This window comes from Coloeus monedula (genome assembly GCF_965178545.1).
Source record: "Coloeus monedula genome assembly, chromosome: 25".
Classification (NCBI taxonomy): domain Eukaryota; kingdom Metazoa; phylum Chordata; class Aves; order Passeriformes; family Corvidae; genus Coloeus; species Coloeus monedula.
The window spans coordinates 5,459,040-5,580,935 of record NC_138805.1 but is presented as its reverse complement, the minus strand read 5'-3'; the positions used below and the strand labels follow the sequence as shown (position 1 = coordinate 5,580,935).

Below are 121,896 nucleotides of genomic sequence, written 5' to 3'. Positions count from 1 at the left end.
TTGATTTTGAGCTTCCCAGCCACACTGCAACCAGCATTGCAATTTTTGCTTGTTTGAATATACACAGGGCCAGCTGAGCCCTGATTTGGTGACGGGTTTAACCCTGTTTTTAACATGTTTTTCAAAGCAAGTGCACAACAAATAGAACCTTTCTAGAAATCTCAAAGAAACCAAGAAACAAAAATCAAAAAAACCCAAAAAAAAAAAAAACCAAAAACAAACCAAAAACAGAAGAAGAGAGAAAAAAAAAAAAAAAGAAAAAAGAGACATTCCCTCCCTCCCCCCATTTATGCATTTTCTGGTTGGTTGGTTGTTTTTCTCTTTTAAAAAAAGGCAACAGACACTAGAGGAATGAGATGGGTGTGTGGGTTGTGATTTCAATGCTCGGGTGAAGGTTTCTGCCGTCCCCTCTGCCGGTGCTGATCATGCTTTGCTCTCGTTCTCATTTGTTTGTGTGGCTTCGTTGGGCACCGTCTTCACTTCTGCGGGAGGGCTCTTCCTGTCCTGCACGGCGCCTTTGTCCTCTGCGGGCATTTTCCTGGGGAGAGGCAGCAAAGGGCACAGTTTAGAGGCACGGAAACACGGCCTGGGCCGAGCTAGCCACAGCGAGAGCGCGTCTGTCTGCAAACAAATCGCCCTGGGAGAGCAAAACCAGCATTTCCTGAGGCAGGACTAAGGAACACCAAGCTCAGCTCCCCCACCCTGCTTCATTTAGTTCTAGATTAACCTTTCTTTTGGCTTCTCCTGCCCTGGGTTGGCTCAGGGCTCAGCTGCAGGGCTGCGAAAAGGAGCAGCAGGACAAACTCACACAGCTGCAGAAGGATTTGGCTTTGGCACCCGAACTCCCTGCTCACACAGCCTGACACCTGAGCAGCAATCCCCTTTTTTGTGCTCCTACAGGAAGCCAGTCCTGAATTCCCCAGGATGCTGCAGGAAGGGGAACATGGAAGATGGGAATTCGGTCACAGCCATTTTCACAAGTGGGAGGGAGGTGACCACCCTGAGAGGTGACAAGTGCCAGCCCAGGCAGTCCAACATCTGCAGCACAGCTGGGACTCTCCCCCAGCCCCCAGGTGCTGTTTCCACTCTCCTGCCCAACTCAGGGTGCTCCCTGTCTCAGCCAGGCTCACACTGCCCCAGCCTCCTCCTGCCAGCTTGGGGACAACTCCAGAGGCTCCAATGCTGTCACCTTTCCACAGGGCACTGGTTGCTGCCCAGCCTGACACTGAGTGAGTCTTGAAGCTGCTCTGACCTGCCAGGACATGGGATTTGGGGGGTTGTGCTCATTGACCTGCAGGACCTCAGCACTCTGAGGAAAGCTCTTCCTTTTACACCAAACTGGACTACTTCTGATCTCTTCCACGAAAGAGTAACCCAGGACAGACAAAGCTGCACCAGAGCCTAAAGAGCAACACGTTTCTGATAAATCCCCAGCTTCCCTTCCTCTGCCTCCCTGGCACAGCCTACTCCTGCTCTCCTCCTGGCACCTTCCAAGCCAAGCCCTGTGGGCTCTCGAGTGAGTTAGTTGGCTCAGGAAACAGTGAGATTAGTCAAGAGAACACCCAACAGAGGACACAGCACAGCACCAGGGCACGAGGGACACAGCACACAACCAACACAAGAGTAAAGGCGGCCGTACTCGGTGTTTGCGGGCGCGGCGGGGGCAGAGCTGTCTGCAGCGGCAGCAGCAGGCTCGGGGGCTTGCCCACCAGCCCCGCTGGCAGCAGGAGGAGTAGCAGTGCCAAGAGCTGCAAAAACATCCTTTGCAAGATCAATGTCTGGTGGCTTGAAGGTCCCTTCGTCCATTTTAAAGTCCTCGTTCTGCGAGGGGTTGGCGGCGCTGCCCGAGGCAGCCTCGCTCTTCACGTTGCTCGGGTTCTTGGGGGTCTCTGCTGGACTCTTCACTGTGCTGGGCTGCACAGGCTCCTTCTCGGGGCTCTTGGCCACCTCCTGCTTGGGCTCTGAGGGAGCTGGAGGGCTCGTGAGGTTGGCAGGGCTGGGGGCGGCCGGCTTGTTCCCGGCTTTGGCGGCGTCGGCCACCGCGGTGCTGGGGCTGAGCACGGCCTGCCCCGGCAGGACACTTGAAGACAAATTACTGGTGGCCGGAGCAGAGCTGGGGGTATCGCTGAGATCAACAAGAGGGGCCACTTTGGGGGTGGAGGAGGGCGGCGATGCCGCCGAGGTGGCGGCCGCACCTTTGGCCGGGGTGGCCTGGCCGGGGGCCGTGGCGTTGGCGTCGGGAGTGGCCGTGGCCGGCGGGGCAATGCTGGAGGTCAGCGTGGTGGTCTCGCTGGTGGGGCTGTTCTGGGCAGTGGCAAAGGTTTCAGTGATAGTGTCAGAGTTAGTGGTGCCCGTGGTGACAGAAGGCAGCATGTCCTCCACGGTGGCCGCAGTGTCGGCGGGGTGCCTGCGAGGGGGACACGGGGACGAGAGAGAGAGAGAGAAAGAGAGAGAGAGAGAGACAATGAAGGCCCGAAACGACAGCAGGGAGAGGGGGCAGAGAGGGAGAGTGAGGACAGCACACACACGGGACATGGAGAGGGACTCAGGAGCAGAGACTTGCAGAGGTCAGACATGCAAAGGGAGCGAGGCTGGGATGGCTGAGGATAATCAGGAAGAGAGAAAAAGCCAAGAGGACATGACCTGCAGGAATGGCTTGCTCATGTGCAGTGTATGGGCTGAGGCAAATGGGATCCTGTCAGCTTGCAGAGACTCTTCTCACCTAAAACTTTCCTCTCAGCCTCTGCCCAACCTCCCCAGGCAGCTCTCTGCCAACTCCCTGAGCCTGCAGCCCTGTGCCACCTGTCACCAACACCACACGGCCCCAGCGTGGGCCCCTGAACCCAACCCCTCACCTTGTCCTGTCCTGCTGCTGCAGGTTTGTCTGAAGGCCTGCACAGCCCTCATCAAACCTCAACTCCTTTTCTCCCACGCACATTAATGCAGACTCAGGCCCCAGTTCAGCTCTCAATTCTCTCTCAGAATGCTCGGCCTTGCCGTGACTCCACATCCAGGCCCAGCTCCTGGGGAGGATCTCTCCCCACGGGTTCAGGCTCTCACCCAGCACTGCTGGGACAAGGTTCACACAGGGCTCGCTGCCAGCTGGGGCTGATTTTGCTCTGGATCCTTTGCAGTGACCCTGGACAGTGCTGGACCTCCACACTGGACAGGCTGGCAGAGCCGTTCAAGAAACACTGCTTCCTTCCCCTTTCCCTTCCAGTGCTGGAAACAGGAGTCATTGAAGCTTGAGAGGAGGCACTTCCTCACTGGCATGTGGAGATTTTACCTTTCTTCCTCTCTTCCTGCCCTAACTCGTGTTCCTGAGGGATTAGGGCAGCTGAGGGCAATGCAGTGACCCTGTGCTAGGGCTGGCTAAGGCCACATACTCTGGCTCTGTCAGCGGGGTGGTCTCGTTGGGCTCCGTGTGCTTCCCCCCATCGTGGTTGGGGGTCCTCTCCTCCTCCGTCCGCACCTCCACGATGGGCTCCTTGGACTCATCCTTCCTGTAATGAGGGAATGGCATGGGGAGGGATGGGTTCCTCCTGCAAAGACAGGCTGCAAACGTCCACAGTGAGAGAGACACGCGGGGCTGAGCGGGGAGCGCTCCTTGGGGTCACTCCTCCTTCCCCAGCACACAGCTCCGGGGTGATGTCCAGCACTGGGCTGTACAGCACTGAGGCCACCTATTTGATGGCTACCAACAGGAATGAGACAAAAAACCAGAGGAACAACTCCAGAAACACCTTCCTGGAAGCACAAAGCAAAACCCCAGCACCCTCCCCACAGAGATGAGGGCCCACAGCTTCCTGAGGCAGCTCCTTTTCCACGAGCTGAGCACAGAGGGAGGGATGTGAGGGGCAGTACTCACGAGAAGGCCGCTTTCCCCTCCTCCATGTCCTTGCCCTTGGCCCCCGGGCCGGATTTGCCGCACAGGTTGACGGCGATGCACATGAGCAGCCCACACTTGTTCAGGAAGTAGCAGGTGACATCCACGGCCACCAGCAGCGCCACGAAGACCACCACGAGGATGCCAATGATGGCAGCAGTGCCCAGGCCTGAGGCAGGGCTAGTGCTGGCTTCAGAGACCAAGGGAGAGAAGAGAGAAGGCGCTCGGGTTAAACGTTGGGGGTATCAGGGCTCAGATTTGGCTGCACTTAAGTTGCTTTTAGGAAGTCCACCCTCTCTCTAGCAGCCCTGTGCAGTAACCAGTGCTTTTTCCCACAGACCATTTCCCTGAAAGGATGGGCCTGATGGGGCTTTTCCCACCCCTGTTGGAATAAAGCCTGAAGACAAACTGCAGAATCCTCTCCTGCTGTGCACATCCCCAGCAGGGCTCCTGCTTCCCACCTCCTCCTCCTCCTCCTCCTCAAGAGGAAGGGCCAGAGTGGCTCTGGCACTGCCAGTCTGGCCCAAGAACCAGTGGAAGCAAAGCCCAGACTCTGCAGCAGGATTTTTCCTGGTGGGATACAAAACACTGGGCGATGCTCAGTGCTGGTGAGCCCCTGAGGTGGTGAAACTGAGGTAAAGCCCTCCCTGGAGCTCAGGTGAGACCGAGCTCTCCAGAATGTGTTCACAGCTCCCCAGCCTCTCACTACCACAGCCCCTGGAGCCCCAAACCCTTGGAATCTTGGCTTTCCAGAACCCCCCAGCAAAGCCCCTTTATCACCTCAGCCCCATTTATGCCGACTGTGACAGGTGAAAAGCCCTTCCCAGGGCTCCAGACAGAGCCACACCCTCTGCCACGCATCTTCTTGTTTAAAAACAGGAGGCAGGGCACCCTTACCCTGGGGCAGAGAGGTGGTGTTTCATTTAGTGACCCCGAGATGGATCAAGGAATGCAGATTCCAGCAGGGTAAGTAGGGAAAAGCCACTCTGAGGCACCTGACTGTCACTGGGATCACGAGTCCAGCCCCTGGCCAGCAGAACACTGTCCCACAGCCCGGTCCCTGCCAGCAAACTGCACAATTACATGAATTAATCACCCTCCAATGCCTGCAGGGAGTGAGGAGGGCACGGATCTTCCCTCTTTGAATGTGTTCAGGATCCTTGCGTGGATTATTCCATAACTGACGTGCTGGGTCACGCTCCCCATCCGCATCCCCTCTCTGGGCAGGGGCTCCTTGGCAGGCTCCTAAAGGCGAGCCAAGGGCAGCATCCCAGGCAGGACCACAGGATCAGAGTTCCCTGGGTGCCTCCAGAGCTGGAGGGAACTGGAATTTTTCCCTTCTGGAAAATTCCACTCACACCAGAGCCCTGCTCTTTGCTTCCTCTCCCCTCCCAGCTTTTCCAGGAGCTGTCAGCCCTGTCAGCCCCCCAGACTCCTGCTGGGACAGCCACGGACCCCTCTGTTGCCCCAAACACCCAAGGAGAGCCCTGAGCAGGTACCACCCTCCCCTCCTCCTCTGCCCCGGGAGGAGGAGGATGGAGGAGAACCGGGGCAAGCCTGCAGAGGAATGTCCCTGTTTTTGTGCTATTCTGGGATTTTACACCTCAGGCAACGGAACTGGGCCAAGGTAATTGTCTGCAATTTGGGTTTCTAGGCTGGTAAGGGAGCCCTGCAATTTGCAGGAACTTTCAAACCTTCCAAGGACTGGCAATAAGGAGAAATAATACAAAAATCCTCCACGACCCCATGAACTTGGGAGGGTCTTGGTGCTGCCTTTCTTCTTCCTTGTAAGGGAATTTTGCTGTTGCTATAAAATGCAGGAATCATAGTGGGGATTATTCTTTTCACAGACTGTCCCATCTGATTAAATGAAATTGATCTACAAATACTTTGAAGAACCATTCCCTCCATCCTGTAGCTGGATTTATGTTGTATTTAATGAAACTAATATTTAGACATCCCTTAAGGGTTTGCTGGGGCCTAAAACAATTCTGTGTACAAAGGAAATGGATAAATAAATGGGCTGTGGAACAGCAGCTGCTCACACTGTGTGTATGAAATAAATGTAATAAAAAGATGTTGGACATTTCTGACCTGATCCAGAGCACATCCAACCCTTCCATTAATCCCCTTCTGCCACTCTCAGGACTAAGAGGAATAACATTTCCACCGGTTAAATAAGGAAACACAAACCATTAAAGAACTTCTGGAGTCCTTAATTCTAAAGAAGTGAAGAATTTATTAATTACAAATGATATTTTCCAATGGAAAATGAGCTTCCTGCAAGACTGGCTTTTCTAATCACCCTCATTTACAGCGCGCAGTAAAATCACCCATCAGTTTTACTCTTGGTACAAAAACTGCCCTGTCAGAGAGAGCTCAGCTGTGGCTTCCTAGTGGGGTCTCAGCTAGAGAATGTTCAGGCACAGAGACAAAAAGGGATGGAGAGAAGCAGGGGGGACTCCAGGCATTTCAAAGGTCCTGCAGGATTTGGCAAAAGAAAGAAGAACGAACAAAACAAATAAAAATCCATTTGGTGCACCCAGAAACAAAACCCAGGGGAGAAGCTCTTTGTTCTCAGTGGATGCCAGCAGCTTTCATTTGCACACATTTAAGTTTCCTTTGCACGAGGTTTTACAGAGCTGTTCCCTCACACACTCCCCAGCTCACAGTGGGGAAAAGGACCCTTCTGTCGCAGTGCCACCCGCTCTGCCAGCGACACAAACCCAGGTTTCACCATCTGGCCTTGTTCCCAGGAGCACACAGCAGCCTGGGGAGCTTTCCCTCAGGACAGGGCAATGGGGATTTCCCAAACTCCTGCTGGACTCTGACCTCAGAGCTCCTCCAAGCTCTGCTGTTTTCCCATGACTGACTCCCTTCCCAGGGATGAAAAAGGGAATATCAGGGTATCATGGAATGGTTTGGGTTGGAAGGGACCTTACAGCCCATCCAGTGCCACCCTTGCCATGGGCAGGGACACCTCCCACTGTCCCAGGCTGCTCCAAGCCCCAGTGTCCAGCCTGGCCTTGGGCACTGCCAGGGATCCAGGGGCAGCCCCAGCTGCTCTGGGAATTCCATCCCAGCCCCTCCCCACCTTCACAGGGAAGAATTCCTTCCCAAGATCCCATCTAACCCTGCCCTCTGGCAGTTTGAAGCCATTCCCCCCTGCCCTGTCCCTCCATCCTTTGTAAATAATCCCTCTCTGTTTTTCCTGTCAGCTCCTTCAGGTCCTGGAAGGGGCATTTAGGTCACCCCAAAGCTTCTCTTCTTCTTCTGAACACAAAGAGTGACAACAAAATTCTCTTTTCTGGAGTAAACCAACCCTGCCCCAGCTGCCCCCCCACCTCCAGCAGCTCCAAGAGGCAGGAGAACTTGTATTTAAAACCTTTTAGGTAAAACCTTCTGTTTATCCCCCAGAACCTTGGACGTGCAGACACCTGCAGCTGCTCCTGGTGAAGCAGGACATTCCCAAACATTCCTGTCCATGAAAGCAGCCAAACAATGCTCTGACCAACAACTCAGAGAACATGGAGGGACTTCAACAAACTGTGGGAATCCTGCAGACCCTGCAAGGCTCTGCAGCCCCTCACTCACACGTGGGAACTGCCCGTGCCCGTGCCATGAAAACCCCAGGGTTTGAGCATCTTCTGCTTCCAGGCCTGAATCTCTGCCTCCTCTCTGAGCTGACTTTTCTAAAAACTCTTTTTAAATTTTATTTTACTCACATCAAAACCTGGGACCTTGAACATGGGATCCCCAAGGGTCTGACAGATCTCTGGTATCTGTGGTGTTACAAATCTGCACAAATTTGTGGTAAAAAAAACCCAGTTCTGCTCCTTATTTTCACAAACAGAAGGAAGCACTTCTTGAGTGTATTCCACGCTGCTGGGCTCCTGCTTGCTGGTGGGTGTGGCATTAATGTCAGCCACATAAATGATGTCTCAGCTGCTTGTCAGGGCTCTGCCACAGAGAATCCTCCCCTGCCCTAAACCCCTCTCCTGGGGCAGAAGCACCTCCACAGGTGCTGCTCTCTCTCCACACCACGCTGTGCAAAGTTATAAAGGTAATTTTAATAACTGTGATTTTGGTGAGAAACATCTCAGCCTCAGGCACTGACCTCCCACTGTGGATAAGGGGAAATCCACAAAAAGCTGATCCGAGATCTACAGATGAACTCAGTGAGTCCAGTTAGAGGGGAAATCACACCATTTTTTAGTGTTAGGATTATCTTGCTGCACTTCAGTAAACTGCAAAGCTCTAACAAAGTGTCTACACTCTACAACACTGGAAATGAGGGGTTCTTGTAAAAAAAAAAAAAAGAAATCCACAGGCTTTTGTGTGTGACACCTGCACCGAGTTTTCATTTACAATTCAGACAGAAAAGTTCACAACTCGTAAGGAACAAGATCTGAACAAACACAGCAGAGCATAAAAGGCAGAGTCAGACAAGAGTGAGGGCAGGATTTGGTTTGTCCCTGGGAGAATTTTGTCAGGAAGATGAACCCCACCCAGCTGAGAGGGTTTGAGACCTTCTGGACAGACACTTCAACAAGGGAGAGACCCCGGATTTTAGGAGAGCATCAGAGGGGATGGGTTTCCTATCACAAAGAATTCAGTGGGGTTGTTGTTGCTGGGTTGTTTTTTGTGGTTTTTTTGGTGTGGGTTTTTTTTTTTGGGGGGGGGGGTGGGGAGTTCTGGTTGGTTTTTTTTAAGAAGCAAAGAAAAAAAATAATCTGAAGTTTGCTCAAGGAAATTCCCAGAATTTGCTAACAAAGATGGTTCTACTGCAGTTTAGACCATGGGTTAATCCTGTCACACGCACAGTTCACCAGAAATATTATTAAGGATCAGTAATAATAATTTTGCTGGTCAGGTAACTTGATCCAAGCTAAGATTTTCTGTTAGAACAGCAAGGAAAGGGATCTCTGTGATAACACAGCAGTGGAAAACCAGGGAATGTTAGAAAAGCACTGGAAATTTGTGTGTCCATGGGCTGTGTCTGCCCAGCTCCACTGTGGGCCAGGAGGAATCTGCACACGAGGGAGTGACAAGGACTCGACCACGAGAAGAAGGAAAAGCAGCAATGCCCCCAGTGTGATTCCCAGCAGATGTTTATAGTCAGAGCAGCACAGCAGGAAAACCTTCCAGACATTTGAATCCACATGCAAAAGCCCCCAGAGACATCTGGGCAATCAGCAGGATGGTCTCTGACAAATCTTCTCTTTCTTTTTACAGTCTGTGGGTTTGGGTTTGTGGATGGGGCCTCCTTTTGCACAAGATCAGCACCAGATGTGCAGAGAAATCAGTAAAAAGCAGGATCTTAAAGGCTTTCAGCATTGCACCTTCCTTTGATGAAAACAGCAAGCAAACAACACCAAAAAGAAATCTTTCTTTCCATCCGTTTAAAAGGGCAAATTCATTACAAGTAACAAAAAAATGTTAAAGAGAAAAAACTTGGCTTAAACCTTTTTTCCTTGTTACAAAATACTGACTCTTTCAAATTAAACATTTTTTTAAAGTGTTCTGTGTTTGTTTCTCTTTTTTTTTTTTTTTTTTTGTCTGAACTGACACGATCCTCTGAAGCAAAATTATCTCCTTTCACACCTTGCTGGGACCCAGGCCTTCCCAAGCAAATATTGCTTTATTTAACTCTTTTTTTAAGTTTCTAACAGAGCAAAAGCAGAGTCACTGCAGAAAGAAGCAATGAGACAAAGGAGGACGATGCTGATGGACTTCCCAAGGTCGCTGCAGGTGCCAGACAGTGGTTCCCAGGAGGGGGGAATATGGTTGTTTTAAAAACAAATTTGGTGCATGTGGCAAGCGTGGATGTTTCCCGTGAGATCCAAGGTGACCATGGATGACAGACATAGGAAAGGAGTCAGGGGGAAAAGGGAGAGGGGAGGGAAAGAAAGGAAGAGGGGAAGAAAAAAAAGAAAGAAAGAGAGAGAGAGAGAGAGAGAAAGAGAGAGAAAAATAGATAAAAAAAATTAGGTCATAAATACAGAAAACATAAGAATCAAAGGTTTATTTAATCTCGTAAATTAAAATGGCTCAGGGTTCCAGGAGCAGCACGTTCACCACAAAAGGGTCAGAAGCTCAGCAAAGCCCAAAGCTGCAGAGCAGGGTCCAAGGCAGGGCAGGTGGGGTTTGCAAGCAAATGAGATTAAAAATGATGGCACAGAAGGGGCTCAGCAAGAAACACAGGGAAATGGGGGGCTGTGTGTGAGGGGACAACGCTGCCTTCACACAGGGAGAACAGGGAAACAAGAACAGCTTTGGTGCAGCAGAGAATCCACCTGCCTGTCCAAGCCCTTCCCCAAAGCTTGGAGAACAGATCCACATCATCCTGAGGGAGCACCACGGTCTCAGGAACGCTCTGACTTTGCCATTCAGCCTCCCAGCTGCTTGGGAACTACTCCAATGCCAGGATGATTATTATTATTTCTGAAAATAACACCCTTATCCTTCCAGCCACCCTGAGGCCTCTGCACAGGTGAGGGGGACCAAGGACTCTACACAATAAATGCACATTTTACTGCAGGGAATCCCTGGTTATTGCTGTCAGGCACAGCACTGGCTCCAACCCCTGCACAGCTCATTTTGAGACAAAAACACAGAAATGCCACAAAACAACAAGGAAAGGAACACACAGAGCCTCTTCCTGCCACAGTTTGGCAGGAAAAAAAAAACCTGTGGGGCTGCACAGCAGAGAAAAAACCAACCTGTCCCTGGAAATATTTTCCTCAGTGTTATTAGTGTGGGGATCAGGGAACACCTTGGGAGGCCAAAATGACAAAAACCCTGGAGAAAGAGTCACAAACCCAGCAGTGACCATGTCACTGCACACGGACACAGCACTTTCTGAGGACCAGCTGAATTCCAGCTGCTGGGGCAACCCTGCATTCCCCAAAACTGCTTTTCCAAGGGCAACATTGGAGCAGCAGCCTCAGATCCCGGCTCCTCCTGTGCCTCACACCAAGCTAAGCAAGGAATAACTTCAGAGAGGCCAGGGAAGTTTCACCTGTGATAACCAACTGGGGTTTGCCCCATTTTTTAGAGGGTTCCTGCACATGTTACAACTGGATTTAAAGGGCTCAGAGGGGGAGCAAGGATCGGAGCTGTTGGAAATGAGAATCACAGAGTGAGTTGCTTAATGAGTTACTGAGGGTGCTTCCACCCGGAACTACGCCCTGTTCAAGCACCCCTCAGGCTCTCCTTTGCCCCATCTCCCTCCTCCTCACTGCCAGTCCCACTTCTCCAGCCCAAAGTCACTCATTTCTGTGCTCAACAACGTGATCTGCCTCGGCCAAGGGGGATTTCAGCATTGCCATGAGGTCTGAGCTGTTTCCTTCAGCCAGGGAATGGGCACAGGGGAGCAAGGCAGGGACTGAATTCTCAGGGAAAAACTGAAGGAAACTCTCTGGTTTCAAGGAAAAACATGAGACAGAATGAAATCAAGTAAACCCCCTCAGTATGGGCTGTCAGCACCAACCCTGGGGGTGCAGGGAGGACTTGACTCAGCATCCCTCTGTCTTTAACCACCACAAGTTTAATTTACAGCTACTTCAGCAATCCCCTCCTCAGGTTCTGGTTGCTTTGTGTGGGTTTCCCCCTTCCCTTTTTTAAATGCCCACATGTAGAAAAGAAATCCTAACTATCCTTTCAACAGGTTGTCACAAACTGCTCAATTCCAGTTTCTCAGCCAAGAATTCTGCTCGCTTTTCAAGCACACTAATAAGTACAGTCTGTCTTAAGAGCTTCCAGCAGCACCCTAAAGCTTTTGAATTATTTTTCCCTAATGCCCTCCCCAACATGAAAGTGTTGCTATTTGAAAATTACTGTCATTTGGTAATTTGAATCGAAAAACGCTCCGAGAAAGATTTTCACTGCCTCCTCTTCCAACTGCCAGCAAACTCCTGGTGCCTTTTTTCCACCAAAGATGGACAAACAAGCAGGAAGGGAGATCTGGGAGGGAAATCTGCCTTGTGAAAAGCATCACCCTGCAGAGCTGAAAGGTCTATTTGAGTTTAAAGCGGGAATTTCACTTTCTGCTCTCAGGAAGCTTCTCCTACCTGCTGCTCTTCCCACCTGACACAACGAGCCAGCATCCCCTGGGAACAGCAAGGCAGGGATTTGCCAGGGAACGCTCCCACCAACGCCGTACATGCCTGCCACAGGTATGTACACAGCCAAACCCCTCAGCTTTGGATGGGGGAACCAACCATGAGAGAATGGGCTTCAAGCAAGCGAGCTGTCAGGGTTACTGGGGCACATTAGGGGCGGCTCTGTGGCATTAATGGGCAGCAGAGTCCACGGGAGAGGCGGAGCAGCAGTACCTGGGATGACGGTGGGCTGGGCCGAGGTGCGGAAGGCGTAGTGGGCTGGCTTGGACTTGCCCTGCTGGTTCTCAGCGATCACGTACACCTCGTAGTCAGCGTTCCAGTCCAGAGACTTCAGCATCACGTGGTCGCTGCCCGACGGCAGCCGGATCTCCGGCTTCCACTCCGAGGAGTGCTTCTGCAGGGAGGGCACAGCGACGGCGTCAGGAGCAGCCCAGGGCTCGGCAGCAGTGTCACCCCACACAGACACCCCGAGGGTGGCACCCGAGGGGTGCCAGCGAGGGGCCAGGCTCTGCCCAGCGTCATGGGCCGTGAAGTAAAACACAGCAAGTTCTGCCTCAACAGGAGGCAGGGTTTCTTTCCATGGAACGGGCACCCAGGGAACGCTGCCCTCTCTGGAGACATCCCAAACCCACCTGCACGTGTCCAGCTTTGGCACGGGGCTGGGCTGGGGGACCTCCAGAGCTCCCTCCAACCCCAACTATTCTGGGATTCAGTGAAACCATCACAGGCTGCTGGCTCTGAGTGGACAATGAGATGCCCAAGCAGCCTCTCTCCTGCTCAGAATCCTGTTTTCTTCCTCACTTCCTCCTCTCATCTTTGCCCCATCACTAAACTTTTTTCAGAGGGCAAAAGCTGCAACTTCTGTTCCTCTCCCCCCTGCAGAAGTGCTCTTTCACATCTCAGCACGTCAAATTTAAACCATCTGAGTGACAGAGATTTCTTTCTTCAATTCACCCCCTCCAAGAGCCCAGTGAGCCCGGAGCAGCCTGGGCTGTGCCACTGATGCCTTTTCCTGGTCTTAAAATCAAGAGTCATACACGGTTAGAAGGGGAAAAGGGATTTTACCTTGGTATTTATTTTAAGGATCCTCAGGTGCACACGTCCAGGTCATATGCACCGAGATGCACCCCGCCGAGTCTATCTCTGTGTCTGTCTCTGTGTCTCTCCGTGTCCCTCCCCCCAACACTGGGTATATCATTATAGGTGTTACTAATTAGCAGATCTATCAAAGATTCCCCAATGAGAGGCTCAAGTGAGCCCCCCTCCCCAAGGAGCCTTCCCCTGGATGGTTCTATCTTGGTTTACAGAATGTGTTCTGGAGAGCACCTTGGGCTCTGGGGCACACTGATCCCTGGCTACGAAGCTTCTAAAATGTTGAGTCTCTCAGCTTGACAAACAAGTCCAAGAATGTAGGCAAAAAGCACTGAGAATACAGAAGTTGTAAAAAAGGTATAACAGGGGTATAAAAGAAAAGGCAAAAATCTTCACGGCATCACCGCACTTACAGCTTTGTACTTGATCAGGTAGTGCCTGATGGGGGAGCCACCATCGTCCTGCTTGATGACGTTCACTTTGATGGAGTTTCCATCCTCTCCTATGTGCCCTTCCAGCTTGGGGGCGCTGGGTTCCCCTGCAACAACGGGGATTCAGCGTTATTCGTGTAAAAACAAAGTATTATCAAGGAAAAAGTACGCAGCAAAATCAGAAAAAATGCTTCATTATCCTCAGCTCAGGGTACCAGCTGACCCACAGAGGACACCGTGTGTTTGGGGTACAAATATTTGCCACGCCCAAGGATTTCTTGCATTTGCACACCACCGAATCTCCGTTTTTGTGTGTGCTGGAATGGAGTCAAAGAGATCCCACCCTCCCCCAAGAACATCCCCAAGCAGTGACCAATTCCTCGCTGCCTCTGTTGCAAGAACTGCTGTGAAACACCTGGCAAACATCAAGAAGGGCTCTGTGGCTGCTCCTGTGGGCTGGGGATGTAAAGAGCATCACTGAAAAGGACCTTGTGCCTCCCACACAGACCCAGGTCTGCACTCTGAATTTGTTTAGGGGTTCTGGAGTTGCTGCACCAGAGACTCACTTAAATGAGGATGAAAACACTGAGCAGAACCCCAGAGCACATCCTGTCACTCAGCCTGCACTGGTGGAACTCCAGTGGGTACTGGAGAGAGCTGGACCCCTTCACTCTACTGGAATAACCATTTTTAGGAGAAAAAAAGCTATCATTTCCCAAACTGCATGCCTGCCATCAGCAGGAAATGGAAATGTCCCTTCCTTCTGCAGGGCACACTGATTTACAGCCCCATCCCTGCAACCCACAGCTCCCAAACTGCTTCTCCTACTCAATTCCTCCACACCACAGGAGGATCCCAATCCCACCTTGCACCTCTGCTAAAAATGCCAAGTACAGAAGGTCTGGTTCCATATTTACACCCCCTGAATTTGTGTCCAGCTACTCATGGGCAGCACAGGCATTCCTGAGTGGCCAGAGGAAGATGCATCTTCCAACATCCTTCAGAAGTTCATCTTCAGAAGGAATTTGAAGCCCTTTCCCCATCCTCCTCCCTTTCAAAGGAGTATGAGCACAATTTTTTGGTGAAATACCAATGGGAAAACTGCAAGACCTGGGCTGAACGTGTGATTTAAGATGCATTTCCTTTCCTTGCACTGTTCCAAGAAGGGAATCAATCACACTCCAGGAGAGTGGGACACACACATTTGTGTTTCACAACACAGCAGCTCCTCTGACGGATGTAGAGAGGCAACACTCCTTTTTTCCAGGTTATATTTTTGCTTTTCCAAATCCTTTCCTTGCCTTTATCCCCATCACAAGGCTCCCACACACCCCCTGGACATTCCAGATGTGGATTCCACCCTGGGACAGCTTTCTTAGTGTACACTGAACATAAAAAGGTGACACAAGGCTGGTTTAAGGCACAAATAAACAGGAAAGCTTCATCCTCAGCTGGCCATACTGAACATATCAGTCAAACAAGCAATTACATTTTCACCCTCAATCCCAAAAGACAAACAGCACCACAAGTCCCTGCTTTTGACTGTGGAGTTGACTGGAAGGAGCTATTCTGCACTAACTGTGTTGTGGTTAGGCACTGATAATTCACAGATCCCAGGAGCAAATGCCTGGTTCTGTCACTTTGTGCCCCACAGCAGCTCCCAGAACAGGCAGGGGCACTCCTGGCTGCTGCCCTGGGTGAACCCTGAGCCACCCGAGACCCCCTGAGCAGCAGTGCTGAATTCCTGCCATATTTGTGGCAGATGGACAGAACAAGACCAGCATCTCCTTGGTCCCCTCTAGCTCCGAGATAATTAGTAATGAGTACAGAGATTTTGAAGTGCTAAGGGAACACTGCACTTGCAGAATCTGACCTTTTATCCAACACAGGCTGGATTTTTTTTCCCAGTGATTGAGCACCAAGACTAATAGGAACACCCTTTGGAAAGATGCTTATTTTTGATTTTAAATGTCAGAGATGCTGCTGTACTTTAGACACAGCCATTCCCGTGATTAATTACTTGCTTTGCCAAAACTTTTCTTACCTTTTCTTCACTCTGAATTACCTAATTTCTAGCTCCTGATTCACTCCTTCCTCCCCCAATACTTTAAATTCATTTCTGCTTTGAGAAACATTTCTCTTCAAATAAAAGAATACTCCTAAGGGCTGAAAACCAACAGGTGGAGCAGTGCAAGCCCTAGTAAAGAACAGCTTTCTCTCCATAAATACACGTTTATTTAATTTATCTCAAGCAGGTGGATGCAATCCAGACACAGGGCTGTAAAATTAAAACTGGGTTAGTGTGTCAAACAGAAGTTTAGTGGGAAAAGTTTAGTCCAGCAGAATCAGCAACCCTATAATGAGTGAAAATGTGAGTAGCTGAAGAGAGAAGGTGGTCAGCAGCAGGTTAGAGAAGGGACTCATGCTCAGCCATGCATCCTCCCTGCAGCACGGGGCTGCAAAGCAAACCAGCATTACAGGGCTGCTTCATGCCAGGGCAGCTCCCGTTCACACACGGCAGAAATCGGCCTGTCCCACCCTCCTCAGAGCCTTTAAAACAGGGCAATCCTTTAAGGACCCCACATGATGCTGCTGCTGCTTGGCTGGCTGCGAGCCAGCAGCTCCACAGAGTCCAGATTTCCCCTGTATAATCCTCAAATATCTGATTAAAATCCTCTCTGCGCAGGAGGGGTGCAAGACCTTGTGCTCCCAGTGACAACGCCGAGGGACTCAGGCTGAGCCACGCTCAAACTTCACCCCCAGGACACTCAGCAAAGGACAAAAGGCCCCCAGCAGGTGCTTTACCTGTGGAGAAGCTCTGCCTTCCTTCCCAGCAGCCAGGTTTAACTCGCAGGAAGGCAGCAGCCTTTGCTGGGAATCCAGGACAGCCCATCCCTGCAGTGTCCCTGCCAGGGCTCACAATCCAGGGGGAGCTCAGCCATCCCCTCCCTGGGCTCCAAATGAACTCAGGGTGAGTCTGATCAGTGAAATAAGGACTTTTCTCCAGGCTCCCAAAGCCTGAATGGCTTCCCAAACCTGCTGGTGAGAGGGGAGCTGAGGGCAGTGCTCTGAGCCACTACATTTCCAATTTATTTTTCATCCACTCCCTGCTAAGCCATTAGCACCAATCCTCTCCTGCTGCAGGGAAGCAGGAAATGTTTCCTGGTATCGTCTCAACCCTTTGGTTTCTCTTCAGTGCTTCCTTGCCCTAACACTGGTCTGTTGGGTTTCAGAAGTTCTTGTTTTTATTACGTTTTTCAGAGGGTGCCACAAGCACCGGGCGTGGGTGCAACCTGAGGTGGGGAGAGAAGAGAATATGAAAAATCTGCACTTTAAACTGAGCTTAAACCCTTGCCCAGCTGGCAGCAAGGAAAGGTCCTGCATCCTCCCTGCGCTCAGAGAGGAGAATTGGCAATTTTGGCAGCAGAGGAATGAGGAAAGGGCTGATTTCTGCAATCTTTGAGCACCACGTAAACAGGACTGGGAACAGACACCAGGGAGAGCCTCCACGAGGGGCAAAACCACCGAGAAAGAACAGGCTGGGGGTCAGGGGGCACACGAGGGAAGCAAACAGCAGCAGCAGAAATAAGAACAAAACCAGAACGTGCAGAAACGAGACAGCCACGTCTCCCATCCTCCTGGAATTCCACCAGAGGGAAGAGACCGGGGACAGGGTCCTTCTGTGCATGCAGTCATGTGGGAAGGTTACTGGTGTTAGTTTTGTTTTCCTGGCAAACCCCAGCCTAAATCCTTTCCTGGGGGTGGTTCCAGACAAAAAGGTGATTCCAGAACTCCTGGATTGTAAAAATCCAACTGCTGCCTGATTCTCACAGTTCCTTGTTTGGCTGGGGCAGCAGAAAAGCAGGAGCTTCCCTCCCTCCCTCCGCCGAGATTGTGCACAGAGTGAAGCTGTAAAAATCACAAGGCTGCAGGAATTGTTCTTCATCACCCCACACTTTACTGGAGACTGATCCCATCTCCAGGAAGTGCCAGGGTCAATCATTTGCTTCTTGATTTGATGAGGATCAGCAGCTCCTGTGAGCTGAGCTCAGGTTCAACTCTTGCCAGGCTCCCAGAGACTCCGTGGGAGGAACGAGGGGCTCTGGCAGGAAAAGTGCAGCAGCACCTCTGATGTGAACTGTGTGAGGTCTGGCTCCCAGCAGGAACTCCGTGTGTGCTATTCTACAGTATTTGTATGCAGCATTTTATATAGGCTATTTTATAATAGCATGTTATATAGAGTATTTTATAATAGCATGTTATATAGAGTATTTTATAATACAGCTCTCGTCCTAGCTATGCTTAAGTTTCACTCACAATAAAAAGAAGATTATTTCTTAAATCAAATTGTGACACGCTTCCCAATAACCAGATTTCATAAGGAATTCAGGATTATTTTGGAAGGCTATTAAACATGTACAGTGTGGATGTGTGCACATATCCCTCTGTAAATGGGTGTTTTATAGGGTCAAAATGCTGCTAAAGCAACAGGAGAGAGGGTGCTCCCAGGATCTGAGCCCTAACCTCCCGTCAGATTCGAGTCTGTGGTTGGTACCCTGAGAGGCAAAAGGATTTTGGCCTTTGGTGTTCATTGCAGAGGTTTTTTAGCACCATCCTAGGACAGTTCCTTGTAGGACTCTGAGAATGCAGAAGCAAATGACTGAGCCAAGGGATTTTTTGGGGTTTTTCTCCTGTTTTCCCTGCAAGTTTTTTCCAGCTCAGTGCAGCAGCCTGAAGTCGAGTTCTTCCCATGCAGACAGTGACGAGCAACTCCTCCAAAAAGGCTCGGTGGGAAAGGATTTTTTTTTTTTGGAATTTGGAGATCCCGGAGGGGAATCCTCACCCCAAAAATCTAGGCAACCAATCAGAACAAAGTATTTTACCTTCTGTTCACCAGCGAGGACGACATCATCAGCACCATGCAAGCCACATGACAAATTCACATGATACGCACGCACATGAGTTTGGTTGAAAGGAAAGTGGAGGAGGTCACATGGAAAATACAAAAAAATTAAAAAACTGATGTAAACAATGGGCAAGGGAAAAAAATCCACAACAGAATTACAGAGTAAATAAAAATAGGAGCAAAATTAAATTAGCCAGCATATATCAGAAACACCGGGGGGGACAGTAAAACCGCCTGGAAAATAAGAATATTAAACCACAGCAAGCACTGAGTTATAGCCTTGTGTTAGGCACAGCTGCGTCACTGCTTAGTCATACAAAGAACAAAAGGAACTAAAATCACTGTAGTGTGTGCCAGGACTGCTGGAGGAATCCACAAAACTGCTGGGAAGAAAAAGGGAATATTGTTATTCTGGGGCAGCGGAGGCAAAAGGGTCAAAATCAGCCCAAAACGAGGACAAACCTTGGCACCCCACACTGGTGTGCCCTCCCTCTGCAGCACCAACGTGCTCCTAAACAACAACAACAACAACAACAACTGCAAAGGAGAAAATCCTGCTGAGGGTGACCATTGCCAAGGACAGATTTCCATCCAGGAGCTGCGGCTGGATTGGGGTCAGTGGGGGCCACCCAGCAGTGACACCAAGGGGTTGGGGTGTGCAGGGGGGCTCTGCCAGCCAGGACAGGGCAATCCATCACCAACAGGGCCCAAGGAAGGCAGCAGCTGCTGGGAGAGATGGAGGAGTGCAGGGAGAGTGGCAGGGAATGAGGAAAAATCAGCTGCCAGCTCGGAGCAGAGCACTGAGCCCAAGCTCTGCTCCCCTTCCCAAATCACTTCATAACTCGCATTTCTCATGCTCGTGCCTCTGTCTCATCCTAATGAGGCTACTCCACAGTGCTCTGGTAGTTCCCTGTTAATTTGATGTATAGAGAATTAAACCCTTAATCTTTTGGGTGCTTGTCTCTGACAAGATTAAGGACAGACCATTAGCGGGGAAAAAACTGATGGCACAGAATGTAAAATCCATTTGTTACAGCCAAGCTCTCAATCCATTCTCTTTGAACACACGCTCACAGAACTCTGGGCACTGTGAAGGAGGGAGGTTTAAGAGTTACTGTGAGATTGCCTGCAAGGAAAATCAGTGTCTTCTGGTCTGGAAGAAACATCTCCCAAACCCCAGTAAGCCCAGCATAACCTGAGATTTCAAAACAGACAAGAGAGGCTGCCTGAACTCATGAGAGGAAGCTTTAGGTAAAGACCAAGGGCAGAATTAGCAGCATAAATAGAATAAAATGGCTTGGATTGGAAAGAACCTTAAAGATTATCCAGTCCTGGGCAGGGGCACTTTCCACTATCCCAGGTTGCTCCAAGCCCCGTCCAACCTGAAAAAAAATCCCCGTTTTCAAGTGAGCTCAACCATTGCAAGGCAGAACAGATCCCAGAGTGGAGAGAGCTGCAAGGAAAACATCAAAACTGGTACAGAACTATTTACTGGAGCAACCTCAGAGGGTTAAATCCAAGCAGCCACATTCCCAAACCTCTTCCGTGCCTACAGACATCTCCCACACGCCACTGATCCCACCAAGCCCGAGCCCCAATAATGCAGTGAAGAAAACTCTGCAGCCTCATTAGGTTTCTGTCCCTGCCTCTGGTGCCACAGAGCAGCTCTCATTTCCTAATTGCTCCTGGTTTCATTCACTGAACTCCCGAGGTGAGGCAAGGGGAGAGCACAGATCACTCACAGCAGCAGCAGTAATTAAATGATGCAGAGCCAGAGGAGCAGCTGCCCCATGCCAGTGCCCTTCCTCTACTGTTGAATTTCACATTTTCACAGGCTGCAGCACAACCCAGCATACAAATGTGGGCACTGTCTGCATAAATGCAGTGAATACACAAATAACGGCCCTGCTCCTGCTCAGAGCAGAGCCTGAACTTCAGTGCAGGTGAAAAGAGAAACTTTCACCCCCAAAAAGCCAACACCCCTCCGCCTCCTCCACACACAGCCCCCACAGCAAAAAACTGTGGAAAATGTTTATCAGTAATTAGCTCTTAGGATCTTTTCTGGGCAAAGATTTTTTTTTTTAAGGAACAAAATGTTCTGTAAAACATGAACCCAACGTTTTCCCTCCAAGGGAAGCTGTCTCCAGCCCACACATGAACAGCCAGGAGGAGTCTCTGTCTCCTAAGGAATAAAGAATGATTAGCAGCCCCTGCCCTTTGTCCTCTCCAGCCCATCCTCCAAGTCTGACAGGAATTAAAAGGTCTCTTCAGCACCTGAGTGCATCAGGGATCGGGGTTTGGCACTTTATAAATAAAAACTGCTGCACAAGGAACACGCTGGCTGTGGGCACTAGCAGACACAGGACATGTAAAGCCACATGTAAGACCATGAAACGTGCCAGTCATAAATGCAGCATTAATTATAATTAATTATAAATTCCTGTGACTGGCCATACTCTCCTCTCCCTCCATCCCAACCCCCAGAATCATCCCACACTTCATGCTTTTAGTGTTTTCCATTCAGAAGCAATGAACCATTTCTAACCCCCTTAGGTAAATACCTCAGTGACCTCTGATTCCCACAAACACACTCTTTATTATTGCAAATTCCAAACACACACATGCACCAGGTAAACTCAGATCTTCCTTAGATGTTTTTCTTCTTCTTCCTTGACCACCCAACCAACGAGTGAGTCTGAATCCAGTTCCCACCTCAGACTGGGATTCCTTGGGAGGTCTGAGACCTCTTTTAAGGGCACTGGGGCTAAGCTGGGATCTCTCCTGCAGGATATTCTACCTCCTCATTTGCATCTTCTTCCAGCCTCCAATATCCCTAATTTTAATACCAACTGTATCTCCCTATATTCAAAGCAAACAGAGCGAGGCAGGGCAGCAAGGAAATTATTTCATCCACATCCCTTTTGCAAAGGCAGCTTTATCACTAAAATGGGAAACAGGAAAGGAAACCATTCGTTTTGGAAATTATAATCTGTGGGGCATTTTTTTCCCCTCTTTCTCTCCCTCTCTGTGCTTCTTCTCCATCTCTTATTCCCATTTTTCAGCCCGTGCTCGGCGGAATGAGGGGCGGGGGGGGGGCAAGAGTGACACCATGCTGGGCTCTCAACATGCTCACACAGCAAACTGCTGCTAACAGACACCAAACAGTGCCACAGAGCCCTGGAATTCCCTGGATCCGGGGCTCCAGCAGCACAGGCAGCACTCCAGAGCAAGGGGAGCAGTCCCCAGCTACTCACTCGGTGCCGCTGAGCTCCGGGATGCGGCGGGAGGCTGGGTTGCTATGGAAACAGGAAGGATGGACAGGACACAGTCAAGGTGAGGCACTCCACGGGAATCAGGGGGAGAGGCAGGGCCAGGGGTGACAGGAGGGGAGGAGAGGAGGTTTAATGAGGAGGGAGGTGAGGGTGACACCGAGGCCGCGTGGCGGGCGGGTGTCACCCACAGAGGCTGCAGAAATCCTGCCCTGCTGCTGTTTGCCAAGTCAGGGACGGGGGTGCTGGCAGCCCCAGGGCCCTCCAGGGGACAGGGAAGGCAGCCTGCCCTGAGGCTTTCCTCATCCTGAAGTGTTCTGAAGCTCCAAATTCCCAGTTTTACCCCCCCTTTTGGCCCCAACCAGCCCATTAATGGAATATTTGGGAGGCCTCCAGGAGCAATTCCTGAGGACCCCCCATCTCACTGCATGACACCCAGGGAGCAAAGAGAGAGGGGGGAAAATTGGTCAAAGAACCCTAAAGGTGTGAGCACCTCAGGAAATAAATGAGTTTGGAGAGAAGCCTGCACTCCCCAGAGCACAGACTGTGCAAGCACTGACACCAGGATCTCCAGGGCACAAGGACAAGGAATGTCTTTGCTTCCACGAGTCCTGGGAAGAACCCAGCAGGAGGGACAGGAGCTGGGAGGGATTTCTCTGTTAGTGCCCACAAAACCTTTAAAACCAAAAGAATTCTCACTGCTGTGCCTCCAACAGGCAGAGAACTGTGGGGACACGAGGAGGGTAAACCAGACCTTGGGAAGCTGCAGAGCAGCCCCAGGGAGAGAGATCTGGGGGGAAAAACCTCCAGGGAAGCAGGAAAACAGCCAGGGGTGTTAGAAGTGCACCACACTCAGTGAAGAAATCATGCAGAGCACACAGGAGCAAACCCCTCCTGCCATACTCACTCTCTGCTGCACGGGAGGTGGGGGCAGCAGCACTGGCTAAAGAAAGAGAAATAAGGTGAGCAAAGGGAGGGGAATCCTGCAAAATGCTGCCAAAACCCAGGAAATGAGAAGATGTGGAATGTGGAGGTGATTTTAGTGTTGGTTTGCAGGCTTGGGGGTTTGTACACGAAGATGTTTCGGTACCAGCCCCACACACAGCACACACACGCTCAGGGCCAAAAACTCCCCCTGCTCCCCAGGCCTTTGTTTGGCTTCAGAGTCGTAAGGAAAACAAAACTAAGAAAAGCAGCAAATTGTAAAAATGAAAATAGAAAGCCAGGTCAACTCAGATGCTCTCCCAACCCCCAGAATTCTCATCTGTGCCAGGATAATACATAATTATCACTAATTACCTCATGGAGAGGCCCTCTAAGATAGACAGAAACTGCTTTTACTTATTGAGGGAAATGAAATAAATCAAAATGACTTCAGACTTATCCCAGCAGGCATTAAAAACTGTGTCAGGTTTTACATTCAGACAGAAAGTTGAAATAATAGGGCAAGGAAAACGAGTGGCTTTGGTTAATCCGAGCTGTAAAATTCCTGAAACATCTTTGTGACCTTCAAATCACACTTGGGGGGGGACACAAATTCTTCCTGCTTTTGACTCTGCCCACAAACAGGTGACTGGAATTCCAGCAGAGATGGAAAAAAAAGGGCATTTCTGTGGTGCCATTTCCTCAGTCAGGATCTGAGATGGGCTCTGGGAAGGAGCAGAGAGAGAACTGGAGGACACAATGCCCAGGATGATCCCAGCTGCAAAGCTTGGAAGAGCAGGATGGATTTGTAAATGAAAAATGGGTTAAAGGAGGACGAACTGGAACTTACCCTGCAGCTGGGGAGCACAGAGTGCATGACAGCCCATTGCCCCATGAAAATTAAAAAAAAAAGCGAAAGACTCCAGTACAAAAGTGATGGAATGTTCTGCAAAACCACCTACCTGTCCCCAGGTGAGGGCCATGAGGCTGGGCAGACAGGTCTGGCGGTGGGGCTGAAACAGAGCTTTTCATGTTCTTTTTCCTCTCTTCTCAACTGGATTTTTCCCCTCTTCCTGCAGCACTGATGTGGATCCCCAGCCCTGCCCTCCCTGGGGGGCTGTTGGTTATCTCCAATTCAGAAGGGCCCCAACCCTCAGCCTCTAACCCTGACCACGATCAGCCTCAAGGAATTATTTCTCCTGGAATTAACAGGCTCCAAACAATTTCAGGCTGCACAAATATTCTGGAAATGCCTCCCAGGTGCCTCCCTAACTGCTGCAATTTGCAATCCTGCCTGTCCATCTGTCCATCCATCCTTCCCCTTCCTGCTCCACTAAATCCAAGCTTTTGTCCAGTGCAATCTTTAAGGGGGAACGGCACAGGCGTGATTCAAAATTGGGGTTAAAAATAAAAATACAAAGAAACCTCTCCTGTTTTTTACTTCAGGAATCTCAAAGAATGTGACAGCAGCTCCTTCGAGCTTGTCCCTGTAATCCTGGGAATAGCAGTAGCTCCCCACAAGGATGCATTGATAAATGGAATAATGCTCAGTGGGATGAAGAGGTTTCTTTAGCTCCACTGATCAGCTCTGATTGGAAAGGCACAAAGCTCTGGAGCCATCCCAGTGTTTCACTCCCAGTTACACAGATCCATCACATTTCTGACTCATTCTGCACTGGGGAGGGGGGGACATGTGGGGTTTTTTTTAATTTAGTATGAGATTTATTTATTTAATTACTCAATCTACACAAGAGCTGGAAGACTGGCCAGTGGTAAAAATTATTAGTGAGAAGAGGAAAAAAATTTGAATTTTTTTCTTCCGTTTTGTGCATTCAAAATTGAGGAGATATTCAAAATTTTGAAGTTTTTGTCTGGCTCTGGTCTAAACCAGATCTGCAATTTAGCTGAATTGATTTCCCTGAATTATCTCAATATCATTAAAATTGAACAATTTTTAATGGACTCATAAATATGAAGCCTTCCACTACTCCACTCTGTAGTCAACAAGCTAACTATAATTATTTTTATTATTATTATTATTATTAGATAATCACTACATTAAATATTTCAGTTGCATGCTTTAGAGCACAGACAAAGAGTTAACCCTAATTCTGTTCTAAAACACAGCACAGTGACTACTCCAGAGTCAGTGTTGTTAGGAAATGGACACTACCAGTTACTGCAATCCTAAAGCCCCTGAGGGGAAAAAGGCACTAAATTAAAAGCTAAAAGTTCTGGGTGTTAGAGGAACACTCTAAAAACACAAAGAGAGAGTGAAAGAAATGCAGAGAGCACTTACGTGGGTGAGGGATGCCTGCAGTTTATCCACGGATGGGACACAGACCAAAAATAAAATAAAGAGATAGACACACACACACAAAAAATAAACGTAGAGGATGTGAGGAGACAGAGAATATGGAGCTGGAAAATCCCAATCCCAGTGTGTCCTGCTCAGCAGTGATGGGCAGAAGGTGGCAAAGTGGAGCCCAGGCACAGCTCAGGGGGCTCCAGACATGCTCGGGGGGGGCTGGGAAGTGCCAGCCCCGGGTCCAGCAGGGGGGTCTGGAGAGAGAATTCTGGCAGAGCTAGAGAGCAGCTACACAGGGCTGGGAAGGACAGGTGCAGGGCTGAATGCAGGGGCAATGGGAAAGAAGAGCCACGGGAGAACCACCTCTTCCTGCCTGCTTTGCTCACATCTCCCCTGCCCACTCCACTCTTTCGGTTTTTTCCTCTTTTCCTCCTTCCCACCTTGAAGAACTCCCTGGTTTTAATTCCTTCCCCAACAGGAGGACAGTGCTGGGCACAGCAGAACATGGAAGAGGGCCCAGGGAGAGCAGAGAAGAGCCTGAGGAATCCATGGAATCCCCTCAAGTGCTGCATGGGCATCTCAAAGCAGGATGTGCAGAACAGAGAAACCCTCCCTCCCTTCTCCTTCCGCAACCCAAGGCCAGTCCTGTGCTCAACACCTTAATCTGCAAAACAAACCAGCCTTGTGACAGTGCCATCACATTCTCTGTGACCAAAACCCTTCTCAGTTGCTTTTTCTCATTGAAATTCTCCTTTCCACAGTCCCTTCTCTTTGGCAACACCAAGGTTGAACTGGAAACACCAACCAGTGCAAAGAGAACAATTCCTCTGCCTCCTCCCTTCACAGAAGATTTTTTAATTATCAACAAAATCCACTACAACCCAAAACCACAGAGAAAACAGAGGGTGCAGCCAGGTCTGTGAGAGAGAAAAGGTGTGATCCATGCATGGCAGAGATTCCCTGGGGAGGTCCAGGAGAGAGAAGCAGAGGGGGGCTGGGCTGTACTTACGAACTGGTTGTGTCTTGAACTCGGCGGGCAGGCTGAGCTCCCCCACGCCCTTGCCATTGACTGCTGACAGCCTCACGGCATAGGTGGTCTCAGGCTTCAGCCCCGTGATGGTCACCATCCCCTCCACGTTGGCTGGGGCAGAAACAGGGGGGGGAAAAGGCAAAGAAAAGCTCAGGACTCAAAGAAGGAAAGAAACAAACTCTGTTTTCCCCATGCAGGGAGAAAAGAGACAAATAAACCTGACTCTAGCTGGGATCTCATCACTCCAGCGGGGACCTAAACCAAAAATTTCAGCTCTGCACAGGGTTGGTGGTGAAAAACTCAGCTGTGGAGCAGAACTCTCCTTTCCACAGTCCTCCTCAAATCAAAACTCTTTTGATTTATTTGACTCCAAGATGGATTTTATGCTGTGAGCACTGCTATAGATCGCTTCAACAAGACAAGTTTGCTGCTGGAATAGCAGGGTTTATTTTCCAAGGGGGACTAAAGGGTGACAGATGGGGGTTGAAAAGCCTCCTGTGGGAAGCAGCAAGTGAAAACTTTTATTCCAAGCACAGGGTTCATCACCTTGCTCAGAGAGGTCTGTGACAGAGCTCTCAGCACAGCCCAACTCTCATTTCCACTTGAAAATTCCAGGTGTCGCTCCCAGCAAATGTTTAAAAACCTGTCTGGGGCCTCCAACCCGAACCCTCCACCCTCCCCGGCTTTTCCCTAAAGGAAAGTCACTTTTTTTTCAGTGCAGCTGGGTAAAGAACCAGCTTTTTCTGTCGTTCCTACCTTCCTTGGCATCATAGAGCCTGGAGTGCCACTCGACCTCACCCAGGGCCCTCCACTCTGCCTTGTACCTGAGGATGGGCACCCCGCCCGTGGCCTCGGGCTCGTCGAACTCCACCTGGGCACTGCTGGAATAGGGCTCCACTCTGCCGATGGACGGGGACGAGGGGGTGTCTGGGGACAAGGGACAACAGCCAGTGAGACACAGGGAACTGGGAAGGGAGCTTCAGTGGCAGCTGGGAACACCAAACAGCCCCTGGCAGCATACAGCAGAGGAGAAGGGCAGGGCTGAGGCTCGGAGAGTGTTTAGGCAGCTTTTGACAATGTTAATTAGTGCACAGCTCTTCATTTTGTCTCCTCTCTAAGGGGCTGGAGACTCCCAGTCCCTTCTCCAAAACAAAACAAGCAGGGCAGTGCAGCAAAGGCATCCTGGGTGCCACTCTGTGCCCACAGCCCCTTCCACAGGGCACTGCAATGCAGAGCTCGACCACTCCCAATCTGCCTCTGTGGCAGCCCTGGAGCCCCTCCCAGGGGCTGGCACAGCTCTGAAGCTCAGGTCCTGCATTACAGCTGCCAGGAGGGCATTTTGCTGATTTGGGGTGCACAAATCAAAGATCACAGCTCTGACAAAGCGCTCTGGGAGCACAGAGAAGAACGAGCCCCTGAGAAACAAGGGAACAGAGATGCTGAGCAGCTCCAACCCAACACGAGATCCATGAACAGCCTCTCCTGCTACCCCAGCAGCACAAACTAGCAAAGCAGGGCCACTCTGCCACCTGCTGACACATCCCCTGCCCTCCAGGCTCACCTGCCTGCACCAGGATGAACTCGGAGGACTCCTGCCCGATGCGGTTCACAGCAGTGCAGTTGTAGTTCCCAAAGTCATTCTCCGAGTCTGGGGTCACCTGTGCGGGGAAGGAAGGCTCAAGCTCTGATCACAAAACCCTTTTCCACTCTGCCAAGGCACCCTGCATTTAGCTGGGGAGAAGCTACAATAAAATCCAGGTGTTTGTGCTCCCAGGGCTGTCCATGGGGGAGAGAACTGCTGTGGGCAAAGATCAGAGGCGAGGAGGGGCTGTGTCTTCTTGTTACCTGATTATCTTCTATGACCTGGTATTTCTCAGCGTTTATATGCTAGAAACTTCCACCAACAGGACAACACTTAATTCCTTCAGCATCAGTTACTGGATGGCACTGAGCCCTCCTGGCTTTCCTCACCTCCAGGTAACTTGCTGAGGGGGTGTTGTAGATCTTGATGTTGCTGTAGTTGGAGCTGGGAAGGAGCTGCCCGTCCCGGAACCAGGAGATGACAGCGCTGGGGTAGGCAAACACCTCACAGGTGATGTTCACTTGGTTTCCTTCCCAGGTGTACACGGCCACAGGGCCCTGGAGCTTGGGGGCATCTGAAAGACACATTTGGGAAAGCAATTGGAGCCAGCCAAGCTCCCAAAGCAGCCCAGGCAGCCTCACTGTGAGGAGGATCCCTTGGCTGGAGTCCACCTTAATGCGGGAAAGGGAACCTAATATAGGAAATGGGAACTGTCCTCTCTTCCAGGGGGATGGGGAGTGTCTTTTGCTGAAGGGCAAAACCTGCTCAGCCCCAAAGCTGCTCCTGCGCAGCGTGGGAGGAGCGGGCAGCAGGATGGATCTGGGAAATTGTGCCAGGAAAGTTGTTCTAGGGGAGAATTTTGATTCCCACCAAATGGGACTGCAGCAGATCCGTGGTGAGGTGTGAAGAGCATCCCAGCTGCAGACAGCTGGAGCAAACACCCTGCAACATCTCAGACTGAGCCTTTTACCAGACTGAGTTGCTTCCACGCCCTCACCCCCAGCACCACGCACATGCTGGGACACAGGGAAGGGACAGGGAATAAACCAGCTCCCTGTAAACCTCCTGTCCCGGGTTGCAGTGTATTCTATTCCCATCCTCAGGAGCTGGTGAAATCAGGTGGGGCAGTGTTTCCTTGCCTCCTCCCCCCAGACTATCTTGCTGTTCATGGCCCATCATTGTCCTGCCCCATGACTCAGAGATAACTCCCTCCGGACTATCTTCTGTTAATGAGCCTAATCAACACTTGGCCTCATGACTATGCATTACCCCATTGTGAGATGCTCCACCCAGAGGGAGGAACCAAGCATCCCATCCTGGATATAACCTGAGATTCTGAACACCAGAGACAACTCTTCCACTGGATTTCCAGAGGACAGGAGCTACACAGCCACCACTGGACCTTCTGAGGAAGAGCAGCCTCTTTTTTCTACAGGATCACCGCTTCAGAGGACTGCAACCACCATTCTACCAGACTGCTGACTAACAGGGTGTCGGGTTGTATCTTGACTCTGTCAATCTGAACCAGCGTTTTCTTTCAGTTTTTCTTTTTTATTTTCCCCATTAAATTGTTATTGTGACTTGGTGCACCTCCCCAGCCCGCCGTGCCTGCTTACACTGCACTTCCAGGTACATGGCCTGCGAGTCCTGGCCGATGGTGTTGCTGGCGGTGCACACGTACTCGCCCGCGTCCGTGTACTGGATCTCCTTGAGGGTCAGCGAGGACACGCGCGCGTGGCTGCGCACGATGATCCGCCCGTCCAGCGTCTGCACGAGAGGGGAACGCCGTCAGAGGCCGAGCCCCGAGCCCCCGAAGGGACAGCACGAACTCTACCTCACGCCAACCCTGCAGAACTGGGGGGATCGCCTCACCTGAGGCCAGGTGAGACCACGAGAGGCAATTCCAAGAGTTCCCTGTCACACAGGGCCCATTGCGGTGGCTCAAAGCACTCAGGAGAAGGGGAAAATAATGAAAAGAAGGACCAAAGTATCAGCTGCTACTGCACATCTGAGGACAAAGTCGAGCTTCTCCCCAGAATGGGAACTGCAGAGATCCAGCTCTGGTTAAAAAGTTTTGCCAGCATGCAAAGAAAAAAACAAGGAAACCTCCCCAAGAGCTTCCCGTCAGAGAATCCAGCCCTTCCTGCTCTCTCAGCAATACTGGTTTTATCTCAGTGGCCCTGAAATGGGGTAAGGAAGAACAGATCCAGAGCTCAGAGTTGAATCAGGCAAAAAGGAAGCTCAGAACTTCCACCTGAACGTGGCACACGAAGAGAGGAAAGTGCAGTGAAAAGGGCAAGAAAACCCTGCCTCAAGCAAATTCCAGAACCATTTCCCACATGCAAGAGAGTGTGGGGATGCCACTGGCAGGGAGACAAGGAATGTAAAATCTAGGGGCATTGCCAGGGGACTGCAGCCACCCCACCCACCCCAGGCTGGGTGTTTTCCTCTCCAGTTTGTCACCAAAGCCCCCCTGCTCCCTTAATCCATGAAAACACAAAGCCATGGACTCCTCTCTCCCTCCTGGTGCTTCTGCCTCAGCCTGGAAGCTCTGAAGCACCAACTCTCTCCTCTCATTTCTGATTCTGCAGCACAAGCACAAGGGAGTAAATTTGGCACCCTTGTGGCTGTGCCTGCTGCTGCATCCTGCCACTCTCCAGGAGCATCTGTTTTCTTGGAAGGTACAGGACAAGCGCTGATGAATGAGTAAAACCCTGAGCATTTCCAACAGCCAAGTGCACAGAAAACATCTCTGGTATCTCAGGTGTCAGACCTCTGGGCCTGAAACTTCTCTCTGTGCTGAGCTAAAGGTCTCAGGCCCTGAGACTGACAAAGTTTCTACAAATAAATGTCACTTGTCACCTCTGTTAGTTCCAGTATCAGTTCATGTGCACCAGGCCAATTTCAAATGCACAAAAATAGAATCTTTGATGACACAAACAACCACAGGTATTTTTCTCCTCTCTTTTTCCCTGCTGCAATCCCTGGCCAATGCCATGAGCTACAAAATCCATCCCTTTCCTGCTGGGAACAGTTATTCCATGGACACATGGTGCTGTGGGCATCATTTCCTAGAGCCTTACATGAAAGCACTGTGGCATCACACAACCCAAACCTGCTTTCATCTCACTCCCCTGGCTGACTGCACTGCTCTCCTTTTGTCTGACTTGTGATTTCCCTCCAAACCCCAGCTCACTTCCAGCCAGATCCACAGATGCCAGGACTCCAGACCTGGGGGAGTATTCTCAATACTTGTCTCTGTCACCTCACCAGAAGAGTATAAGGGACAAAACACTGGTGTAGGATCACCACAGGTAATTCTAGAAAAGGCAATTTTACACCCAAATTCTCCTGCCTTTCTCCCTGCTCCCTCAAGATCCAACACAAAGGAGTGCCAGGAAATCATGGTCAATGCTGATTTCATGAGCAATGCAACTGATTCTGAAGATGAAGCTCTGTTTTTTAATGCAAAAAGGGACAAGGAAGGAAAAAGAGAGATCAGGAGAAAAACGTCTACCCAAGAAAGCACACTGCAAGTTTCCTCTATCCCCACTGCAGCCCATCAGATGCTCTGGCTGTTGGAGACAGGACAGGCAGGAACCTGTGAGCCAGATGCTGACATCTGTAACCCCTCTACTTAAATCTCCCTGATTCCAAGGATCTGGGCCAACAAAACGCTTCCTGTGCCAGGGAGACAAGCTCAGGGACACGGGCAGTAACCCATGGCACAGAACAGAGCAGGATGCTCTCTGTATTGCCAATTATTGCAATTCATCCTGAGCCACTGCAGGCATTTTTCCCCAAACTCTGGCCATGCCCTGGGGCGCAGCCACTGCGGGCACACCTGGCCCAGAGCTCAACAGCTCAGGGCTGAAGGGGCAGAGGACAGACCTTCACCTTCTGGAGCTTTCAGCCCTTTCCCAAACAAACATCCACAAATAATTCCACACACTCCTGTCTCCTCACGCACTTCCCACGTCCTCACAAACCCCCCTGAAAATCCTGACCACAGGCAGAATTCCACCGAAGGAAGATGAGGGGTCTGTCCTTGCTCAGTGCTTGCAGGGCAGTGTTTGATATTTGTATTTAACCTGCAGCCATTCCTCAGGCTGCACCAACTCCCAGTTACCAGAGGGGCATCACCGGTTTGGGCTGTGACTGAGGGAGCACAGAGATGCTGCCAGGACTGACTTCACCTCCTCACCCTAAATTCCTTTAGTGAAAGTGAAATACTTAATGCCAAACATTCCCTGACCTCCATGCTGCTGCTGGAATCCACTGCTAAAAGCCTCCAGGCAACTTTAAAGCAATTTTAGAGAGATATCCTGCACCCCACTGGGGTATTTTAAGATACAGAGGCAGTAAGAAATTTAGAGACAGCAAACTTAATAGTATTAGTGCTCAGATTAATCAAAAGCTGCAGAGAGAGAGCACAGAGAAAACACTGGGGGCAGGAAGGGGACAGCTATGACAGGAATTCATGTGAGTCCTGGAGAGATGCAACTACTCAAATTCCAAATTCTTCAATGCAAACTGCTCTGAATATCTGATGCCTCCACCTGCCACAATCCAACAGATTATTCTGAAGGAAGAATGGGCAGGATCTTCTGAGCCCCACATGAAACGCAGCTGGGTGGTGCTTCACTTTGTTCAGACTCTGGGATTTAAGACGGCTTAAAAATAATTTTAAAAATCAGAGCCTCCACAAAGTTCACCCTAAAAATACAAATCCAAGTCACCCAGTTCTGACAGCTCATTTTGTTCTCCACCTGACCCCTGTAATTTGCTTGGGAACTCTCCTGGTCCACTTTGAAGCAAGAGTGCTACAAATCAGGTGCATTATTATTATTGTTATTATTATTATTAAAGCACAGCACTGAATGTGAAATAAAATCAACCCCCATTTGCAACCCCAGTCACTGCATTATCCCACCTCCCCCCTCGCTGACCCTTGCAGATCAAAGACAAATAAAAATAATTGAGCAATCCAGAGCATTTTCTGGAGAAATGCTCCTCGTGAGAGGTTTCTCTGCATTGACTTGGAAATGGAACATGATGCAGTTGTCCTTTAAAGAGAAGGTCAAACTGAAGGAGTGCCATGAGCAAATAGGTGAGTTGGCTGGAGCAGAGGAGGCTTTCTTGGGGAAAAATTACTTTCCCAAGATACAGGTTGGTGCTAATTCTTCCCTCTCTAAAAGAGAGGATGATTCACACTGGCAGCATAGAAGAAAATGGTGAAAGCAGCTTTTTACATTTGCTTTTAATTTTAATCTCATTTTCTTTAATTTTTAAGTGACAAGCAGAGTTCCTCACTCCCAACACAGCTACTTTGCTCATCCAAAAAATGCATCACCACATGCCAAGCATTTTCTACCTCTAGAAGCTGTTTCTTTTACATGTTGGTATTTAACTGGATCAGATTAATGCTCATTTAGTTGGTTACTGCACTAGAGATTTGTTAATCCGTAATGCTTAGAAGAGAAACCAAAAACCAACAACCTAAGAAGTTTGCTAAAGGTCTGGTAATCTTATACCTCTTGTTTCTCGGGCCGGGTCCACGAAGCCTGGAGAGAACAGATATAGAACACAACAACAACAACAGAAAAAAAGCAATAAAAGTTTATCAAAGGTTGCTTTCAGGTACCAGTGTTTGCAGCACATTGAGCTGTGTGCACATGCAGGCTCCGAGCTGTGCATCTCCTGTGCGTGGGGGGGTCACACCTTCCCTCTCCCATCAATTTAGGTTGGCATTCACCGTTTCACAGCCTCTGAATTGGTCTTTAAATGACTAAACAAAGGCTGATGGCACCTAAAGACTGATTTATTACATATCAGTGACTGTTTCCTTTGTCACATCTCACCTTTTCTACACACCTGCTGCTGAGGAAGTAGCTCTGGCCACTGAACTGCAGACTACAGACCTGGTTTTCTCCAGGTCTGTTCGCCACCCCACACCGATTAATTAACACTGATTAATGTGCTCATCATGCATTTGGAGCCCTGTTTCCATGCAGGCTGTGCCAGGAGGAGCAGCAGCCCTGGAGCTGCGGAGCCCTGGCACAGTGGGACAGGACCCCCCAGCTCCAGCTGCCCATGGTCAGGGATGGCAGCACTGGCCCTGGCTGGGCTGGGGACAGCCCCACAGCAGTGAAACATGCACAAACCTTGCATTAAAGCAAGTATTTCCCACTCACAGAAAGCCACCAGCAGTGTGGACCGTGTTCACTGCACTTCACAAAGAGCCAAGCTGCTGCACTCCATCTTCCCCCTCTAGAATTTCTATTTCAGGTATCTCCTGGTCTCTTATTTCAATTGATTCCCTTCAGTTCAGGAGTCAAAAATCACCTGCTATCCTGAGAGCCAGCATGGCATCACTGGCTGTGAGGCACGGTGACATTGTGTGGATGTCACAGCACACACGAGTGACAGGGATGGAGATGGAGGCTCAGGGAATGAGAATCAAAACCAGAGCATTGCTGCCACGGGGCTTCTAGTGAGCACTGTGAGACTGAAATACCAACAGATGGGACACACAGCCTCGTGTGGCAATGGCTCTGATGAAAGCAAATGGTTTGCTCATGATGAGAAGCCTGAGGTGGAGCTACCAACCCCTGCAGGGGTTGGGGCACTCCCAAGACCTGGTCATTTCTAGGTGTGTATATCCTGCTGTGCACAAGGTGCTTGAAAGCTGAACAGGCAGCCCAATAACCCAGAAGAATCCCTTTTTCAGTCCCAGTTATGTTCAGGGACCTGCCTTGTGAGTCCCCTTCCACTCCTGCTCACTGCTCTCTGTAGTGTCAGCACAGGGGGACACTTCTTATCCCTTGGTGTCAACCCAAAGGAAGACAAAGAAGGAGAAAAGCCCATTCCCAAATCCTCAGAGTTTGCTGTTTCTTTGCAATGGCCCTCAGGGGTGTGGGGAAAGAGGCAGAGCCACACTCCCCATCCCAGAGAATTCCACACTAACTCTTCCTCACCAAGACAGACCAGCTCTACCCAGCACCACGCAGGGAATGAGGGGGGAATCCAAAGCCTCGTGCACCTTCAGATTCCTAAATTATTAAAAACTCATCCATTTGCTTTAGCTGCCAACGACACAGAGCTGAGAGAGGCTGCTGGGCAGCAACAGCAACCCAGAAAATGAGAGGAAGGGTGGACTGGGCTGTTTCTAGGACAGCACAATGCAGTGATGGGATTCTCCTGTCAGAGGGGAGACAGACACCTGTAATTCATCCAAGCAATTCAGATCCATCCAGAAATCTGCATTCTCCTGCTTGAGGAACAGGGAGCCTTGTGGGGCAGCCCTGGGGGAAAGGCCCATGGACAGCACACAGGTTAAACTGTGTTTGGGATGCAGGAGGGAGAAATCAGAGCTGATCCTTTCCTCTGTTCTTTGACTCCTTTGGTGAGAAGATGTTCCCTTTATTTTCTGCCCTCCAGGGAATGGTGACAAGGCTGGGAGAGCAGCTCCCAGCGAGATCCAGCTCTGGATAAAGGACCAAGGACCTGCAGAGTGTTTCCCTCCCATCCCCACAGGCTGAGCTCCACTGCTGGGTGACAAACCCAGGAATGTCCCCACAACTGCTCCATGGAAGGGTGGCAGAGCACTCAGAGACTGGGACATCCCAAACTCTGCTGGGAGACATGGCTGAACTAAACCTTGCTTTTGTGTGGGGGTTTGGGTAGGATTTCCAGAACGTTCATGGGAGTTAAGGCATCTCTACCCCTCTAAAAATCTACACTGAAGGATGACTACAAGAGCAAACATGAGGCAAGAGAGAAGCATCCAAGTACCTGGATAAGAGAAATATGCAAAAATAGGGCTTGGTAATTCTTAAAATAGCATTGTTTATCCTGCATCAAAGACCATTCATTTCCTCGTGCTGTCCCAGAGAAAGAAAGTGGAGAATAAACTGAATATATGCCTTTGTAACAGACTATTTAATGGAATTAAATATTCTAATAGAATTTTCTATAGAATATTTATATAGCTATTCTGACCTAAGGATTTGCTGGACATCTGAAACATTCACCTCAACTTAGAGCACAAGATAAAGAATGGGAAAAGTACAAGACAAACCAAAACAAAGTGCACACACACACACACAGAGAATAATCCAGCCTAGAAAGTGCATGGGATGTGATAAAATAATGTTTGCCCTGAAGGTTTGAACCAGCACGTGGACACATGGCAGTACCTCAAACCTTGGCTTCTCCCCCATCTGAAAGTTTCAGAGTATGAACATTTCCCTTACTATTGATCACCACCCTGAGAGCATCGAGCAGGATGTATGAGTCTCAAAAATCAGCAAAAATTAGTTAGCAGTTTTGCCACTGAGATCGCCATGGTTTAACTGGGCTGCAGAGGGGGGGCTCTTCTACCACTTGGTTTTGTTTTTACATTCTCCTCCCTGACCAAGCTCTGTCTGTGGCTGTGATCCAAACTCCAGAGCCAGCAGCACTGGAGCCCTTGGCACCTCCCAGGGCTCTCCTAACAGAGACAAACCCACGAATAAATAACGTCAAATCCTGCCCAAACAGCCCCCAGTCAGGCTGCAGCTTCTGCAGGCACTGGAAACCTCTCCCTGAACATTGCAGGGATTCACAGCAGCCCTGGGATCCAAAAGATGCTAAGAAAGAACTGAAGCTGGAAAACTTTGGCACCCTGATTAATAAAGTTACACATGATCAACGTGGGGAGGGGCTGACGTCATGAGGGCAATTAAAAAAGCTCATTTAGGAGCTGCAGTGCAGGACAGCAGCTGTGGGGACAAGTGACAGTGGACACCTCTGTTGCTCCAAGACTTTCAGAGTGTCACCTGCTGCCTCCACACTGAGCCAGAACCTCTGGCATGGCCAAGGCAGCTGAGCCCTGAAGCATCCTGTTATTAGGAGATTATTAATTAGCAACAACTCCTCATTCCCACTTCTGTCTAGGCATTCTCTGGCTCCAAATTCTGCCTCCTGGTCACTTATGAAACATCTCCAGTACAGCAGCATGTCCTAACCTCATCTAATCAAAGGAGCTGTCACCATCAACAACACGAGCACTCTTTTTTATGAAGAAAAAACTGCTAATTATTTTTGCCTTTTAAGAACAAAATGGTATTGATGGGATCAACAGAACAGGGGAGCACAAAAGGCAGCCAGGCTTTTGTGCTTCAGGGATGTGCAGTGTCAGAGGACAGCAGGGAGGAGGAACGAACAGGCTCATTTTGGTCCTCTGCATCCTGGAGAGGGAGCAGCCCTCACCTGCCACCTGCACAGCGTGGGCAGCTCTGGCATCAGGGTGCTCATTCCCACCTCCCAGAAGCTTCCTGCAACTGTAGGAACTCCTCTGAAGAGGGTTTAGGGTCTCCTCAATGTAATCCACCCCTGAGTGATACAGCAGGCATTACAAAGCATCTCCCCAGCTGCTGTAAGCCGAGGTGGCTCCTCACGGGAGGCCACGCGTGGCACTGCTCCGGGCGTGCTGTGACCCTTGGCCCTGCACCTGCTCCCCGGGCAGGGGGAGCAGCGGCATCTCCACGTGCATCCGCATGCAATTCCAGGCCAGGGACAGGCAGGGACGAGCTGTGCTGAGCCCACCAACCCCACAGGGCTTTGGGAAGGGTTGTACCTTCTCCTCGTTGCTGATGTTCCGCGTGGAGGTTCTCCAGGTGATGGAGGGGATGGGGTCCCCTGATGCCTCGCAGGTCAGCGTGATCTGATCCTCCAGCTCCATGGCTGTCTTGTTCTCCACGTAGGTGATTTTGGGTTTGGCTGAGGAGGAGAAGAAAAAGGAACCTTCGCTCAGGTGGGGCTCAGGATGAAGCTGGTCTGCCACCAGCAGAGTTTGAAACAAGCAGCACTGGGGAGAACTGGGACAAGTTCACTGCAGCTGGGGAAGGAGCAGAGTGACATTGAAGAGGGCACCTCCTTGCAGAAGTAAAACACCTAACAAACCTCTTCTGCTCATTCTCACAGCTGAGGCTCCTAAGAGAGGACCCATTTAAGAGTGTACAAATGCTCAGCCCTCAGGATTACCAGCTCACTCTTCCACCTCCCTGCCCACTTTCCCTGCCCCAAATTAGCCTTTTGCTAAGCAGCTTTGTCCGGTGACTGCACACAAGGCAGGGAGAATTCCATATTCCTTAACACTTCCAGATTCCTGGGAGGCAGGAAAGCTGCTGATTCAGTGCTACAAGCCTGAGGTCACTCACACAGTGGTGGGGTGAACCTCACCTCCCTGTCCAGGTTGTAGCAAGCCCCACTCAAGTGCTAAAGCCCTTTTAACAGCAGCTTTGGTGGATCAGGATTCAGCCTGGAAGGTATTTCCAGCAGCCTGGGAGTCTGATCCCAGCAGCCCTGCCCGTGTTTGAGCAGAGGGAAGCAGAGAGGAGCTGGGCTGAGTTTCCCACGCACACACACACGGTGGCAGAGGTGCACAGGCAGAGCAGCAGCTCGGGATCAGCCCCAGCAGGCGTTTACTGGGATCAGCCCCAGCAGGTGTTTACTGGGATCAGCAGGTTACTCCCAGCTCACACTGGTGTGACCAGCACCCAGCTGGGCTGCTGGGAGTGCTCAGGGGCTGTTTACCAAAGACTTTGAGGTGGATGGTGGCGTCGGCCTCGCCAGCCTTGTTCTCAGCGATGCAGATGTACTCGGCCTCGTCGCTCTTGTCCACCTTCTGGATGACCAGCTCGGAGCCATCGTAGTTGAAGCTGTATTTGTCCTCATCCTCCACCTCCTCCACGGGCTCTCCATCCCTGGGGGGCACAGAAGCAATCCAAGGCTGCCTTAGGCTCGTTCACACAATTATTGCACTGCAGCTCCTCGTGCTGAGAGGGACGAGCACCTTCTCCCTTCCCCACGGGCTCCAGAGCTCAGCTTGTGGCCTGTTCCCAACTCCTCCTGCCTCAGGGCTCCTGGCAGCTGAACCCCTCAGCCCCTGACACACCACAGAGCTGTAACCCCACCGAGGGTGGCTTCTTGCATACCGAGGCACCATTCCAAGCTGCCATCAGCTTTTCCACGTCAATTTGTGCTCATAACCTGCACCAAAGGCTATGGCACTCCAAGAACAGTGTCCCTGCAGTGTGAGTCACTGCCTGACAGGGAAATGCAGGAAGCTGGGAGGGGACACAGCTGACCTGGCTGAAGGATGGGGAGCACTGAAGGAATTCCTTGTTTTGCTCTACTTTATTAAATGTTTTTACCGCAACCAACAGGATTTCTACCCTCTGATTCTCCTCCCCACCCCACCCCCCTGGGTGGGCTCTGTGCTCCCTGCCTAACCCACAGCAGAAGGTGACTTCAGCCCATCATGAGGCCATTCTTGTGAGAAAAATCAACTCATATCCCAGTTAGAACATTCCCTGCCCTCCAGCCCAGCTTTCCAGGCCTGGGGAATCATCCACACCCCAGCAGGACACTGCACACAGCTTCTTACTTTGTCCACGTCACGGTGGGCTCAGGAAAGCCGTCGGCATCACAGGCCAGGGTGACAGACTGGCTGAGGTTGGCAGTGGCATTCATGGTGCTCTGCCTGGCACGCACGGAGGGAGGGACTGCAAGAGAGGAAAGCCAGGGCTGAGTTGGAAGGGACAGAAGGTGTGAGCGAGAGGGAGGCTCCCTGTCCATCTCTGAAGCCACCAGTCACCCAAACCCTGTCACCACCAGCTGCAGGCTTTGATCCATGGGTTTGAGGCACGAGCTCTCCAAAACCATCAGCACAGGGGAGAAAGGTCAAAAAACCTCAGTGTGGTGGCCAAAACCCCTCGTGAGTGCCACCAAGCTCAGTTCCTCACTCTTAAGCTTCAGGTTTCTTGACATGTTTTTTTCCTGTAAACACCTGAATTTTCCTGGTAAACACTCACTGGATTCCATGGACATTTTTACTGGACACAGCAGAGGAGGAGGATGCTGTGAATCTGAGGCTGCAGCCCCTGCTCTGAGCCCTGAGCCCCTCACCATTCACGATGACCTGGATGTCTTTGAAGTTGATCTCCCCACGGGCCAGGATCCTCCCCTCACACCTGTAGGTGCCCTCATCCGTCTTCTTGATGCCCCGGATCTGCAGGTAGTTGTTGGACAGGACGATGAACCGCACTGCAAAAGACAAAAGGAAGGGAAGCTCACTCCAGGTTCTCCTCTCTTTGCCCCTTCTGGGCTTGGTGGAATAAAATCTCTCTCCCCACCATTAACTGGAGATGCTGCTGTAGCTGGAGCTGCTTCTGCCAAGGAAGAAACATCTGTGCAGAGCAGCCAACTGCTCTGGTGCTGTGCAGTGGGAGTGCTCTGAGAGATGAACAGATAAATGTACACACAGACACGTTTACACTGCATCACATCGGGCAATGAGCAGTTTGGGACTTAGCCCTCCTGCCCAAGAGCTCCAACCTCACTACCTGTGTGCCAGGGGTGGGGAACCTGCTCAGCTGCAATCAGGGCCTCCCTTGGGAAGAGAGGGAATAGTTCTTGCAAGGAGCTTTCACAGCCCCTTTTCCTCAGGAAAGCTGGAGGGTGTCACAACATTCAGCTTTTCTGTCTGATGGCACTTCTTTGATCTGTTTTGGTTCTTTTCCAGCATTCCCTGGCTGATTCCAGTGCCAAAGCCTGATGGCCATTTCTGTGGGAACACAACTGCCCTGCCATTGCCAAACCACAGCACCTGGAAGAATTAAATTCACATCCCATGGCCTCGTGTCAGGCACAAACTGCTTCTCCTGTCCCTTGTGACCACCAGCATTTTGCGTGTGAGCCCTGATGGGAGATGGGAGACGTTTGACCCTGGAACGGACAAGAACCAAGACCTTACCATCCTTTTTTAGGATGACATCCCTGCCTTTGTGCTTCCAGATGATGGTGGGGGGCAGTGAGCTGACCACGTCACACACAATCACAGCATCGTCCCCTTCCTTGAATTCCTGAGGGGTGGGAGCGTTCTTGAACATCAGCTTTTCTGGAAGCAAGGGAAGGAGAGGGTCACTGCAGCTTTCTCAGCACACCTGGAGCTGTGCTCCTGCCTCCAGCCTGAGGGAAGCACAGAAACCCCCAAACCCCCAGAAATCTCCTTGTTCCCAGGGGAGGATAAAGGTCTGAGTGAGTGCACTGCCCACAGCACCCCCACTTCCAGCCCTGTGCCCACAGATCACCACTCTGAATAACCCCCACTGCAAAATGTGAGCTTGGCACTGCTCGGCCTCCCTGCAGGGAGGGAGGAGCTGCTCCCAGGGCTCTGCTGGACAAGCTGAGGGCTCATTACAAACCCTCTGAATGCGTGGGCCACTCTACTCCACACTAGAGGTGTCTGTCACCCACAACAGCTCCTCTCTCTGTTTCTCCTGCCAGAAGCACCAGAACCCTCTCCTTCCAGCCCTTGCTCTGCTGTCTTTCAGAAGGATTTAAGCCGTGGAGGTGCTGGAGAAGCCCTGACCATCCAAATTCATCCTGACTCCCACTTACCCCTCCACACCAAGAAAGGAGAAGGCTGCATCTTCTTAACACCCCTTTCCCTTCACCCTCCCTCCTTCCCCTTCAAACCTTTTCCTAGGAAGGTGAAACAGTTTCCTCCCTAATCCTGCCTCATAAACGTGCAAGAAAAAAGCCTGGGAGGCGCCGCCTTACGGAAAATCTTGACGTTGACGGTGGCCTCGGAGTCGCCCTCCTCCAGGCTGCTGACCACACACTTGTAGATGCCGGCGTCGTCGATGTTGGCGTTGTAGATGGTGAGGGTGGAGGAGAAGTCATCGTTGCGCACCACCGAGATGCGCTGCTGGTTCGGGGTCAGCCTCTCCCCGTTCGGGGAGAACCACGAGATGTCCTTGAACTTGGCCTCCCCTGCCACTGGGGGTGAGAAAAGAGCACAGTGAGCCAGCCCAGCTCTGCACGGCTCACAAACCCCGCTGCTGAAGGGCTCTAACCCACCCCAGGTGGCAAACACCATCCCAGCCCGGTGTACTTTCATTTTTAACTCATTAAATCCAGGTGCCCTCAGCTACCACACACCTTGACATAAGAAGAACTTGGATTCTCCAACGCTGATCTCCCCCTGGCTTGGAACAATGTCCACTTGGAGAGAGGCTGGGAAGGGAATGAGCACAGTTAGACAGGAGCAGTGATCTCCAGCAAAAAAGCTTTGCCAACCTTAAAATCCCCACAGATCCCTTATTACAGTCCAGTATGATGCCTATTTTCTGATCTGAATTGCTGGTTTGAAACAAGAGAGGAAGGTTTGAAACCCGGGAGGAAGGACAGCACCCCTGCGCTCCCCATTCCCATTTACCATCAGCCCTTCCCAGTGCACATCCACGCAGGCCCAGTGCCCTTTTCCCCCAGCAACATCCCTGCCTCCTTCTTCGCTGCATAAATTATGACCCATTAGGCAGAAAATGTAATTGGATTCTGGCTCTCCTCCAGCTATAGCTTAATTCCAGGCAGATCTGTGGCCTAACAAGCCCGGGTCAAGTTGAATTTGAGGATGCCAAAATAGGTTTTCTTTGGAAAACACCCTCTGTGTTTTCATGTAGTGCATGAAAATCTGCAAATCTCTCTCCCACAGCAGCTAATTTTACCTCCAGACCACAGAGGCATTATTTCAGCTGCCAAGCACACCTGGGGTTTTAAGAAACATGCACTGCTTCAGGAATGAAAACCTGGGTGTGTGTGCCAATGGCAACATTCCTTAAAGTGCTGGGGAAACACATGGATTGGGGGATAGGCACTAAGTATGGAGCTCCCACAGCTGAAGGAGCACTGCCTGCCCTCATTAGGAAAGGGCAGGAATATCAGGATTTTCTGAGCACATTCTTTAGCCAACAGCCACCCTGACACAGCATTTCCCTCCAGAAAGAAACTGGAAGCAATAATCGGAGCCAGGATAATCCCAGCACAAGGTCCCTGCACTTTTCTGGTTTCCCTCTCTGGAGTTCAGCAGGTTGTACTGATAAATGCTGGTATTCCAGCCCAAAACACTGGGATACAGCCCCAAACACCAAGAACCCAGCCAAGACTCAATTTGAAACAGAGCTTGGGAGCTGAGTGCTCCAGTTTGGGCCACGGCCACATGGAGGGCTGCACGTCCTGCAGGGATTTCAGAAAAGGACATTCAAGTACCCCTGGACCTCCTGAGTAATGGGAAGGAGCTTGGAAAACCAGCCCAGGGAAGGGCTTTTAGAGCAGCCAGCAGCCTGCTTTCTGCTCAGCTCTGGGGTGCTGCTGAAATGGCTCGGAGCTAATTGAGATCTAACAGAAATTCATCCCCGTTTTTCCCCCACTCTCCACTCTGTAAATGCAGCCCTGGCTCTCTCCTGCACTCATGAGAGTTTGCTGCCTGCTGCGAAGGCAGTGGCACAGGCTGGGGTTGTTAATGCCTTTCATTCCATCCTCAGGTGATTTCTGTTCCAGCCAGAATGGAGAAGAAAGGCTCTGTGGAAAGCACTGAACTCTCCATCACCCCGAATTCAGCATCTGGGCTCTACCTTACATCTTTTTTTAGTCCTGTCTGTGCCACATCAGCTGCACAGAACGGGAGGAAATCACACAACCAGGGAATATCTCACTGCAAATACAGCCAGAAGGGCCAACAGGAGATCAGAGCCCGGGCAGCAACAGCCAGCTCGCAGATTTTCCTGTATTTATTTCCAAGGCCTCAGCTCCTTCTGTGCATTGAAACGCTGGGTGGATTTTCAGAGAATGAAACCTGGCAACCACCCCTGGGACACAGGAAGGCAAAACTTCTTGGAGTTTTAGAAAGGAGAGAAGGAAGGACATCCCTGGTTCTGCCTCATTCAGTCAGTGCTTCCTCTGCTCCCCCAGCTGCAAAATTATCATTAAATCCCATAATTAGTGGAATAAAGAACAGCATTTCTGCAAAGGTTGTGCAGAGGGGCAGCGATTCCTTCACTGTACCTCAGCACAGTCCCTTCCCAGTGTGAGGGAGGCACAGGAGGAACCTCCTGGCATTGTTCCTAACTCCAGAAAGGCACTTTTCAAACCTAGGAATCGCCACGAGACAGAACTGTGGCCTCCAGGATTAACAAATCCACTTCACAGCACCCTGCTGCTTGTTCAGCCCGGAACAGGATGCTCAGGTGGCCTGAGGTTGATCTCAAGAGCCAATTCCCTCCCTTTGCCACTGGGATTGGGAGGTCCCAATGCTCAGCCGTGCACAGCCACACCCAGGGGAGTTATTACAGACACAGAACTCTGAGAAATCCCAACATTTCTGATCTGCCAGAGATGCTGAGCAGCGAAATTCTACCTGGCTTTTTCTCCCAGTCTTCTGCTGGTGGTTCTGTGGAGGATTTTGGACAAGCTATGGGGTTGCCCAGCCCGGAGTTTTGTTCTCTGGGTGTCTGCAAACACTTTTAAGGCTTTGTCCTACAGATCCCTGGAGATGAAATCGGGCACCGAAGAGCCCAGCTGTGTTTGTCCAGCAGCTTCAGCCACAGAAACTGCAGGTAACTTCTGGAGTTCAGCTGCCAGGAGAAGGAAGCATCCCTCTGAATGACTCTGGATGAGTCACTTCCAGCTCATCTGTCCTTATTTTACACCGGGGAGAGCTCAGCCCTGGTTTCTGAGGCAGCCGCCAGCAGCACAAGGATTTGCTGCCATCTCACCTGGACAAACGGGGCCGGCAGAACAATGGGCCGTGCCTGGATTCACACAAACAATCGCTCCCCACTCGCTCAGCTCTATTGCTCAGGCTGTGATCAGCCTAACAAAGCCAGCACTGCTGATTTTAATCACTATTTAATCGTTATTTTTGCTTCGCAGTTCAGGGAAATGGGGACTATTTTTTCCACTCTTCATTTAATAGACACTGTGAGCACATTTGTATTCTGCTTCCAACTTCAAGCAATAAAGGCCTTTTTAGCATCACATAATAACTGCATTAAAAGGCCTCTTCATAATCACACAATAACACTTTTTATAGCTCTGCCCTCCTCCATATCTTTTATCTGGTTACAAAGTTCCCCAACCCCCAAAAAATGCTGAATAATTCCCCATTGATTAAAAAAAAAAAACCAAAAGCAAAAAACCCAACAAATTTGCTAATGCAACTTCCTGTTCATCTGTAGTTCAATATAATTAGTTTTGCATCTCAACAAAAGAAATGAGCTCAAATTAAGCCGTGATTTTGGTAATAGGCAGGGAGGCTGTGTCCCTGCTGGGCTGAGGCTGAGGTTAGGGCAGGAGGCTGTACCTGGGCAGTAAATAAAGTGCCAGGGGCAGCACAGAAAAGTGGGGTAATTGATGGTATTGGGTTTGTGCCTGCCCAAATTCCAAAGCAGACGCTCCAGAAACAGGAATATTGATGCTCGCCCTGCTCTCGAAGGTGTGTCTGGCTCCACAAAAGCAATGTCTTGGAACACTGAATACACTCAGTTACAGATTTCCCATGAGGTTCTATTCCCTCAGATAAATGGGAGTCCATCCCCTCACATCCTTTCCTTCCCACAAAACCATTGCTGCTTTACAGCCCCCATCACTTCACCACTGACCCCAAAAGGTCCCAATTTGAGCCTCGGAAGTAAATGAGGATCCCAGTCCTGTTGGCCTCACCTCAGTCCAGCACTGGGGTCATTCCAGACTCGGATCCCCAGTGATGCACCCACACTGCAGCTCCTGGGTTGTTACCTCTGGAGCCCCATCAAGGGCTAAACTCGGTTCTAAGGGCTCTTCCTGCCAGACTCCACTCTCACTGTGACCCCAGGCAGGGAACCTGGAAGGGGTTTGCCTTGGCAGGTGTCTCCAGGGGCAGGAATGCCTGTGCTCCTGTCACGGGTAACCCAGGTAACGATGCACTGCCACAACACGTGAGCGAAGCCCAGAGAAAATGCAACATCAAAAAGCCATCAAGAATATTTGGGCAAATAAAGCACAGCATGGATGGATTCAGCTGTGACTGAACCCTCGGTTCCCTTCCCACAGGCTGCACCTTTGATTTCCTTCATTTCTAGCAACGATTCACCAATTAAAATAATTCCAGAAATAAAAACCATCAGGAAAGAAATATCTCCTGGATCTCATGGCCACAGCCCGTGGAGTAAGGGCGGGATTTGTAAAGCTTGTGAGCGAAGCAGATTATGGTGAAAGCCCTCAGGATTTAGTACACAACAAAGGCTTAACAAGACAAAGACAAGGCTCCTGTACACGGTCACTTTATTAAAAATACGCTGACTGCTCAGAAGGAGGAGGCAGCAGCTGGGATTGATCCCAGCTGGGCTGCAGATCCAATTCCTCCCCCGTCGCCATGGCAACCACTCCCTAAATCTGCCAGGAATTGGAGGAGGGGATTGCTGATTCCTTTGGGGAATATCAGATCGTGGAGATGCGGGGAGGGAGCAGCAGCTCAGCACGGTGCCACAACAGAACACGGGAGAAAGATGTGACCCAAGCCACCTTTAGGGGAGGAGCATCCCGAAATAAACACACCAAACCGCAGCTGGTGGCCCTGGATGTGAGGGATGCTCCTCACCCTGCTCCTAAACACCCCATGATGTGCCAGCAGGCACAGAGGGAGCATCCCCTGCCCTGCCCTGCAGCATCCCAGCCCCAGTTCCAAACCCACAGGGGTTTGGGGAAGGACTCAGCTCTGGCACAGCATCCCAGAGCCAGGGGAGCTCTGGTCCTGGCAGAGCTCTGGCTCCGGCTCCAGCCACCCTTCTGTCTGTTCTGCCCACAGCTGGAGGATGTGGTACCCCCAGAGCAGGTCCAAGGTGGATTTGGGGGATGAGAATCCCCATTTCCAGTAGGAGCTGGTGGATGCTGGGGCTGGGAGCAGGGTAATTCACTCACTGCTGTAAGAAAACCAGATGCTGCTCACTTTTAAACCAAACAGAATTCAAATTATTCTATAAAGCAGCACAACCTGGGCAGTGAGGAACCTGCCTGCCCTGGGGGTCTCACCCAACACACCCTCCAAGGGACAGGGGGGCTCTCGCAGCCCAAATCCAACTCCACCCCATCCATCTCTGCCCTCCTGCAGATGCCTGTGGACTATTTCACACTGCACCATGCCAGGGAAAGATGTGCTTGGCTATACAGCTGAAATCAGGGGCCCAGGCAGCTGTGGCACCACGAAAACACAGCCAGGGAATTCAGAGAGCTTTCTCCTCTGCTTCGTTTCAGTCGGAATTATTCTGCTTCTGAACAAAGTGACATGCCCAAGCTGATGCAGGGAATCTGTGCAGGGAAAAGGGAATAATTCCTATTATGTCCACGTTGTGACCCCATCCTTTCTACGTACGAGATCTGCTCACAAGCACTTTTAATTTTTAAATGACCACAAGGCACACAAAAAAATGACACCGTTAACACCTCTTCCTACAGAAATTTATGAATCGCAGTAAAACTTCTCAGACTTCTCTGTAGTTTTACATGGAACACAATTATATGCCTCTTTTGATGACAGTCTTGATAAAAGCTTTTTATTGCTATGGATCATAAAACTAATAGTCCTATTTACCACAGCAAATATTTTCATTTACCTGAGGCAGGGCAAGCCAGGATGCTTTATGGAGCCATTAAATCAGAGTGTGGACAATTTTAATTAAAAACCAAGCAAGTTACAATATTCTGCCAGAAGAGAAATTCTGGTGGGTGACACTGCGTTGTGGGAAGAACCCGGAGAAGATGAGAAAAACAGGATTTGTAAAAGCTCAGGATTCAAGCCTAATCTTGCTGCAGCCAGTTTGTCTTGGCAGTGTGCTGAGCAGCACAAACCGCATCCTTCAGGGGAACACAGAATTACTGCACTTGTAAGGCAGGAGTAGCTACAACCCCGAGGCTCCAGGGAGTTCCCTGGAATTCCTCAGAGGGAGCAATCCCTACTCCCTGCAAGCTCCATTTCCCCCATAGCCCATCAGTCAGCCCTAGGAGCGTTTCTAGCCTGAGATTTGAGTTTGAAGTGTTGAAAAGAATTCTTCCCCAGCCTTTTTTATGTGGTGATTTAGTTCGGGGGAGGTGTTTTTAGCAATGGTTAAAGCTGAACCAGCTGCAAAGCCTGAAATTCAGTATTTGCTCCACAGAAATTATTAACTCCAGTGTAACATTCCCTGCAGTTACCAGATTCACTCGAGGAAGGCACATTCCAGGTCCAGCTCATTCATTCCATCCCATATTGCAGAATAATTTCCCCCTTTGCCTATCACAGGTTCATACTGGAACTCTCAGGAGGAAAATAAATCCCTCTCTTCTGTTTCAGTTAAAAGGAAGAGGAGAGAAAACACTTCCAGGGATGGGGCAGCCACAGCTCCTCGTGGCAGCCTGTGCCAGGCCCTCCCCACACTCCCAGGGAAGGATTTATTCCCAATATCCCATCCAACCCTGCCCTCTGGCAGTGGGAAAACACCAAATACTCCACCTGCATTTCAGAGACTTACAGCATCTCATGAATTGTGGCTCACAAACGTGCTTTGGAGAGGCTGCTACAGATTTTAGTAGTTTAAATCCATATCTGGAGCCATCTTCTGCCAAGTGTGAAGTGTCAGAAATCAATACTTTATTTAATGTGTCAATTAATCTTTCATATGTGGTGGGACCTGGGATTTCTGCGGTAGCTGAGTATCACTGGATAGTTTAGACTGAGCTGAAAATCACAGGCTTAGCCTGACTCCTCTGTAAGGAACAGGAATTACCAACGCTGCCTCACAGCCTAAGATTAAACAGCCTCATTTTAACTTGCTACATTAGATGAAGAAGAAATGTCATTAATAAATTAATTAACACTAAAAACATGGGAAGGCTGCTTCACTAAATAAAGCCACACGGGAAGAGCAGAAGGCACCACAAGGAGGCAAAAGAACAAGAGCACATGTCAGTATTTATAATTTTTATCGGTTTTTAGACAAGCCTTCAGTGATGATGAAGAAAACCATCTCAGTCCATGGCCAAAGCACTGCCACAGGGCAGACTGTGAAGATGTTTCTGGGAATTTGGAGGCTTGCTAAAAACATCAGTGCCTTCGGAAATACCACTGTAATTTGTGGGTAACATTTCAAGTGTGTTAACTGCAAACCCTTTTGCAACCACCACACTGACAGAACCTCCAGAGTATCATCAGGACTATTAGAACCATTAATAGCCTCCACTGAATAAAAACCCAAATATTAACATAATGAAAACAGAAGGCAAAAGTCTGGGAAGAATAACATGCTAATACACTGCCCTATTTGCTCAGCAAGAGAGGAACCAAAAATCCCTTCAGGCAAGAGAGAATTGAGCTTGTTTACTGCTCTCTGCTGCTCACCACTGTTTTAACTCTCTGACTGGCAGGATAAAGCCAAGGTAAAGGCAATAAATCAGAGCCCCTCCTCACTCAGCCACTCCAAGGCATAGAACAGGAAGAGTTTACACAAACCCAAATTCAGACATCATCTACAGCTCCAGAAGCTCAAAAATGGGTGATGCCAGGGAAGAAACAAAAAGAATCTGAACCCAGTCAGGGTATCCAAAGGCCTTAAGCATCAGCTGTGACTGACAGGATAAACACTCCCCAAATTGCCAGAAGCCAAGAAAACGTTTCATCCACTGTCCTCTGGGAAGTCTCCAGGAAACCCAGGGAGAATTCAGCCCCGCAAACACAAGACATTTAATCACTGCAACTCATAAGTTATGCAAGGCAGACAAAGAACATTTCAGCTGAGCGTTTGTGCTCCAAAATTAAGAGAACTGTCAAAGAGTTCAGCCCTGAACCTCTCTTGGCCTCTACAAGCAAGACACTCTTTGCAATAACTTACTCCAACACTTGCAAGAATTTACTCCAAGAAAATTTACTCCAAGAAATTTACTCCAGTGCACTCCAAACACAGCTGGATTTTCACACCTCTCCTTAGGCAGTAAAATACAAGATGTAGGGACAATTGAATGAAAGAGAACCAGACTCCTGCTGCTGCTGCTGGCTGCTTCCTGTGACACTGCTTTTGGAACAGATCTCTGAAAAAACCCCAATAAAGTGAAGAAGGCACACACAGAGATTCATCTTCTCCACACAGATCCAAACACACAGGGCACAAATACGCCTCAGAGTTGGTTCCTTTATTCCTTCAGTGCCATATTCTGATTTCCATCTCCTCGGTGCACTGGTCTCTCTGGGTTTGACTGAAGTCAGAGCAGTGGCCTCAGGCACCACGTGCTCAGCATGTTTAATTTATGCTGCACACAGAAAATACCCATCAAGAGGAACCCTCCAGGAGGAAAATACCGGGTGCAGGCTGTAAATTTGGAGAACACAGCCTAAGCCACAGCTCATCACTGCCATGACCAAGAGGCTGCCTTGTATTAAATCCATAAAGGCTTTTAATCTGTGCTAAAACCACTGCGACTCCGCCAAACTTAATGACCAAAATGTAAGCACAAATCTATAACCCCAGGGAAGCAAAACCAGCCTGGGCAAGCCACACACATCAATCCAGCACTCTGCTCTTCTCCCAGCTTTGCACTCTGCTGCACACCCATTTTTTCTGTCTTCTCCAGAACTTCTCCTCACAGGAGGGAGCTATCAGAACAACTTGATCCAACTGCTGTCAGAAAAAGCTTGAAATCAGTGGCACTACAATTAAACAGAAAGAGCTGAACACTAGAGTGGTAACCATAACTTTTGGAATACTGGGGCATAAATTAAGGGTCCAAGGCAGGATTTCTCTAAAGAAGTTTTTCTCACTCAGGCTCCATGAAAAACCTCAACCCCCAGACCCTCATTTAGATGTACAAACGGCCCAATACTGAGCACTAACACCTCATGTCTGGAGATTCTTGGTGCTTGCTCTGCACCCTCAGATCCCAGACCTTTTATTGAGATGTGCTCCCTAAATAGGCACTGTCACTGGGGATTACCCAGCCTGGAACTGCAGCTAAGCCTTTTAGGGGAGGGGCTGCTTTGTCTGCAGTGTAAAGAGCATTTTGCACCAGGCCCCTGCTCGGTGCCACCTCCAGGGCAGGGATAAGCCAGGGGCAATACCTGGATGCAACCAGGGGCAGGAACAGCTTTGGAAATAGAAGCAGGCAAGGTTAATCCCTGGGATAATGAATATCCAGGGACAGACTCCACCTGACCCCTATTTGCTAATGGCTGGGAGTGCTCTGTGAGGCCTGAGGATTTATGTCTTCTACAGCTGCCTTGTGTACATGAATTTCCTTAATTCTACACATGGATTTCCCGAATTCTGGCAAGAACAACACTGCCAGGCACAGGGTGGGATTGCTGGGGGGTCCTGCAGGGCCAGGGGTTGGACTTGGTGATCTGAGTCCCTTCCAGTTCAGGATATTCTGGGATAACTTCTGCAAGTCCCAAAATCTCGAGATGATTTTAAACTCTGATGTGTTTGACCACTGTTAACAACAGGGCTCTGGTGCAGTCAGGTTTACCCCCTTTTCCTGCTACTTACAATGTTTTTATTGCAATTATAATGTAGGAACTACACACTGAAAGGGAGCAGGAGGGGAAAGAGATGCTCAGTGATCTGTGAGGGCAAAGACCTTTAAACCACCTGAGTCTTCCTGCTGGATTCCTCCGCTCCCACACTCCCTGCTCCTCTCCAGGGTGTGAAGTGACAGCACCAGAAGAGCAGCACCGCTCTGGAATACAGAACAACGGCCACGAAAGGCAGCAGGAGTGAGAGAAATGTCCTCTGAGAGGAGCAGCAGGATGAAAACGCCCTCGAAATGACAAAACCCAAACGCAGACACAGAGCAGAGATCGATGCAGAGGCTGTGCTGAAAGGACAAACCCAAGTGTCGCTGCACGGCCATGCCTGAAAATAGCACAACTCCTGCACCACTGAAACCCTCCTGGAAACACCATCTTCAATTGCTCTTTACTTTAAACCATCCCCAGGGAGCAGTGAGATGCACAACTGTCTCAATGTCCCAGATACAGTATCCTGCTTTTATCTCCACCTCCGCCAGCCAATATTTGTTTTTCCATCCCAAGTCCCAGCCCCACATTTCCCAACCAAAGAACCAGGAACACGAGGGAAAATTAACACGTAGCAAACTCCACCCATCATTTCAGGCTGAAGAAAGGAATTTGTTCAGTACAAAACTTAATTTGGGACAATACAACATCACCCATCAACAAATGTGTGGACAGGCAGCATGAAACCAGCCATGGCAGAAGGTTCTGGATGTGCTAAGAGCATGGATAAAACTGGAACACCTTCTTCCCAACAACTGCCATTAAATAATAAACAATAAATAGGAAATTTCCAATAAATTAAATACATTTCTCAATATCTACAGCCCTTTGGTTATTTGCAAGGTCCTTTTCTCACCATCTCCCAAAAAACAGAGTTCAGGATGTCACTTTTCCCTGAGAAAACTTGGCTATAAAACCCCTGCCTTATCAACAAAGACCAGGAAAAAAATCCTGCACAAATCAAAAACTGAGTTTGACTGAATGAACAGTAAAAGGTAAATGCAGGTTTTCTGGGTTATAATAAACAGAACACTGGTGGAAACTGGGGCAAGTAAGGCCAGGAAGAACAAAGAACAGATCTAGGCTGCAGGAGAAAATCTTGAGAGAATGAGCAATGTCCCTGACATTCTTTAGTGGCAATAAAAGTGGAGAACTGAACATTCCTTATAGAAAAGGAAAGGAAAACATGTCTTCAGACATCCTCCCTTCATCCCCTGCCCACCAAGCACAAGAAATAATCCTTTGTAAAGTCCATGAAAACTGGGATTCCTGCCAGTTTCCTGAATTACACATGGACGGGTTTTTATTCCCCTCCTAAACCATATATTTTAAGGTCAGAAAGCACCACTCTGCTTATCTGTTCCTTCAAAGGATCCGGGAAGGAATGAAGGCAAAACCTGCCAGGAATGGCTTCGTTCAGCCCTAATATTCATTGTGGATAATCTGGATTCTGATACGTCAGGACAGCCAAGAAACTGCCTTTATTTCAGTCAAATTAAACCAAATTTCTTTGTGCCTACAAGTCAGGCACTCACAACACATGATTCCAACCCTGCCCTCTTTCATTCAAATTAAGATCTCCAAAAATCCAAGCATAAACTCGAGCCATCCATTACCCACCCAGCACCAGGAATCATCACTGCACCCAAGGACAGGCGCATTTTCCACTCCAATTCAGAAAGGGCTCGGACTCAGTCACACAACACAAGGTTAATGGCCATGGAAGGGCAAAAAGGACTTTATGTTCCCATTTTCCAGGATGCCCTATGAGGAAGAATGAACTGACACCAAAGCCAGTTTAGCAAATGGAAAAGCAATATTAATTTTCTCCCATTAAAAGCAACAGGTTTGAGATGGCCACTTCCATCAGAGCGCCTGGAAGACATCAAGGTCCACAAACTTCCAGCTCAACCACCTCCCATCCATGAGTTGGTTCCACTCAAATAATCCCAGTTACAGTATGGGTTTTGTGTCACAAATCCAGAAAAACTGACACGTTTTTCACCCCTCCGCTCTGTGACTTTCGCAGGAAAGCAACGCAAAGCACAGCTTCAAACTCTTCCTAAAAATACCTCATGATCTACTGCCTTAAATTACACCACATCATTTCTGAACTTCTCTAGAGGTGACAACAGTTCCAGAGAAGCAGAACTCCCCCGTGATCTGCTCGGGTATCTCAGGGTGCATCAGGAATTTCACGTGGAGAACCAGGCTGGAGCCTGTGCTGGGAGATGCTGCCCAAAGCCCCCTCTCTGCTGGGGGGGATTTGGGGTATCTGTGCAGGGCCAGGAGCTGGATTTTACTGATCCTTGCTCAGGATATTCTGAGGTTCTGGGAAGATGCAGAAAAGGAGCAGGGGAAGGAGGCAGCAGCCACCTCCCAGCCCTCCATTTTTCCGTACTTTCTCTCCCTACATTTTTTACCAGGAACAGATGGGGCCCCTGCCCTGTGCCCGCTCGAGTTCCCCCCACAGCTGCCCAGCTCTGACACTGCTATTTCTGCATCTCTGGGAGAGATTTCTCCTGCCACTAACAACTGCTTGCTCTGCTGGAATGAAGACCACAGTGAGGCTGGGAAGCTCTGTCCAAGCGTGGAGGGGTTTATTTTGAGCCACGCTGTATTCCTGGATCCCACAATGAAATCCCATGAACGTGGCCCCTCCCCAGAAGAAAAAAGCAGCTCGGGCAGGCTGCAAGAAGCACGAACACAATGCAGACCAGAGAGGTAAAATAATCAGCATTCCTTATCCCAGAGCCATTTGATGGGAAAGAAAACCTTGTCCACTCCTCCTAAATTGCTTCTGTTCTGCTTGGGTCAGTCCAAAATGAAAACCCAAACCAGGAGTTTCCAAAGCAGGAGGCAGAGCTGGCACTAACAGCAAATCCTCTCTAAATAATGGCCTCATTTGGGCCATGGTGACCCCAAAAGCGCCACAGCAGATTCCTGTGGAACACTGGAAACAAATCTACATTTGCAATCTCAGGTAAAAAAGGGGGGAAACCCAACCCAGCCCAGCCCAGCCGCAATTCAGCACCACCTTCCCCGCTGGATCTGCCTCTTCACTCTTTTTGCTGGGATCAGAAATGTAGGAGAGGCCCTTGTTCCACTCTCCAGATCCCACTCAGAGTTCCAGCATTTCTTTGTACCACCCCGCAACCCACCAAAATGCCTTCTAATTTCCTGACAGCAAAATTACCCCAGTTCTTCCAAACAAATAAGACTTGGTCACTAACTCGTCATTACCAAGTGGTGGTTTTGGGTTTGAAGTCTTTTCTTTCCTGTACCCACACGGAGAGCATTCAAAAAAAACATCCCTGGCAGTGTCCAAGGCCAAGCTGGATGGGGCTTGGAGCACCCTGGGATAGGGGATGGTGTCCCTGCCCATGGCAGAGGTGACACTGGATGGGATTTAGGGTCCCTTCCAGCCCAAACCATTCATCAATTCCATGATTTTCACCCCAGATTCGCAGACTGCCAGCTCCCAGTTGTACAGGCCCTCAAATGGAATGTACAAATGGAACAGGAAATCCCTTTCCCAGCCCTCTTAGGGTTATTTTCCACTTCTCGCTCAGCATCAGGGTCTCCAGCGTTCCTGCAGATGCCACACACTGAAAGATATCCCCAAGAATGAAGGCCCTGCCATGGGAACAGATGCACTGGCTCCTCTGACACCCTGCTCAGGGGTAGGAGCTGCCTTTCCAACAATGGCCTGGTGCTCCAGACTCTAATCCGGGATCCCCGTGGACAGCTGCCAGCTCGGATTTCCACACAGACATGTCCAGCACAGCCCAGTGAGGAGCAAAGGAGGAGCTGGATAATACCTGACCCACTTGCACAGCAGAGTCTGTGCCTGGCAGCTGCTGGGAGGTGGGCACAGCCCGGCCCTGGCAGCAGGATGCCCAATTCCCAGATAAAGAATGGAGCTGGATCCCAGGAACAAGCCCTGCTGGATGTTTTCCATACACACAAATCACTAACTCAAACCCTTGGAGGCTGCTCACGCTGCCCCAACACTACTTCAGGTGTACAGCAAAGCTTCGCTGCAGCCTCTGGAAATCACCTGGATCCCCCAGAAAAAGCAGGAATATGGAGCAGGAGGTGCAGTTATGTTCTGAGAGTTTACAGATCTGTGCCGCTTCATTTTCACTCCACATCTCCCCGCTATGAACTACAAGTGCCCCAAATTCAAAGTGGTTCATGAAGTCCGGTCTCTTTCTTTTGAAATTATCCATCAAATCATTAATCTTTTTAATCTTCCCTCATTTATGGTCTGTGTTCTTTCATCTCTAAGGAGAAAAGGTAGTGCAGAGAAATCTGTTAGGCTCAAAATAATTCCACGTAACAACCCCAACCACCAGCAAAGCAGAGCGTAGGAATGAGTGAAGGGAATTCTCACAAAGGAGGTAAAACCAGGACAAAGGAGGTAAACCCAGGAAATTTAGCTGGAAATGACACAAAACCTTCACAGAATCTTCTGTGCCACCTTGTACAGCTCAGATAACACCAAATGATTTATTCAGCTGTGTGTGGGGCAGACAGCGAGTGCAAAGTGCAGCCCCAGCAGTGCCTGATCCGCTCGCTCCCAGTGTCCTTCCCTCCCCGGGGCACAACAAAGGCAGTAAAACAGCTCAATTCCAGCCTGGATTGAAGCAGGGACTCAGGTAACCGAGTAATCTGCCCCAGGAAGAGGAGCAAAGCGCTCTCATTGGGATGTTAATGAATGCAGCATCATTAACACTAAATGGCTGCAGAGTTAAACACACAATCTTTGAACCCAGCCAAGCAAGTTAATGGTTGCATCAAACAACGAGGTCAGCCCTTCCACTGCCCCAGTTATTAAAATGGGAATTCTTGTTGTTATAGGATGGCATTAAAAGGAATTTACTGGCGCTTTTATGTTTTACATTCACTCGTGCAGTGCTACAGTTATTCCAAGTATTTGGCACGCCGGGTTTACAGCCACAAAGGGCGTTTTGTTTCTGCTGGAGTGAAGGACAAGACAGACAAGGACAGATAAAAATAAGAGGAAGAAAAGGAGACAGAGGATGACAGAGCAATGCAACTGCAGTGCCACATCCAAAGGAGCACCACACTGAAAGCTGGAGTGGAAAAACTTCTTTAAAACAAAGGCAAGCGCCTCAGACCACGCTAAGCAGAAGAATTTCACTGCCAAGGGTAATTCCAGCACTTTTCCGTGAGTTTGTGCTGCATGCCAAGCATAATAAACAGGAACAAGCCGGAGAGACATTTTCAGGCAGCCCCCTGTGCTGCCTCTGTCCTGACCCACCACGTTTCACCAAGATTCTGCAAAAAACCTGCATTTTCATCTTTTCTTTTAGAGCTGATCTGGCGAAAGGCAGGATAAAATATCAGCAAAGCAATGTCACACTCAGGGCTGGAAGCTGCATCCAACATAAACTCGAGCATGATTAAAGGAAAGGAATAAATTCCTTTTTCCCCATTCCAGTTTTGGCCTTTTTTCCAGGCAGCACTTTTCTTCTTGTGCAAGTCCCTGTCCTGAGCTGGATTTATCCTTCCTGCAACAAAACAGCTCCCGGGAGAGGCACCTATGGAGTGCCTCAAACCCAGACTGATCAGTGCAGACCAATTAACCAAGGCGTTAATGGAATTCTCTATCACATTCTCACTGGGGACTGGTAGCAGCCTGGCCTTCCTCCTCCTCCACCTGCCAGGGAAAAGGCAGATCCCACAGAAGGAAAGAAACAGGGAAAAAAAGGAAACTCCAAACGCCACTGGGCAGCCCTGACAGCCTCACTCTCCCCTTACAACAACACAGAATAAAATATTTCGAGTGAGAAAGATTCCTGGGCTTTCCACGGCAACAACAATTTTGGGAGCAACGTTGTGAGGGGAGGAGGTGGCAGCAGGGGTGGAAGAAGCCCCATATTGTGTGATACCCTACAAACTTCCTGCCAAATCCACCTAGGAAATCAGATTTTTCTGCAAGAAGCCCAACAGGATCCAATATGTGTTTTAGTTAACAAGTCTTACAGAAGAAGCCAAATCTTGTGCTATACTTGGTGCTTTTGGGCACCATCTGCATTGCAGGGTTTCTTCTGTGCTTAAACAGCGTCCTTACAAAAAATAATGGGGTTTTGTAGGGTTTTTTTCAGTACAAGGAAAGAATTGCACGGCCCCCTTGATTTAAACAACATTCTCTGTGAAACGCCCTGAAAATACCTGTTATTTTATCAAAAAATCTCTGGCTGCAAAGTGAAAAATCTGAACGTGCTCTGTTTAACTCCACCATAAATTCCACCAGGATCTGTCCAAAATTACTGCAAAGAGCCAGGGACAGCAGGTGCACCTCAAAAATGCTCAGGGGAAGGATGGAGCTGTGGGGACAGCGAGCTGCACATCCCTTGTCTGGGTGGATGAAGGTCTAAACCAGCTCTGGGCTCCTGAGTATCTCTGCCATGGTAACAGGAATGGTTTAGGGAATGGAGCTGGGACAAACAGCCTGAATTTTGGGATGAAAAATGATTATTTCCTAAGAATGCTGAGCAGCAAGTTGTGACAGACTGTCCCCAAGCCTCGCCACTCCATGCCCTCCACCAGCACCTAAGAAAACCTAAAAGAAATCGATGCATTGGTTAATTAAAATAAATAAATCTGTGCCCTTTCTTCTCTGGATGAAAAGCCAGGGGAAAAAACTGCAAGAGGCAAAGCAAAGCCAGCCAGCCCAGGGACTGCAGCACTGGGAGCTGTGTGACACCAGCCCAGCCCTCACCCAGCCAGCGGGATGTTTGCAGAACTGAAGCACCCACGGGAGGCACAGAAAACATTCTCCCCTCGAAAAAAAAAAAAAAAGGAAAAACAAAAAGGAAAAAAAAAAGGGGGGGAAGAAAAAAAAAAGGGGGGGAAAAGGGGAAAAAAAAAAAAAAGCCAGGCTGGCTGTAAATGAGAGCACTCAGGCACTCAGGTCACTGCAGTAAATCACAGCCCTTAATTTCATGTGAAAGGAGGGAATGTTAGACGACCACAGGACCCTCAAAGAGGCCTTTGTTAGGAGGGAGCCCTGTGCATAAATACATTTCAGAAGCCTGGAGAAAGGAGGCTTAGAAAGGAAAATGCCGCTGGATTTTTTGGCCTTATTTTATCACCTTTCAGAGGATAAAGAGGCTGAAAATCAAGAAGAGCTACAAGTGACAATTAACCTATTAGCACACACGAGGAACCATTTCATCTGCACCATTTCAGCAGCAAAGAGCTCCTCCAAAGGGCTCTGCTGCACCTTTGAAGCCACAAGAACTTGGGAGGAGCAGAAAAAAGCAGGAATCAGGAGTTACCTTGTCCTCATCATTCCTGCAGATCCCACCATCACCAGTGCCATGGATCAACAGCTAAAATACATCACCCCACCTGATAAATGAGGAGTCAAAGGCTCCATCCCACACTTCTGGAGCATCTTCTCCTACTGGTTATTGTCTCCTCTCATCCCCAGATATTTTATAGTGGATTTTACAGCACTCCAGATCCTGCCTTGGTGAAACTACGGTGGAAATTCCCATGGGAATGTCAGTGGTAAACTGGGGAATGCCACCCAAAATCCTCACCAGTGACTCCTGCATCTCCTGACACTTCATCCTGAGCTTCCCATCACTTCATTGACAGCTCCCTGGAAGGTCAGATGTGAGCAGGAGCTGATCCAAGCTGGAATTTCCCCAAGATCCGAGCCCCGTTCTCCAAGAACCACTGAAATAGCCTTGAAAAAAGCTTTTGGAGCACAACAATCCCAAAGCCAGGGGCTTTAGGTGGGAGCTGAGAGAAATTATTTCAAACCCCACAGCCAAGTGACACATCAGGAATAAGTGGAGAGAGCATTAAAATAAAAGCTGGACATTTACAGCCAATTAATGGATGAAATTGAGGGGGGAAAAAATCTCCTGCAGAAGGAGGATGCTGCAAGTGCTGTCAATAATTCTGCCCAAAGTAGCAACGTGCTGTATCCCCTGCATGACTCCAAGGAGGATTTGCATCTTAAATTCTGCGTTTTTTCCCTAAAAATGCATGAGGATGGGAACATTTCTCAGCAGAAATGAGTTCCCCTGTTCCCTGACACAACAGGCTGAGGCTGTAATTAAAGAGCTTGGGGATGGATGCAGCACTTTTCCCAAACTGAATCCCAGAGTAATCACAGCCTCCCAGGAGCATCCTGCCCTGTGGTGTGGGACAAACGGGATGGTTCTCAGCACATGGTGTGACTGGGCATTAAATCATCTGGGAATAAAGTGGCTGAGCTTGTATTCCATGGACTCTCTGCTTCTTCCCATGCTGCAAATGTGTGGAACCCATAATGGATCAAATCCCCCCCCAAATTCAGCACCAGGAAGTCCTGGGCCTGTGTAATATGTGGGAATAAGCACAATAAACCCTTGGAAAGGGCAAGGACTAAACCCAAGCATTGCCTTACTGACTTAGCTAAACACAGTGGACAAACCATTAAACAAGTTGGAGCCTCAAAATTAATAAACACCTGCCCTCAACCCATGACAACAAGGCAGAAGTCTCCATGCAAATAGCAGCCAGCTCCTGCAAACAAGAACTGGAACCATTCCAGAGCCAAAACTGGGCTTTCAGTATGAAGCAAAATTTGGAGCTCAGCTGAGAAGAGGCCTGGACCGAGTTTGTTATCACACAATTAAAGCACTGCTAATTTATTGTGCAGGAAATGCAAAACTCCTGCTCCTTGCAGGACGAATGGATGGCTGGACAGAACAGGGAGCAGCAATGAGGACCAGGCAGACAGCAGGAAACACAAGTCCATAGGGAATGGATTATACATGGCTTTAACGGCCTAATCCACTTTGCTTTCAACAGGTCCCACATAAACAAGGCTCCAATGCATGTTAAATACAAGCCCCATGAAATTCTAATGAAAAGCAATATGCAGTTACAGAAACTAATCTGCTAAATGGAATCATTTCGTAAGTGGCAAATTCTGCGAGGCAAGAGCAGTCGTGAAATAACCTTATCTAATAACCAATATCTGAGAACAGCGTGAAGATTGGGTTTAGGGGACAGCAGCATGGAACAGGATGTTCTTCTAGCCTGAATTACTGAAGTTATGAAGCTGTTCTGAACTCTGCCCCTGATATTCTGCTTTACCTCGAGCAAAACACTGACCATCCTTGTGTTCCTCCTGTGATGCTTTAGCCTGACTTGTTATTTTAATATGTCCTTCAGGTCGGTGACAAGCTCAATAGGGCACCAGTCCTGCCAGGCACTGGAGATTACTGTCATCCAAATCATTGCAATTATGAACAGGAGCAGGAGCCATACCCCAGTGCCACGAGGAATCCTGTCCCCAGCTCCAAGCACGTCCCCATCCACTGCCATTGCCTTGATTGTGGAGATGAACACACAGAAGCCAAACCTCGCTGCGCTTCTGACAGCTCATCAATGGAAATCACATTTCCCTGCATCACAGTCACCAGGCATCTATAAATCCCTATTTTAAGGCCTGTGGGCCAGCACTATTAAAACCCAACAGATGCAAGAATAGATTTTGCCACAAGGTAAAACAGGATTAGGAAAAAACCCCTCAGTCTTTCTTTTCAGGGCTCAGCTACTTCCTTTGATGGGATCCAGTCTCGGTGCAAAGCAGCAGCACATAAACAGCATTTGTTGTCTGCAGAGCTTCCTTCCACACACATTTCATTCCTTACCCCTTGAAAAGGGATAAAAACCCCACAAACTGCTTTTCAAGGCAGCTGAGCTTTGGTTTGGTGTGATAAAGGGACGTGAGGCCATGGGTGGAGCAGTTCCGTGGATAAGAACATGGAAATGGAGTAGAACAGATTACCAGGGACCTCTGGCACGGGTTAACCCCAGCTGGCAGCCCAGCCCCACGCAGCCACGTGCTCATTTGGGTTTATCAAACATTATCTATGGACAGGCAGCTGATGAGATAATCTCTGCGTGCCTTATCAACTTTGGGGAGTACCCAGCAGAGTACTGACCAGCCCACCTTGTGCACAGCTAAATGTACTGATTAGAACCTAATCAATTAACTAATCAATCAGATTCCCACAATTGAGCCCTGCCAACACCAAACCAGCTCATTTTTCCTACTTTCACTGAATGGATCCAGCCCTCACAGCCTCTGAATTGTCCGTTTTTCCTGGGTATAATGAGAATTATGCAGTACAAAATACACATTAAGTTCAGACCCTATCTGGCTTTCTTTAATCACCTCATGCAGATCAATCAGTAATAAAAACACCACAAAGCAAGTTCGGATGCTGTTTGTTGAAAATGATCACGTGTTCTACAAAAATACTTGGCTACAAATACCAAGAGTCTTTCCCCAGAGGAAATGAGAGGTTTGCTTCATAGTTAGAGACACTTTGATATTCTGAAATCTCTCCTCACAAGGAAGGGGAAGACACATTGTTCCCTGCCTCAATATCCACCCATAAATTGAAATACCACCACAAAACCCATTCACATATGCAGCAAACCAAGCAGAAATATTACAGGGATGAGAGAGAGAGATGAGGGGGGAAAAAAAAAAAAAAAAAAAAAAAGATAAATTAGATTAGTCTTTTGTTCACTGTGTCACATCAGATTCTCTTGAAACAACTTGAAAAATGAATGTGTCAGGAAATTGGGGCTGCTTATCAACTCTGCAAACTGAAACACCAAAGCAACCAGACAAACTGTGTATTTCCCCCCTCTAATGTGCAAGATAATTGCCATAAATCATATGTTTCATTCCTTAATTATTTTGAAAAGGGAACAGATGATAAAGAATGAAACACCAGGAAAAAATGAGCTGCAATAAAAATGAAGAGGGAAGGGAAAACGCTGTGCAGACGTGATCCTACAGGGGCACTGCTGATGGAATTGGATTCTCTGATCATTGATTAAAAATCAATGCACCTTCCCCCAGCTCACGTGTCCTACCACAAACATTTTCTATCTGGGTCTGGAGCTGCTGAAACCTAGAGCAACTTTGGGCTGCTTTTAGGCCATTTTTTATAATTTTTGCCTCCAAAGGTAGATCATATCATATAGCTGTGTTTGTTTTCCACTGAGCCACATTCAAGAATTCATTTCAGAAAGGAGATTTCTCACAGAGAAACGTCACAGTCAAGGCATCCAGCACAGCCACTGACTCCCAAAATACAATTCCAAGGGGTTTTTTGCAACACCAAAGCACTGAATATACATTCTACTCTTTAAAAATGTTATGCAGCTCTTGGGAGCAGCGAAAAAAAAAGGGAGAGGCAATATGATTTATAACCCAGGGAGAGGAAAACAAGGAAAATTCAAACTGAAATACGTTTTGGGACAAGAAGTGATACAATTTATTTATTTTCTATATTGTCTCTGTAGGGAAATTCTGCCCATGAATAGGTCTCTTGTTCATTCTGGGGCATCACAAGGCATAAAGTGCAGCCAAATCCTGCACCAAGCTCTGGGAGCTTCCACTGGAGACGAACAACAAGGAGATGGGGTTTGTCTTTGTGTGACCCTGCCACCTTCATTAGAGTCAGAGCCACTAATTACGATCCATGAGCTCCACGCCCACGAGCACTCACAGGGTTCCTTTCCAAGCAGATGTGCAAAGAATCCACAACGTTTTGTTCAGCAAGGATTAAGAACAGGAGAAACTGCAGGCAGGCTTGGTACGAGTGACTTGAGAATTCCAGTTCCTCCAGAAATAACCCAACCTGCACTTCCCAAAGCCTGGCAGGGAGTGACAGGTCCCAGTGACAACACCATCAGTGGCAGCACCCCTTCAGTGTCTCTGCCTGTGACACGCTGAATTAACAATAAAATCTCATTATAGAAGAAAGAAATACCTTTGGCATGATGCTAAATTAGGTTAAGAGCAAAGAAACCAACTGGAAATTCAAGTGGCGTGGTAAGAAAGATGTTTTAAATACAGCACAAACCCTGTGAGTCTTCCACACAGGGCACTATTTATAGCAATTAAAAATCAATCAGAAACCCAAACACTGGAATTACTGCCCTGAGAACAGGCACATTCTGTTCCCTGCACAGGGTCCTGCCTTCCTTCAGAGCTCAATGCTTGTTTTGTTTGCACAATTATCATTTTAAACCACAATTTGCACGTTTGTCCCTGGAAGACTTTGGACATCCAAGGAAGAAGCTCTGTGGCCTCCACACACCTTGGGAGCAAGGAATTCCTTCCAGGATTGTGCTGTCCCAGCTCCCTCCCTTAAAGGCTGCACACAGAACAGGGAAAGCTGTTCCCAGTGACACCAGCTTGCCTGATGGCTCAGAAATGGGTCTTGATCAGGGAAAAATGGGTAAAATCAGCTGTTTCTCCAATTACATGAATCCTGGAAGCCAACTGTGATCCCAAAATGCTGCAGTGGTCCTTCCCAAAACCCCAAGGCTACTGGGAGGGGTATCCCCATTCCCAGGGACTCACCAGCCTCCCCATTCCATTCAGATATTGCAATTTCTGTCAGTTATTTCAGGGTGTGTTCCCAACCCCCTCAACCACACCGCTTCAGAAAAAGATACACAAGGACAAGCTGTCCCACTCATGGAAAATTCTAGCAAGACCACGTTGTTGGGGAAAAAAATATTCAATAAAACCCCAGCACCACCAAAATCCTCCCCACAACCAAGGATTCACAGGGATTTAAGGTGCTCACATCCAACGGGAACAGCCTTGTGTGCCTGGTTTGGAGAAGTCTTAAACCAAGGACATTAAGTCAGGATCGTCTGCAGGAGATGATAATTTAAATTAACTTTTAAAAAAAAATAAAAATCAAGCAGCTGCTGCCAAGGGAAGTCTTGGCTCCAAGTTTTTCTGGAAGTGCTCTGTGGGCAGGCAGTGAAAGGCTCCTATACAGCAGTGCTGGCATCCCATTATTTCCGGTTCTCCCGCCTTTGGCTGCATGGGATGGTTTTCCTTGCACAAGGAACCCCAGTGCTGTAAAAGGGCATCTGTGCTGAGCAGTGTTTTAATGTTCATTTTACATCATCTGTGCACATCTTTTAAAAATTACACTTTTTAGTTAAGCTTCTGGGTTGCAAGTCAGGCAGGAATTTGGTCACGGAGTTCAGGTTCCCCAGGGAGAAGGGTTTTTACTGGGGTGCTGTGGCTTCCCAGAGGACCCAATGAAATCCAGATCCTGTAAAACAAACGTTTTGTCCAATTTTGGCCAGTTTATGGGGTAATCACATCTCCAAAGTGTTCTCCAGAAGCACCTGAAGGTGAAGAACTCAATACAGAGATGGCAATAACTTCTCTGAGCAACAGAGAATAACACACAACAGAGAGAAAATGTTCTAAAAAGGGTTAATAGGGTTATAAAAAGTGTTAATAGCTGTGTCCAACAGGATATCCAAGGACACAGAGAGACAATGGATTTAATGCACATTTTATTCAGCATCAGTCTTTGCAGGTGGATGCTCTAAGGTGCAGCCCAGGGTGATGCTTTCACTACGATAAACTCAGGACATGCTCTGCAAGATGCTCCCAGCTGGAATTTTGTTTTTAAGAGCAGAAAACCCAGCATGGGTAGAACTGTCCCTGCTGGAATATCCCATTTGATCAGCCAAGACAAGACACCTGGAGCCAGCAGCAGCTCTGGATGCAGACAAAGCCCCTGGATGCCAGAGCTCGTGAGGGACAGAGGGTGAGATGTGACAAACCCAGGGGAGTGCTCTGTACCCCACTGCAGCAGCACAGGCTGGGCCAGCAGGGATTCCCCACCTCTAGGAACTGCTGCTTCCAGAGGATGCTCAGCACCTCCCAGCACCAGCTCCTGGAACACTCCCTGGGGATGCTCAGGAAAGCTCAGTCCGGGCTGAACCTGCACTAAGATATTTGGAGTTTCTGATCTCGTCACTGCTAAATAAAGGACTGCTCTTGTGAGCACATCAGTCAGGTACACAGACATCTCCTGCAGAAAATAATCACTCCCAGGCTTCGTGTCTTCCACACTGAGACCACCCAGTGAGGCTTGCAAGGGTTTTTTTATAAAAACAGTTACTCACTGTTCATCATTTTCCTTGACTAATGCTTTTCACATCACCTTCTGCACCTCAGTAATGCTCAGCGTGCTGAGTTCCAACACATCAGCACCAGCCAGGTCTGTTCTCCCCAGAGCTGTCACTGTTAGATTCATTCCATTCCTTTAGTCAGGCCAGTCCAAGTGACATTCCAGCAAATAAAATCATCCCGAAGGTGACTCAATTTAAACCAAAATACTCAGGCAAGCACACAACATGCACATAAGCACTAAAAACCATTTCTGACACTGGGCAGCATTGAAATTTCCTTTAAACAACTGGATTAGCTGCTGGATTTGGCTGGACTGGATGCTCAGCACAGCTAATAATACCTTACATGGGGCAGAGCAGCCAAAGCTGATCTCTGATTGTCATGTCCATTATTCCCCTGGATCTGGACACTCACTGACACATCCATGAGCTGAGCAGCAGAATAGGAACAACTTCCAGGCTACTCTTCCCCAAGGGTTTCAAAAATATGTGAATGAAATCACTCAGAGCTCATAATAAATGTATTGTGCCTTCTAGGAAAAGAATAATGTTAATAAATAAAACCAGTCAAGGCTGTGGTGAGACAAAAGGGTTAAGGGTGAGTTAGAGGAGCCCCAGTAGCCCCTGCAAGGGACCCGCTGAGATCCATCTGCTCCTGTTTCAGGTTTAAGCACAATTCCACTTTGAGATACCTAAAATAATGCCAGGTTCAACGCAGAAACAGCCAAAACCACGACCTTGAACCAAACCTGACCCTGACATGTGGGGACAGATGTGCCTGGTGAATTCACACACACTTCATGCAATGAGAGGAAAAAACGATTTGGTGCCTAAGTCAGTATGGCCAGGGAATCCAAACTGCAGGTGGAATCTGTCTGTGTGACAGAAAAAGATAAAAATCAAAGCTTGCTAATTGAATATTTGAAGGAAAAGATTAAAATGTTCTGTTATAAATTTTTCTTTACAGAAAGCAGAGCTGTAGGCACAGTTCTGCCTTCAACCCTGCAGCTGCACAGATAAAAATACCCACAGTAACCCAAGATAATTTCAACTCTGGAGTAGCATCTACGTAATTCATGTCCAATCAACTCCTTGCTAAAATCAGCCCTGACTCATGAATGACGGGGGATTTCAATTTTAAGAAACATTTGCTTCTCCTGTGGGAAAAACACAAAGTGCAGTTTGCTCATCCTTGTTCAAAAGTCAGCTTTAAGCATCACACAATAAAGTGGAAGCTTTAGATCACTAATACACAAATAATTAAACATGTATTTGGATGATTTTTTTTTTTCCCTTTCTTGTATCTACTGAAGAAAAAGCCAAACCCAAAGGACAATTCCCACAGAAGCCAAGAATTCTGCCCAAGCAGAGAGCTCCAAACAGCACAAGCCAGCAATTGTCTGTGGAGGGAACAATGGATCTTTCTACTGGGTGAGCTCATTAAAAAATACACTCAGGAGGCCTGGCTGGGACTCAGAGCTCACATGCAAGGTGATTTTTGTTATCAGCCAGCACCTCCTGGGACATCCTCACCCCTCGCTTCATCACAACAGAGATAATGAGCTGCAATTACAGCAAGACACAATTGAAAATAAAGAAATAAATGCATAAATTGGTTCACGACAGGGTGAATACAGTGAGTGACCTGCAGGTTTTGGTCAGAATATTTGAGTAAAATCATCTTCTGTCAGAGGCTGTTGAATTTACTAAAGCCTCACACCAGGCACTCTTCTTTTCCTGGTCATTACACCAGTGTTTTGCATCACTTGAATTCCCCTTTTCATCACCTGCTCTATTTCCCCTACTCTCCCTCAAATTGCTGCAAACTGGGAAAAACAAAACCCGCAAAGTTTGATAACAGATGGCACCAGAAATGTGGGATCTCCTACATGCCTGGAAGCAGGAATTCAGTCACTTCTGTCATTTAGCGAACAGCAACAAAAACCCTCAGAGAAGGTGACTCACTGGGATCCTGACACAGAATTATGGGGAAAATACAAATAAGAATGAATCTCTAAGCTTCAATTACCCACAGTTTTGGGGTGGATGAGGCAAATAATGGAGCTTCTAGGAAGAAAAGAGAAAGAAACGTCTTTTAATGTTATTTTACACCCAGCCCTAACCCAAACCACTGGGATGGTGCTTCTGTCACCCCATTATCCCATCCCCATCCCTCCCAATTCCTTCCTCTTGCTTATAAACACATGGATTCACCACCTCTGCTTTTCTTGCTGTTTTTAAAGCACCTCATTTTGCAAAAATTCCAATTTCCTGCATAGAGACACCTCATTCACTGCACAAATCAGCAGGGAATTACCCAAACTTTCTGGGTGTCCACTTCAAAGAATACCCCAGGAAAAGGTGGGCACATTCTCCAAAAAAAACCAGACAGAAATACATAAATTTTATCTGTGCACAACAACTTTTCCTGCAATCTCCCAGCTCTCTCCATCTATGCCAGAAGTTTTCTCCCCCTTAATTACACTTTGCTCTGAATTAAGCTGGATTTTCCCCTCTTCAATGAGGACAATTTCCCCCTTCATCCTCATTTATTTGCCAGCATTCAAATTCTGCTGCTTTCCAAGTGCATCCCTGCTAAAATCCTGACGTTCCAGTGATGGCATTTGTGAGCAATTTCCTGCCAGAGATTTACATCTCCTGTTCCCCCTCACGTCTTCCCCACTCCCATACCCCTGAAACAAAGGAAACAGCAAGGAGAAGCAGTTGGGAGCTGGAACAGTGATCCCATTGTCCTCCCAAGACATCAAAGTCCACGATGCAGCTGCTCCTAATGGGCACCAGAACAAGGAACACGGGGGCTCATGCCTGGCTTTGATTAATTGGCAGTGGCACCACGATTTAGAACAGGATTTTGTGATTCTGCAGCAGGAACCTGTCACGGATCAGGCAGGGCTCATGCAGGACCTGCTCATTTTCATGGGGAATGACTGCAGTGGCATCTCCCCTGTTCTGCCTCTTCCAACCAGCACAGGAAGAAATGTAGGGATGAAATTCAAAGATAATGGGAGCTGCTATGATGGGAAACAAAGGCAGAACTACAGAGATTAAATTAACACTCAGACGGTGAAAATATACTATAAATGAGACTGATCGATACAAGTGGTTGATATAAAAAATGGGAATGCACTGGTAATGCATGGATGTGATTTTCCTACTTATCTATAGTCAACGTTCATCCTATGCTTTCTTTTTTTAGATAGAAGGAAAACCAAATAAACATTCACTGGAGTTGTAACCAAAGCTGTAAGTGGGAATTTCCCAGTCAAACACGTTTCTGATGGGATCCCCCAGGCCCAGGAATCAGGAGATCCTTGGTGCCACCTCCCCCAGGACTAGATGACCTTGTGAGCAGGTATTCACTCCTCAGGGCGCTCTGAGGGACATTTAATGTCATCTGTACATTTACTGTAATCCTGGACACTGAATAAAGTGCTTCCATCACCTCACACAGCAGCTCCAACCGCAGGTCCCCTGCCAGCAGCCTGGGCCAGGTGTCCCCAGGGAATTCAGGGGATTTAGGTTAAGCACCCATCTGTCTGATTCCACACCCTACACTGCCTTCTCCAGGCTTTTTATTCTGCAGGGGAAAAGCTCCAACTCCAGTCACAAACACTTGCTGCTGTTTCTGTACAATCTGATTCAGGAACCTCTGCAGCGTCTGATCACGGCCTGGACACCACAGGGCACACACCCAGAGGGCATTTCACTGCCAAAAGCAGCAAAATCCTAATTCCCAAGTGCTCTTAGCTGCATTCCAGTCCTGGCAAACCCAGAGCGCCTTTCTTATCTTTGCAGGGTGACAACACCCTGGTTGGAAACTCACCAAAGGCAAAACCCTCCCACCAAAACAAAGAAACAAGTTCATGACTTGCTCTCTTGAGAAAAGCTACAACAAACCCAACCTACAACACAGACTGTCACTGTTGCGAAGGGCACGTTCACTGCTCACTGACTCCAGGGCCATTTATTCACCTGTTCGGCTTTTAAATTAGATGTTCTTAGCCTTAACCTCTCCTCTTTTTTCACCAGATCGTTATATCCAGTAGAGAGGTTTTCTACATTAAAAAACGCAATCTGTAGGATGAGAATCCAACAGAACTCGCAGAGCTCATTGTACTTCTCAACCATATTTTATTCCCTTTTCTTCAATCCATTTACCATGTCCAGGGTGGATGGTTTGGGGACTTTTTATCCATCTCAACAGCCGGAGTGGGAACACCACACAAGTTCCCTTCCAACAACAAGGAATGACTTCACTCTTGTTTTCCTAAGCATGCAAAAAAACCAAGGGGGGAAGGCCATATGCAAAGCCTGCTCCCAGAATCCTTTCCCTTGCAAATTCACAAGCAGAGTGTTTTCCATCTGTTTGCAAAGAATGTCAGATAATAAATTACTATTCCACCTTCTGTGCTGGAAAACAGAACAGAAAACAGTGCCTGGAGTCCCCACCCACCCTGTCCCCCTTGCCCAGCTCTGTCAGCAGCCCTGATTGATTCTCCACCAGCACAAATCCAACAGCCCCAGCCACGCTCCAGTAAATCCCCCCTTTTTGGGCCAATTTACAATCAGATCTGCGAGGTGTCCAAGGGACAGCAGGCACCCGTCCCCATCCAGCCCTGGGGACAGCCAGGCTGCTCCCAAGCACTGCACGTGATAAATTCATTAATAATCCATTTATCCAGGAATGTCAAAACTTCAGTATGCAGCAAACAAGAGAAAAATGTTCTGAAAAAGAAGAAAAAAAGTGGCAGTGGGAAAAAGTCAGGAAATAATGGATTTAGGAATTAATAATATATTACATCCCAGAATTAAACGGAATATATATAAATCAAGGAGTTAGGAAACAAGGGCATTAGGAATTAATTCAAAGCCAGGACACATCACCTAATGCTTCCTCACCAAGGGTTAAATTCATAAATTTGTGTAAAAATTAATGATGTCAAAAGGAAAAAAAAATAGATTTGGAAAAAAGCACCCCTGTCAATGTCACAGGAAGGAGTCCCATAGACTGCAGTGAGCTGTGCCTGAGAAACATCACTAATTATGTACTGGAGGCCAAACTAACAATTGAATCCGCAGTTTGAGAGGGGAGAAGGGAAAAACAACGAGAAACCCTGAAGCAGACAGAGAATATCAGCACATCAATCACGGCTTTGTGGTGCTTGAAACACAAATGGCTGAAGGCAGATCTCCAACTACACCAAACTGGATTTGAGGTCCCTCCGTGCGTCGCTGCAGTGCCTTGGTTGATGGATCCTGCAAACGGCTCCACGCAGGTTTTGGAGAGGGGAAACACAAATTCCCCGGGGAAACGTGCAGAGCTGCAGAAATCCCACACACAGCCCCAGAAAGTGCAGCTGAAGGAACCATCAGCATCTACAATATGCTGAATTCTGGGAGTCACTGCTGCACTTTGTATTTATCTGAGGCTCCTGAAAGGCTTCATCCCTCCAACCACAGGCCAGGAAGAAAACAGCTATTTCCAGCAGCACAAGGGAGGCTGATTTCCTTGGAAAGCCATGTACTTCCCAATCCCTTGAAAGGAAGACGAGGGAACAGCCAAGCTTTGCTTCCTGGAGGGAGGGAAGGAGAGCTGCACACTCTCTGTAGGAACAGCTTCACTCGTGAGGCACCAGATTAAAACACCCACGAGTGCTGAAGTCAAGCGAGGCCAAACTGCAGCCCTGCTCAGCTCCCCCCTGGCTGGAAGGGAAAGGAGATTAGAGGAGGAAAACAAGGTAGAACCAAGCCTTATTCCAAGTTTATCCCCATGGAGCATCCTAAATCTCGAGTACAACATCTCCTGGCCCACGTGAGATTTGTGACGCCTTCAAGGGCAGCATCTGGTGGCACAGGGAATGCAGGGAAAAGCCAGAAGAGATGGAATTATGGATTCCTGGGATAACTCTTTGCTCTTCCACCCTGATCAGCAGGACACAGAGGGCCCTTGGGAGAATCTGGGTACCAAATTTACTGAAAGAACTTCCATGGCCATTTCTGCCCCTGGAGCTCAGATAAAACACACCCAGGGCCCTCCAGCACCACGACACTGAAATCATTTTGGTGCTAACCAGAACCAGGACTGTGTGATTGCAACCCACCAGGAATACTCTTATCAGAAAGGTAAGAATTTATCTTTGTGCTGGATTCTGTGATGGTTTGAGACACAATTATGGCAAACCCAGCTGCCTGCACCAACACTGGCCCAGCCTCTTTCTGCAACAACAGAGGATGTTCACTAAGAAAAAGCAGGTATTTATTTAGAGATGTCTTCCCAGTGCTAAATATTTAAAATAAATACTCATGATTGGCCTACCCCATCCAAAACTCCACTGCTTAAGCAGGAGGTCATGAAGAAAACTGTCTATGCATCCACCAGACAAACAGGTAAGTACTGAGCATCCTCATCACCTCCTTTATGGTTTCTGTTCAAAATATAAAAATCTCCCACTGCATTTGATGTCTTTTATCAACAGCACAATAAATCAGTGCCATCTAGTGGAGTCCAAAATGTTAACCTGGACCACAGCTTCCAGATCTTACCTGTCTTGAATGTACAACCTCTCAAAGAACCTTCCCTGCAGTGCAGGCAGCTGATCCATCAAATACATGAGTTTAAAACACTGTACTTCAGTCCCCCTCACCTTCCAGAAACCTGCAGGACACCTGGAGCCCAAAACACCCCTCCAGCATCAGCAGGAACTCACCTTTAGAGCTCCTGAATGTGCAGCCAACAGCTCTGCACTTACATGGAATATGGGCCAAAAATCAACGAAAATGTTCAGTACCAAGGAAAAAAAATCCTGTGTTGATTTACAGTGATTGTTCCAGCAGTTTAGGAACTAATAATGCATGAGGATGGTTAACAGTGGTACCATCACATTTCATTAAAAACACCCCAATTAGCACGGTGGGATTCTGTACTTCTCTGTTTCAGCCCCTCTACAAGGGCACCAAGATCATTCAACTGCTCTAGGAAAGTAAAATTTGTCCAAACAAAACAGGAGCACACACCACAAGTTAAATCAAAGTCTCCTCCTTTGTGGTGGTGAAATTCCAGGCTTTTAGATGAGCACAAAATGTGATTAGTTCCCTTTCCATTGTTAAAATACCATTTCTGGGTTTATGGGATTATAAGGAGTGCTCACACACCATTATTAAAAAAAACCCCAAAAATATGAGCTATGAGTGAATTAATTGGCAACAGAATTGACCAACAAGATCAACAAGATGTGGTCCAGCTGCTGCAAGATGCCACCCCAAAGTTACAAAGGGAGTTTAATTCCTGTTAAGGCTTCCACATATCCAAAGAGAGAATTACACATCCTGTCTGTAGCAAAAATCACCTTTTCCTTCCCAAATGCTGCTTCTGTGGGCTCCCATTTAGCAACACCCATGAATTTTACAGTTATGCCCAACTGCTCCAGTGAAGAATCCTGGTTCCCCTTCATAACTCTCCCACTTAGCTCCAACATGGGACTCTTTTTAAATTGCCAGCAAACATGGAAATGCAGATACTCTGAAAGGTTTCTGGATCTGACGCAATGCCAGGCAGGGATATTTTTAGTTCTAATCCATTTAAAGTGCTAAATTCCAAGGGAATCAGCAGCATTGCTTTCACTCACCACTCCAACTAAATTCCTCTGGTCCCACTACTCACTGCAATCTTCAAGGAAAAGGAGATAAGAGAACCATTCACCTGATAAGAAAATACCTTTATCTTTTGCTTTTTTAATGCTTGGAGGTATTTCTGCATGTGCCACTAAATAATAAATCACACACAATGAATCTTTTGGACACAGAGGACACTGCAGGAATACATCAATAATGCAGGGCCTGAATGCACAAAATGAGTGAGTGTGGGATTTGCTATTTTTATCTCGAGGCTGCTTTGGATGGACCAATTTAGGTTGATGAAAAACAACTCCTGGGAATACACAGAAGCCTTGGAATAAGGCACTGATCACTCTCCAGACCTGCCAGAGCGACTGCAGCTACAAACCAGAGCCTGAAATTCAGGGCTGAACACAACAAAAATGGTCCACAATGGGGTTGTGCTTTCATTCAAATCGAGATCCAGTCTCAAAAAACAAGACTTCATACAAAAATAGCTTCTTTTAACCAAAATAATGGGGATTTCAATAGGACTTTCATCTGCAGGTGATTGGCACGTTCAGCCTTTTCTTTGGGGAGTAACAAGTAACTAAAACAGAGACAGGTTATCAGAAACTTAAGTACACCCATTAAAAAGCAAAAAGAAAGCTTTAATTTATTGGTATTAGATAGCAGTAACAGAGATTGTCCTAAAGGACAGCCTTTAGAGTTCTCTCATCTCCCACAAGTCATTACTTTCACATTAAAATGATGCAAAACCCACAAGCTTGTGTATAAAACACTTACTACTACTATTGTTTTATGAGCAAACACCAACAACTGCCATTGATAAAAGCAGAAATAGCTGAAGTGTGTTTGCCCAGAACACAGAAAAACCCAAGGCAAACACACTCCAGGGACTGCTCCAGCAGCTTCTGCTCCAAGTGCACCTTTCTACCTCGAATATTCAAGGACTCCTTAGTAAAAGAATGGAAAAAGCTGCTCCAGAAAATGTGTGTTTTAAAAAAGAGCCCAATTCAAAGGGGTTGAAGTGCAAGTTTTCTTCTGGAAGAGAGACTGAGGGAAAAAATATCCCAGGACTGGGTTTGTTCAATGCTTTGCTAATGATGCTGAGATTTGCTGCAAAGCAAAGGAGATTTTTGTTCTTACAACAGAACCTAAGTGTGAAATAGCACAAATGTTGACAGATTGGTTTAAATCCTCCCAGTGCTCCCCTTCAGCAGAGCTGAGAGCATCCAGCAAGGAAAAGAGCACTGTTTTTATGAATTTGCTGTGTTTTCCCCTACCCACCCACAGCAAGTCATTAATGAGCAGCAGGTCACATTAATTGCAGTGTGAGCAGCAAGGCAGGGCCTGGGTGGGAAAAAAACCCCAAAACATTTCCTCTTTCAGTGAAATCCCTGTTCTTTCAGCAGGTGTAAGAAAGATGAGCACAAGTCATTTATTTCAAAATAAATGGCCACTCTGCAGATTTCCACTGATCTTTACTCAAGTAGCCACTTGGAACTTTCCCAGGGCCAGGTGATCCCTCAGTACCTGTGAGCAGGTGAGACAAATTCCTGCCTGGATATTCCCTGGGACTGTGCCTGACGTGGATAAAAGCAGGATTTACCTCCTCGTGCCCGATACTGTGTGCAAACAAACTGCACACCAGCATGACCACGAAAAACACACTTCTGTTTGGCCAGGAATAAAAGCATCCAACAGAAATACCCATTTCTAGACATGAATAACTTTTATTCTATTAAGCACAAATATTTCCCAGTATTTCCTGCTCTGGAGCTAATATTCATGCTAGCCTGAAGTGGGAAATTAAAACCACAAACAATCACTGCAGCACTAAGTTCTTTTTGTCCACGAAGCACAAACTACTCCAAGTTTGCTTGTATTTCATGAAATACTCATTTTACAGAGAAATGGAGAAAAATTAGAGAGTGAAATGGCCAAAGCCCATCCCCAAATAAAATAAAATGGCAAAGCTAGAAGTGAATCAATATGAAATTAAATCTCTGGTGCTGTAGCTCTTCTTACAGTGAGTTCTCTGCAGCAAAACCAAAGTTGCTCCAGATTGTCTACAACAAATAAATGTTCACAGTTTATTCCCTTCATGCATCCCAGCTTCCCTCCTCCATTCCCAACAAAGCCCAGCCACCAGGGAGTAGGGAACAAACGCTGAGGGCCTTCCCAGATCATGAAGAGATTAAACTGCAGGAGGATTTAGGGAGTGTGCAGTAATTCCGTGTGTCTGCTCCCAGCCCCAAAAGCACGTTAGACTTCTGGGGATTATCTGCTGCAAACACAACCAAAACACGGCTCCAGTTCTCTGTTATTTTGATTCCTGCAGGCTCATAATAATTCAATAAGTTCCTTGGCCAAGCAGCTGTTGATTGTATTTTGCTAAAATGCCATGCACAAGCGTCTGATGACGTTCTCTCATTCTTAACATACTGAAAAATGCGAAATTAAATCCTAAAATATTATAATTAGCCCATAATGACTGGGCATTTTGCTCACTAGATCCTGAGCTGCACAGACTCTGTTAAGCATATTAACAAATTTAAAAGAAGGTTTAAAAATGGTTATTTTAAGGCTTTCAGAGCACACCCAGGTGGGCACTAAGGGCTTCATCATAACAGTGCCACAGCTTGCACACAATTAATATTAACGAGATAAAAACAATATGAAGGCAGTTGTTATTACAGGGAAATAGCCACATTGGTTGTATTTAGTACTTGCTGCTACACTTAACCTCTAAATACTGCAAGTGCAAGGAGCTTTATATGAAATTATGAGGGAAATAAATGGGAATTGTCTGGCAGGGATGGTTTGGGGGTTTCTTTCTGACCGCAGTGACACAGGCAAAGCTCTGCTACCTCATGGAAATCCACCCATTCCTACCCCAAAACATCCACACATAAACCCAACAGTTCGCACTAAAATACAGCAAAATTAACATTTAGCAGAAGAATGCTCTCCCCATCTCGTTGCCTTAACAGCATCACCAAATTACAAAAATTCCTCATGTTCGGTACAAAAAGACCCTGAAAATACCATTTTGAACACAGAGAGCAACAATAAACACAGAAAAAATCACTGCAGTGATTGGTTTCCACAAAGACCTTTCCAAGTTAAACCCAACCTCAGCCCAGCCTGAACATCATCACTCAAGGCTGTTGTGGCTTTTTTAGCTCCTAGGACACCTGTTTGGAAACTGCTGCTTTACATAACCTCATTCCTAAAATTCACACCAAGAGGGAACTCTCTGCCAGTTTTCTAGCAAAACAAAATAATCAAGTGTAAGAAAATATGCCCGAAGAGTTAATAAAGCAAGGAAAAGCAGGAGGAAAGAGACACCAAGGACTTCAGCAAACAGCTCAATAATATTGATTAAACACAACCATAGGATAACATCTTTGGGTTTGGGAAGCACAGTGGTATTGGTTGTCTGAAATGCAGCTTTTCCTTCCAACAAAAGGTTTTCTTCAGCAGAACCAGTGTCACTACAGGGATGGATCAGTTTTCACCTGTAGTCACAACAAGAGCTGTTGGTTACTCACAACCACAATTTGCAGCCCAATTCTCCTACTCATTGTGCCAAAATAAAATTCCCACTATGCTGTACTACTATATATGTGTGTATATATATATATATTTTTTTTTTATCTGTACATCTTCTCCTTCAGAACACCAACCCATCACCCATTGAAACATCTTCACTGCTTACTAAAATCCGTGTTTCAATATCTGTGTGTTTTTGGGACCCGTACAAAGAAAAGGATCCAAAATCTCCCCTTTTCTGGATTTTTCTGTACAGAAACAGCTCATTAACACCTCGCCCCACACTGCCCCAAAGCAACAGCTGAAGTTACATAAAACCTCATCACCACAGGAATGCGGTGGCCTGGGAAATCCTGTTATTCCCAAACTCACACAACCTGAAATCTCCCCAACCTTTACCCCGTCCCCGTGTTTCCCAAAGCCATCAAGACCTACAGCGTGGCCTGCTGTGATCCCAAAAGGCAAAACCACGGAACAATATTTTATTTGGAACCCCGACTGCCCGACAAGCCACAGATATCTGCAGGTTCCACTGTCAATATTCGGCATCGCGGCGCTCGGAGCCCACGAGCAGCGGAGCGGGGCTGTCCTTCCCCAAACCCTGCCCGGATTCTGCTGCTCTCAGCCCCGCCACTTGAATGGAATAAAAACCCTTTTGAGCACGACAATCGCAGCCCCCCCTCCTCCCTTCGGGCACACTCTGGGACTCCTCAGTGCCGGCACAATGCAAATAAGGCAGAGTTCCTTTGAAAGGGTGATTAATATGCAAAGACAGGCTGCTCTTTAGCGGGCTCTGAAGAACCACCGCCGAGCATCCCCGAACTCCGAGGTCCCCTCAATTACTGCCCGTGTTTATTTTAAACATCAGATTATGCAATAATGCCACGCATTAAAACCCAATTTGCCAATATTGTGCAAACACCACCGAACTGGCTGCTCCTCCTTTGTAGCACGGTGAAACACAGCCTTGAATATCCCACATATGAAGGCGCTGAAAAAAAATGGGATTAAAATTGCTGAAAGCTTAATGCACATCAATCTTCGTGGTAAAAAGAACTGCACTTGGAACTCACTGCAAAGAACTGTGCTTTTAAAATACATGTTTAGGGTTTTTTTTCATAAAACAAGAACATTTACAATCCTACAGTTTGATTTCAGGGACAATTAACTAAATTCTGCAGGAAAATATTGCAGCTCTTGTGACAACTTAAGAATTTTTTTATAGAGTTGCTTTTGGGACAAGAGATATTAAACATCTGGAAAAGCCCATTCAATTTTGGAGGCAACAATTTTCTATTTCCATTGTCTAAAATCTTTATCACTTTATTTCATCACTTATCACCTACTCAACTCCACAGCTCAGCCAAGTCTCTCCTCTGGAAAGGACCTTGAATTTCAAGCACTGATTCACACCAAACTCTGCCCGAAAGGTAACCTGAATATGTCACCTGATTCATTTCTTCCTCCAACCCTCTATTTCACACAATTCCCCATTTCTTTACACAGATTTACACATTCCCATTCAAGTCTTTGGAGTTATATTTCACGTTAATCAGTGTGGTAAATTATAATTAACCATAAACCCGTAACAAATAGTTAACATTCTTGTTTATCTTAAAGATTCGAGGGTGATAAATATGATTAATATAAACAAAGAAAGGTAAATTAAATATTCAAATAAGCTTCTATTCTATTTTTATAAGAGTAGAGGTAGGAAAATCACAGAATAATTGAGATTGGAAGGGGCATCTGGAGATTATCCAGTCCAGGAGGGGAAGGCAGCTGCAGGAGGTCACCAGGGATCTGGCTGGGTGGCTTCTGAAGGCTCCATGGATGGAGAATCCACAATCTCTCCACTCAACCTGTTCCAGGATTCATCCAACAAAAAAAGTCGGGATTTTGGTGTGCTTTCATATGTTCAGACAGGATTCGCTGTATTCCGCTTTGTTCTGCCCCTGGGCAATCACTGGGCTGATTCTGGTTGTCTTCACTCCTTCCCAGCAAGAATTCATCCACACCCACATCCCCTCGAGGCTTCACTTTCCAGTCTCAGCTTCTTCTCACACCAAAGATGCTCCAGTCCCTCTTCCAGACTCTCTCCAGTAAATCCACAGATTTTTTTGGCACTGGGGAGTCCAGAATTAGACCCTGCACTCCAAACGTGGCCTCAGCAGTGAGGAGCAGGTGGATTTTCAGAAAATTACCCTGACTTGCCTGATTTTAATAACAAATTGTGGAAAGTACCTACCCTGATTTACCCAATGGCTGTAACAGTCTTAAAACTCAGCTATGAAGAAAACATAAATATTTTATTCAAGACATGATGAGATTGACAATTCTGGAACAATTAGAACAATCAAGAGTTTCTTTAAATGGATTCTGTCCTGGCTGACAACGCCCTGCTGAAGTGATGGATATTTAACTCAAATCAAATGGGCTCCCCCATTCTGAGAAATCGACCATTTCAATGGATTTCCCAAATATTTTCCACATTATTCTACCAAGGCTGTACTGAACCAGCCAACTCCCAGTTTTCCCAGCAACCCCTGCATCTGTCCTGTCACAAGATCTGGGATGCAAATAGAGGATGGATCAACCCTGCCACGTTTCCCATTACTGCCTGCAGCCTAAACTTAACGTCCTTGCATCAGATTTACTGATATAGAGCTGCATCCCTGCCAGGGCCCAGTGCAGCAGGAATGGCTGCAGGAGCAAGGCCTGCCACTCCCTGGCCTTTGTCCCCTCTGTGACCTGGTTTTCAGCCTGAATTTACCTGGGGACAGTCAGGGTCTCACAGACCTTTGGTCTCTCCATCACCTGGCAGGGCAGGAGCATAGAACCCACAGTGAGTAATTACAGAGCTGAAAATCTCCCACATTCCCAAACCCCAGCTCTATTTCTGAGCATGATCAGGGAAGTTGAGACATTAATCTTCAGATTAATCTTCAGGCACAAGCTTTTTTTTTTTTTTTTTTTTCCCAAACCCAACATGGCTCCCTGACTTCTGCTGCAAACACCAGATCTCCGTCCTAATTATTATTCACTTTTAAGGATTTGGATAACTCCCCCAGCTCTTAAGCACGGCTCTGTGTGACTACACCCCACAGCTGCTGCTGCTTCTTCAGAGGAATCTTACAGCTATTTGCACTTGCTTTGCAGGATAAACCTCCCATTGTGTGCTGTTCCCCAAAAATCAGCTTTTCCGGCAGCTGCCTGGAGATCTGGAGCTCTCAGGACTGAGGCTGTTGATGTCCCACATTTGTCCAAGTCAGAATTTAGCTGAAGCACCTCCAGTACATAAATTCTTGTGTTAAAAGCAACCTCAGAAGCCAAAGCTGTAACATGGTCCAAAAAATGCTCTGAGGAAGCTTTCAGGTGGCTTTGGGTATTTTCAAATACGTCAGCACCTCCCCCGGACACCCCGACGTGCTCTGGCACAAGGTTTTTCATGGAATCACAGGATCACTGAGGTTGGAAAAGCCCTCCAAGGACATTGAGTCGAAGCTGTGACCAATCCCCACCTTGCCCAGTAATTCCTTGGACACCTCATCGATGGGGAATCCAAACCTCCCAGGGCAGCCCCTGCCGACATTTAACCCTTTCCATGAAGAAATTCCTCCTGAAATTGCTTTTTGTGGAACCAGAGAATCCCTAAGGTTGGGAAAGGCCTTGAGGACCATCAAGTCTCATTGTCAACCCTGCACCACCACCGTGTTCACCACCGAACCCTGTCCTGAAGTGCCACAGTCACACATTTCTGGGCACTTCCAGGGATGGTGACTCCATCCCTTATCTGTCATTTATCCTTGGAAGGTCTGGCAGCTGCAGGCATCACTTCTGGACAGGGATTATCTGCCTTCCCATCGATACAGTGGAAACTACTGGATTTTAAGCCATACATCTACTTTAATGTGAAATTTATCCCTGATTTTTATCCATTTTCCTCCATTCCATCTACACCGCAAACCAAAAACCACAGAAAAACCTCCCTCCAAGGGCAGGAGCAGGCGCTGCCATTTGGCTCTCACGGTCACTTCAAAAGGCATCGTTCCTAATGAGCAGCTGCATTTCCCCACCAGGAACTGCGGGGCCATAATGGCCCTGCTGCCAAGCCCTCCTCATTTCCATCCCTGTGCACAGCCAGCCCTTTGCTCCATGCTAATGTGTTTTCCTAAACAAAAGGAGCCACAGCCAGCTGACCTTCAAATTTGCTTCTGTGATTTGGATGGCTCAAAGTCTATTTGCCTGGTGGCTCTTTTTTTTTTTTTTTTTTTTTTTTTTTTTTTTTTTGGGGGGGAGCGTTGGGATGAAAAGCGACACATAAATTCCCAAAAACCATGCGCAGAGGAACCATCCAGGAGAGAGGAGCTGCTGGGAGCCGTAGTTCCCTGCACAGACACACCCTCAGCCGAGTTACTGCCATTCTCCCTGTTTATAAACAGCAAGGAAAACACCACAATTCTGTTTCCTTGTGGTTTTCAACCTTTGATATTTACAAGTGAGTCGCTTTGCTTGTTTCACATCACATTTCACACCCCTGGGAAAGGACAGGATTGGGAGATAAACAAAGACATCATCTTTTCACTGCACCTGAAAAACACTGCCATGGTGGTATCAGATACTTGAACCTTTCTCATAATTCCCTGCATCAAAGCCACGACACAGTTCCAAAGGAAACAGCTTCTCCCAGGCTGCTTACAGAGACATCTGGGCAAGTTCATAATGCCCACCTTAAGTTGGAATCACACTGCAATACACTGCAAAACCGATGCTTCCAAAACCACACCAGAAACCCACCGAAAAACCATTTTTTATATCACCAGGTGTGTTAAATAATGAGAAAAACCACAGGATGGCCTTTAAAATGAGGAAATAAACTGTGCTTTGTCTCCTCCCCGAGCTACCCCTCTGTTCCTCAAAGACTGATGGCAGCAGATGCAGGATCCCCTCCTCCTCCTCCTCCCCCAGCAATTGGTTCTGCTTCCCTGGCAGCCCGTGGAGGAAATCCATGGCATCACCCTCCCACCCCCAAACAAACAGGAAAACCCATAAAAACCCCCCCATGGCATTCTCTATCCACGAGAAACCATCACTTGTACCCGACGGCAGAGCAGTCTATCCTTAAAATATATTTCTGGAGACGAGCCAAGAAAAGTGAAGGCACTTTCAGCCTGGAGAGCAGCCACAATCTTTAACACTTAAAAACTGGGGATTCATTAAGCTACTATTATATTAAATGTTCTTAAAACAACCCCCGACAAAACCCACACGCAAAAGACCCAACAACAAAAAAAACAACCCAAGAGTCAAGTCGGGAATTCTCAAGTTCAAGTGTCAAGAGGATAAAGTTGATACAAAATACTCTCTATTCTTTAGGAAACCATAGTTCTCAGGATGCACATGAAAGGAGAGGAGCCATCTGCTCTGTCTATAAATCAGCTTCTGAATTATCAGAGAATGTTTTCATTTTACAGCAGACTAAATAAATCAGCACTATCACAGGCCAGGGGGATACACACAAAATGTGGAATTATTCTAAAAGACGTGGTTTGGTTGTGAACCTACCCCACAACTGTGCTCAGACAACAGTTTCCTCAGGGATTCCTCACTAATAAATATCTCTCTCTTGCCTCCTCTTATATTTAAGCTTAAGGTTTCCTTAGCAGCACGATCATAAAATAAATATAATAAAATAAATAAAAATAAATAAAACACCCTCTTGCACTGACATCTCCACAGCCTCCAAAGCAAAATCCCTTCTCCCCCATCACAGACTGGTGAGCTCAGCTGGGAAAAAAAAAGACGGTACGAGACCAGAGCATCCTTTAGGGTGGAAAGCAGAGCTTGATGTGCTTGGTGCTGTTTTCACCATAAACACTGCTGCTGCTTTGTTCTAGCTTTTTAATATTTTATTTGGTTTTTGTGTTCTCCATTTTATGCTGATTTAACAGTTCCAGCTGTGCAGCTCCCTAGGCAGTCTCCATATTCATAATTATTATTATTGGATAAACATGTATTTGAGTCAGGCAACAGATGATATGCAGATAATTTTTCTTTTGCTTACTCCCATTTATTTCCCCTGGAAAAAAAAAAAAACAAAAACCAACCAAACCGCTTTATTGTGCCCTCCCACAGCTGAGAAAGGCTGTGTGAATGTGTCAGGGAGGCGATGGCTGTGCAATCGCAGGGAGCAGTCTGGCATCTCAGCACGGGTGAGAGCAGGAATGTGCAGAGACAGGGATGGGAGGGTGTGGCCGGGCCAGATGCAGATCTGGATACCGGGAAGAGCTGCTGGGAACGGGAGCACAACCCCTCCGTTATTACACGGACCCTCTAATAAGCACGGGTTATTTTTTTTTAATAAAGAGAGGCTAAACAGCAGCGCTTTGCCGCGGGAGAGCCGGGTATGGTTCAGGGTGGGTGCTGTGCTGATGTTAAACAGGTGGCTCAGATTTGGCAGCAGCCCTGGGGACACTGGTGGCACTGGTCCACCGCGACAGCGATTGTCACCACGAGAGCTGAGAGAGCCCCAGCAGCGGTAATTGCTTAAGCAGATAAAAATCCTCAGCGTGGGGAGGGGTGGTGGGTATGGAGCAAGGGGAGAGGAGAGGCTGGGCAGGGATGGAACACGGCAAGGACACACCAACACCTCCAGGGATCGCGGGGACCGGGCACAGCACCGGGAGCCACACACGAAATGCGGAGCCGAGAGGGGCTGCCAGCCGAACGCGGTGACAACTGCGAGGGGGCGATGGCACAGGCAGCCCGGGCGGTGCTTCAGGCCGGGATGCTCCCGAGGGACGGGGGAACAAGGGATGAGGAGCTGGCGGACAGGACAGCGAGCAAACACCGGCGGAGCGCAGCGCGGCTCGGGGAGCGCTCCCCGGGGAGCGCCGGCACGGACAGCGTCGGAGAGGGGGGAGGGAGGGAGGGATGAATGAATGGATGGACGGATGGATGGATGGACGGACGGACAGCACAGGGATGCAGCCCGGAGGAGGGATGCTGGCCGGGGCGGGGCCGGCACAGGTGTGGCCGCTCCATCCTGCCGCTCCCAAACACGGGCGGTGGCGACCCGGGCGACCACCGGCGGCTACCGAGCGGCCACGGCTGCACCGCTCGCGCCCGGGTCCGCTCCACAACGGCAGCGCCCCGCGCCCCTCCTTTTTTTTTTTTCCCCCTCCCTCTCCTCCTTCTTCTTTTATTATTCCAGCCGCTCTACGGCGATCGCATCCCTCGCTCCCTCCCTGCCCGCGTCCGTGCCCCGCTCGCGGAGGGCGGGGGGCATCCTCGCTGCGCGCACCGAGCCCGCCGCCAACACCGCCAGCGCGGCCGCCGCCCCCGGCGCACGCAGCATCCCCTCCGCGCCCATTGTCTGCGCTCCCCGCGCACCGACCCGCACGGCCCGCGGGTCCCCGGGGCAGCCCGGCCGCCTCCCCCCCTGCCAGCCCCCCGCGGCCCCGCCGTCTCCTCCGGCCGCGGCGACGCCGCGCGGCCCCGCGGACCCCCCGCACCCCCAGAGCCCCGCGCAGCCCGGGGTCCGCCCGACCCCATTGTTCGCGGCGCGCCCCCGCCCCTGCCGCCCTCCCGCCGTACCTGCGGCTCGCAGCAGGACGAAGGCGCAGGGCAGCACGGCGAGCAGCAGCAGCATCGCACCGGCGGGCCGGCGAGCCGCTCGCCGGGGCTGCGGGCGCGGGGACGGGCGCGGAGAGCCGTGCCCGGGGTGGCCGCTCCGCTGCGCTCGCTGCGCCCGGCGCGTCCCGGCGCCGCCGCGCTGACTGACAGCGGCCGCAGCGCGCAGCGATCCCTGCGCGCCGAGCGCGCCCGCCGATCCTTCCGCCGCGCCGACAAGTAGTGCCGCGCCCGCTGCGCGCCCGGCGGGAGGCACGAGAAAGAAAACGTACTTGTTTAGGCAAAAAATAAACGATTGAGTAAAAAAACCCAAAGAGTTATTATTTTTTTATTATTATCACCGTCATAATTAATAATTATTATGGGATTAGAATAGAAAATATTCTAATGTGTATAATATGTATTCTAATTTGTCTGTAAATATGTGTATGTAATATGTATTATATGCGATAGAAAATGTGTATATATTATGCATTATATATATGTGTATATTATGTATTCTATATGTGTGTATATATTATGTATTATATATATGTCCGTATATTATGTATTATATATGTGTATATATTATGTATTATATATATGTATATATTACATATTATATATATGTATATATTACATATTATATATATGTATATATTACATATTATATATGTGTGTATATTATGTATTATATATATGTATATATTATGTATTATATATGTGTATATATTATGTATTATATATATGTATATATTATGTATTATATATGTGTGTATATTATGTATTATGTATATGTATATATTACATATTATATATGTGTGTATATTATGTATTATATATATGTATATATTACGTATTATATATATGTATATATTACATATTATATATATGTATATATTATGTATTATATATGTGTGTATATTATGTATTATATATATGTATATATTATGTATTATATATGTGTGTATATATTATGTATTATATATGTGTGTATATTATGTATATATATGTATTATATATATAAAAAGATGTATGTAGCTTGTATCAATGATAGTATATTACTAATAACGTAATGGTAATTATACTAATGTTAACGCTTATTAATTCTTATAGTGCATAATTAATATAGCAACATCCAATATATGAATTACATCTTGTATCATAGAGTGTAATTATATAGTATAAAAATAGTATATATTACATGTGTGCTATTTATATTATATTATATTATATTATATTATATTATATTATATTTATGATATATCATCTATCTTATATATTTATATATGCTATATATGCATATATTTATATATGTGTAATATATATGCGCCATATATTACATTTAGCACATACGTAATACTTATATATATAATGCGTAATACAATAAATAGACAAAAATAATACAAAATATACAATAAATATATCTATTATTTATATTATATGTATATAGTATAAGGTAAATATACTCCATAGTATGGTAGAATATAATAAAATATGTTTTTATACCATATTATAGTATAAGGATTATAGTATATGTACAATACTATCCGTATATAACATATACTTAGAAAATAACTATATACAATAGTATCTGATAAAAGAGTAGTGACATTAAAATATATCAGCTGTTATGGTGTATATGATGCTAATTATTAGATCCTAATAATTATCAGAGTGTTAATAATGATGATGATGGAATAATAATGAAATAATTATTATTGACAGGAAGATCACAGAATGTCCTGAGCTGGGAGGGACCCACAGGGATCATTGAAGTCCAGCTCCTCACATCCCTCATTACCTGGGCCCTGTTTTCGCCTCCTTTGGGATCTGTGCTCTGAAGGGGAGAAGGGGAGGTGTCCCTGTACCTTTGTAAAAATGACCTTTAGAACATCCAGGATAAGAGATCGTGGCAGTGCACAGCTGTTGTGGACACACCTTTTATAAACTGAGAGGTTTCCATGAAATCCCAGGCCACAGAAATCAAGGAAAGAGTAAAATACTTGCAAAGCAGGAGTATTCCTCTGTGGTAAACAATAGTCTTGGAGAGAACATTAAATCAATTAAGGCAGCTCTTTTTCCCTGCAAGCTGACATCCCCAAAAATTGGAACAGAAGGATATGTGAAGAAAGAATATTGCACACAACAAATACCATCAATTATTTTGTACTGTGGGGGAGCAGTTGTTTGTGTTGGAGATATCAGCAGATCTTTATTCCTATTAAACAATCTTTTAGCCCATGACGTGGGAGTTTTAACTCCCAGGGTGAAAAGAGGGAAGGACTCACACGGAATTCAGCAGAGGAAAAATCATCCCAAGCCCCCTCCAGCTCAGGGATGGGGCAGAATTAAGGGGGATCTGGAGACATCATTTCTCCTGTAGCAGAATTCCAGGAATAGGGGCTTTTCTCTTAAAAATACTTGACAGAGCAAAGGCACCAATTGTCTAGTCTGAATTTAAGCCTCCAAGTAATTTAAAAACAAAATCATGGATTTTATGATGAAAATCCAATGGAGACGAGTCCCAGGCATATCCAAATCGAATGAGGTGCTCCAAGTACATTACCTGACACATTTCCCCTTTTTTTGGCCATTAACAGAGGTTTATGGGCTGTGCCTGTGCATTTCTTTTTGTTAATCTATAAAATGAAAAGGGGAAAAAATCCCATCAATCAATAACTGAACTGCAAGTTTCAGTTATTGACTTCACGGGGTACTTGGCACAAAAGGGAACAGGAAATGTGAAGTTTTCTGCCACATTTAAAAGCAGCAGCAGTGGAATCTGTCAAATTAATTCCACTTCTGCTATGCAAATATAATAAAAATGAATTTTAACTATACAGGCGTTTTCTAAATATGAGACCCAGATCTATGAGCCACGAAGCAGAGTTATCCCTTACTTGTAGGCTCTGCAAAATGGGCATAGTTGGGGAATGCACCTCAGAAGTCCCCCTGGTCAGAGGGGGATTGTTCTGCTCTGCAGATGTTTATGATGATGGATAACAACACTATGCAAAATGACCTCAAATCAATATTCTTCACAGCCAGGCAATAAAAGCAGAGACAGGCCCTTGAAACATCCCTCTCTTTGTCACAGATTATTTTTAAAAGTCTTAATATAGAAGAAAAGTAAGAGTATCTCCCTTTCCTTCTTTAGACAACACGGCTCACAAAGATATTAATGTGGTCTGGTGATGTCATAAACCATAGGAATGAGGGTGAAGTCATCAGAATTGGAGGGGTAAAATTACTGCCCAGAAATTCAGAATCCAGGCCCTCCAAACCTCTGTGTTTTATGTCCGTACCAACCTTGATCCTGCTTTTCTCCCAGAGTTCTGCTTCCCACAAACAGGGGATGGTTCCATGCCCAGAGCTGTGAAAATATGGATGTGGCAGCTGTTAGTCATGGAAATATCCAGGGAAAGGGACTTCATGGAGATGCTCTGTCAGTCTGACTCACAGCTCACATGTCACCCCTGATGGCATTCCTGGAAGTCACCTGCCAGTTATGGGAATAAAGGAAATCTTCCTTCTTTGAAGTTGAAAAGTTAAATTCAATGTGCACGCTTCCGTGTATAAAACCATTACACACGTCCAGTGTGCAGTAAATGTCTCATTTTAATATTTTTAACCTACCCAGTCAACCCTGATGCTTCAATTCAGAGGAGAAAAGGACAGGGCAGAGTCACAGAAACTAAGAGGGGTGTAGGGAGTCCATTGGGATTAACTGACTGTTCTCTTCCACTCTTCCCACAGTGTCACTGGTTTTACTTTTAATTTAAAAGACTAAAGGTATTTAAAGCACCTCCATCACCCAGTGCCTCTAAATAACAGACATCAGCATCACTACTACCTGGCTATTTTAAAAGAACAGCTGTTCTAGTTGCTGCTTTTATTTATAATAATATTAATTCCAAGCCTCACCATCACATCATGTGCATTAAGGCAAGTGTAAAACCAGTATGTGCAAAATGAGCATAGAGGAGACTCAAACAAGAGGGTGTCTCATGGTAGCAAGAAATAAATGATTGTTTTAATTGAAAAACTCCATCCCTCAGTCTGCTTTGATTTAAAAAAGTATAAATATGCCTGGCAGGAATGTTCAAGCACATGTGGAAGTTATGAGGAACCACATTCTCTGCACATGGAGCTGCACTGCCAGACCCAAACTCGGCAGATTTATTTCACAGAATTGGCTCTAAAGCATCAATGACCAGTGGACTCACTTAGAAACTTAATGAGGGCTCCCCCATCCCCCAAAAGTAAAGAATTATCCCCAAAAAAGGGCAAAAAAGAGAGTGATTTACAACTTTTTCCTCCTCTCTTTCCTTACCACAGGGAGCTCCTTGCCAGGCAAAGCCCCAAAAGATGAATCCACTGAAGCAGAACTGTGCTTTAAACTTTCCTCTTGCTGAGAGGCCACTAAACAGGATTATGCTGATTGCCTACAAGGCAGGCAGGTAGACAGTCATTCCAAGAGAAGAAGGAATCACTTCATTTTTAAATCAGCCCAGAGCAGAGCTGAATGTTTCCCCAACATTTTTTGGTTGTGACTGGATTTCAGGCACAGAAGAATAAAACTTGTAACAGAATCTCACTCCGTGATTCTGTGTTATGTCAGCCTCACATTTCTCTAAAAATATTGTGGAGAGGATAAAAATACGAGTAAAGGAGTGTTTCTATTTTTACATGATGGTCTTAAGATGGTGCTGAAATGCAGTGAGAAAGAAAAAGATCCTGGAAAATTCTTGCTGTTGAGGCAAAAATCATTTTTTCTGGAACGGAATACATCCTCTGCTTTATTACCAAAGCCTGCATGGAGGCTCTGGGATTTACAATATCCAGGTTGTTTGGAGGCAGCTTCCCAGGCACATCTTGACATCAAAATTCAGCCATGAAACCTTTGGGCACCACGTTTGGAATTTAATCTTTGCCATCACCAGTCTGAGGGCCCGAATTCACTCGTGAGCATCACCCAGAGACCCCAATGCAGCTGCTGCCCCTCCCGTCCTGATTTTCAGAGCTCAGTCTCGTGGATCTTTCCTTGATTTTCAGAGTCAGTTTTTAGTGCTGCTGCTCTTGGGCCCCAATCCAAATTAAGGTGATATTAAATGATCCCCTGAGCACAAGATGCTGCTCCATAGGCACGTACTTCATTTAAAGCATTCAACAATAATAGATGCGGTCGTTTTTATCTACAGATATGGGTTAGGAGGTCTTAGGTTGGCAGGAACGCCACTCAAGCCATCCAGATGGGATCAGGAGAACATCTTTAGTGTGGCTTTAGCTCTCTTCACACAAGTTTCATCTCTGATGAGGAATTGTTGGGTGACAAATAACTGGTTCTGCGCTGGCAGGAGCGGTGCCAGATGATGCAAGATGATGCATTTCTCTGGCAGATGTCTGCCATCTGCACAGCTGCTCCAGCCTCTCTTGGAGAAGGGCTCTGCTCATTATGGAAGGGGAAAAAAAACAACAAAAAACCCCTTGATATCACTCAGGATCCTCTTTGAAGAGATTTTGATCCCAGTCAGGTAGGACAATCAGGGACAGACACCGCGTTCGGCAATCAGAGGTGTCCCTGGGGCCTATAACTTGTCTTGATCAATCTCCTGAAGACAAACACATCATTACCCCTAAAGAGAGCTCAGGTTGTGCAGCTTTCCCTGCACTCCAGCAGCAGCCCTGGCAAGACACTGGAATTCAGCACATTCCCTTATAACTTCATATTTCTCGTTTAACAAACCCTGGTTTCCCCAAGTCCTTATTTGTTTGTAAACCCAAACTCAGTGCATTTGAACAGCGCAGTCCTTGCTCTGACACAGCCAAAATAGGCAAAACAAAGTCACCTTAGCTGAACACATTTAGGAATTTGATTTAGTGATGTGTCTTGTGCTTCCTGGGAACCTGTGGCTGGAAGGAAGCTGAAAACTGAGCCTCAGCTTAAACCGTGCAGCAAAAGGCCAATCCTCAAAGCAGTAGGATGGAAATAAATGCAAGAACAATAAAATATTCCCTCCCCTCTCCCTCATGCCCTTCTCCAAAAGCTCCATTACAGAAATGTGAGTAATTAAAACCTAAGCTGTGATTTGCTCTTCCAAGTGTATTTACAAAGCCTCTGGAACTGTGGGCTCTTGCCCTTTTTTTTGGCCATTTAAAGGTTTGTTTCTTGTTATTCCAGTTTCAGATTAGAAGGGATGGAAATATTTTCCTCTTCAAATCCAAGCTTTTCTGCAAAGATCTTTTTTTGAATGAAAGTCATTGCCCTTCCCCAGCCCACACTCCCTTTGTATTTCCCTTATTTTTTTTGAAGCCTAAACCAGCCCCTTGGGCATCCTAACATTCATCACTGTATCAGAGCAAATGACTCATGATTCCAGGGGTAATCAATATCCACAATGCACTTCTTTCCCAGCACTGCTGGGAGTCAGATGCAGCCATAGAACCACGCTGTTAAACACAGCTCTTTGTGCCACGGTTAAGTTTGAGATCAGCATTCACTTTATAAACAAACACCTCTCAAAGCTGTTGCGCTGGCCAAGGAGATCACTGACAATATTTCAAATTTCTATCTTATGTGTCTGACCAAGTTTCACTTGTGAAATAATGCCACTACAGAAGAGGCTTCTGACCCTGCACTGAAAGGATTCTGTCCTAGGCTTAGGCTGGTATTTCCTATTTTTGCTACCAAGATCAAAATATGCAGCAGAGGGAGCAAAACTGTTTATTTGTAGGACTTTTTAAAATGCATGTGGAACGTGCATATTCCTCTAGGACACTTGTTGAACACTTAAACTGCATTTTTAAACTCCATGAACTCCTTTTGTTCTGGGGGCTCCTCTTCCTCTCACTCCTGTTGAAGCTCTGTGTAATGTCTATGAAGTTGTTTATGCCACTGAAGACGGAAACTTGAAAACCAAAACAAAACAAAAGGGGAGAGGCCCCAAATCCTCTCGAAAGTGAGAAATATCTTATAAATCAGAGTTAGTTTTATACTGGTTTGCTTTTGGCCAAGGGTTTGTTGGCTAGTCCAGCTTGAAGACTTAAATCCACCCAAAACGTGGCTGTTTTGCCCTCAGTGAAGCCTTGGCTCTGTTGCTGGCAGGACAGGGATGCTGCTGCCTCCTGAGCCAGCCTGTCCCTGTCCCCCTCAGCCTCCCCACCCACCCTCACCCCTCGTTATTGGCTCAGAGCTGAGGGCTACCGAGCCACAGCAGGGCACCTTCATCTGCCTGGGGCTGTGGCAAAGGCTCAGCAGCCCAGGGCAGGGATGGGACATTCTTTCCCTGAGCTGTAGACAGCGATCCTGACCACTCCAGAAGCAGGAGGGATTTAAATCCTGTGTGACTCACTCCCTTCTCCTCTGCAGGAACAGCTGCAGCACCAGTGACTCCAGGGAATCTCTTCCCTGGCAGAGATGCTCCATCCAAACTGGTGGGGCCACAGGAGCAGGGCAGGGATTGTCCCTCTGTGCTGGGGTGGCACCTCCAGAGCTCCTTCCACTCTCTCTACAAGAAAAGACATTTCTTCCCTAAAATTCTTTCTATGATGTAATCAAAAAATATTTCAGAATTGGGAAATCTACACGACAAAGAAAATGCTGCTTAATCCCAGCCTCATCTTCTGCCCATTGCCCCCATTTATGATTTAACAGCATGGAAAAGGCTGCAAAATAATTCATCGTGGCATAAAGGATGTGTGGTCTCACTGCTGGCACAATGCAATCTTCCAAATTGTGCTCTCCATATAAATCACAGAACAAGCCGAGCAAATAAAAGGAAAATACAATAGCAGAGGATTCTGTTTCACGTTTCTGTGCTTGTTTCCAGTTCATTTAAGGGATACACAGGGTTAGGTGCGATGAGCTGACATTGGGCACCTTTCTAGAACTCAGGGAGAATCACATTTATGATCAGCCAGGCGACAACATTGTTACCTGAGACTATTGGGGGTTTTTTCCTCACTCTTTTCTGACTCCATGATGAAAAAAAATAATTTTCAGCAATAATTTCTGGAATTTTCCCCTGGATTTTTAATCTGAAATATGGCTCATGAGAATTTAAGCTAAAAGTACAACTCACCAGATTTTCTTCTGTAGCCCCAGGGGTTGGGATTTTTTGCATAACAATCTCTTGTACAGCAAGACCTGGTTTCTACTTTCTTAGCAGAGGAGTATTTCTGGCCTTCTTGGAGTAAAATCCCAGCTGGAAATTGGTACTTCCCCATGAATAGAGGCATCATTTTCCCTGCTGTCCCCCTCCATCCCCAGCACCACAAAGAGCCCTTGTCAGGGCAGAGCTGGACGTAAACAATCCCAGATGAGGGCTCCAACACATCCCTCTCTGGAATACTGGTCCTTGAGCAAAGATGTCACTCGAAATCAAAGCTGGTTTTATAAAAGGAAAGGGGGAAAACCCTTAAAGGTGTCGTGTGTGTGTTTGGGGTGGCTTGGGAGGGCACTGCTGGCTCCCAGCACCACCACGGAGAGTGTTCCAGGCACTGCCCACGAGCAAACTGAGGCAGGCACAGGGTAATTACCTGGCTTGGGCCTCTGCCAAGGGAATTGTATCAACACCACACTTGTCATGTACAACATTACGGGCGCTTTAATGCCGTTAATTTATGGTGGTGGCTCAGGAAGGCAAGAACACGGGGTTTGTGCTCCAGCAGGGTGACAGCAGGGCCACATATGGAGGCAAAAGATGGCAGTGCCATCACTACCAAAAGCTTTGCAGCCTGAGAAAGGTTCCCTCCTTCTGCTGCGAGCCTCAGCCTGTGAGAATCCACAGCTCCAAACCCTCTGCTGCCAGTGGCAGGAGAGAATTCCCACTTTATTCTGTAAAAACTGGTGACTTTATTATTCCCCCTGGTTCGTGGGAGGCAGGAGGTTGCTGTGTGGGCTCCCTGTCCCACCACAGGATAAATCCCCCCCAGCAAAGTGGTGACACTCAGCTCAGTCCCCAGCACAGCCCCTGGAGCCCCTGGCATTTGCTCCCCGCGCTCTGCCCGTTCTGCAAAGGAACACAGGGTGGGATGCAGGGGGAATAGCAATGGCAGAGCTGCTGGAACTGGCTGTTCCAGCCTGCAGCACAGCATTCCAAGCCCTCAGCACAGGGATGTGAGGCTGGGAGCAAAATCCAGCTCTGTTTTGTGCTGGGGAAGATGCTCCCTTCTCAGCCACATGGAAATACAGGATACTCCAGGCCAGCCTCCTGTGCCAGCACTACCTGATCACTGCAGGTGAGGCATGGAAAAAACCACCTCTATTTCAAACTCTGGCATTTCCAAACCGTGCTGGGCTGCTCCAGGGTGCTCATGGATCATGGTTTTGCTGTGAATTCACACAAACTCGGTGCAGTTGGTTCTCAGTTCGGACTGGCAGCCTTAAGCTTCCTCAGAAAGAACCATTTTCGTGGTCTCCTCACCATAATAATCATCATTCACTTTTATTTTACAGGTGGAAAAACGGGGCTGGGGAGCTCAGGCAGTCGGATTTCAGAGGCTGAACAGCCCTGCTGAGCTCTGGTGCTCACTAATCCATCACCTGCTGCCTTCTGCTGTGACCTTCTGCAGTTCTTCACAGTGCCCCAGCCTGTGAAATGTTCCCAGACTAATTAGCCAAAGTGTTTAATAAAGAACGGGGCTATTGCTGGTAATTTAGCATCTCATTTCTGATGTACGGCGTCACTGTGTGTATTCCTGAAATCAGCCATTTATTCAGGCAACACATTTTCTGGCATTGGGAAGATAATGGCTCCCAATTTTCCTTGGTTTAACCTCCTGCAAATCTGCAAGACTTTCTGGAAGAATAATTTCCATTCGAACATTCCCTGACTGAGTTGTCTTATTTTCCAGAGAAACCAATAAAAAACAATGAAAAAAAAACCCAGAATGGAATTAAAAATGAAAGGTTTCGCTCTCTCAGCAGAAAGTGACAGAGGCCAACTTGGAAAAGTCCAGGATTTGATACAAGCAAGCTGCATCCTGGCAGTAAAACCCAATTCCAAACAGTTGCCTGAGCCAGAGCTTTGCTGTGTTATTATGGGGGTGCTCAGAGCAGAAAATTTGTCAGATTTACCACAGACATACAAAAGTTACTGAAAGCAGCTGCAGCCAAGGTTTCTGCTGTTCCAGCATCCACAACTAAATTGGGATGGGACAAGCTGGGGAAATCTTAGGGCTGCATTGAATGTGGGGGTAGCTCAAAGGTTTTTGGGGCAAACAAAAAATTCCCACTGCCTTGGTGGAGCTCTGGGCTCCACTGAAGCTGCCAGGATGCTCTGCTGCTGCTGGAATCTTCTCATGAAGGTACTGAAACAATTTCCCATCCTTCTTCCTTGCTGCAGAGCCCTTTTTAGGAGCCATAGTTTGCCCTTTTTATTCTGATTTTTGCTGATTTATGCCGTGGCACGTCTGTGAATCCCCAGACTGCTGCTTTCCCAGGGAGAATAGCTGGAAGCCCTTTGGAATGATCAGGATTCACCCTCTCCCAGTGAACCCACACCTGAATGGGCTGGTCAGGGGTGGAGGGCTCAGGGGCTGGGTCTGTGCATTTGGCATTTGGAACCCACAGCAGGACGGGCAATGGCAAAAGCAGCCAGGCAGCAGCTTGAAAATGAAAGATGTTTGTGAGCTACAAACGCTTCACGGGTTAAGGGATTCTCCTGGCTGAGGCAAAGAGTCACTGCCGGGATGCTGAGCCACGTTCCGCTGCTCTGCAGCCGTTCCCGTTGTTATTCCCGTTGTTATTCCCGTTGTTATTCCCGTTGTTATTCCCAGCCCCACTCCTTGCCCGGAGCGCGCTGGTGGCTGCGGAGGGAGCAGGGATTGCTTCTGCAGGCTGGAGCTCCAGCCACGGCTTTGATCAGTAATTGAGGAGCCCTTTCTTCCCCGACCCTGATTTAGTGCCCCTCCCCTGGGGGAGGAAGGTTCTTTTGGCTCTGCCAGACCCCTGCAACCATCCCAAACCCTCCAGATTGTTCCAGCCTCAGCTGGTGCATGGTTTGAAGTGTTTGGAGGTGAATATGGGCAGGAAAACACATCCCCTTCATCATTTACTCACTGGCTCCGCGCTGTGCTTTGAGATTTCAGCTCTCGCCTTGGGCCGGGACGGGGCAGCTTCGGGAATTGTGATCCCTGAGCAAACACTGCCAAGGTGCTCCTGGAGGAAGGGATGGAGCTCGGGACGGGGCAGTTTTGGGAATTGTGATCCCTGAGCAAACACTGCCAAGGTGCTCCTGGAGGAATGGCTGGAGCTCGGCACGGGGCAGCCCCAGCCAGGTGTCACTGGAGCCACCCCACAGCAGCCTGGCACGGGGGTCACAGCTTTGCTTCAGTGTTTGCCAGCCCTGGGGGCATCTGGAGTTCTGAGGATCGGCTGTGCCAGGCTTTGGCTTCCTGGAGAGCCACAGCACCATCTCCTGCCTGCTGCTCCTCTGAGCTGCCCACCTCCCCGTGCTCCACTGCCCAAGCTGTGCTGCACAAACCCATTTTCAGAGCTCCCGACAGCATCCCTGGCGTTTCCCTGGGAATTGAGTGATCCATTGTACCGCAGCTCTGCTCTGACAAACTCAAATTCCCCTCAGCACAGGCTCATCCGTCAGGGAATGGACTCTGAGACGTGCGGGATAATGGGGTCCTAAATTGAGGGAAAGAGGGTGGTCTGATGAAGGTCGTTTGTATTTTGCCCTGGAAATTCATTATTTCCAAAGTCTCCTGGCAGGGAAGAGCAGTTCTGATTTGCATCATCAAGGTGGAATCCAGTTTCCTGCAGGGACACAGGATTTGGGCTCACCCATCAGCTTTCCTGGGGCATTCCTGCAATCCTGGTCCTACTGTGCTGCTGGTATTTGTCCCAAGAGGAGCTCGAAAGAAAGAAGAAAACTGGGACTTTACATTTACAGCCTATCTATGGCCCATTGTGTCCTTGTTGTTATCTGTGAGGGAAAAAAATCCATTAAAATTTGGAGGTGGGAGATAAATAAATGCAATTATACTTCTGGATATCAGCAGCAAACTCCTGACAAAGTTCCAACGTTGTTTTGGTGCTGGGGATTAGCTGATAGTGTTAAAAAACAAGGCTGAAATAAAAAAACCTTTAACTGACAAAACACAGATTTTCCCTTCCTGCTGCTACCCAGTGTTCAGGAGGAAAGGGTGTAAACTGTGATTAGGAGGCAAAATATTCGGCTCAGAGCAGGTGTGAAGTTTACCAAAGACACAGATGAAAGTTGGAGGGTTCGGGTGTGAGTGGTGATTATGTCCTAGTCAGTAATTACAGCCTTTGTGTCTGACAAAACACTGAAATTCCACTAAATCCTGAGCTTTAACCTGGACTGGCCAGATTTCCCATCCTGCTCATCATCTGGAAGCACCTGCAGAGGAGAAAAAAAAAGATCTTCTCTTGAGGAAAACCCCCAGCACCACCTGGGCTTGGAGTTCTCGCAGAAGAGAGGCTTTCTTCCCCCTCTGTTTTTATAATGTTTGCGTTTCAGTTGTGGTTTCTTTTGATGAGTTCATTTGCCTTTGTGTGGTTTGTCTGATTGCGAGGCATTCCTCCACTGAAAGAACATAAATATTTACAGAGCACCCTACATCAGAAATGTCTTTTGTAGCGAGATCCCATCGCTTACAGCCTGCAAGGAAAACTTACAATTAACTGTGACGGGTTGCTGGCATTTGCATCCAGGAGACAAATCCAATTTGCTGGGTTTGATAGCACCAGGATTGGAGGTTTTCTCAGGAAAACATGGAGCTCTCCTATTGTTAAAAGGCAATTTTGGCCTAAATTCCCAGTTGAACACGTTGTGATCAGGCAGTGAGAGGATATAAAAGTGAGCTCTGTAAAAACGTCCCGGCTTTGATTTGGTTCCAAAGCGTGGCAGCTGATGGGACAAAGGGAACACCTGCAGGAGCCCATCCCTGGGAAATCCACGCACTTCTGAGGGAGCTTCAAAGCCTGCTGGCTCCAATTCCTGCTCCTCCTGCCACAACATCACCACTGGGGTGTGGTGACAGCGGCTCCATCCTTGCTCAGCCCCTCCAAAGCAAAGCCCAGCTTACACCAGGAGGCTTTCACAAGTCCAAGTCTTTCAGGGACAGGGATGCAGGACTCTCTTAATGCCTCTGTCTCTCCAAAGATCTTTTCCCGTGTCTCCATTCCATCTTATTGTCACAGGAAATTTTGGGTTTGGTGAAAATCTCCAGGGAGGTTTGGAGTGCCCATCCCTGGAGGTGTCCAAGGAAGGCCTGGATGTGGCACTCAGTGCTCTGGGCTGGGGACAAGGTGGGGATTTGGCACACCTTGCGCTTGATGGTCTCAGAGGGCATTTCCAACCTCAGTGATCCTGTGATTCCTTGGAAAAGTGATGGTTTAACCCACCAGGGATGAAGGCTGGAGAGCAGTGAGGTGCTCCCCAGCACAGGCCTTGCTGTTGCCATGGTGATGTGGCACTGGTCTCAGCTAAAGTTCAGCTCAGCTGGGCTAAATCCGGCTTTTCTTTGTTCAGGTTGGGATGCACTGGTGACAGAGCCTGTGGCATCTGCTCGGTGTGGGCTGGCTGTTTCACAGGGAGTGACAGGAAGGACACCCATGGCTGGAGACAGCAGCACTTCCAGGGCATCCTCCCCCTCTCCAGGGCGATCCCGTAGTTCCTGTACCTGTAATTCATTAATTTAGGGGTGTTCAAGAGCACATTCTGGTAATTCCATTGTTTCTTTTGTTTGGCCAAGCAGGGAAATTCCAGCAGCATCTTTCCTCACCGTTCCAGGGCTTTGCCGTATTTCTGTTGCTGGCTGTGACTTCACCGTGGGCAGTGCTGGTGATGCTCTGGAACCATGCAATCATTTAAATTGGGGCAGACCCCATAAATTATCGAGTTCTCCCAGCACTGCCAATGTCCCCAGGAGCCACATCCGCATCCTTTTAAGCCCCTCCAGGGATGGGGACCCCACAGTGCCCTGGGCAGGCTGCTGACTCACAGCACCTATTGGAACAGTGTCCTCAGCTCTACTGAGCACATTGCCTGCCCCTTTCCTGAGATCTTTCTCCTCAGGGAGTGCTGTGGATGAGAGGTTTCCCTGCAGGCTCCCCGAGCTGTTGGATTGTGCAGAGCACAAGGATCTGACACAGACGCGGCAGGGAGGTGAAGTTAAACTTCCCCCATGTGGAGATAAACCTGTGTGCACATGGAACAGTGAGCCAAGGTTCCCCTCCAGGGATGAAATAAAACCATTTTGTGCCTCTGGTTTCTGGCTAACAGACAGCACCACTTCCCACTGCTCTCTGGATCATGAAATTCCTGATTTCCACAGGCAGAGCTGCCCTTGCAGCTCTCAGGTCATGGCACAGCTCTCCCGCTGATCCGTGACTCCCTGGGAGCAGAATTCCTCCTTCCCACAGTCCCTGACCACTGAACTGGAGTGGAAGGGTGGCTGGGGCTGGATTTCTTCCCTGCTTGTGGCCTGGCAGTCCTGCAGGGGCTGGTGGTGGCTGTCGGGGTAACCCAGAGCACAGAGTTGCACAATAAACGGAGGAGAGATGAAAATATTGACAGGAAACGAGACAGGATCCATTATCATGGAATCATGGGATGGGCTGGATTGGAAAGGACCTTAAAGCCCATCCAGTTCCACCACCTGCCATGCACAGGGACACCTTCCACTGTCCCAGGCTGCTCCAAACCCTGTCCAACCTGGCCTTGGACACTGCCAGGGATCCAGGGACAGCCACAGCTTCTCTGGGAAATCCATTCCAGGGCCTCCCCACCCTCACAGGGAAAGATTTCCCCCTAATATCTCACATTGTTAAAACCATCTAATTACTGAATTGAAGAGTATTGACTCCCACAATTGAGCGTTTAAGGGCCAAATCTCAAAATGCTTTAAAATGACAGCCAAGCATTGCCTGGTCTCGCATCCAGGCCTGATCCCAGTGGGACACAGGACACTCTGCTCCGTGTCACGTGCAGCAGTGTCACCAGTGGCAGCAGCAGAGGCTCTGTCAGTCACTGATATCGCCCTGCTCTGTTACCTCTCTGCATTCCTTGGTGCCTTCTGCTTCCAAACATAATTTCCTTGCCTTGGCTGCAGCCTGTGGTTCCTGGCACTCTGTTCTCTGGTGCCTTCTGGCCCTGCATGTGTCTAAATCAGCCCAAATCCCCTCCTGGCCCTGCTGCTGGGGGTGCAGGAAGCCTTTTTTGCACAAGGTGCTGCCCTTCCAAATAAAAAATTCTGCTCAGAACCCAGCAAGAGGTGCAGGGAGCCTGTCAGCTCCTTCCTCCCCAGAGTTCAAACGTGGGCTAAAGGAGTGCAGGGCCTTTCCAGCACCCATCACGCTGAATTACAGTGACACAGTGATGCATCCTCCTGCTGGGAACAGGGCTTGTTTTCCTCCCGTCAGCACTCTGCACATTTCAGCCCCTTTTCACTCTGTCTCCTTCAGACAGTGCCCTGCACGTCCTGTCTGCCAGCTCAGGTTTAAATGCTCTGCAGGCCTCCTTTGCCCCAGGACAAGGGACGGTGAGTGGGACAAGGGGTCACAAAATTCTCAGTGCTGGAGTCAAGCAGGAAGCTTGGAAAAGGCTTGGGGAAAAGAGACAATTTTCTCCTTGCTGTCCACCCACCTGGCCCAGCAGGGCAAAGAGGATCCGATATCGTGTGGGTGAGGAATGCACGGCCATGAAAACAAACATGGTCTGGTGATTAAAGCCCACACTGGAGGGATCTGCAGAGAGCAGGGGGGACAGCGGGGACAGGGCTCTGGGAAGGGAAGTGGGAGCTGGCTCCTGTTCCTGGCCACTGCTCCGCTGTGTGACCTGGAGCAAATCCCATCTCCTCTCTGTGCCTTTTCTCTCCGGGTGTCAAGTGGGACGCTGGCCCTGCCCGCGTTCCCAGGCAGGCAGAAAGGCAGGCTCAGCGCTCTTTCCCACGTCACAGCCCCCTGGCAGCCGGGGGAGGCAGGGCCTGTTACTGGGACACGGGGACAGCCCCTGTCCCGGGCTCTGGGCAGGAACAGGACAGAGGCTCAGAGGAGCTGGATGCTTTTCCAGAGGCAGCTGGCAGAGCTGGAATGGGAGTGCTGGCCCAAAGCATCGCCACCCAGGCTCCCGGAGCATCGGGGGCAGCGTCACCGCTGCCAGCTCTGCTTTTGTGCTGTCACCTGCTCATTGCCCACCCCAGAGGTACCAAAGAAGCAGCAGAAGCTCTCAGAACACCCTGATGTCCTCACAGAATGCCTTTAAAAAGCTTTTGGGAGCACCAGCAAAGTGTTTTTGCCACAACAATCTCCGAGCTCTGAAGCTCCTCTTCCCTGCCACATCTGAGCTGCTTTCCTGGCGTGCTGGGAAAACACACCTGCGGTGCAGCACGCTTCCCCTGGAGCTGCAGGTGTTCTCAGGGGCTCTCAGGGCAGTGGCAGCTCATGCTGAAGTGTCTCTGTGTCTCAGGGAGCGTCTGTCAGGGATGGGGATCAGAGCCAGCCCCGGGGAGCGCTGCGGCCACGGCGACAGCAGCACAAAACACAAACCCTGACAAGCAGCAGTGGGGGGATGAAAAGCTCCTGCATTTTGGAGCAGGAAAACTGGCAGGGCTTGGGGGGAAAGCACAGGTACTGATGTGGGGATGCAGCTGCAAAGGGAGCAGAGCTGTTTACACACACTCCTGGTGGGATGGGAGGGCTGCCGCCCGAGCTGCAGCAGCCACGGGGGAGTGGAAGGTGGCTGAGAGTGAGAAAAATGCTGCTGGGGAGAAACCACTGCTGCTCTGAAGAACCAAAGGAATGCAGTTCTCTGTTTGCAAGAAAGAAATGAACACATAAATAACCAGCAGAGCTGTGTAGGACGCAGAGGAATGGGTGTATCCCACCTGTGTCCCCTCAGAGAGCAACTCTGGACAACATTCCCAAAGCTGTAGGTGCCATACTGGGCATTGTTGAGCTGGGAGAGGCTCAGCAGTGCCAAGCCTTGCAGCAAACACCTGAGAAAGCAGCAGGAAGATCCATGGAGAAGATGGAGAGGTGGGAGTGCTCAGCCTTGTGGTGGTGACCCACTTAATCCTCCACACCTTAAACGGTTCAAATATTTGACAAATGACTCCCCACACATCTTTTGGGCTTGGGCTGTTTTTCATCTCCACACAGAGATGCTGATTTGATAAACGTTTGTTTTCCTGTGTCTGGCAGAGAGTTTCCGTGTAAAATAGCCCAGGCTGCCTTCTGCAAGCTGAGATGGGCACAAGGAATTCAACCCCAGGACAGTCTGGGGCAGTTCTGAGTGACAGAGAGGAGCCTTCCACTGGAAATGCTTTTTCTGGGCCCAAATCCTTGCTCTGCACCCAGACACCCATCTCCTGGCTGGCAGTGATATCCCATTTTCTGCCAAGGAGTACAGAGCATCCCTCTTCCCCTCCTGCCTGAGGAAGCAGCAGGGAGATCCATCTTGTCTTCTCCTTAGCTGTGTTTTATAGCATCAGTACTCACCTCTCCATGGCTGTATTTTAATTGCCTCTCCCCCCTCATGATAAATGCAAAGCTCACAGAACCCATTCAGGGAGGAAAAAAACCAAAGGACTGGCAATAAACCCAGCGTTTTCTAATGTATTCTTCCTCACAGAGACTCCTGGCCTCCAAGAACCCATCTCTGAGTGCAGGGAGGATCTGAAAGCATTCAGATCATGCACACCTTATCAGTTCGGGAAGCAATAAATAATAATAGCAACAATAATTTGCAATTACTTCCCAATGTAATTTAGTTTTTTAAAGGAGAGCTCCAAGTACCCTTCCTTTTTCCTGAAGAGGCTGTGACCCGGGCCCAGCGGGACTGGAGGGATTTAATTGTGGCACTGAGTAATTTCTGTGATGTGGAGCACGAGGAGCTGAAGTGGAGCAGGCTGGCAGAGCGAGCAGCACATCGTCTCAGGACCTCTGCTGACATTCAGCTCTTGTGAGAATAATTGTGGGACAGGAAGGTGACTTTTTACCTTTTCAGCTCTCACCTTCACTGGTTTGAAGCTCCGTCCTGCAGGTTCCTACCCAGGTAGGGGCCAGCAGTAAAATTGCCTATTTCCTGCCTTTTGAGAAGGAGCAAAGCGGGTGCTTTATTACCTGACATTTGCTGGGAGTTTGGGGGAGGATGTGGCCTCTCTCGTCCCTTGTTTTTTACTCTCCTATTCAGCAGAGGAAGCAGAATTGGCCTCTGAGGCATTAAAACCCAAGAGATTTGGTATCTAGGGCTGCAATTGCACCAAAAGCCACTGCTTGAATTAAATTTGGGGGTTGGTTTCTGCACTGAGCCAGAAATGAGGAAGATCCCTCCTTTTAGGGGATTAGATGGAGGTCTCTGACAGGACCTCCTGATTTAAGACCATTGACCTTCTCTTACTTCTCAACGTGGCTGCAGCAGAGACCAATCAATTCAGTTTTTCTATGAACCAGCTTTGCATGTCTCTTTGATTGCATTCTTCTATTAAAATACAGAATTCCAACAAGATAAAATGAAACACTTTTTTTTTTTACAGATGCCAAACTAAGGTTTCCATGCAGCCAAATCCCAGCCCAGGGAAGATTGGGAATGTCTGGGGTAGAGGGTTTAAATATCAATGCAAACACTTCCTAGATATTTTCTAAATATCTGAAATACAAAAACCATCCTTGACTGCTCTGAATTTCCTCCTTCTCTCAGAAATGAACACATTTTGCCTGGTGAATGTTGCACTGGCTCGGTTTTGTGAAGGACACACATTTCCCTCAGGTGAACACGAGGAGCTGCTCTGCGTGAAACAGAGCAAACTCCCCCCTCCCTTTTTCAATAGCAGAAGTTCCTCCTCCGCTGGCGGCTCAGAACCGGGTCCCTGCTGAAGGATTGGGTGTGCTTGAAGTTTGACAGATTCACCTGTGCCTGCATTTTTCAGTCTTGAGGAGAAGTTGGACGAACTGCAGAGCGAATAATTCTTCCTGCCTTCAGAGCCTCGTGAAAGCTCCCAGCTGCCATCAGACATTATTCCCTGGGGAACACCAGGATCCCGTCCATGGGTGACTTCAGGTTTTTTTTGTGTTCATGATAGAAAGGTGGGAGGGCAGCAGAGAAACTGGGCTGCCAAAAACAGCGGAGGGAAGAGACACAAAGAATAAATTCTACATCTTTCGTGTGAATATTGAACCCTTTCTTTAGCAGCATCACGGATCTTGGCAGGTTAACAGCTTGGTAAATGTCATATATAGACTGATAGATGATTGCAGTTCATTCTCTGCACTCTGCTGACCCACAGCAGCTGAAACTTCAAGGCAGCTGTTCCTGCTGAGCCTTGCTCTCCTCTCTGTTCCCTCCACATCCTCATCACACACTTTGACTCCTTGCTCTTCCCAGGATTCTCCTTTCCTTGCTTTGTGGCCCAGTTTGTAGCACTATTTTTAAGAGCAAACCCTGCTCCACTCCCACGTTGGGATGGATTAAGAGCTTGTAATTGCTGCTGCTTTAACTCCTCGTTAAGGAGCTGCCCAGAGCCGTTTAATCAAGGCAGCAGCAGCTGCCTGGCTTCAGGAAGGCTCCGGTGGTGGCAACAAGCAGTGGCAGCTGGGGACACATCCCTGCTACCTGGGGGCCTCTCAGGGCCCAGCAGACGTGAAAGCAACGCTGCTCCCCATGGAACTCCTGTCCCAGGGGAGCCTGAGATGGTGCCGGGGCTTCTGCGCTTCACTCCCAGCACGGAGCTCTCCCGGTGAGCAGAGCCCTGCCAGCATCACTCCGCGTGCTCCCCCAGGCTCTGTCAGGACACAGCACACTCCACAGAGGAGGGATTTGGCCACAAACACTCCCTCGGATTTTCCTGGGAAAAAAAAAAAAAAACAAATTAAAAAGTTCTCATTCTAAATCTGCAGCTCGGAGAGATTTGGAACCCTCCCACTTCTCACTTCTCACTTCTGCAGAGCTCCTCCTGCGCTCTGTGCTGCCAGGGTGGCAAGGGGCTGTGCAAAGTCCCCCAAACTCCTGCATGGAGAGCCCTCAGCAGCACCCACAGCCCCTCACGGTGCTGTCCCCTCTCTGCCAGCTGCTGCCAGCCCTGCTGCCCCACTGCCCCAGCCAGCCTCCCTTCTCCTGGCGTTCGTTCCCAGAAACTGGGAACTGCCAAGCTGCCCATGGGCTTTGTGCGTGGAAGGAGCACGCAGCAGGATCTGAGGGGGTTGGCACAACAGCAGTGGCGGTGCTGAGCAAACACTGAGGCAGCACAGGAGTGTCTGTGGGACACAATTCCTTCCTCAGTGATTCCTGAATCAATCTCCAGGGCAGGGAATGGGAGAAGAGAGAGCTCACCCCTTTCCCCGGTGATTCCTACATTCTCCATCCCTTGCTCGATCCTTCCCCTGCAAGGACTTTCTGGCAGCTGCAGCCAGGATTTGTAACTTTAATTTTTGCTGGTTGCTGCTGCTCAATGTCTGTCTCCAAAGCAACCCTCAATGCCTGTGTGGCTCCAGATCCAGGTCTCTTGGCCAGCAATGCAGAGAGTCCCAGAAAACTCTGTTACATTCCTCCTGGAAGGGCACAGGGAAGGAGTTCCAACGTCTAAGCTGTGGATGGAAATGTTGCTTTCACACAATATGCAAATGAGCCGTGGAACTCCTCACAGAGTCTCCAGAATATGGCAAATTTGGCAAGGGAGCTGAGACAATCCCACATTTTGAGGTATTTAGTGTCCTGTTTAAAAACAGTGTCTGACTTCCACAGCTCTGAGCAGACGCCTCATGCAGCATCTGTTATCTCGCATCCCTCCAAAATGAGGATTCTTGTCCCTTTCCTTGGGCAGAGGTCACGGGCTGGGCTGGCTTCAGAGGGTCTTGGTCTGAGACCACCACCCCACCTTCCCCTCAAACGAAAATCTACTTCATTTGCTTTCAAGAATGTTTAAATCATGTTATTTTTTGGAGGAAAAAGCAAGGTAAGGACGCCCTGGAAAGCTCCATCAGGTGGATGAAACACCCAAAACTTCTCATCAGGTTTTGCCAGTAACAAACCTGTCAAAGCACTGAAAATGGCTCAGTAATTGAGACTGCAGTGGAGGAGTTTTAAGAAGGGATAAATGCATTTGGAACGATGGGATCTCAATTTTAAGATTTTGGAGTGGGATTTCTGTAATTGGACAATTTGCAGGTGGAGTTATTTTTACTCCCTAAAATGAAAAGCGCTGTTTACTCTTCTCCTGGCCTGCGTCCCTGCCTGCTCTCACTTGCTGAGGCCCAGCTCACATCAGCTCACATCGGCAGCTCCCTGCAAAGGCAGAGCAGATTTTCGGTGTCTGAGCACATTTGGGTGAGTGGAGAGGCAGCAGGGAGCATCTCCTTGATGGAGCTGCTCAGCACAGCCAGCGCTCAGGGGCACAGGAGACTTGGAGCCAGCGGCACCCAGACAGGGGCTGGGGCCAGGGGAATCCTCCTGGAGGCCTCTCAGATGGACTTTGCTGCTCCTGAGGCCAGGGATGGGAGAGCTGGGGCCAGCACCATGTGCAAACAGCCAGGTATGCTCAGCTCCGAGGGATTTTTCTGCACTGACTCATTTTATGTTGAGTTGAAACTAAATTGAGCCGGCCACGCTTCAGCATGTGCCTGTTGGAATGGCAAATCCACAGGGAGAGCAGCTCTTTCCAGGCTGGTTCTTGGGTAAGAACAGCAAACATCAGGAGAAGCTGGACCACAGCAACGATTCTGGTCAAGTCCTTCCTCATTGAGCAAAACTCCAATCAAACCTGTGGTGCAATTCCTCCTAAAATGCTGTTACAGATTCCCCCTGGAAGGAAACCCATCTGAGCTGCAAGGATTGGTTGGATTATGAGCAGCCTGACTTTGAAGCAGCCCTCAGTCTTCCTGGTTTGGAAGGACGGGGATCTCAATATTCACTAATTAAACTATTCGTTTTAATTAGATACCACCACAGCCACTTATTTTCTAATCTGGGAAAGGAGCATTCCAGATGCAAAGGGGATGATCTCTTTCTCTCTCATTCTTCCTTTCTTTCTTTTCTTCCCTTATTTCTTTCTCTGCTTGGCGAAATGTTTAAATGCCTTGTCAACACAGAAGAAACACGGGGAAAAAAAGTGACATGATGAAAGATTAAGGAAAATGGGGAAAATTAACAAAGCTTGATAGGCAGGCAATTAAAATCGAAGTGAAGGATCGTTAGTATTCATTACCAGAAAACATGAGCAGGGAGGATTGTGCAGCTGCTGGAAATCCCCAGGATCTGACCGGGGAGAAGTCATCCCAAAAACCCACTTGCTCTTTTGGCTGGTGAAGTTTCCCCTGGCAGTTAAGTGGATTAGCTGCTTTTTGTTGCCTCTTCACCCTTCAAGCCTTATCTGGGCTAAAGAGTGTGTGAAAGGCCTTTGAAATGAGGTTCTTGTCAGGGCTTTCAGGGAGGTGAAATGTTTAATAACTCCCAGCCACAGTGACAGGGGCTGACTGCATCCAGTCCAGCCAGGGACAGGAAGCACCTCTGGAAAAGGAGAGAGGCAGGGAACAAGGAGGGGAACGTGGGATTCACGGCTCTCATTGTCCCAGTTCTTACCAAAGAAATGAAAGGAAGAGGAGGAGGATATAGAAGGTGAGAAGGGTGAAGCCTGCAATCATTTCAGGCTTAAAGGCAGACAAGATTCCGACAATTTGAGAGAAATCTGAGGGAAAAGGGAACCAGGAGTGGCTTGGGACGTAATTCCTGCAGCAGGAACACTCCAAGCCAGCCGCAGGTCCCAGAGGAGAGTCAGACTGCTGTGTCCAGGAGCAGCTCCCACATCCGAGGAGATCCCACAGTGTTAACCCCCCTCAAATGCAGCAGGGGATGGGAACAGCAATTGCAAACAAGACACCTTGAACATGAGCTTAAAAGTGCCTAAAAACCCCTGTCAGGATATCCTGAAACATGTTGAAAGCACAGCAAAGTTGTTTTCATGCAACATCTTCCAAGGTACCATAAATCAGAAGACTGGGAGGGTTTGAACCATTTCTTTCTGAGGGAAGAAGTCAAATCTGATCTGTTCCTTGAGGAAAAATGAAGTGCATTAACTGATCCTTTGGGGGTCCTGTAGGTTACTGAAAGTCACTGGATGAAGGCAGAGGGATTTATAATTTTTTTTAATAGTTGTGGGTGTGAGGAGAACAGGAATTTCCACCTGGTGTCACCTCCATTCCTAGGACACCACCACCAGTTTTCCTGGCACCCAGTTAACTTCAGCAAACTTGTTAATCAGCAAACAAGTGATAATCACCTACAACAGAGTGCTTGAACACACAGACAGGGATGTGGGCAGAAAAGAAGCCAGAAAGCTTTGGGAAGCCTTTCCTGCCCTGAACTTGTGGCCCCACGACTCTGCTGCTGGGAGATAAAAAATCCAAAATCCTGCCTTCTGCCGCAAGGGAAAAACCCCAAAACATTGCAGGAAGTGCCCACTTGCAGTCTGGGCAGTCAGGACCTTCCTGACAGTGCTGTCAGTCCCAGCCTGACCCCTCTGGGCCTCAGCTTTCCCTGCCTTTAATTGTGGAGTCTTCCAGCCCAGGCATTGATTTGCTTCTGGGGAGCTTCAGGCTCTGCTTTCATGTTGGTAATCTGTGATCTGACAGATTAGGGGGATTATTTAGGGCTGGAGCCCCAATTAACGATGCTACTGAGGGGCAGAGCAGAGATGAAAACTACCCCTGGCTTTTCATCTCCCTGTTGTAAACACAAACTCCGCTCTAGGAGGGATCTTTGGCTGGACCAAGCCCTGGAGCTGATGGCACTTGGGCTGCAGGCATAGCATGAAAGACTCTGGGAAAGGGGCAGGTTTAAATCCCACAGATAATCTGCATTATTCCTGCTCCCCACTGATGCTGCTGGTCGTGTTCACCCCTCTCCTTTCCCAGGAACTCTCTTGGAAGACTCACCTTTTATATAACTTGTCTGCCAGGAGGGTTATGATAAATGGCAGGACACAAACACGGCTTTTCCTGGTTGGGTTTGGGGCTTTTTGTTGGTTTTTTTTTTTTTGCCTTCTAACAATTCAGGAGTGAGAGTGGAAGCAAGGCCGAGCTGCAGCTGCCGGGTAACCTCGCAGTGGCATTGCTGTCCCTGCCCTCCCTGCAGCCCCAGGTGCTCCAGGTGCCTCATGCTCCCAGTTAATGCCTTCCTTGTCTGGATGAAGCAGTGCTTTGAGGCTGGGGCCAGACAAATTGGTCTCTGGGGAGGACAGGGATGTGTGGCAGCACTGGTTTGCATCATCCAAGCAGCAGCATCCAAACAGCCAGGCCACCCCATCCCCACAGCAGCGGGGCTTGGGGAGAGGAGGCCGAGCCTGGGGACAGGGATCCACCTGGGACTGTGCACCATTAAGCCACAACTGGGGCTTTTCTCTGTGTATTTTGGGATCTAAAACCTTTTCCATTTCAAATCAGGTCAGGCTAAGATGACTCTGAGCACGCTGCAGCCCAAGCAGAGAGTTCAGGCAAGAGGGGAAGGTGTTTGCATCACTGAAAACCTTTTAAAATTGCAAAGCTGCCTAAAAGATTCCTTAAATACTCGAAGAGCAGCATTAAAGCAAATACCCTTGCCCCTGCTGGCTTTGGTGCCTGCCTGGGGGTGGGATCAGTGTCCCAGGGTCAGGGCTCCTGCAGTCTGGCATTCCCTGCCCCCAGACCCATGGAAAATACATTCCTGGAGAAAGACGCAAGGGGTCCAGTCATAACCAGGTGCTCAGAAGCAGCACGGTCCGATTTTAACCCCCCCAGTATCTTGGTTAGGAAGAAATATCAGATTTCATTTTGTACAATCACGACCAAGTATGAGGATTGTGCCTGAAGCTCCCCCGTGGAACGTGAGAAAGGATCGCCCTGAGTTTGTCCCCAGGGTGCCAATGCTGAAGGTCCTGGCCCTTGTAGGTGTGATGGACTGGGCTCTGTGTCCCTTCTGAAAACTGAGGCTGATGCTGACCTGCCAAGAGAACATTCTGAGCTCTGTCCAGGTTAGTTCTGCTCCTTAATTGCCAAGGTGAGAGTTTAATGAACAGAGGAAGGTGCAGGATTCCCACTTTGTTCAGTGTTTGTTGCCTTCCCCAGTTGCTCTCCGGGCTCTTTGGATATGGAAGGAACCCCCCAGCAGATCCACAAGCTGTGAAAACCCGAACTCCTTCCTTGTGCCACCCCTCCCACCTGCCAGAACCCACAGCTCTGAGCTCTGCTAAACAACATCAGTTTCCTCCTCCTTTTGCTTCCTGTGACAATCCACACGCCTGCCTTGCTGGATTATCACCAGGACGTGCAACCCAAATCCTTCCTGCTCCACAGATGGAGAGGGAAGCCTGCAGCCAGGAGAGGCGTAGGGATGGCTCAGCTCCCCACGGTTGCTGGGGCTCTTTATTTGCACCGAAGCTGCAGAGTTGGTGCCTTCCCTGCTCCACGTCCAGAGTATTAATCCAGCTCCCATTCCCTGGGCCCAGGGGAGAGCTCCCTGACAAGGTAACCTGTGCCTTTGTCCCTTTGATAAATGAGGCACCGTGTTCAGAGCATCTTCTTGATATCTCTTTCCTGGCCTAAGGCAATCAACACGTTCCTTTTTAATATCTGGGCTGAACTCTGCGGGTTGAACAGCCCCGATGAGAACATTTCCCTGTTCATCACTCAGCTTTTGCTCCATCTGGGAATGCCACCCATGCCCTGCTGTCTGTGCTGGCTCATATTGGTCACTTTATCACGAGTGACAGCCCTGGGGATGAAGGGAAAGAATTCAGAGGTTCTGGACAAAGGTTTGAGCCCGGTGGTTCCCAGCTCGTGGTTCATATATTGGGATAACCAAGGTTTCAGTTTCAGCTTCCTCCCCTGCTCAGTGCTTCTGATTCCCTGTCCAAAAGCGGGAGAGAAACGCTCCTAATAATTCTCAAGCACAGAGCCAAGGCAGAAGTCAGGTTACCTGAGCATCCTCAGGGATATCCCAAGTGAGGATCGTGGTGGTCCCCTCTACATCCTCTGCACTCGAGTGTTTTTAACCCCCTGAGCATCTGTCACAAGCACCTGTTCTGCCCTTTCCTGAGCTCAGCTTTGGAAGGAACGCCGTTGGAATTGCTTGGCCATGTGCTGCCGCTGGGATGGCTGGAGAGCTCAGTGAAACCAGGAGCCACTCACACACAACAAAACCCCTCTTTATCCCCAGAGGGATCTGTGCCAGCTCATCCTCCCAGTGCCAGGAACTCCACGTGATTCACCAGCAATTTCTGCAAAACAAAGCCGGGACCCAATTCCTGCCTGCAAATCAGGGACTGGGAAACTTCCCACAAATCCTTCAAGTCTTCGCGAGGGCTTGTCCTCAGATGTGAGAGCTGTGTTCCCTCGGGATGGGATCTGCTCTCTGCACCCCAAGGAAATGTCCAACATCACCGGTGAGATCTCCGGATCCAGGCTGCTCCCATGGGAAACACAGGATGTGTGGAGCTGCTCCTTGCAGGCACTTTGATTCCTGGCTGATCCTGAAATCAGCTGCCTGAGGTCTGGGCTGACTCAGCTCCGTGATTCATTTTTCATTGATGAATTGGGAGAGCTGCTTAAAACCAGAAACTTGGCAGCAGCGAGGCAAAAGAAATATCCCTTAGAATGAAAAAGTGAGAATGGAGGTGAGTGGGGAGTGAGGTATAAGACAGAATCTTTCTCTTGCCATCGCAGGTGCTGTTTATTCCCAAGTTTTCCCTGCAGTTGGACTGGATGGAAAGGGAGGCACACGTCCTGGCAGGGCTGGTGTGGCAGAGCAGTCTCTGCGGGTGCACTCAGCCACCTGTGAAATTGGGAACATCGGAGCTCCTCCCTCTGGGGCTCCCCGCCTCTCCCTGGGCTGGCAGGGATGCTGAGGTGGGAAATGCTTCTTCCCAGAGCCCGCTGATCGAATCCATGTGAAATCTCCACCTGACAATGAGGCTCAGATGCCTGAGCCAGGGCACAGCTCCCCAGGGAGTTGCTGCTCTGGAAGTTTAACTCTTGGAAGAAGTGTTTGCTCTTTCAGTGTTCTTCTTTCTTTTCCTCTTTCAAACACCCTGAATAAAACAAAATCTGTGTATGAAGTGCTGATGGCAGATGTGACACCATCCCTACAATCCCTATCTCAGTTGTCACCCTTTACTTTTAATGCTTCTGCCTCCGCCTAATGCTTCTCATTGCAGCGCTGTCTCCGGTGCTTTTTTCCCTGGAGATTCCATAATGTTGTGTTCAGCCGAGGAAAACGGGGTGAATTTCCAGCTGACACAGGTTGGATGAGCTGCAGCGCTGTCAGCAGGGCTGGGATGATTTACTCTGACCAAACACGAGCAGCTACAATAACTCACAGCTCTGTGCTGCTGGAGGCTTCTGCACCCACTGCTTTTGTGAGCCTGGGAATGTGCTCCCAGCTCATCACGCCTTGGTTCCATTCCTGGCAGCCTCCTGTGCCAAGGAGACAGGGAAAGGTGATGCCCACTGCCCTGGAAGCTGATCCTGGTGTGAGACACACTGGAGATTCATCCCTGGGACAGGACATTTGGGGATCAGGCTGAGGTCTTTATATAAACAACATTTCCATGCAGTGCCGGAGGGAAAAATCCTCTTTTTCCCAATTTCAAGCCTTACCCATGGCAAAGGTGTCATTCAAACCTCTAAGAGGGAGCTGTAGGTCTCAGAAAGGGGGGGCTCTGATCCTCAATCTCATTTTTTTGAGCTTGAGACACAGCTTTTCCAAGCCAAGCCTCGTCTCCTTGCCAAGCCGTCTGTTAAATATTGCGGAAATGTTCGGAGCAAACAACATATTTATCCTTTCAGAGCAAATGATGGGTTTGTTTCCAAGCAAGCCCCCGTTCTGCCGTGATTTATTCCTGCAGCCTGCACCTCTCATTCCCTTTTAAAAAACTTATTGAGTGCAGGTGATGTATTTTTGACATGATTGATTTTGACCTGCTTGGGCCTGAGCTGAATGAATCAACACTGGCAATTCCTGTGCCTGTGCCTGAGGAACAGCCCAGTGGATCAGGGCATCCTTCTTCCAACTGAAATGTTACAGCAATGGCCCTTGTTTTCCAGCTGAAGAATCATCTCCATCACACCAAACTGCACCTGGGACATGGTGGGAATCTCACAGAGCAAACCAGGGGTGGTTTATATCCTTTGGATTCAGCTTTCACCTGTTCTAACGGACTTCAGGCTGAAAAAGAAATGTAGGTGGGTTCAAACCAGCAGCTTGTGAAATATTTCCCATTAATATTTCCCATCAGTATTTCCACCCGAGCTTTCTGGTGAGAAATCCTCTTGTCTTGCAACACCTTCCCCTTCACATTTCAGCCCACAGAGGCTCAATTAAACAACTGCACTCACTGTTGCTTCCCTGAGCTCAGATCCTCGGGGCTTGTGTTTCCTGGCAAGCTGCACCTTGGGAATGCCGAGTGCCCAGGTGTGCCTGGGACACCGTCAGTGCTGTTTGCCTGGGTTTTATGTTTATCCCACAATTACAAACAGAGGGGTCCCAAAAATGAGGGGTTTTGCAGGAAAACAGCTCCTGGAGCCAGCCACTGGAGGGAGCTGCTGGAAGGAGGCTGGGCTTGGGCAATTTAAACCAGTCAAAATTTGATTTAAAACGCCTCGGAGTCACAGCGGCTCCTGCCTGCAAACAGAGATGAGGAGGGATGGAAATACCCAAGTCATGAGCACGTAGAGAGGGAGGGCTCCAGCCACCGTCCTCCAGACCTGCTGAGCCTTTCACATCCATCGGAATTCTGAAATATTGTGACAGAATGTGTGCAAACACCCTGGTGTGGGGGTGAAGCCAAGGCTGGAGGGAATCCCCACACTGGGAAGAGCAATAAACACCTGCCCAGCATCCCCCGAGCCTTCTCTTTCCAGGCTCAGCCTCCTCAGCCTCTCCTCACACAGGGGATGTTCCAGTCCCTCACCTCCCACTGTCCCAGGTTGCTCCAAGCCCCATCCAACCTGGCCTTGGGCAGTTCCAGGGATGGGGCAGCCACATCCTTACTGGGAATAAAAGAGTGGCCCAAGGTGTTTGTGTTTCACTCTGGGGGAAGGCAGCCTCAGCAGGGCTCCTGCATTTCGTGCTCTGCTGTTTCCCAGTCAGCGTGTTTTGTATTTCTGGGAAGTTTCCTCATTCCCACTCCAGCCTGGTCAGATGAATTCTGCAGAGGGTGAGAGATGTTAAAATGTAAATGCAGGTCAAAAGCTTAAATGCTGCTGTAACCTCTCCTCACTCCTGTGCTGCCCTGAAACCGACCCAGCCCTGGCTTTTATTTTGTAAAACCAACCCCCAGCTTTGCAGAGGTTTCAAAGGCAGCCCTCTTTTGGCCTCTCCTGTATCCACTGGTAGCAGATGGAAATTCCTCTTCTCTCCCTCTCCTGGAGCTGAGCCCCTGCAGGGATTCAATATCTTTTAACACCCTCCATAAATAAAATGAGCTTCCAGGAGAACAAAGCAGCCGGGTGGGGTGCAGGACATGGGCCCAGCTGGGCAGCCTGGGCAGCTCTGGGGTCCGGGGGGGTGGCACAGGGACAGCTGGCCCAGGGAGGGCTGCCCAGCCTGGATGTCACACCAGGGACATTTGCCTCAATTCATTACCAGGGAAGGGGCTGCCCCCTCATCTGGCTCCTTCCTGCGTCGGTTTATGAGCTCTCATAGCTGATCTTACCTAATTGAATTATCTCCTAATGAGGTCTGTGCTCTGTATGGGCGTTAGGGAAAGAGGGACTGGAGAGCCTGTGGGGGAGAGGAGAGGAGAGGAGAGGAGAGGAGAGGAGAGGAGAGGAGAGGAGAGGAGAGGAGAGGAGAGGAGAGGAGAGGAGAGGAGAGGAGAGGAGAGGAGAGGAGAGGAGAGGAGAGGAGAGGAGAGGAGAGGAGAGGAGAGGAGAGGAGAGGAGAGGAGAGGAGAGGAGAGGAGAGGAGAGGAGAGGAGAGGAGAGGAGAGGAGAGGAGAGGAGAGGAGAGAAGAGGAGAGAAGAGGAGAGAAGAGGAGAGAAGAGGAGAGGTTCAATGGGCTGTTCAATGTTCAGGGTTTTTCCACACATGCCAAGCACTGGATGTCACCAACACCCCCCTCTGTCACCCAGACTAATCCACTTGTCCAGGACATGCCCCAGAGCACTGCTGTGATCCCCTGGGAAATGGAGCCAGAGGGAAGGAAGGAAGGTCCTGCCAACACCAGAGAACTTCCCCATCACAATCATCTGTTGGGCTGGGTGTTCGCGGGCAGATGAAAGAGCAGAGCAGTGCTGAAGGGGAGATGAAAATGGGAATCAGCTGGGAATGGAGCACAAGGCTATGTTTAGCCTTGCCAGGCACGGAAAAATATTTATTTCCAGCCTCAGGGATAGAATGGGAGCACGTAATTAAAGAGCATCAGTGATGAAGGCCACGCTTTTGATGCCTTTCTGACCCCAGGGAGCAGCTGCAGCAGCCCAGGAGCAGAGCTGGGGACACTGGTCCTGCCTGAAGCAGCACCAGCGTCACCACTCAGGATTTTTGGGGACTTTGTGTGCAGCCACAGTGCTGGCAGGACCCCAGGTCGGGGCTTGAGGGATCAGGCTGGTGGTGGATGTTCATCCAAGCCAGGCCTTTGGATAAATCTCTCCTGGTTTTCCGTAGGTGTGGGGATGCGTTTGGGCTTGCGCTGCTGGGAGGTGACAGAACAGAGCGTGGCAGCTCGTGACAGGGGGACAGGAGGAGCAGGGAGAGGCGATAAAGCCCTGTGGGAACAGGAGCTGCAGGAGTGCCGGGCTGGGAGAACAGTGCCAGCCCCAATCCCGGCCATAACCAGGAGCTGACAGCGAAGGCCGTGCCTGTGGCAGGCTGCATTCCGTGGCAAGGGGGCTCGGAGCTGCTCTCTCCCCAAATCCCCGCCGCTGTGCCCGCAGCCTCCTTCCCCAGCCGCTCCCTGCCCGTGTCACAGCCGGGCTGGGGGCTGCTCATGAGGCTGGGCTGCTGGATCGACCCGGGGCCGGCTGTTTGTCCCTCTCTGGGGCTGCTGTGCCCAGGGGTGGCTGTGCCGGAGGGGGCTGCGGGCAGCAGGGCCAGCACAGGAGCTGCGGCACCGCTGGATCGGCTGTTGTGGCTCCGGAGCTCCGCGGCACCGGCCCCTGTTTGCTCCCCTTGTCTCAGGGCAGGAATTGCCGGCGCTTTGCTGAATGCGCTGCAAATCCCTTTTCTCCCAGTGCTGGGGCTGGAAAATCTCCTTGAGCTTCCTCTGTTGCGCTGCTGCTGAAGCATCCCCGAAACGCTGCTGGAAAAATCCCAACAGTGCCCATTTCTCTCCTTCCCCTCTGTCCTGGAGCTTTTCCAGGAGGTTCTGCCTGAGGTCTGAGCAGCTCCAGCAGCACCGGGGGCCGGATCCACCAATTTCCAGCCCCTCTCTCAGACTTCCCGGCAGGATTTTAAGGGAATTAAAGCAGGGTTTGCAGCAGGAGCTGTCTGAAGAGCCTCCAGCTCGTCAGGCTGGTGGTTTGTGTAATTCCTGCTGCATGTGCAGCAGGAATGTCCTCCTGGGAATCCTGTGGCTTTAATGAAGGTTCTCCCACCCCTTCACCTGCAGATCCCTTGCTCAGATTGCGCCCAAAGTGTGGCACAGCTGGAGCAGGGTCACCTGGGGAACTCAATCCAGCAGGAACTGAAATACAGGATGAATTTTCTGCACCTTTGGGTACTTTTGGCTTCTCGAGACCTTTGGTAGCGTAAAAAAACCCATGTCATGAACAGAAAAATGGGCAGAGAATGCCAAAAAGCTTTCCTGTAAGGAAAACTCCGGTGGAATCCTCCATCCTGAAAGCCATCCCTGCCAGTCTGTGCCAGTTTCGGGGGGAAAACAAGTTATTCCTATTGGATCAGCGCATTCGTCCTTAAAATGCTGGATTTCCAAATTTCCTGCTTGAAGACTTGGATGGGAAGCAACTCACAGGAGGTGCCAGCCTGGTTTTTGTGTGCTCCATGTGCGCTCCTGGTGACCTATAAATAATTAATAATAATAAATCTGCATATGCAGAACTGCAGACAGAGCTGCTCTCGTGCCTGTGCCCACACAAAGAGTTGGGCAGAGGCTTTTAGGGTAAAAATAACTCCATTTTCTGCCTTACCTGGGTCATAAAATTATAGCACAGACTTTTATCAGATTTACAGCCCCAAAACTTTAACTGCAGGTGCAGGTTTTGGGCAAAAAGAGGAGTTGCTGTGCCCTGTTCACCAGAGGGATGAAGAGAAAAGGGTGTTTGTCTCTTTTCCCCCTCTCCAAGCTGCCTCTGCCTCTCATTCCCACATTATTTTCCCCCATCCCAAACTGCAGCATCAGGAAAATTTGTCCCAATAAATGAAACATTGTGTGCAACCTCATTTTTGGGCTTTCCAAGTAATGGCAGAGTGGGACTTAACAAAACCCCGAGTTTTCAATGCCTTGTACATTCTTTTTTTTTTTTTTTTAACAAGGGGTTTTATTTCCCATTACAAACGGTGCATTCATGCATTGACAGAAGTCATGCCTGGATTCCCTGCACTCAGGAATCCACATGGATTTATGATTTACTCCTTTTTTTCCCTCATGCAACTCTGCCTTTCTCCAAGCAGTTTCCAGATCGTGCCCCTACACAAGGATAAAATAAAAAGTTGATTAATTATGAGAGATCTCTCACGATTAACACTACAGGGAGTGAGTAATTTTTGATTTCCAAAGGGCACATCTATTTCAGAATTTGAAAGCCATCACACATCCAAGGGACCTCCTGAGAGCAAAATTCACCACCCAGGATTTTTAATTCCCCGTGAATTTAGTGGTGCCAGGAAAGCACAAGGGGCTCACTCAGCTCATGAGAGAATAGGAATTTTGGTGTGGAGAACTTTCTAGAAACAGGTCACCAGCATCCTTATTTGAAATATTTGGGGTTTTTTGCCCAGGATCTCCTATCACCGTGTGGCTGCTCAAGCTTCACTGGCATTTTCACTGTGTGCCCTCCTGTTTGTGGATTTCTGTTCCATTTCCCCTCCTCTCCTGGTCGTAAAATGCCCTTTGGAGAGTTCTGTTAGTGTTCAACTCCATTTATTCCTCCAATTGACAAACCAGGCAGGAAAACTTCCACTTCATGGTCCAGCACAAGCTCTGTGTAAATTGTGCTGCCTTGAGAGAGTTCTTTTTAAGGAAAGATATTTTATTTCATATTTTAATTGACCAGGAGGGGTTTAAAGTTTGCTGCATTTAAATCTCACCTTCCACTGATTTAATCTTCTGTTAAACTCCTATTTTTGTCCAGCCTTGGCACATTTTTGAGGGCAATTTCTCACTTCCCAGTAAATATGGAGCAGAATTTCCTCCCTCCACACTTCCCTGACCTCTGTGGCAATTAAACACCAAATATTTGGGAACAACTCGCATTCCAGGCCTCCCATTTGGATCTGCACAGAGAGTCCACTCTGAATCCAGCCCTGCCAGGAACCAGAGCTGCCAACTGCAATTTTCTGGCTGGGGGCAAGCGGGCAGCTTTCAGGCATATGTTAAATTCAATTTGAAAATTAGCATTATTGGTCCCAAAATCAACAGGGGGAGGCAGAGCAGGCCCTGCTCCCTCTGCTCCATGAGGTTTGAGGGAAGGGGGGAATGCTCCAGCATGGGGCCTTTTACCAGAATAACATCCACACTCCAGATTTTTGAAGGCATTTGTAACTACAATGGCCCAGATCTATATCTTAGAAAAGCCCAAATCAGCTCAATTCCACCGAGCCAGAGCAGGCAGAAAGCGTGGCCCAGCTCCAAAAATATCAGCAGAGCTGCAAGCGTTGACACCAAGCAAGGATCTGGCCATATGTGGATCTGCAGGAATATTTTGACTTTCTGTTTTCCCTGCAAAACATTGGCTAATTGGCACCGTTTGTGTTCCAAAGGCAGCTGAAATCGGAGCTGTGTTTGTGTGTGCCTGTGCAGGGAGGGATGAGGAGCCTCACGGATGGCAGCTTTGGGAAGGGGCAGCAGCAGATTCCCTTTCCAAGATCTTGTCCTTGACTCCCAGCCCATTTCCTTCCAGACCTTCCATTTTTTCTGGCTATTTGTTGTTTTTGGTTTTTTTTTTTTTCCTTTCATTTAGAGCAAAGGAAAACAGGGATTCTTAAAGAAGCGAGGTGGGAGAAACTGAGCGCGATCCCATTCTCTGCCCCCAGGCTGCTGGGAGAGAGGAGGTTCAGAAAAAATGGGAGTAAAACTGAGCCTGGAAAGAAGGGAAGGTGTTTTAAGATGCAGTTTTATTTCCTCTGATTGGATTGGCCATAAATTAAATTCTTTTTCCCCAAGTGGAGCCCCTCTTGCCCCTGACAGCAACTGGGGAGGGATCTCCTCCAGGCAGGGTCAACCCACCCAGATGGGCAAATACTGAGTTTGGGTTTGTTGGTGTGGAGCCTGAGATGAATCCCCACAGGAACCCAGCTATTTATCGACCAAAAAAACCCCTCTCCCCTCAGGAGGCCCTGCTGCAGAACCAATATTTGATTTTAATTTGGTGTGTACAGGCACTTGCAGAACAAACAGGGCTGCTGACGTTGTTACCTGGGCTCCTGGCGATGCTCCATCAGATACGCTGCTCTCCTCAGCCTGCCCTGCCCACAACGAGCTCATACAAAACTTTTGGGAAGAGAATCAGAACTTTTCTCACTAATTCCAGTGATGCCACAGCTCTGGGAGCTGCCCAGTGCTCCCAGTTCCTCCTGGTTGTTGCTCACGCTGCCAGTTTACACCCAAACCTGTGTTTTCCCCCATCCCTGGTGTCTCAAAGGCTCTTTGGGGTTAAAAACCCCCAAATTTTCAGCAGAGGCAGCTGCTCTAGAGCCAGAGGTTGAGATCCCTTCAGCCCTGGGACTCTGCCTTCACACATCCCACAGCTGGAAGCACAGGGTGGCTGCAGTGGTTCCACCAGGGACTAAAATTCCCTGAGGAGTAGCAGATGAGGCTTTCTGGGGGATGGTCACCATGGTACCTCCTGGAAAACATATAAATAAATGCTCCCCCCTGCCCTCAGCTGGCAATTTTCCCTGTCCCAGTCACTGGGGCTGGGCCCAGCACACAATTTCCCCATAAAACTCTTTTTTTTCACATCGACCTCATCTCCATCCCTCACAGATGGGTTCAGCATCCAAAGCCATCCACCTGCACGTCGTTCTCCTCAGTACTGCAGCAAGGGAGCATTTTTGTTCTGCTTGCTTCCCGTGGATTGCTCGCTGGAAGGGAGCTGCAGACCCTCTGGAATGTTTTATTATGCAGAGTCAATACTAAAGCTTCACAGGTTGCATTAAAATATTCGTTTTCAAAAAGCCTTTTCAAGCAGAAGCTTTGAACAGTGCAGAATTTGGCCTCTGTGAATGGCCAGGATCCAGGATAATGTTATTCCTAAGATTTCCATCTGAGTTCTTCCACAGCTTCTTCACTCTGAACAACCCTTTCTTGCCCTTGTGGGGATCAGGAGCTCGGGTTGGATGCAGCTTTTCCATTTCTTCTCCAGACCCCACTTGCAGTTTCTCATTGCATCTGTAGCTGACAAGGCAGATGTCTTCAAAGACAGAGAGGTCACCAGAGGAAAATTCCAGCTGTGTCCTGCTGGACTCGGTGTCTTCACTCTGTCATCCCCGTTTCCCTCCCTGCTCCCTCAGGGAAAGGAATCCAATTCTGTTTGCTTTGATCAGACAAATGTTTCTCCCCCAGCTGCTCCATTAGGAGCCTGTTTAGAGCCCTAATTAAGGGTTCTGCCACTTAAATCAAGTCCAACACCACGCAGAGAGCTGAGTAATGGGACCCAGCTCCCCACAGCAGTTTTGTTATTTTCTGCATAAAGGGAAATAAATGACATTTGTGCAAGTCCCCAGTCTGCTGGGTTTTCCAGCAGTGGCCTCCAATGAAAATTTCTCTTCCAGAAAATAAGAGGGAGTGAGACACATTGAAATGAGACCCTTGAAAGAGGGAAATCCTCATTTACAGCCAGAAAATGTGACCTGGGAAAAAATCCTGTCTGCTCCCTAAATTCCCCATTCAAAACCTCAACACCATCTGTATCCCAGACCCCTCCTTTGGCTGCTCCTGCTGCAGGGATGCTGCCATGAGGGAGGTGGATTTTTCCAGCTGAATTTGTCACCATTTCCCTTCTCCTTTCTGTAGCCTGGGAGGAATTACCTGCACTTGGCTGTTACCTGTCTGGAAAGCAGCAGGTTTTTTCAGTGTTTTCATTCTTTAGGATAAATACTTTTGCTGCTCCACCTGTGGCTGCTGCTGTTTATGCTGTGGTGTGATGTGCTGATCTCCAGTGGCTTTTATTCCCAGATTTCCCTGCACTCCCTCACATGAGGAAGAGCCAGTAAATCTCATTTCACTGGGGTGTATTAATGATGAATTCACACCCAAGCCTCTTTACAGGCCCTGCCTTTAGTTGTTGTGTTTACACCTCCAAAAAAGGAACAGTTTTGCTCTTGCACAAGAATAATGTTGTTTCCAAAGGATGATAGAGCTCCATAGGGTAAATGTAAGAGTTCTTAGGGGCAATATTTGTGCATTCCCACCTGCAGCTCAGCTTCTGCAGAGAAAGGGGCTCAAACACAGCCACAGGGGAAGTCAGGTGCTGCTGTCCCGCCTGCTGGGCTCTACAGAGGTGACCCCATTTCTTCAGATGAAACCCCAGCTCCACCTTCTAATTCCTCTCCTTTCTGTGGGAGAAAGGCCTCAGAACACAGCCATCGTGTGGGACACATTGCCTGGAACCTCACCTGTCCAGGTGAGCCCAGCCTTGCCCCGACCTACAACAGACCCTGCAAGAAGCAGCCGAGCCCCGGCTTCTGGCAGCGTTCTGCTCCCAGGCAGGAACAGCTTGCCAGGAGTATTTTGAAACGCCTGTTGGTGGAGAGGTTAAACCCAAATGTTCCTCACATCCTCTCAGCCGGTAATAAATTGTGCTGCTCCTCCAAATGCTCAGTCTGTCTGGGGCTGAAGTGTGAATGGTGCCACCCAAAGGCAGCCTGACCCCTCCGGGTGCCAAAACACAGCGATTCCCCTCCTGAGATGTGCTTACAACTTGACAGCACCGAGGAAAACATTCTTCCCCTTTCAGAGAAGACTTTCACAAGCTGCTCCAAGTTATTTTTTGCTCACTGTGCCACCCAGGAGCTCCATGGAAGTGGAGCAGGGGAAGCCTCTCCCTGCGAGAACACACACTGGAAAGAATTTGCCACGCTCCCTCCTCTCTCTTTGGCAGCACAATTTGCTTGTTCCTCCCTCATGGGCTGGCACTGGCTGGGACTTCTGTGCCATCTTTTAGCTTTGTTTACAGCACCCTGGTTCCTCCAGACACCGGACAGCAGGCACTGGCTCTCTATTCCATCCCTCTAGGACAGGAAGGCAATATTTAACCTCTCTGTCCCCAGCCCCCTGATCCAGGCCCTCACCAGCACAGCTCAGTGCAGCCCCATCCATTCTCAGTTCTGATTTACACCCTTGAGCTGTAGCCATCCTTTAACTTTTTTTTTGCTCTGATCAGAAGTTGCTTTGATGGCTCTGCTCTCCTGCTGACAACGAGTCACCCCCAAGTGATGCAAATGCCACTGCTGAGGTGCCTGCCAGCTGTGCCAGCTGTGCCAGCTGTGCCACCTCCTCTGCTCAGGCCCTCGAGGTGAACTTGCCTCAGTAGGAACAACTCCACGGCCTGTAATTCCAAATCTATTAACTCTGAACATCACACAGCACATAAACTTAACTGGCCCTTGCAACAGAGCAGCGAGTTCCTGTCCCAGATCGGGCCATAAATCAGCCCCAGAGGCCGGCCCCGATCGATGGGCAGGAATTATCCCCAACATCAGATTTCATCATACATGACTTCAACGATTACTTGGCTGTCCTGTGGCGTGAAGAATCACGAGAATTAATGGGCTCCCTGTGCCCAACCGAAATGTTTATGGGGCAGGATCACCCAGCCTGTATTTCTCACTTAAAATCCTGCATTAATTTCTTTGCACCTACAAGCAGTCAATCGTTTTTTAAATTCGTTGTTGCATCAAAACCACTGAGACTTTACGGGATTTTTTTTTTTAAGCTATTGTTTTACAGTCTCCTTCTCCAGCAAGCTTTGTGTTCCCTCCATAAAATAATTCTGTCCCTCCA

General features: G+C 48.5%; 1 protein-coding gene across 1 annotated transcript; it reads right to left on the bottom strand.

Moving 5' to 3' along the window:
* Positions 1-423: 423 nt before the first annotated feature.
* On the bottom strand, positions 424-83,840 carry NCAM1 (neural cell adhesion molecule 1; the record flags this gene model as incomplete). Its single annotated transcript, XM_082296829.1, has 19 exons — positions 83,755-83,840; positions 41,541-41,615; positions 41,160-41,378; positions 40,351-40,494; positions 39,504-39,641; positions 38,983-39,100; positions 38,130-38,299; positions 37,171-37,313; positions 29,168-29,318; positions 27,941-28,125; positions 27,531-27,627; positions 26,726-26,896; positions 25,949-26,080; positions 13,515-13,639; positions 12,223-12,403; positions 3,869-4,076; positions 3,387-3,503; positions 1,640-2,407; positions 424-538 (listed from the first exon to the last, which is right to left on the bottom strand). The coding sequence occupies exons 1-19, from the start codon at positions 83,807-83,809 to the stop codon at positions 424-426; spliced, it is 3,312 nt and encodes a 1,103-aa protein (XP_082152955.1). The 5' UTR covers positions 83,810-83,840.
* Positions 83,841-121,896: the final 38,056 nt, after the last annotated feature.